The sequence below is a fragment of the Mya arenaria genome, chromosome 15, assembly GCF_026914265.1.
Source record: "Mya arenaria isolate MELC-2E11 chromosome 15, ASM2691426v1".
In the NCBI taxonomy this organism is placed as follows: domain Eukaryota; kingdom Metazoa; phylum Mollusca; class Bivalvia; order Myida; family Myidae; genus Mya; species Mya arenaria.
In genome coordinates, this window is record NC_069136.1 from 36,195,966 (window position 1) to 36,340,144 (window position 144,179).

Sequence of the window (144,179 nt, forward strand, 5' to 3'; positions counted from 1 at the left end):
ATTCCGTCCAAGTATAAAAAAGTATTTAACGATACTTTAAAAGCATGTCTGATCTGGAATGCAGTTTATCCGTGATGTACTCCACGTGATCAACTGATGGTTGACAATGCCGATGGAAATGCTTGTCTATATGCTTATATTGAAAGTCAAAATTACGAGGTCGGTCTTGCTCTTGCATTTCAATGTTTTTCACTTTTCATCTTTAAAGTTGTACCAAATCTCTCATAATCGGTTTGAACAAGTATTGTAATGTATGGCTGGTTTTCAATTTAACTTCTCAGTAATCTTTGTAAGGTTTATATTTGCCTAAAAAATTGACATTATCGACCCGTGTTAACACTACTTCACCGAGCAACAGATCACATATCATATTGTTATCACAAAATAAAGTGCTAAATGTAATAGCAAGAAAAAAACATTCATGGATATTTTATTTTGTGGATAAGGACTTGCATATCAAAATGGGGGATTGTTTGCTGAAATCATTTAATTGGGAATGGATGTATTTTGCCAATTCTGATAATTCTACATGCTTTTTAAACAATGTAACCACTGTGAATGGGTAGGAATAAGTGACCCTTTACATGCTCAAACGACTGGGTATGTGTAGCAAAGTAGGAAGTATAGATAATTGAGTATATCAAATCTAGTCTTTTCATATTGGTCCATGAGTGATGAGGAAATGCAAAAGTTCGACCACATTTAAGTCCTTGTAACACCAGAGACATATCGAAGTGAATCAAATAGCCGACAGGTTTTGACCATTAATGGAATATTTTAACTCGATAATTTGCGACCTCTATTATCACTCGATGATTAGCGACTTCTCTTATCCATTGATGATTTGCGACCTCTATTATCCATTGATGATGTGCGACCTCTACTATCCATCGATGATTTGCGACCTCTATCATCCATCGATGATGGGCGACCTCTATTCTCCATCGATGATTTGCGACCTCTATTGTCCATCAATGATTTGAGACCTCTATTCTCCATCGATGATGGGCGACCTCTATTCTCCATCGATGATTTGCGACCTCTATTGTCCATCAATGATTTGAGACCTCAATTCTCCATCGATGATGGGCGACCTCTATTCTCCATCGATGATTTGCGACCTCTATCATCCATCGATGATGGGCGACCTCTATTCTCCATCGATGATTTGCGACCTCTATTGTCCATCAACGATTTGAGACCTCTATTCTCCATCGATGATGTGCGACCTCTATTCTCCATCGATGATTTGCGACCTCTATTATCCATCGATGATGGGTAACTTTTATTATCCACCGATGATTTGAGATCTCTTTAATCCACCGATGATTTGCGACCTCTATTATGCATCGATGATTTGCGACCCCTATTATCCATCGATAATTTGCGACCTCTATTATCCATCGATGATGTGCGACCTCTATTATCCATCGATGATTTGCGATCTCTATTATCTATCGATGATTTGCGTCCTCTATTATCCATCGATGATTTGGGACCTCTATTATAAATCCATGATTTGAGACCTCAATTCTCCATCGATGATGGGCAACCTCCATTCTCCATCGATGATTAGTGACCTCTATTATCCATCGATGATGGAAGACCTCTATTATCCATCGATGATTTGCGACCTCTATTATCCATCGATGATTTGCGACTTTTATTCTCCACCGATATTTGCGACCTCTATTATCCATCGATGATGGGCGACCTCTATTATTCATGGATGATGGGCGACCTCTATTCTCCATCGATGATGGGAGACCTCTATTATCCATCGATGATGGGCGACCTCTAGTATCCACCGATGATTTTCGACCTCTATTCTCCATCGATGATGTGCGACCTCTATTATCAATCAGGGATTTGTGACCTCTATTATTCACCGATAATTTGCGACCTCTATTAACCATCGATAATTTTCGACCTCTATTATCCATCGATAATTTGCGACCACTATTTGCCATCGTTGCTGTGCGACCTCTTTCATCCATCGATGATGTGTGACTTCTATTATCCATCGATAATTTACGACCTCTATTATCCATCGATGATTTGCGACCTCTTTTCTCAATCGCTGATGTGCGACCTCTACTTTCCATCGATGATGTCCGACCTCTATTATCCACCGATGATTTGCGACCTCTAATTTCACTCGATGATTTGCGACCTCTATTATCCATTGATGATTTGCGACCTCTATTATCACTCGATGATTCGCGATTTCTCTTATCCATTGATGATTTGCGACCTCTATTATCCATCGATGTTTTGAGACCTCTATTCTCCATCGATGATTTGTGACTTCTAATATCCATTGATGATTTGCGATCCCTATTCTCCATCGATGATGGGCGACCTCTATTATCCATCGATGATGTGCGATCTCTAGTATCTACCGATGATTTGCGACCTCTAGTATCCACCGATGATTTGCGACCTCTAGTATGCATTGATGATGTGCGAACTCTATTCTCCATCGATGATTTGCGACCTCTATTATCCATTGATGATTTAAGACCTCTACTATCCATCGATGATTTGCGACCTCTATCATCCATCGATGATGTGCGACCTCTGTTATCCATCGATGATTTGCGACCTCTATTATCCATCGATGATTTGCGACCTCTTTTATCCATCGATGATGTGCGACCACCATTATCCATCGATGATTTGCGTCCTCTATTATCCATCGATGATGTCCGAATTCTATTCCCCATCGATGATGGGCGACCTCTATTCTTCATCGATGATTTGCGACCTCTATTATCCATCGACGATATGCGATCTCTTTTATCCATCGATGATGTGCGACCTCTATTCTTCATCGATGATTTGCGACCTCTATTATCCATCGACGATATGCGATCTCTTTTATTCATCGATGATGGGCGACCTCTATTATCCATCGATAATTTTCGACATCAATTGTCCATCGATGATGGGCGACCTCTTTCCTCCATCGATGATGTGCGACCTCTATTGATGATTTGCGACCTCTATTATCGATCGATGATGTCCGACCTCTATTGATGATTTGCGACCTCTATTATCCATCGATGATGTGCGACCTCTATTATCCATTGATGATTTGCGACTTCTATTATCCATCGATGTTTTGCGACCTCTATTATCCATCGATGATTTGCGATTTGTCGGATAATAGAGGTCGGACATCAACGATGGATAATAGAGGTCGCAAATCATCGATGGATGACCTCAACAATCACTCGCCTAGAAAGTTCCATCACTCCGCATGGTAATGACGCAAGCAAAGAAAATCGGTCATCTATATGTCTGTGGTGAATGACAAAAACTCACTAACAACAGAAATGAATTTCTCTCTTTTTGCCGATGCAGGTCTGAACATCTAACACTTTAGTCTTTAATATCACCATGATTTTATCCATTGAACATGTGGCGATAGTTTGTAAACTCTCTGATCTTCAGCCATGACGTGTGTAGACTGTGACTTGCGGAATAATTGTTACACGATAAGAATATTTATGAATGTATTTTTTTAAAACATTTTATGTTTTAATTTTATATTGATATTTTAAAATGCAATAACTGGTGAGCCGATGTCAACCGGGGAAAATCTGTTGTCCCCATCTTTAAAAGGTATTCGATAATTTAAGCTAATTTATCGTGTTTTTAAAAACAAAGTAACTGGATAATAGAACAGTAGGTTAGTGTTGTGGATGGGGAAAATGGGTGGTTTATAGAAACTTATCAGTGATAATTGATTTTTCACTGTTTTAAACAGTGATCGACAGTTTTTCGATGTTACACTGAAACAATTTCTGTCCCTGGCCAGTTCTGAATCAAAATAATTGACATAGTTTTGAACTATTTTGTGAAAATGGTAACCTCCTCTCCTTCATATCAGTGGAAAACGATTACTAGTATTGCTGTGTAAAATTATTAAACCTAAAAACACATATTTTACCATTCTACGCTTGACTGGAAACTAAATCATTTTAAACACATTTGAAATAGCGAAACTTCCAAATTGAATTGGGATTTAGAGACTTGGTAAGAAAACAATGGGATTTTCTTTTAGCATCTCTTCTTTAGAAAAAATTCCATCTGATTTATTAGACAACTGAACTCAATTACGAGTAGATAGTTCCAGAAGTTCCTTGTCTTCGCCTTGTGATTAAACCATATCACTTGTCTACCTCTTTGCTCTAGAAATGAGTTGTCGCAGGCTGATGTATTTCTATCATTTTCGAAAAGCTCTCTGCCCTTCAGGTTTTTTTTAGGATTACATCAGTAATGTCAGAGCTGTGACAGATCTGTTTTGAATGCTGAAGCTTGATATGTGTCATCGTGTGCGGCATTGATGGAGCATTGTAGACTTAGGACAAACTTAGTCCTTACATTGTCATTTTTGTCATTTCTTAAAGCATGGAGTCTGGGGCGTTATTGTCGTAAATTATTGATGCTAATTTCAAATTCTAAATACAAAATGCGTTTTTCATTTAGCCAGAAATTTAATGAAATTCTTAAAAGTACTTTCATGTACCACCAATGATCTTTTTGATGAAAGAAGGCATATGTAATTCGAGGGGTGAAAGCGAAAAGGTTCTATCTGCTTATTTATTTAATGTCACTTAGACCCTTTTCGCATTCAGCCCTCGAATTACAAAACTAGAAAGTCAGCACTGCCTCGACTTGATGCGTAAAATGATTTCCAGAAAGAATGTTGTTAATGCTTATCGAAAAGTAATCAGTTCAGATCGAGCAATAGGTTTGCATTTCCGTTCAAACAAACGACTGCGGTAATTGTTAACACATTACAAATACACTCAAAACTGCGCAGTGATCACTCTTGTCGATAGATAAGATCCCTGCAAACTTTAGATTTTCTTAAAAAATTCTTACGGCATTCATTTTCGTATTTATTCAATACGTAAAACAAATTCAATTATTCAAGTGAAGCAAATAGTGCAAAAATGGTGTGCATTAATCTATTATCAGCAGTTGTGCCTTTTGTATATCCATAAAAAATGGCAACATGCATATTTCTTGGATAAATGTAATTAGCTTTTAACAAGCCATTAAACAATATGTTTTACTCAATTGTTTTGGTATAATACAAACTCGTTATTAACTCGACAACTTTTCTATATATCATGAGACAAAACTTCATGAGTCATCATATGATTGTTGTCCATACAATTCTTTTTTGTCTTTCACTGTGGTCATTATTAATGCATGCGCAGGTTTTATGATTCTTATGGGAGGCAACATGTACTGATTTAATGGTGCCTCTGCAGTTAATGATGCGAAATGTTTTACCATAAAATCTAGAATAATACTGGTTTTGATGGTTGCTATGGTGCCCATGACGATAGAATCATACTCGGTTCAAAGCAGAGTAAATAAGTCTTATCATCAAGGTTCAAATCATTGAATTACTCTCCGCTTGTAAATTAACTAAAGTTTGATTGTAAACTGAATGTCAAGCAAGCAAAACAAATCAAATTAGTTTGTATCTTGTTGCTGTTTTTTAACTAGCGTGGCCTTCTGTTAAAAATAAAATATTGAACATACACAAAAATATAATTAGTTAACTACGCTTGACACTTTTTATATTTTTGTGAGATACATTTGTAGATACATTATGACCAATGCACAAATATGTATGCTACGAACGTTACTGTTTCTAAAGAATTAAATAAACTGCATAAACATATTTATTGATACTATATACACGTTTGATTGAAATATGCCAATGTTGTACATGGGAAAGTGAATAATAAAATTATATTTGTAGAAATTTCCACCAATAGTTGACATGCTAAGCATGGCGTAAAACTCGATAATACAATCACTGTTATATCATAACTAATAACATGCGGCTGTACATACTAGTGGTTAACAAAAGCCTCGTGTGACTAGATACTCTTTTCTCTTTTTTCGCAATTCAGGTTATAAAACAGCCAAGGAGGTAAACATGTACATTTCCTTGATTTTAATTGTGCATTTCAGCATATTTGCATACAAATAAACGTCATGTATAGTTCCCTTAATATAACTCCTTTCAAAATGTTATCCAATACAATCCGATCAACTCTGACAATACTCATGATGGTCATATTCTTTACTCTTTCCATTCCTCTCAACGGCTTTTCTCGTATATCATTGTTTGTGTTATAGTGCATATCTAGAAACTTCTTGTTTCCGCTTTAGCGCGTGAAACGACATTGCAGCACACCTTAACGTCATCACAATACCTGATGACGTCACGTAGAAGCACCAAGATAATGAGCAGTCCCCTGAAAGCACAAACATTTGCTTCTATAATTATAATCACAATGATTCGAAAGAAACGTTATTTCGTCAGAATTATAATTTGAATATCAACTGAAACGCGATACACGATGTACAAAATGTAATCGCCAATGAAAATACGTTTTTTGTTGTTTATGTTGTTTGCTGTATTTAAATGTATTAACGCTAAGTCCATCATTCCAGTATTACCATCTTGATCACTAAACCAAGTCTGAGGGTCATCTTACCAACATATGTTTTTATTTCTGAGTAATAACTGATAAAAATAAGATATACCTCACGTTCTTTAGTTTCTGAAAGGTTCTGTTAAGTGAGAAGTATCATTCTGTTCGAAAAATAGTAGCAATATAAAAGAATTAGAATATGCCGTGTTTTATATTTAATTTATATGAAATGATCTTGTTCATGTCGCAGAGTCACATTATTGACAAAGTTTTATGTGATTCAAAACGGTCGAAAACTGTGTTGGCCATAACTGTTTGCCCACTTTTTATCTAAAGGTCAGTCTTGTTAAACCAATGTTTAAAAAATCATACTCTAAATGGACATTTAAGAGCAGGGAATCCGTATAATAACGATAAGTTTAATACACAACATACCATTGTCTACAATTGCGAGGAAGTACAAAGAAAAAATACATTTCTTTCATGGCAGCATACATGTTTAGCTGGCCGAGTGAGTAAGCAATAAGGTGCCATAACCTTGAACCAGCAATCATTTCCCAAATACGGTTCATATCTTTTGTTAGGTTGGGAGTGGCTTGTATATTTTTAGGAGTTTATTTCGATTGTAAAATACTAAAGTAACTTGTTTTAGGCAGCGATGTTATTAGAAGGAACGAATTGCCTGAGGCAAATGGACATTTATTGCTTAATACACAACATACCATTGTCTACAATCGCGAGGAAGTACAAAGAGAAAAAAACATTACTTTCATGGCAGCATAAATGTTTAGCTGGCCGAGTGAGTAAGCAAAATATATTGTTTTAAGCAATGCAAATTTTGCCATTATTTACATCGAACTGTAATTCGATATAACACAAAATGACACCAGGGAACAAACTTATTTTAATCGAACTCAAATATAATTGGAAAAAGTCAGCATGTACTCAGTAGATACGCCGGATATGTTTTGAATGTTATTGTTACGACCTAGCCAAAATGACGCAATGAACGTTTTACGTTTTATTTTTGGAGCAAATAAATATTTGCATCAAGACATCAAACATCAGATATAATGTATAGTAGTAATCAGCGGCACCGTACACAGCAAAACGCGTTGGCTTTTATGAACGTTGGCACAGCACGTCGAAGTAAGACAGTAAAATAGTATTATCAGTATAAAGGTGTTTACAAACTCAATATAAAATCGATGCCTGTTAATTTATTACTTGTAAGTGGTTTATTTACTTATTTATTGTCTATTTAAATATTCAGGTTGATTTTAACCTTTTAAGAATAAAGTGCAGGCAGCTTGTTTAATGATCCAAATTCGACTGTCCTGAGACTGAAAATTCACGGCCTTATATACTCCTATGGTTAAATGACCCGAAAATCTCGGTCAAATGACCTGACTCAAATTGACCCGACCGAAAATGACCCAGAATCGGGTCAAATGACCCGATTGGCTGACAACCATTGTAAAATATTCAAGATGGCGGACGAACTGTCAAATGACCGTGAAGTTTCCGAAAAAGGATTTAAAACATCACACTGGATTACAACAATAAATTATCAGTGCATTTATGTGAATAATGGATTATTAACTAAGAGACATTATCACCTTGTGGACCGACATGATTCAAACGCTCAAGTAAGAATAACTTGTCAAATTTTGAAATCTCGAAAGGTCAAAAACTATCCCAGGATTACCCAAGATTCAAAGGTAAAATGGCGGTGTACACGCTGAATTACAAAGAAAATATGTGAACTTAGTGAAATTCCCGACAAGAGTTATTTCGTTTTGCTGTGTTAGTGCCATAAAACAACAGGTTTGAGATCAGTTCATGTTATGCAAATAATGTTAAACCTGTACATCAATAATTTACTGAATAACTTGGTACTTATTAAATATTTTGCATGAACAATGCTTGAAAAAAATGGACTTTATCCAGGATAATATTACTAACAACACTTAGTGACTATTAATGATCTTGGCATGATGGACACAGGGCTAGCCCGTCTGTAATATCAGGATGGCGCTAAGCACTGGCCTAAAATGCCAAGGTTTGAAAACTTCAAAATATCTTTCCATGAATAGACAAAGGTAAGTATGAATTACATATATTTTACATTGATACAGATAAATGCAGTATGGAGTGACGCATGCCAGGGTTTATCATTATTAACCAGCGCTGCCATTAATAGATAATATTGGTGTCTGCACCAGGGAATAAGTAATGACATCGAACTCAAATAGTACTGGAAACACACATCATGTTGTCAGTAGCAATGAGAGCTATGTGTGGAAATGTTGTTAACCAGCGCTTCCATTAATAAATGATATTGGTGTCTGCACGAGACGGAGGTTATATAAAGAAGAGTAAATCCGTACTCAATCCGTAGGCAGCAACGTATAATACATTTATAGTATATAGTTTCCTATACAGGCGCACTGTTACTAAACAATTGTGATGTAACAATGTCTGAAATGATGTGACATATTTTATATCAATTTTGGTATTTGTAGGTGTTTCATATACGCCGTAGAATTTATATTACAGGTATAGCATATATATCCATGATTGCTGGGGAATCAAATATGTCTGAAATCGCAGGCCATGACACTGACGATGGCGACAGTTGCATGTTGATGGCCATGGTTAAATATGACACCTGATATAATTACATCTCCGGAAAATGCCGAAGTGCACCGGGATTGTTTGAGGAGACTTATCCGAATGGTGAAGTGTCATTTGCCCAGTTGTCCAGTGGGGCATGAACTATCCGACACATGAAAAAATTGCACTTGAAATGGACAAAAATGCCTAAAACACTCCAATACCTGAAATTTAAAGCATTATCATAGTAGTTTCAAAAAACTTATCACCTGGCCCCAATTTCTCTACACATCTTAAGTCTGTTATAACAGGATCAAGCTCTGCACACAATTTAGTAATATTTCCTTTTAGAATAGTTTTGAGGCATTTAAGGGATATGATATTTGAGATAAGAAAAACTACTTTTGTTTCTAAAATCATATTTAAGTTTGTACTTTTGCTATTAAATGAAATCAGGTACTTAAGTGAGTTAAACTTAAGAATGTTCGAGAAAATGGGGCCAGATTAATAAACCCCATTCTGAAACTCCATCTATGACATAGAATTTGAATTAATTCTGGACATATGCTTCAACACATTTTAAAAGAACTCTCATTTTTCTCATACATCTTTTGAAAACGCTCTCTCAACGGTTCGAAACAATACCCTCTTTGATCGTATTTAATCTGCAAAGCAAGTGAACTTCATGTCTTGCACATTAATAGCCGCCTCTGAAGCAATATCTTTCCGATTCAGCTGTCAGAAACTCACAGCAAGTCACAGGCTGTTTAAAATCGATCAACGAAATGAACAAATGCCCGCCATAACAGATGAATTTTGCAATTGGTGAGCTGAAGAATAAGATATTTATTGTTAAACGGGTAAACGAAAACTTTCGAATAAATATGTAAGCTTAAAACGTACTTTTGAGTTAACGTGTTTCACCCATGAACATTTCAGGAAAATTAATACATCATGTTAATCTCGTAAATAGTTTTCCAACAATATTACACTTTTAGATGAAGTCAATGATAATAAAACTGGTCTGCGTTCTGACAATTTGATTCATTTAATTAACTAAACAAACGATGTTTTCTACAATATTAAGGTCAAATAGCACTGTTGATTGCTATTTAACACCTATTTATGCAAAAAAGCCATACCTTTTAAATCAAAAGTAGAGTATCTCATTGTAAGAATTTAATTCACATGCTTCGTTGTTATACTGTATTCACGTTTATAGTGAAAGGATATCTGTATGACCTTTATTATCCTTTAAAATACTTATCTATTCAGTAATTTCCTACGACAGCTATTTCATACAAATTGTAGTGTTTAATACATCTAGTAGTACTTAGTGGAATGATGTTTGGAAATAACAGCGTCGACTTGAATCACCTTGTTGTTAAAATAGCCAGACAATGATAATTATCATATGTCAATAACATCATTGAAAACTTGACTGAACTAACGTATCAAATAAAAATACTAATATACATTCTATGAACAGCTGCTGGGAGTTGCAGTTAAAACGAAGAAGAAACGACCGAAGATAAATTAGTTTCAACGTATATGAGACATCTCAAATCGCTGACTTACAATAACGTAACGACTCCTTGATGTGCAAGTTCGAAATATTATGAAATTGGAACAGTCACCGTTAATATATATTTTTTTGATATTGTTTTATTTACAATATGCTACAAAAACGTGCATTACATTTTTAATCCGTCTTACAAATTACCCTTTATGTAAACTCCGTCCTTTGGCAAAAGGCGTTTTAGTACTTTCTCATTCATGATGATATCGATAATCATCCGCATCAAACGAGCTTCATAGTCCAATCTGCAATCTGCAATAAGACGAGGACATATAAAACATTGATTGGCTCACTTTAGACATGGTGTAAAAATTAAATAAAAATTTAAACTCGTATATTAACAAATTAGTTTATAAAGTTAATCTATAGAAAACATCATTACACAAGAACTGTTAAGCATCATCAATATAATTTTAGTGTAATATAATAAAATGTAACATGTTTTCAATAAGGATAAAAAACCACTAGACTTAGTTATAATGTAAGCTTTCCGACCTATTCCTTAAGCACCCGTCATTTTAAAATGTAATAATATATTTGAACGGCCTACAGTAAATTCCAACTCTTTAACACATCACACAAATTATCAAGTTTGCTCTGTTTTTCTAGTTAGTCTGTAAATGTTTGTATTTATTTCGAGTTATTCTGTCAATTTAAACTGTTCACTCGTAGTTTGTCAGCCAATATCTTTCTAACAGGAATTTACAAGGCATTTTTTATAATGCAAGTACATAGTGTTGAATTAATACAATAGTTTAGGTTCTAGAGTATTAGTTGTTAACAAATGTATGCACTATTTGTAGAGCAGTTTTTGACAAAATTGTTCTTCTCTCCACTCTGTATATATAGAGTATATGTGCATTAACTCATTTGAACCGACACAATTAAAACACCTCGCATAGTGGGTATTAGTAGTTGGAAAACCGTCATTTTTAATCGGGAACTTTTTACAACTTATGAATGGCAATCAAAATATAACCACCTGGAATATGAGTTTGTAATATATTCACATTTTCGAATACATACAAAACAGAATACTGTAGCCGACAGATAACCACATCTATATTTGATCGAGTATCAGCAATTGATTCATGCTTCTTCGGTTATAAGCAGGATATATGAACACTTCCAACAAAATACAATAATAAAATCAAGCAGTAGACCGCCTATACCGTATCAACTGGGTGTTATAAATATTTTGGTAAAACGACGAACAACGATTTTCTGCGACTTCTTTTATCAACCGATGAAGCAAACATATAGTATAAATATAATATCCTTTAGTTCGTAACATATCAACAGTGTTGCTTGTTACAACGTTTTACTTAAAATCATATAAAACATTGAGTTATGAATGTTCCAAACGGTTCTTATTTTTCGAGATAAACGAAACGTGGGTGTCTGTGTACCATTTCGTGTTTGAGAACTGCTATTTCATCAAACAAACCCCATGCCTCAAGCAAGATTCCTTTCTTATCTTTAATTCACAAGCATAAGAAGTAATGTGACTTGATTTCTCAATAAACTTATTTAATCTGTTTTCAAGTTCTCTAAACACAATTAATATAACGCTTCGATTGGCAACCGGTTGAAAGTCAAGGTTGAATTTCGGGTTTAAAAAGATTTTTTTCTGAAAGTAGGGTAAAAATTGAATATATTATTTCTTTTCAATCGAAGTTTAAAACTTACTGTTTATGACTGCCTACATGGTAATTTGACCGTACCATAACATACCCCACCATTCCATACCATACCATACCATACCATACCATACCATACCATACCATACCATACCATACCATACCATACCATACCATACCATACCGTTCCATACCATACCATACCATACCATACCATACCATACCATACCATACCATACCATACCATACCATACCATACAATACCATACCATACCATACCATACCATACCATACCATACAATACCATACCATACCATTCATACCATACCATACCATACCATTCCATACCATACCATACCATACCATACCATACCATACCATACCATACCATACCATACCATACCATACCATACCATACCATACAATACCATACCAAACCATACCATTCCATACCATATCATACGTATGCCATCAGTCAGCCAATTAATTGTCATGAGTCTGAACGATATGGAAATCATAGATTCCACAGTAAATCAAAGCTAATCGTCCTGAACAGCCCTTCTAATCTGACCTCATTAACCACGATCAAATGAAAAAAAAATGAAAAATAGTTTTTTCCTATGCTTTCCACTCTCTGAAAAAACAATTAATAAAATCAGATTACTTATCGACCGTTCTTCTGTCTCGTAATATATGATGATTCGTGCCAGATTTAATATAAACTAAAAGAGTAAGAACAAATTCATGTATCATTCAAAATAAGGAAGCATATATTCGTAATAACACTAAATATTGATATTGCTTTGGTTGAGCTGACTCTTTTCTCAGCTATATTTGTCAAATAAATGTGACTTTACATCTTCTTCGTCTTTAATTTGATCGTTATGTTAACAATATATGATGGGGGGGGGGGGGTACCACGTGATATAGTCTCTGCGGTCAATGATGATAAATAATTCGTATCAACAAAATATTTTCTACGAACAGTAAACGGTGCTAAGGTGCCATGACAATAGGAGTAAGGTCACTTTCAGGAATATAACTAATATTGGGTCACAACACTACGATCCAATGCATTTAACTACCCTTCGTATGTAATTTGTCTGTTTGGCAAATGAATGCCAACAGTAGAGCGAGGCCAGATTTGTTTTAATATTCGTATATATATCATATTATACATTTTTGTCTACACGTAATTATATAGTCAACCATAGCAAATGAAATGATATACTTTTCACTGATGCGTATCTGTGATAGATGTATTTACTTAATATTAGTAAAACATTTTGATAACACTTCAATTCAGAAACAAAGCATGCGCGTTTCATCGTTGTCGTAAACAATGCACCATAACAGTTATAGTGACTCTTATTCAAAATCAATACATACACATGTATAACAAAGATACATTTTGACTGATAAACCTTTAACTACGTGCTAAATATTGCATTAATGGAAAATATTAATTACTAACAAATATAACAAGACTGTAGCCGTTTATTCAATAGCTGAAAACGATTGGTGAATGCTAAAATATTTACTGTGATCTACTATCGTCTTATAAGGTAGAAATACCGTGTTTTATGCAAATTTCTTTCAAATTAAATTTGGTATCCCTCATAAAAACCATTGAGAAAGTACAAATATTCGAATACGTTGTATTATATTCATGTAAAACAAATAGTGCGCAAGTCTTGTGCCTTTATCTATTTTCAACACTTGATATCAAAAACACTGATGTAGGCCATTACGATGTGCATTTTTTATACCCATACAGGACTGTGTTTAATGGCAACATGAATATTTCTTGGATGAATATAATTAGCTTGTAGCTAGCTATTAAACATTATGTTTTACACAATCGTTTAGGTATAATACAAACTCGTTATTAACTCGACAACTTTCCTAAATATCATGAGTCAAATCTTCATGAGTCAATATATGATTGCTGTCCATACAATTCTTTCCTGTCTTTCACTGTGGTCATTATTAATGCATGCGCAAGTTTTATGATTCTTTTGGGAGGCAACATAATATGATTTATTGGTGTCTCTGCAGCTGATGATGCGAAATATTTTACGATAAAATCAAGACGTATACGAGCTCGGCTATGGTGAAAATAGAATCATACTCGTTCTGAAGCAGAGTTAATTAGTCTAATCATCAAGGTTCGAATTATTGAATTACTCTCCGTTTGTAAATTAACTAAATTTTAATTTGAAAACTGAATGTCAAGCAAACAAAACAAAGCAATATGTCATAATTGTTGTTTTCCAACAAGCGTGGCTTTTATTAGAAAATAACAAAAAAACAACAACAGAATATTACAATCAGGTAATTACGTCTGACACTTTTTTACTTATGTAGCAAGATTTGTATTCTTTGAAACCATTCTGATCATGGCACAAATATGTGAACGAACGTTACGGTTTCTTAAGAATTAAAGAAAGTGCATAAACATATTTAAGTTTAATGTATACTACTTTGATTGAAACATGCGAATGTTGTAGATGGGTAGGTGAATAATTGGAACATTTAGGAAAAGGCCATCTTTTCGTCGTTTGATTATGATTCTCATCACAGTGTGCATATCCGGTATCATATTTGCATACGGAAAAGGGTAATGCATAGTATCCTGAATATAAATCTTTTTACAATGTCATTCTTTCCAGTCAACTATGACAATTATCACAATTATCATATTCTTCACACATAACATTTTTCTCAATGGTCTATTTTCGTATCCCATTTTTTTAGCTATAAGGCATATCGAGGTACTACTTAATAGCGTTTTGTTGCTTGAATTGACAATGCAGCACAACTCAGCGTCATTACAATACCAGATGACGTCACGTAGAAGTACCAATATATTGAGAGTTCCCTGAAAGCAAATAACATTTGCTTCAATAGCTATTATTAAAATGATTCGAAAAACATGTCAAGTAAATTTATATTGGAATAAATTTAATTTTCAATTGGAACGCGATGAACGATGAACAAAATGTAATCGCCAATGCAAATACAGTTGTTGTTGTTGTTGTTGTTGTTGTTATTTTTGCTGTTCTTGTTTGTTATCGTTTTCCATGCTGTATGTTAGTGACTGAATGACAAGTCCATTATTCCTGTTTTATCATCTTGATCAAGATTTGTTCAAAAACCAAGTTACCAAATTTTACCAAGATAGGTTCCTATGCCGGAGTTATAACTGATATAAATAAACTCTATGTGACGTTCTATAGTTCCTGGAATGTTCGCTTATGTGAGAAGCATCATTCTGATCGATAGTGGCAATAAAGATATGATTTATTGTGTAGTGTGTGATAATCTTATTTGATATCAAATGATCTTGTATATGACGCAAAGTCATATTTTTACAAAATTTTACGTGAACCAAAAGAGCAGAAATGGATGTTACCGATACATTGTATTGCCCGCACGCCTGCTTAGCTTCTAGACTGTCCCAGCCGTTTGGATAAATGTCGGCACCAGCGCTCATCAGGAACTCTGAAGTATGAGGCTGGTGATAATGCGACCCTCATCTGGACATAAGAAATATAAAATAATGTCATTTTTCTTACTGTTTAGGGTTAAGGCAGACTTTTAGTGCATTTGCTCAACTTCATACATTTGGCTACATTATGTAGGCAGCCTAAATCATAATTCTGTGCATATTTTACGCCCAATAAACTGCCAACAACGGCCAACCCTCGGCCGGACATATGGCCGACGGCCAAGAAACGGCCTACCCCGCTGTAGCAGAACCAGCGGCAGCCAAACTGGATTGATATGAAAAAACTAATATAAAATTCTATAATCTAAATAAGTATTTTGTCACGAACCGAATTGATTTGTCTCGACATGACAGATGCTATTTTGGAGAGTTCACTGGAAATTACGTAAAACCGGTAAAAAATGGCTAACAAATGTTTTGATTTAAACACGGTGAAAAATGTCTTTTAAATGCCGAAATCAGTGCAAATAGGCTCTCACAAAATTACAATTTCACACATCTATGGAGTACTTAACATACTGTGATATATATTAGTAAGTAGATCTGAATTAAGTAAATAAATAATTGTTTCTATAAACAATGTGATCTCTAGGCACCTTTATCAGACCAAAAAAATCTCATCATGAAAATACACAGGAAATTGCAAGTGTGTGTGAATTAAAGAAATGCACATGATTATGCATTTAGTTGCTTAGTTTACTGTAGCCAATGAATGAAATTGTGCACAGCATCTTGACCATGGACAAGGATACCACGTTGCGGATGCATGTATTGGTAAGTAAAAGTAAACAGTACATTTATAATTTATGTATAAAATATTGCCATATGGGGTCGTTTCATTAGACTTGAGGCTGCTCTTTCGGTATAGCACGAAACTCTTAATCTTGGGGTCGTGGTTTCGGGCCCTATGGTGGGAACCAACTTAATTGGTAATATGCAAATTCGCATAATGTTCTTCGTGTGGAGGTTCAGGTCATGTATATATAAGACCATTCGACCCCTTCCGTGTTGAGCATGCTTTTCTCTGAAGGGATCTATTGCGCCTTGCACGTTGCAATTAGTGGCAGAGGTGCGATGGGGACAACTGCCGGGTCGGATTTGCATTACCAACGAGATTCCCAGGCCAAGACTCGGGACGAGTCTTCTCGGAAGGGAAAGTAATGAAACGTTCCGTTGTAGGAGGAAGTGCGTTCATAGTACGTTTGATGTACTTGGTTGGTAATATGCAAAATGGCATAACCTGTTTTCCGTGTGGAGGTTCAAGTCAGTTATTTTCTTAAATTTATTGAAAACGCTCTTTCAGCGGTCTCTTTTACAGTTATAGCCGCCTCTTAAGCAATATATTCCCAGTTAAGCTGTCAGAAACCCTAAGCAAGTCAAGGGCTGTTGAAACTCTTTCAACTTGTTCATCATTATAATCTCGTAAAATAATATTTCTACAGCTTTCATCACTTTAGATAATGTTGACACACCGTGTTTGAGAACTGCTGTTTTCACCAAAAAAAGCCAACGCATTAAGCAAGATTCCTTTCTTATCTTTATGTCACAAGGAGCAGAACAAATGTGCCTTGATTTCCCAATAAACTTGTTAAATCGTGTTTAAGTTCTGTAAACACAATTAATATAAGGTTTTCAACAGTTTTCACAGTTGCTGTTATCATTTTTCGAGGAAATCATGAAGTGTCAGATTTAAGTTGGTAAAACTGGCATTTAAGTTTTTGATTGGCAACCGGTTGAAAGTCCACGTTATATTTTTATGGGTGTGAACAGATTTTGTTTGCACTAAATAGGGACAAAAAGGCGTCTATGACCACGTTATATCTAAGTTTTAAAACTTACTGCCTGCATGGCTTATTGGTATAAATAACTAGATAACTCTGGAAAGAAGTTTTCAATTTTAAGAGTTAAAAATTGAAGCTGATTGTCCTTTACTATAACTTGAACATGACGTAAATATGAACATATATTCGAACATCAATTATCATAGCGTCACAAGCATTTAGTTTGTTTTGACACGGGCTCTTGATCGCCAAAGACATAGGACATAAAAACAAAAAAGCTTCAAATTCAATATCAAAGCATTTAAATTGTTTGTATTTTAAATTTGGGACCGAGATCATTTTAATGTTTTAAAGGCTGTGCTCATTTCTGTAGTAATCATATCAGGATGAAACTTTCAAGCGTATGTTTCAGCTGTTATTTTTATTATGTATGCAATAGCATGTTCAATCTAGTGCTCGTAAATGCCAAACAGGTGCATACACATTTTTCACTCCATAATATTCTTTACACAGACTGGTCCTTTCTATTTGATCATTCTTTTTCTCAAATGCTTGCTAGTGTAAATACATACTTAAGCTTACTTATTTGTCGAAGGCAGATTAAGATGCTATTTATGAGAAAACCCCACTTCAAAAGTATTCTTTCATAAAATAGGTTTTATATCTTCATTTTATTGTAACCTTTCTAATCGTTTTAAATATAGATTTATAGCCCCATTGCTAATTTGCCTATTCCGTAATTCTTGAATCGTTTATAATATTTTAATCTGAGTATAACAACCCCTTTTAATACTACATAACCGGACGATAAATACCTGAACTTTTTACGTGTTCATAATATATTGAAATTACAAAATAAAGTGAAAACTCCCACAATTGCCAGACGTCATAAAAAGAAGACATCTATAGGTTTACTGTATCAATTATCGTTTTATTAGGCTTTATAAGTCCTTTTCCGGGTATTTGTGAAAAGAATTTGCATCTTAATTTGGGGAATCATTGATTTGGGAATGAAAATTCCAGAAGTAACTTGCCAACATTGATAAATCTCCAGAATGGCTTAGGTAATGACTGAGAATATATGAAATTAGTGGTGCCTTAATGAGCCTAGTATATGTTGAATAGAAGACAGTATACAAATATTTAACACGTTCAACTGTATATATTCAATGCAAGAGTAAATTATTGTGCAAGCGGTGGTAATTAAAGTTATCCCGCTGCGAAACCCCATCAGTCAAATGATTTGTACGTAAACAAATAACACTCAAATGCTAATTTTAGCAACTGATTTGCATTCAATATATCTACTTATCATAATAATATGTAAATAAAGTAATAGAGTTTTAGATTTAGATATTAAACATTGTGTTTTACACAATCGTTTAGGTATAATACAAACTCGTTTTTTACCTCAACCTTTTTTAAAGTATTATAAAATTAATGACTCAACATATGACTGATGTCCATGCAACTTCATTGTCACTGTGCATGCGCACGTTTTATGCTTTTGATTGGATGCAACACGAAATGCTTCAACGGTGTCTCTGTAGTTAATGATGCGATACATTTTATCATAAAATCAAGAATTTCTACGAGTTTTCATTGTTGCTATGGTGCCCATGACAATAGAATCATACTCGTTTCGGTGCATTGATAAGTCTGTGCCACATCACCATGGTTCAAATCATTGAATTACTCTTCGTTTGTAAATTCAACTAATTATGGCTGTAATCTGAATGTCAAGCAGGCAAAACAAAGCAAAAAAGTGTGTTTGTTTAGTTATTCAAGTAGCGTGACTTGTATTAGAAATAAGAAATATCACACAAAATTGTAATCAGTTAATTGCATTTGACACTATATTTACTTTGGTAATATGATTATACGGTAGTTTTTTTTACATATATTCTAATCATAACACAAATATGTATGCTTCAAAATTAACGGCTTTGTTAAATTAAAAAAGTTAAAATGAATGTATTAATATATATTTACACGTTTAGTATTGAACAGGGGTAAGTGAAATAAAATAAATCGGTATTTGACACACTCACAATGGCGTAGGATTCAAACATACAATCACTTTTACATCAAAATCGAACTAACGGCTTCCTATACTAGGGGTTAAAGTCGTGTGACGCACCTTTCTCTAATTTCGCCATCCAAGTTATAATAAAACCAAAGAGGGAAACATGTACATTTCCCTGATTTTAATTGAACATCGGCAGAAAATAAATTAACAAAAATTAATGCCATTTCTTCGGCATATCCGGCATTTCAGTCTGCATTTCCGGCATTTTTATTGCATACAAACAAGAGTCAAGTACAGTTCCCTTAACATAACTCTTTTCACTATGTAATCCGATACCATCCGGTCAGCTATTTGCTTCAATAGTTACGTTCACAATGATTTGAAATAAACGTCATCGCAATAGTATTTTTGATATATATTTGAATATAAACTGAAATGCAATAAAAGATCACTTTACCAAGTTTGATCTTACCAACATAGGTTCCTATTCCTGAGAAATAACTGCTATAAATAATTTTATCTGACGTCCTTTTGTTCCTGGAATATTCTTTTGTGTGAGAAGAACACTCTGATCGATAAATGGTTGCAATAAAAAATGATTAAGAATAAACTGTGTGATCAGCTGAATTGAAATCAAATGACCCTAGACAATTCTATTTTAACCAAACTGTAGAGAACTATGTTGCACCTTACTCTTTGCCCATAAACATCCTCAGCTACGCTCGCTTCTCGAATGCTACAGATAATACATTGCAAGTTGTGCCTTTAGCCTTTATATTAATAGTTTAAATTTTTTATTTGACCTACCAGGGTTTTAAGACTTTGAGGCGAACCCGTACGCCTGCGTTACTTCAGGGCTGTCCGTTTGGATAAATGTCGGCACCCGGGCTCATCAGGGAAGCTTAAATATGGGAGTGGTATTTTTATGTGATTGAATAAACATGCCTGAAGGTAAGTAAAATACGATGTTATTTAAAAAGAGACAAATATTGATGTTTTAGACATTTGATAATGAACAAAAGATATGGTTAAAAATTTATTCTGCACTTTTTATCTAGTCAGTCTTGTTATATCTATATTTAAAAATCATGCTCTAAATAGACATTTAAGAGCAGGGAATCCATATTATTCCATTAAGTACCATAACCTTGGACCAGCAACATTTCCCAAAACGGGTGATATCTTTTGATTGGTTGTGAGTGACTTATATATTTATTTATTTATTTTTTTATTTTATTTTTTGGGGGGGTGGGTGGTATTTCGTTGGTAAAATACTTATCTAACTTGTTTCAGGCAGCGATGGTATGAGAGGAAACGAATAGTCTCAGAAAATTGGACATTTATTGCTTAAAAGAAAACATACCATTGTCTACAATCCCGAGGAAGTACAAAGAGAAAAAGACATTTCTTTCATTGCAGCATAAATTTTTAGCTGGCCGAGTGAGTAAGCAAAATATATTGTTTAAAGCAATACAAATTTTGCCATTATTTACATCGAACTGAAATTCGATATTACAAAAAAATGACATCAGGGAACAGACTTATTATAATCGAACTCAAATATAATTGGAAAAAGTCAGCATGTTCTCAATAGATATGACGTATATGTTTTGAATGTTGTTAACCAGCGCTGCCATTAATGAATAATATTGGTGTCTGCACCAGAGAATAGGCTAATGACATCGAACTCAAATAGTACTGGAAATACTCAGCACGATGTCATTAGCTACGAGAGCTTTGTGTGCAAATGTTGTTAACCAGCGTTTCCAGTTATGAATAATATTGGTGTCGGCACGAGACGGAGGCTAAATAAAGAAGAGTAAATCCGTACTCAATACGTAGGCAGCAACGTATAATACATTTATAGTATGTAATTTCCAATACAGGCACTCTGTTACCAAACAATTGTGCTGTTATAATGTCTGTAATGATGTGACATATTGTATATCCATTTTGGTCTCTGTAGGTGTTTCATATACGCCGTAGATTTTATATTACAGGTATAGCATATATATCCATGAATGCTCGGGATATCAAATATGTCTGAAATCGCAGGCCATGACGCTGACGATGACGTCATGCATGTTGATGGCATTTTGCTGGTTAAATATGACACCTGATATAATTACATCTCCGGAAAATGCCGAAGTGCACCGGAATTGTTTCGGGAGACCTTTCCGAATGGTGAAGTGTCATTTACCCAGTTGTCCAGTGTGGCATGAACTATCCGACACATGAAAAATTGCACTTGAAATGGACAAACATGCCCAAAACACTCCAATGCCTGAAAGTGCAGACATCATCATCGTAGTTTCACAAAAGTAATCATCCCAATTTCTCGAAACATCTTAAGTCTGTTATAACAGGATCAAGCTTTGCAAACTATTTTTGATCTGGTTTAAATTTAATAACATTCCCCTTTTTAATAGTTTGGGGTGGGGCTTTAAAGAATATGATATTTGAGATAAATAAAAAAAACTACATTTTATTTTTTTAAAATAACATTTTAGTAAGTACTGTTGCTAAATGAAATTAGATACGTAAGTGAGTTAAGCTTAAGAATGTTCGAGCAAATGGGAACAGATTAATAAACCCCTTTCTGAAACTCCATCTACGACATTGAATTTGAATTTATCCTGGACATATGGTTCAACACATAATATAAGAACTCTCATTTTCCTCTTACATCTTTTGAAAACGCTTCCTCAACGGTTCGGAACAATACCCTCTTTGATCGTATTTAATCTGCGAAGCAAGTGAACTTCCTGTCTTGTACAGTAATAACCGACTCTGAAGCGATATATTTCCAGTTCAGCTGTCAGAAACTCTCAGCAAGTCACAGGATGTTCAAATCGATCAACGAAATGAACAAATGCCCACCATAACAGATTAACGCTGCAATTGGTGAGCTGAAGAATAAGATATTATTGTTGAACGGTTAAATGAAAACTTTCGAATTAATATATAAACTTAAAACGTACTTTTGAGGAACGTGTTTCAGCCATGAACATATTAGTGAAAATAATTCATCAATGTAACCTCGTAAATGGTATTTCAACAACATTCCACACTGTGGATAAAGTAAATGCTGATAAGATTGATCAGCGTACCGACGATTTGTTTCTTTTAATTTATTGAAAAATCTTTAATATTTTACAATATTAACGTAGAAATAGCACTGCTGATGGCTTTTTAACACCTTTTTTATGTAAAAAATCAAAAGTAAAGCATCCATCGCTGTTATACTGTATTTAGGTTCATAGTGCTAGGATATTAGTATGAACTATATCATTCTTTAAAATATTTATCCATTAAGTAGTTTCCTACAGAACGGCAGCTATTTTACATAAAATTATAGTGTTTAATATATCTAGAAGTACCGCATCCAACGAGATTCATAGTCAATCGCATCTGCAATTAGATGAGAACATATCAAAAATTGATCGGTTCATTTAAGACATGGTGAAAAATTAATTATTAAGTTTTAAACTCGTATATCTACAAAAGTGTAAAAAAGTAAATAAAGAAAACATCATTACACAAGAACTGTTAAGCATCATAAATATTTATTTTAGTGGCCTTAAATAAAATATAATATGTTTTCAATAATGATAGATAACTAGTATTAATGTAAGCTTACGACACATTCCTTAAGCACCTGGCCTTTTAAAATGTAATACTATATTTCAATGGCCTACAATAAATTCTAACTCTTTAACACACAACACAAAATATTTCTCATGTTTGCTTTGTTTGTTTTAGTTAGTCTGTATATGTTTGTATTTTTTTTTCGAGTTATTCTGTCAATTTAAACGGTTCACTCGTAGTTTTTCAGCCAATATCTTTCTAACTGGAAATTGCACGCAGATTTTATAATGCAAGTACATATTGTTGAATTTATTTAATAGTTAAGGTTATAACGTACTTGTATTCAACAATTTTAAAGTATGCACTATTGAAAGAGCGATTTTTGAAAGATATTGCTCTTCTATCTTATCGGTATACATAGAGCTATATGTGTATTTACTCATTTGAACCGAAACAATTTAAACACAACACATACTGGGTATCGGTTGTTGAAAGCTGTCATTTTAAATCGGGAACCATTTACAGCTCGTGAATGGACTCCTTAAAATAGCCTTCTGGAATATGAGTATGTTACATATTCACAACGTCTTAAACATATAAAACAAACTATTGAATCAGACAGATAGCCACATCAATATTTGGTCAAGTTTTAGCAACAGTATCAGGCGTCTTACGATATGAGAAAGATATATGAACACTTTTAAAAAATGCATAAAGAAATCAAGCAGTAGACCACTTATACCATATACAACTAGATGTCATAAACATTTTAGTAGAACGACGAACAACAATTATCTGCGACATCTTGTATCAACCAATGAAGCAAAAATATAGTATAAATATAATATTCTCAAGTTCATAAAAAACAAATCAACAGTTTTCTTGTTACATGTTTTTTTCTTAAAATCGTATGAAACTTTGAGTTATGAATGTTCAAAACGGTTCGTATCTTTCGAGATAAACGAAACGTGGATGTCTGCTTACCATTACGTGTTTGAGAACTGCTGTTTTCATCAAACAAAGCCCACAAGCAAGATTCCTTTCTTATCTTCAATTTACAAGCAGCAGAACTTGATGTGCCTAGATTTCCCAATAAACTTATTTAATCTGTTTTCAAGTTCTGTAAACACAATTAATAAAACGCTTCCAACAGTTTCCACAGTTGCGATTATCATCAGTCGATAAAGTCAACAATTGTAAGATTTTAGTTCGTAAAACTGGCGGTTAAGCTTTGGATTGGCAACCGATTGTGTTTTTACGGGTTGAAACATATTTCGTTTGCTCAAAGTAAGGTAGAAATTGTAGCTATTATTGCGCTTAAATCTAAATTTAAAACTTATTGTCTATGGTTGCCTACATGGTTTATTTTCCATGAGTGCCATGGCCTTTTAACCATACCATACCATACCATACCATACCATACCTTACCAAACCAGACCAGACCAGACCAGACCATACTATACCCTACCATACCATACCATACCATACCATACCATACGTATGTCATCAGTCAGCCAATTCATTACCATGGGTCTGAACGATATGGAGATCATATATTCAACAGTAATAGCTGAACTGCCATTTTAATCTGACCTCATTTACTCAGAGTAAATCAACAAGATGAAAAATAGTTTTGCCTTTGCTGTCAACTTATGCTGAGGAATCAATTAATACAATCAGATTACTAGTCGACCGTTCTTCAAAACAATAGAAACAATACTTGTAAGAAATGATGGCTCGAGCCAGATCTAATATCAGCCCAAAACGCTAAAACAAATTCTTTCAATATAGTGAAATATATATTCGTAATAACACTAAATATTGATATTGCTTTGGTTGAGCTGACTCTTTTCTCAGCTGTATTTGTCAAATAAATGTGACTGTACATCTTTTGGGTCTTTAAATTTGATCACTATGTTAACAATATATAATGCGGAGGGGGGAACACGTGATAAAGTCTCTGCAGGTAATGATGATCAATACTTTGTCATAACAAAGAGCATTCTATGAGCACCAAGGTGCCATGACAATAGGAGTAGGGTAGCTTTCAAGAATATAACTAATGTTAGGTGACAACACTACGACTCAAGGTATAAAACTACTCTTCGTATGTAATTAGAATGCCAATAATAAAGCTAGATCAGGTTTTCAATATTCGTATTAATATACATCGTACTGTACATTTTTGTTTGCACGTAATTCTATAGTAAACCACAGTAAATGAAATATATTCTCTTCAAAGGTGCATATCTGTGATGGATATATGTTCTTAATACTTGTAAAACATTCCTTTTAATACCACTAACCATCAGATACAAAGCATGCGCGAGTCATCGCAGTCATAGACATTGTACTATAACAGTAAAAGTGTGGTAAGTGGTCACCGAGCCGGACATGTGGGTTTTCTTCGGGTTCTTTGGCTCCCCCCACAACACAAGACCACACTCTCACGCAACATCGTGCCAACGACCGTGACTTAGCATAAGTTATCATGACTTTCTTCACACTCGTTTAAAACTTATAGTTAAAATGTCATTGAATGTAGATTTCAGGTAAGTATAAGGTTTTAAAAATGTCACAGTTGCGAATACATGCTAATTGTTCAGCCATCGTTTTTAAAACCAAATTGATTTGATAAAAGTATGTTTTAATACACTAGTTCAGTATCAATTTTTAACAATAAACATAACATTTGTGGAGATGATCATAACTTTAACTTATATGATCTAAATTATGCTATTTCTGTTATAAACTTTCTTTACGTAAATTCATTGAGTGTTCCTGCGTTTTTACATCAGTTTTAAAAAACCGACCTGTTGGAATGACTCTGATATTGCACTGGTTGCAAGATGGACTAAGATCGTTAACTTATTTGATGGTGGAGCTGTTATGAACTGTCTTGTTAGATGTTTGCTCGTTATTATCGCCACATCATTAAAAGTACAATAAATGATGATCAATAAGTATGATTTGATTTGAAAACTGATGGATTAGAATTAAACTAATAAAAATGAAAAAAGTTCATCTTGTACTACAAAAAATCATCACAGTTTCAAATAGTAGAAGTATATAGTCAATTATTTTGTCGTGAGATCATTCTTAAGACGACCTTATTTTAGCTTTAGACTCTGTTAAGAAAAAATGTATTTGCTACAAATTACTTCGAAAACTCAATTTCAACAACTAGATAAAAGAAGGACAGCTGCTGTGTTCGTCGTCTTGAGATTAGACATTAACACTTGTTCGCCTCTTTTTGCAAGAAATGAGTTTTCATCTGCTAATGTATTTCACAACAGTTCTGCCCAAGAGGAAAGGTTATTAGGATTTCATCAGATACGTCAGAGCTGTGGGCTGTGGTTATATGATAAGACGTGTGTTGAATGCTGAAGATAGATGTGTCATCGTGAATGGCATTGATAAAGTAATTCAGAACTACGACAAGTACGTAAGTTTCTTATATAATCCTTTCCTGGGTTTGTATTCATGAAGCATCATATGTTCCTTATTCTTTCCTGCAATTGATTTATGGTGGTTGAATTATTATGGGTAAGCTGGTCTTCACATCTAGGAAGTTATAAACGCATCCAGGTAGTTATCAGCCAGAAAGTATATAATGCGCTTCTTGCGAAGATGATTTTTCGTTCTTTTTATTTTGATTAATAAGGTGTCATATTCATTCTTTGAAGATAAGTATATGCAATAAAAGTGAAAATGTACACAAAAAAACAAAGTTTCCAGAAACAGAAGGGTTTGAGATTTTAAAGCTTTAATACTGATGCCATCAATCAACAAGTAATAATCAAGATCATGAGATCAGTTTGCATTTCGAACGCCTCTTCAGCGATGTTGAACACATTATTTAAAGCCTTTCTAGACAATGTTAATTTTTAGGTCGTTGGTAGATTCTGGTTCCACTTTGAAAATGTTATTTCAGATGGTACCAAAAGAAAGTCTAGTTTCAAGGCATCACACGGTGACATATTTGCAAGGCCGGATATGGAATTTGTTGTTAGACCGCGAACGACTTTGATAGGGGGTATTCGGCTTGTTTAAATGTTATTTTAATAGCGTTTGGGTTAATGTTAGTCCATATTCTGATGCACTCTATTCATATTTGTTTTCGTCTATTGACAGTAAAATATCAATTGGACTATTTTAGGAAGGAGGGTGACACTCATTTGCAACAATCACCAAAGTACTGATATACGTCCATGTTATTCACTTAATAGTCGATTGTTCACTGACCAATTAGTTATTCTGTTTGTTTCATCTATTGTAACGAACATTTGGTATTCTAATCGATCAGCAGCACATGTTACATCCTTTTATCGCGGTTAATCAAAAGTAAAATTAGCGAATAAAAATCAATACTACTTTAAATAAAAACAGTCAATTTTAAGTCACAGTAACAGTCAATAGAAAACTAACTTGATATTTTTCACTCTCGATTATGGCTGCGAACGTATAATATTAATTTTCGGATTTGACTATAATTTCCTACGATATGGACACTGGTGTCACTTTGATAACTTTGCTACATAGAGCCATGGTACCATCTTTTGACGTGATGTCAAGTTTTCATATTACTTAACTTGCAAATCCTGCTTCGTAACGCTTCAATAACGAGTTTCCCCAACATTTATTAATAAATAATTTATTGTTATGGATGAATGATATATTGATATTTTTATAAACGCCGCGTTTTGAGTGTCTCATTGGACATCGGCTGTTTTGTACCATTTAACAAGATCAAGGCAGACTCTTTTCCCTGGAGTCTCGATTCCATTATCAAAGCCTTAAATCAGCTTATACTATGGCTTTAGTACCAAGGTTATTCAAAGCATCTAAGGCATGAACTAACTTCCAAGCCGATCGTTCATTTCTTCGAGAAAGGTCTAAGCATTTTAAAGATCTTGAAATGAAGAAAATAAAAGTTGACTGCGAAGTGCGTACATTTGTCTATCTATTGAATCTGAAGTGTCTAGAACATTATTCTATCAGTTGAATCTTGAATTCATAGCCTCCACAATTGTTCCACCGCTGTATTGTTTGGCTTTAATCATTTTTTTTTTGGATTTTTGAGCTGTTGTTCCATTATTCTTGTTTGTGATTTTTGTTTTTGTTTTGTGTTCTATGTCTTTGGCTTTTACCAAGTGCAATCACACCGGGTTTATATTTAAACTTTTTGCTACTGAGCTTGTTTCTGTAGTTTTTCGCATATTAAGTATTTATGTTTTTCGTACATCTTTAAAAATACTTGCTTTTATAATCTGATCATAATTTTAAAAAGTATTATAAATAATAATTATAAATTGATGAGACAGAAATCTATGCCACATTATTTGTCCATTAATACAGTGATCTTTGTAAGATTCATTTTTTACTTTATGATAACGAGCCGTGTTATTACTAACTCAAAGCGACAAATATCTTAAGCTTTCACATATTCATATACTATTGTTATTACAAAATGAAGTGAAAACTTCTGTATTTGCTAAATGAACTAAAACGAAATAACATTCATGGGTTGATCTTATCAATATATCGTATTATAAAGGCCTTTTTTATTATTATTTTGGGATAAAGACGTGAACCTAATTTTTTGGGAAAATAATCGCTGTAATTTTTAAAAGAAAAACACATGAAACACATGAAAAATAACCCGAGGGATGTCTTAAAAGTCCTAGCATGTGTTAAAAGTAGAAAGTATAAATACTATTGTATTACAAAGTCAGTGCTCTCGGACTGAAACATAAATCATTAGTGATGAGAAAATACAAATGTTTAAATGTCCTTTAAACATAAAAAAAATAATATTTAAAGTGAAACAAATAGTGTACAAGTATTTTGTTTTCCATTAATTGAATATCAACAGTTATTATCAACAATATCATTGATGTAGGGGATCACTCTGTCCATTTCTTATACCCAGAGGACTGCGTTTAATGGAAGAATGTTGTCTATTTCTCTCGTAAACGTTCTTATTGATACAATAAGCATTTCCAACAGGATTTGTTTTTTGACGATGTAAACGGCTACACATTTGAATGGAATGGATTGCACTGTTTTTAGTGTTATTTTACATTGTATGTTTTTATGGTATGTGCAATGATGATATGTAAATAAAGATACAAACAAACAAACATTTGATGCAATATGATATCAAACAAAACTTTGGTGCTTGTGCAAGCAGGGTAATTGTTGTTTTGTTTCACCGAAACACCACCAATGAAAACACCCATTATTTATAGAAAGCCTATAATCATATTTACTCACTAGCTGATTTACATATATATATATATATATATATATATATATATATATATATATATATATATATATATATATATACGTATTATGATAAATTAAGTAGTTGTTAGCTACCTATTAAACACACCCGTATGTATATAAAAACAACTCGTTTTTATAACCTTGAAAATCTTTTCTTAACGTCATGAGTCATATATGATTGCTGTTCATATATCTTCTGAGGCTTCCCTTTGGTTATTCTAAATACATAAACATGTTTTATAGATATTTTATGGGAGACAATAGAAGAGGCGTTAACAATGTCTGGCTGTTAATTATGCGATTCATTTTACCATAAAAGTCTAGAATTTCATAAGGTCGCTATGGTGCCCATTGCAATAAAACACAATCGCTTTCAAGAAAAGTTAATTAATGTGTGCCAAGTCAAGATTCAAGTCATTGAATTACTCTTCGTTTGTAAATTAGCTAATTTGCTTCTTAACTGAATGTCAAGCAAGAAAAACAAGGCAAAACATTTTGTTGGTGTGGCTGTTATTTAAATTTACGAACACACTATATTATGTGTATAAGACTGCCTTTACAGTTTCTTAAAACAAAAAAATAAATTGCATGATAGTATACACGTTTATATACATATTCGATATAAGCATTCGAGTATTACACGCACAAATAAGTATTTCAAGTAAATGAATAGTGTGTTGGTACATCGAATAACAACCTATTTAATACATATTAATCAAGTTTAGATGTATTATAAAATCATATATGTAGACATGTTTATCGATATTTACATGCTACGCATGACTTAAGACTTAACAATTTACAACAATAAGTAAATTTCATTTTAATGTTATATCCATTTTAAAAACTGGCTGCTCTGCATTCTAAAAGTAAAACACATTAAAATAAAATTATGTTACTGAAACGCAACTCCATTTTCTTATTTTGTCATAACACGGATCTTATCAGTCTTGTAAGGTTCAGCCATATATTCAAAATCCGGAGAATGTTCGAAAGAGTCGATAACAACACTAACTAGCTGTACATATACACAGATATGCAAACATTTATACATACATGTTCTATTAAAAAGTAAAAACAGGGTAAAAATGTCACATATCCTCTATTTTTTCCATGCACAATGATGGAAGCAATTCAATTAAATGATATCTCGCCGACTTTCAATTATGTTTCATATCACATTATGCATATCCGACAACACAATTATATAGATGCAGACAAAGAAGCGCGGTATGTATGGTTCCCTAAATTGAGTTTATTGCAAATCGAAATAATTAAATTAAATACTTTCACATCAATTTATTTTAATTGTACAGTCGAGCACCTTGGCTAGAACACAGAGGGACCAGCGAAAGTACCCCGAGCCTCGAAAAATTCGAGCCAAGCAGAATATTTTAACTTTAGTATAAAGAAATCTGTCCTTTACATACAGTTCGTGCTAGCGAGGAATTCGAGTCAAGCGAGCTCGAGCCAACGGGGTTTGACTGTATATACATTGACTATAATGTCGTTAATTTCCTTTTCGCTCATAGGCTACTTTTTTATCCCAATTTCTGTGCTATAAGGCATATCCGGAAACTAATTGTTTTAGTTTATGTGTGTTAGATGACAACGCAGCACAAATCAACGTCATTACAAAACCTGATGACGTCACGTAGAAACAACAAGATAACATCAAGATATTGAGCAGTCTCCTAATAGTTATAAAGTTACAAAAGTTATCATAATAATTGTTCGAAATTAAAAATTTGAAATAAAACTTGAATTACAACTGAAACGCTATAAACGCTTAAAAAACAAAAACTTTCTGCTGGAGTATACATTTTATACGTTCTGTCGTTATGTGCAAATTGTAATCACTTATGTAATACAGGTTGTTGTTGTTGTTGTTGTTGTTTTTGTTGTTGTTGTTGTTGTTCTTGTAATAAGCTAGTATCAGCAAATATATTTTTATATTATTTTCAATTTTGTTTTTTACTATTGATGTTTATAAATGATGAGTTTATCTTGCTACTAACGATACATGTTATAAGAGACTTCATAGCAAACACGTTTTGCTAGCCGAGGGAGTCCGCAAAATATATCGGATGTAGCCAAAAAATATTGACATTAATCACACCTCATTGTATTTCGTTATAACAAAACACTGATAAATACACCAGGGAACTGATTAATTTAAATCTAACTAAAACAGTAATGAGAATAGACAGGATATTGGCAGAAACAACATATAGGTGTGGTGAATGTGGTTAAACAGCGCTTTCAACATAATGGTATTGTTGTATGAACGAAACTGAGGTTAAATAATAATAAATAACGAATGGTAAAAACGGTGTGGTCAATATAAAGGCGGCGACGTAGAATACTTGCTGAATTGACAGGGCAAAATTAAAGCAAACTAAGCTAGTATGCACCAGTCAATTGTAGCCCCTCCAGGTCCGAGAAATTGCGGGGACTTTGACTTTTAGTTCAGCCAAGCCCGGGTGAAATCCCCGCCCTGCGAAGACGAACTGATGATAAAATCCCCGTCAAATGCCCCCGCACCCCAGGGCACATTTCCCGCTATATTTGGCGCGAATACAATACCACCACTTTCTCCGGGCATTGCGGGGCCAACGGGAAGATAAAAACACGGCCCATTTTCCCGGCTATCCCCGGTATACCCCCGGACCTGAGGGCCGTGGTTACAACTGACTGGTGCATTAAGCTACTGCGATAGCGGTAACGTGTTGTTATTCGCTAGTTATGTTATACATGTGCATGCCCTTAAAATTTAAGAAGTGATATGATATCATCGTATTTCGGAATCCATTTTGGTGTCTACATGTGTTTCATATCCTGTTTATTTTATTTTTTGGTGATAAGAAATACGTAGAAACGTCTGTATTCAAAATGGTGAAATTGGCTGCTCTAGTTTCCTTACCTGAAAACATTCGTATAATCCCTGCTGTCCAAGGAACGATTGGAATAAAAACAAACATTGTCACTAGAAAACACAAAAATTACTCGATCCCGACAGTCAAGGTCGAATTTCGCCATGTGACGCTAGGAATGTCGAGGAATACAGTGTATCGAAGACATTCGCAAAGTATCGTCAACTTTCCGGCATCTCCAATGGCTACGTATCTATGCACTAGTCAATTGTTACCACGCCTCCACCCCCCCCCCCAAGGTCCAGGGGTTTACCTCCCCCCTCCCAAGGTCCAGGGGTTTACCGGGGATAGCCGGGGAAATGGGCCGTGTTTTCATCTTTCAGGTGGCCCCGCAGTGCCGGGTGAATGCGTAGGTTTATCTTCGCTTTAAATATAGCGGGGAATGGGCCTTACCTAGGGTCCATGGGGTGCGGGGAGCATTTGGCAGAAATTTTACCATCTGTTCGCCCCTGCAGTGCGGGGATTTAGCCGTGGTTGGCTGGACAGAAGGCCAAAGTCACCGCTATTCCCCGGACCTGGGGGCCGTAGTTACAATTGACTGGTGCATTACACCTACGGAAAACGCCGAAGTGTGCCGGGATTAGTTGAAGAGACTTATTCAAATGTTAAAGCGTCATTCGACAAGTTATCATGAAGGGCATAAAACATCGAATTCAGTGCACTTAAAAGGGACAAAAATGCCCCAAACACTCCAATACATGACAATCCAGACATTATGATAGAAAATCACGGAACTTATCGTCAGGTATTCAAATCACATTTTAAAACTCCCACTGTAAAATATAGGTCAAATAAATTCTGCATATAGGATTAATTATTGAAATATCATTGTATTTATAAAAAAACGCATGCATTTAAAATTGTTAAGAAAATGAAAAGTTCTCATTGTTTTAAGTCTTCAATCGAAGCAAAATATTGCCTTCCGACGATGCATTTATGACGTAATTTATCACGTGGTATACACACACTGTTTTAGATAGTTTCCTGCAATACGACAAGTGTTTCAGACAAAATGAAAGCGAAAACGGCTTCAGCGTATCTATATTCAATTCATTTCACACAGCAATAGTATATAACTAACAACCAGTAAACAACCCCTATTGTTGCGAGGTTAAAGGTTCGAATTGTTTACCATTGTTCATCAGTTACTGTTTAAAATAGTTTGAGGACTTTCTATCAAAACCTTGCATTGATATCTTCATCCTTCACAAACAATCTTTTTTTAAAGTCATTGTTTACGAAACTTTGTAGTCAATGTACGGTTTTAATCAAGACGACTTCGAAAATCACCTGCATAATTCGTTAGTCGTTTCAACGAGATTCCTTAGACGTTTTAACGAGATTCGTTAGTCGTTTTAACGAGATTCGTTAGTCGTTTCAAGTCGTTTCAACGAGATTCGTTAGTCGTTTCAAGTCGTTTTAACGAGATTCGTTAGTCGTTTCAAGTCGTTTCAACGAGATTCGTTAGACGTTTTAATGAGATTCGTTAGTCGTTTCAAGTCGTTTTAACGAGATTTGTTAGTCGTTTCAAGTCGTTTCAACGAGATTTGTTAGACGTTTTAACGAGATTCGTTAGTCGTTTCAAGTCGTTTCAACGAGATTCGTTAGACGTTTGAACGAGATTTGTTAGAGGTTTTAACGAGATTCGTTAGTCGTTTCAAGTCGTTTCAACGAGATTCGTTAGTCGTTTTAACGAGATTCGTTAGTCGTTTCAAGTCGTTTTAACGAGATTCGTTAGTCGTTTTAACGAGATTCGTTAGTCGTTTCAAGTCGTTTCAACGAGATTTGTTAGTCGTTTTAACGAGATTCGTTAGTCGATTTAATTATATACTTAGTCGTTTTAACGAGATGCGTAAGTCGTTTTTATCAGATTTTTTAGTCGTTTTAACGATTAACTAATTTGTTTATCCGAGGTTCGTTAGTCGTTTTAAGAAGCTACGTAAGTCGCTTAAACAAGAAACTAAGTCATGAATAAAATGCTTAGTCGTTTCAACGAGATGCGTTAGTCGTTTTAACGAAACATAACACGTATGTCACCTCTATGTCACTATTCACTTTTGAGCTCGTACATTTACAAAATGATAATTAGACCGTCGTATATCTTTTATCACCTACTTGTATGTATTGACAAACGATTGTGATCAAGATGTTTAAATAAGTACAGAACGTACAATAAACGAAAGATTAAACACTAAAGCCGCTATAAATTTAGTTTTTCTCAAATAAAACGGTATTCATTGTATTTCTTACAAATAACTAGCAATAATCTAAACGTATGATCCATTCATTAAGCATCTGGCATTTTAAAATGAATAAAAAAGAAATTTCTACCGCCTATAATTAAAAATAAATTGACACTCAATAACACATAATACATTTCTCATGTTCTTTAACTAAAATGAAACATATTATATATCACGTTTAAACGCAATTTCATTACATTCAAAAGTATTTTATTTCCTTTTATAAGTCGGTTTGCATATGTTATATTTGTTTTCAAGTTTTTGTGTCAATTTACATTTCTCACTTGTAGTTTGTCAGCCCATATCTCTCTAACACGTATTTGCAAGTCAATATTTATAATACAAATTCAAATTTGCACTGCTTGTGGAGTTTTGTGCTGTTCTTTAATGTTTCTAGTTTGTGATTGTATGTTCTATGTCTTTGGCGTTCACCCAGTGCCATTAAACCGAGTTTATGTTTAAACGTTTTCTACTGAGCTTGTTTCTGTAGTTTTCGCATAAATATTGTTGAAATGATATTCTATCTATTGACAAAGTTGTTGTAGATAGGGACCATATTTAACGCACGCCATTTTAGTGGGTCGTTTTAGGAAGAAATTGTTTATACATATAGAGAGCGATTTTTAATTAAGAGTTGAATATAGATCGATTTTATCATGCGAAGCCACTTAAAATGAAAAAAAGCACGAGCTTTGTGAGTCTTTTCAGTGGAGCAAGATAAACTTGGTCTGATTTCAGCAATACGCTAGTATTCATAGCATTTGATTTTTACTTAGAAATCATTTATATAACAGACACAAACAATCTGTTCAGGGTAACATTTAACTATTATGATATAACATTTGACAGATCATTCTAACAGAACCGTTATACAAAATATTGTATAATTTTAGACATGTAAATAAGGTATATCAATACTGCCGGTCCTTTGATTGTATGAGTGTATAACTACGTATTGTCGACAGGAAAATGTTTCTATATTTCCACATAGTTTATGTCAAGTTCTTCAATTAGGTGTGTGCGTCTTTTATTTAATATCTTATTGCCGGTTTCTTATCTTATCTTATTGCCGGTTTCTTATCTTATCTCATCTTATTGCCGGTTTCTTATCTTATCTTATTGACGGTTTCTTATCTTATTTTATCTTATTGCCGGTTTCTTATCTTATCTTATCTTATCTTATTGCCGGTTTCTTATCTTATCTTATTGCCGGTTTCTTATCTTATCTTATTGCCGGTTTCTTTTCTTATCTTATTGCCGGTTTCTAATATTATCTTATCTTATTGCCGGTTTCTTATCTTATCTCATCTTATTGCCGGTTTCTTATCTTATATTATTGTCGGCTTCTTATTTTATTTTCTCTTATTGCCGGTTTATTATCTTATCTTATCTTAGTGTCGGTTTCTTATCTTATCTTATTGCCTGTTTCTTATCTTATCTTATTGCCGGTTTCTTATCTTATCTTATTACAAGCTCAATATCAGCATACCAACAATCATATCAGTCTCGACGGACTTTTATTAGCTACGCAATTTCTTCAGGCGTCATGCATCGTGACATAATATAAACACATTAAAACAAAACGGCTACCGCGTTGATAGAAGTTCTAAAAGTGACACGTTTGTTGTCGAGTTTTATTAAAGTTGAGGTGAGTTTAATGTTAGCATCTTCCTTAATGGCGGCAGGTGAGAGTGGTTAAACCGCTTAAAGACAGTTTTTAGTCTTCGAGAAGATCAGATCTACGTATTCATGGATCTTTTTATCCTAGATATAATAACTTTAAAATAAAGCTTTTATGCAGATGTTTTCTGAGTTCATTTGTTTCGACTATATATAATATACTCGGTTAGTTTCGGCTGAATAATCCTCAGTCTATACAATGGGGCTGTTATTCAACGGATATATGTACCGTGGTTAAATGAAAACGTCAGCCAAAGGCGTCTCCAGGGGGACGCATTCTCCGGTCACAGAATACATACTATATCCTAATTGTGGTACACGGGCGGTGTGCATTCCTCCCTTACGAAAGTATTGGCTAGTTTTAGTCAGAAATTGCGCATTCACGTTTATTTAAGGTATATGTTTTCTCCCATATTGACATAGAATATTGCATGAATAATTTATAACGGGCGTTATCAATGTTCCGTACAATGTTGTAGCCATCGAAATAAATGAAACGTTGCTATATCTGTTCAACATTCCTTGTTCGACACCTGCTGTTTCTATCAAACATGATTTCTTTCTGATTTGTATAAATGCAGCACAACTTACTTCCTTAGATTTCCCGATCATCTAATTTAATCTTGTTTCAAGTTCTGTAAATACAATTAACTCTTTCACCAGTTTTCATATTGATTAGCATCAGTCTGGGAACATATTATTTAGAACATCTTTAATCTCAGTGATAAAACTTCGTTTAACATTCCCGCAGATATTCATTGGCCAACGATTTCATTTCGACGCTATGATTTTACGACTATTATAAGCCTTTGTCCCTTTTGTTTCCTACCTGTCGTTATAATGGTAAATATAACAATATGTGTTTTCGGAAGGAGATCTCAAAATCACAGCTTGCTGGTCCTCCTTAAAACTGCGAGCAGCACACGAAGAAGAATGACTTTGTGACCCTCAATATCGAACACCAATCATCATCACTTCTCTCAAGTCTTATATTGCCAATTGAAAGTTAATGAATCCTCTCCTTACATGCTATGGCATTAAATAGCACTGATTCCTTTCATCATCGGTTCAATATAATGTAAAGCTCGTAAAAGTCATAAAAGAGTTTTTACTACGTTAGCCACAACACAAAAAACGAAAATGACCTTTATTTTGCGTAACGGCCATTTCTATATGGCAACAACCATGAAAAGAGTATCGGATTACATTGCGAGGGATCCGAATGTTCTTTAGGATTACTACGATTTCAACCAAATATTTATGAAACCATGTATACTCAGTCAGGAGAGTTATAAATGGTAAAATTAATAAGTAATTGAACTAGTAAATAACAAGCAATAGTTGACATTCTTGTGAGTACATTTCTAAAAGGTTAACCAGTGCATACTAAAAAGCTATAAGCGTAGATTGTGAAGATATGTTATTTGAAAAATCAATTTTATATATCATAAGATGCCGCGAGACTTTCATTGTTCTATTATTTAAGATATATACTTTAGAAATAGGTAAAATGAAGTATTCCATACGTGTATACATAATCAAAATATATTGTTTCATTTAGAAACATTTGTTTTAAACTTGTCGTTTAATTGATGTAAAAAACCTGAAGTCCATGTTGTGATGTGTTGCATTTGGTTCTTTTGCATTGAAATATATTTTATTGAATTTAAATTTCATTTTCTAGTTCATTACATGTACTTACTTTCTGAATGCGATAGACGAACAATTTTGCAATTAAAAGTCAAAAGCGTCCATTTCAGTTTTATTCGATAGTCATTACCCGTAACTTAAAATCAGTTGAACAACGTCGTGATAACTGACACTTATTACCGTTGTGTTCTTATCATTCTTCATGGTCCTTGTTTATAACATTCTTATACATTTCCCAACATCGGCCGTTGTAAATATTACATCATCAATCGACTTATTCCTTGCGATGAAATGTTTTATATTTTCAAGCTAATTGATATTTTTGCTCATGTATTTATTGTAACCGAATTATGCAAAGGGATTTATGTCTCATGGCTTAACTATATAAGCTGCAAAACAGGGGAACATTAATAGTTTATGGTAATTTTGTGTATTATCGTTTAAATATTTATCCTATGTGAGGTGAATATCATGTCGGGTGACTTGCACATCATTGTAAGATACCTTTCGGAATTAACAGAGGGTCAAACTCGCCCCCAACTGTAAGCAGTATCGCCGTAAAACAATATTTTAGTATGGTATTAATCAGCTAATTTATATTCGCATGGACCTGCTTTATATGAAAACCATTTATTTTGCAGACTAAAAGCTTTTGTTCTTGGACAGACATTTTAATGTGACCTTTACCCAGAGCAAATCCACTGTATGATTAATATATTTGCATAAGATGTCTGTTTATGCTTGTTAAATAGATAAAAAATGCTCTGTTTTTCAAACTCCCTTTTAGGAATAATGAAAACATATTCATAACAAAACCAAATATTGGTATTGTTTTAAGTTGACTCTTTTCCCATCGCTATGAGTCAATCCATAAACCTTCTAGGTCTCTCACTGTGGTCATTATTAATGCATGCGCACATTACATTCTTCGTTAATGGGAGGCATCGCAAAAGGAGTTTTAATGTTTCTCTGCATTTAACGATGCGATACATTTTACCATGACTATCTTCCCGTCGTTCTGAGTTTCTCACTGTGGTCATTATTAATTTCAGGAGCACCATTGTTTACGCTGTTTTTGGAAGCAACACATAAGGCTTTAACAGTGTTTCCGAAGTTTATGATGCGTGTCGTTTTAACACAAACTGTAAGATTTTCTACGGAATCTTAACGTGTTCATGCTACCTTTAACAGTAGAAGAGAAGCGAAGCTTCCAATGAAAATCGTAGTCGCATTGCCACAACGCAAGGATACAAGTCATTAAATTAATCTTCGATTGTAAATAATCTTATCAAAAAAACTCATATGTTAGCTAAACTTTAATACCGTATCTGAGTTTCTAAATGAGGTAACCTTTTAATTAAATCATGTATAGTTTGCTTTTGAGAGTATTTATTCCTGCGTTGAATAACGTGCAAAAATATATGGCAACATATGGCAATGCCATAAGTTTGTATAAAAATATGTATCTAGTAATTTATGATAAATCGAAAGTTCTATATAAAACATATACAAGTTTGATATAGCTATTTGAACCTTGCGCACACATTCAATAAGTAACACTTTAAAACAGTATGGCCAACAGCCCATCACAAACTTTTATAAATATATAAGGACTGTAAGTGAACGTTTATGAGTACCCACTAACAACGTTTATTTTTAGTTTGTTTTACATGCCTAGCATGTTTCTCGAATGTCACAACCACACTTAAAATCATTATCCGTATTACACACTGACACTGACTAGTTAATGTTTCACACAATGCAAATTTGACGGCACTATTTGCAAAATTACTTCTTGTGAATAGATGCATCGGAAAAACTATTGTCATTTGTTGCAGGTTTCAATGTGTTCTCCGTGCTCGAAAAAGTATCCAAACGTCCTATAACGTCCTATATATGAGAACCAAGGTGTATGTATGCAACATATTGTGACACGACATACTAGCGAACAATACTTGAAAGGGGTGTGTATTTTTTAAGTCCTTGAACAAATTTTATTGCACACCGAAAAAAACCCACTTATAATCTAATAAAAATTCGTGTATTTTTTTTTTCATTTTCCACCTTATTTAGTGGCTTCTTTTCCTTGTCACTTTGTTTTGCTATAAGGCAAATCCAGTAAGTATTTGTTTCCGCTTTGGCGCGTGAAATGACAAAGCAGAACACATTAACGTCATCACAATACCTACTGAAGTCACGTAGAAACACCATGATAATGAGCAGTCTCCTGTAAAATGAAATAGCATTTTGTTACTACTGATTCAAAAAAACAAAAGGAATTATTATAAATATGTGGGAATATAATTTGTAAATATATTTAAAGCAAGGTCTACAATGTGTATAAGTATATTAGATAGATCGAGCAGTAGTGCAAATCACTTAATCTAATGAGAATATCAAAATTCTATATTTTGTTGCACAAATATGTGCCTTTGTATTTCATATAAATTCAATGTTGTTGTTTTTGGAAGTTCCAAGACAATCAGAATGACGAAAACAGATTTTCATGTTACTTATTCTCAAGTTTCCTACCGTTGTTTATGCAACGGCATCGATGACGTTATTTGCACTTCGTTCTGTTTTATTTTGATACAAACTGCTTCATATGTAAGAATATTTCGGGTTTCTCTGAATTATACCAATATTCCTTATCTAACATGGTATTATTTCAGCTTTCCTTCCGCCTGGTTTACAAATCTTTGCTCGAGAAAAACGCAGTAGGCAGATAAATTTGTGCAATTAAATGGTGCCTTCAGCCCGCAACACCGTGTAATTTCTATAAAGATCTCTTGATAAGCACAGCAGAAGTACTACAGGAATTCGAAATTCATCATCGCGTTTTATTCAACTTTTAAAATATATTTGAATTACACAATGTTTTCATAGTTATCTCATACACATATTTCTAATCTTTTTTTATATTACGATTAATAACCGATTTTTCTGAAATATGTTTTTCGAACAAAACGAAATCTAGGTAAACTTTCAATTTGAACATGGTTTCATTTGTGATGATACTACCCATCCAAAATCAACTTAAATTAAGAATACATTAGCATACCAAGGATGTAAGACTTTGAGGTGTGTCCACACGCCTGGTTCACTTCCGGGCTGTCCCAGCCGTTTGGATAGATACCCACACCCGTGCCCATCAGAAAACCTGAAATGGCTCAAGACCACAGTTATCTGCCCCCCGTTGACCAAGATCCGGATGTGAATACAGAAAAAAGAGTGCTTGTGTTCAAGTATCAATATTTTATTAGAATTGAATGAAAAAGAAGCAAAAAATGTTCTTTTTGCAGAGAACTTGACTGAATTTGACACTCTATTGCAGAAATTGATAGTTTTCAATGTAAATATTGGTAAAATCATAGCTTGTGGAAGTCTGAAAATTAGTTGTTTGTAGCCGATTGACTTCCTGGCGGAAGGGTTATGTATTTGAACTCAATTTTGACAGTCGGGTCAATGGTCAACATGGTGTTTTCTTGTGATTATATTTTGTGTCTTGAATTGTTCTAGAGATGCCATGTCCTTGTTTTTCAATTGGGGTGTGTATCAAGTCAAAAGCCAGGTTGGTGTCTATATGAAACATATAGTTAAAATAACTGTGGTCTCACGCCAAATATAGGGTGTTACGTTCATAAGAAAACGGGCATTTGAAAAGTGATATAGCGAAAATCATGATATATTTTAACAGCAGAAGATAGTAAATACACTTGGATAATACCGCCATCTGTATCAGTTAGGTTTGCCTTAACAGTGTGCCTTTGAACAGAGTACATGTCGGGGGGTGAAAGCGAAAAGGTTCTTCTTCTTTATTTAATGTCACTTAGAACCTTTTCGCATTCGCCCCACGATGTATTTGTTATATCATGGTCTTCGGGGCTTTTGACCCTTTAGTTTGTATTGTATATTTTACACTGTAAACCAATGATGATTACGGAAAATTGATGATTAGGGAGAAGAGGAGCCGGTGGTAAAAAGTATGAGTAAGAAAAGGGAGAGTAGGATAAGGAGGACTACATTTTGTTATTAAATGGACTGTTAATGACCGGTAGGAAAGTGATGGTTCACAAATTTTATTAGATTGCACCATGAACGCCCGGCCCCAATTTCTCGAAACTTCTTAAGCTTAACAGGCTTAAGTCGCTTATTCCATGTAGCCATAATACATACTGAAAATGGATTTTGATAAACGAAAAATGGTTTATTCTGATAATCATACAGATTATTCCTACATAATTTCTAAAAAAGAAGAAGTAAATATGACACATTTTATAGAACAACAAAAATAGTGAGATTAGCTTGATCCTGTTATAAGGGACTTAAGAAATTTCGAGAAATTGGGGCCCGAATAAAAAAAAGGAATGTATATAAGAATACTGAGCTCAAAAGTCCATATCAGGTTACATTTTGATAAACTTATATAAGCTCTTGATATATTTAAACCAACTTGAACACAAATATAAGTGTATTCAATACTATAAGTTATATTTATTTACGCATATCAAACATATAAGTGACATGTTAACTAAAACTATTAATGCGACGAAAGTAAGCTTCATAAAGCAAAATAAAAACAATAATTAAAAGACATGCAAATATGGAAGAGGACAACATTCAAAAGCTATGTTGACACTAGACATAAACCTTACGGGTCATCAGGCAGGGAAAATACTTGTTTCCTTATTTATAGTTATCTTTACACAATCGTTAACGAGTCAGATGCTTAATGAACATTTATGAACAAGAAATTCGTATTATGGAGACAAGAGACCCATTACCAAAGATCAACATTTATAAAACATTTAGGCATTTTTGATAGCTATTCAGAAATATCAAATTTGGAACGGTCAACCTACAAAACTTAATAATAGGAACATAGCATTCCACCTTTCTGCTTTGCATGTGAAGAAGAAATTATAAGGACATCGAGTCTGGTGAAGGTCAATTAATTGTTTGATGCAAAACAGCTTTTGTCCCAAATGGCGTTCAGGTAAAAGTGAATTTAGCTGTATTTTTACAGGGTATATTATGTTTATGCTATCGTAAATTCTGAGCAAAGGACAGCCTTTTCATAAAACTAAGTATAATATACTTGTTTTTAGTTTAAACAAATTGAATAGGTAACATACTAACTTGTTTACTAGATAAGATTACATTTTATATATAAGTGGATTTCAGACTTGTAGCAGTAACCTGTTATCAAGTTTTGACTTGCGGATTCTACTTTGAAAATAACATGACAATTGATAAACCACATAATATTCCTGTTGTCACTTATCTATTAATAGATTTAGAATATTATCTTGTTAACCAGTAGCTGTACATAGAACTCATAATAAAAGGTAGGCGATGTTCTTTGATGACATATTGCGGCTGCCGTAAAAGGTTTATGGTTGAACGTATTCCTGTGCTTGTCTCTGTGGTAAATTAGAATATGAAACATCGAATTTAAACATAAGTTAAAACAGGGTGACACTATCTTTAATATTTATATACCTGAACACATTTGTATAATCCCTGCTGTTCTAGCAACCGTTGGTATGACCACACCCTTCACACAAACACCAAACATTGCTGTCAACGCGACAAGGAAACACAAGCAACAACCAACCCCGACAGTCAAGGTCGCTAGTTGCCACGAAACACTGGGAATGTCAGAGAATGCAGTGTATCGTCCGCATTCGTAAATTATCGTCAATTTTCCGTCATCGCCAATAGCCGGGTAATTACACCTACGGAAAATGCCGAAATATACCGGTATTGTTTGAGGGGTCTTTTCCGGATGATGAAGTGTCATCCGTCCTGTTATCCAGTGTGGCATGAAGTATCCAACACACGAAATGATTGCACTTAATATGGAACAAAATGCCCAAAATACTCCAACACCTGATAATCCAGACATATTCGTAGTATACAGGAATATATCACATTTTAAAAATCCATTTTAAAATTGAGACTGGATATATCCTTTTGCGCACATTCTATAGAACACCAGGGTAGGAAATCCATTCCGATGGCGTTTAATATCCGATACACCGAAGTGAGTGAACATCATGCCTTTAACGCAACAGCCGCCTCTGAAATGATATTTTCTCTGTAAAGTTGTCAGAAGCTCTCAGCGAGTCACAGGCGGTTCAAAATCGATAAATGAATAACAAATTCCCTGTTAATATAGAAAAACACAACTATTGGTTAGCTGAAAACTTCGTCGTTGGTGTTAAGATAATTTATAATGAAGTTGTTAAAAATGTTAAGAAAAGCGTCGTTCGAAGTAATAATCGGTTAACCACATTAAACGTTTAAAACGGTAAAAACGTTAAACCATCCGCAATCTCTTTTAATTCCAACTACATAAATACGTATAAATATTTACTTTTGCATGGATCCGTTCAAAAAGAAGAACGCTTACCTTTACAAAGCAATAAAAAAATTAATAATTGGCTAAAATAAGTTCACTACAAACCCACCCCTTTCAAATAGTTTAGTGTCAAAGTGATCGATTTTGTCATAGTGTTATTCAGTACGTCTACGTTCGGTTCAAATTGTGTTTTCGCTAGTAGTTAAAATACAAATAAAGCAGACACATCGTACTCCCTTTTTACTCATTCACATACAAAAGCGTGATAGTTTGTAATGATACTCGATAAAAGGTTTAACTATGAGGTTTAAAGTTTAAAAACATATCAAAGGCAACCGTTTGAAACTTTTAATATTTATTTTTGTGGTTTGTATTAAATACTTTGTAAGTACATGGAAAATATGAAAATACAATTATATAGCTCATCACTTGTAAACATTTACAATTAAAAGATAACATAAGAATGTAATATAGTACAATTTAATTAAGTAAACCAATTTTGTTCTGTTCTGGTATTCTTTGGTTCATATATCAACAAGACATTGTAAAATATAAAACAACTTACTTTAAAGTCAAAGTAAACAAACTTGACAAAATTTATACCTTGAACAAGATATTAAAGAATTGAACAAGTTTAAAGACATAAAAACAGAATAGTTAAGGACAAATGTATCAACATTATGCATATGCACGTTTTACATTCATACCACCAAACGGTGACAGAAAATCAGTAATACATTTAAATCCAACAACCTTAAAATGAAACTCATATTCAGTAACTAGAGCACCTGGAGAAAATAAGAAAAAAAATGCTGACGGCGTATTCTAACAATAACTTAAACTTTAAGACCTAATAATATCTAATGACTGATTACAAATAAAATGATATTATCAGACTGAATATATAATCCAATACACTTCGCGATAAGCGGAGTTGAACTAAAGATGTATATTGAATACTACATTTAAAAGCATTTTAATTATATGCAAACATCTTTTATCCCTTTTTTTTCAAAAACATATTTACGTTCGTTTTAAAATGCTATTGTTTAAGAATTACATTATTCTTATTTCGATTTTTCGTTGGTGGAAACATTTTGGATATTTGCTCAGGATGTGCTTCATATAACGGAATTAAAAAAGAAGATTATTCGCAGACAAAGTGTGTGTTTCAACTCGAATTGTCAGATAAAGTTAAATGAAGTTCATAATAAAAACAATACTTACAAAGCGTTTCTGCGTAAAATCCTTCCTTTTGATATGTTGTTATTTAGTTCGCTTAAAATGGCGTACATCGTTAAAAGTAATCAGGCGTCGACTACGGCTCATTAAATTCATCCATTAAGTCACCCGGTGAAATATGAGTATACCAACTTAACATATAATCGAAAGCCAACATGTTATCACATCAATATTTATTCAACTGGCAGTATTTGTATTTGACTTCTTTAAGTTGTGAACAAGATCTATCAAAACCGTCACAAAGTACAACAAACATTGGTTCATAAGAAATTACCGTGATCAATTTTGATGGCTATGTAAGATACACGATGCAGCTTAAACAGATTATTTGCAACATCTATTATTTATCGATGAAGAATTAGACTTTGGTTTGTTAGTACTATTGATATATAACTTGCAGCTCAAGTGATGAAGAACAATTCAAATATAACAAAATAATAACATCCAAATTGCATTTTAATTTTCCAAATTTTAATAAAACTCTTACCTTAAATTTCCATAACAATTTCAATACAATTTCGAAGTTTTAATATAAAGTTGAGCAAAAACAGTAATGGATACCTTTGCATCCTAACATTTCCGTATTTTTCAAATTTGCTATATTAATTCAAGTGATTTATACAATATCATTACTAAAATATATCATTCATTCAATGTAAATTAATAAGAGCAGTCAAATAATCCATCCTGAAAAAGTATCGCCGAAAAAAATAGCAGTGTTTTCGCGGTTAATGCCATTAGACGGCCCATTGATAACCTCATGGGTATGCGTTGAAAGGGAATCATATATTCTACAGAGTAAAGATTTATGTTCTTGAAAAGCCATTTTGATATAAAGTCCACAAGTTGATGAATCAGTTTACATATTCTTACGCTGTTGAATTTGCTTAAACAATCTGGGGGTGGGGGGTTTCAAACGATATTTCAACATAATAAAGACATACTCGTTAAAACACCAAATATTGATATAGTTTTACTCAGGCTGACTTTCTCCTCATCCTTTCCATACGAGTCAATTCGGTAGCAATGTCAATGCATCTTCGGGGTCTTTCACTGTTGTCAATATTAATGCATTCGCACGTTTGATTCTTCTTTTATGAGAGGCAAATACGAAAGGATTTAACAATGTTCTTTGGATTTAATGGTGCGTGTCATTTGACCATAAACTACTAGACTTTCTACGGATTCTGAAAGTTGATAAAATACCTAAAACAATATTTGTAGAGTGGCTTCCATGAATAATCATTTTCTCCAAGCCGCAACACAAGGATGGAAGTTATTAAATTATTCTGCGATTGTAAATTACCTCATTGCTTCTAAACTGTTATACAGCTATGCAAGTTTAACTATTCACATAGGGTTATGAAATATTAATATAAAAAAACCTACAAAAACAAGGCTAGAAGTCGAAAACAATAAACATAAACCACGTTCAACAGCCCAGGGTCAACACTAACGACAAAGAACATATAAAAACAGACATTCACAAACCAGAAACACAGAACGACGACAATAAACTCCACACACATAACACTACAGAATTAAATACTAAAACGGAGGGGTAATTATCAAGGATTATTAGGAACCGCCTTGGAACGGTATGGAAAATGTATTTTTTTCAGGGGTTTAAACTAGTTTGTGTGCACAACCTAGATTTGCATACGTTTGTATTTTTTTCGAGTTATTGTTTAAAATTAAACAGTTTACTCGTAGTTTGTCAGTCCATATCTTTCTAAAACGAATTTGCAAGTCAAATTTTATAATTCAAATTCAAATTTGCTTTCTTAATTTAAATTTCATGTCTTATATTTCAACATAGGTGTTGTAGGTAATATCTTGACTTCATTTAACGTAGGCCCTATTAGCGGACTGATTGGTGTTGATTATAGCTTCTTAGAAAAGAACAAAACACGAGCTTTGGTGAGTGCTGTTTTATTTTCCTGCTGAGCAAAATGAACTTGATCTACTAACAACAATAATCTAGTATTCTATTTATCAAAGTATTTGATGTTTACTTAGATTTCCAACAAATCATCTACGAATGCTCCATTTAACGATTATAATATTACTTTTGTCAATACACTCAAAAAAACACTATAACTAAAAATGTATAAGTTTGTACATGTAAATAAAATATTTTAATATTGCCGGCCCTTTGGTTGTATGAATGTATTACTACGTATTGTCGGCAGGAAACAGTTTCCTATTTTTCCACATATATCTTCCACATATATCGTATGAAGATCTCAACAGGTAATATCATAATATGTAAATATTGTACTGCCGATTTTTAATCTAATTACAAACTCAATATCAGCATACAAAATTCGTACAAGTCTCAATGGAATAATCTCCGTGATTGAAGTTGAGATGAGTTTTATTATGTCGGTAACATTTTTTATTAGTACTTTAAATTATTGAATAAGTGCTCCGTGGGAATAATGACTGAAGGTACAAAATGTTAACCTTCACGTAAATGGCGGGTGAATAGCGCTGAAATCGTTTCAAGACAGTTTTGATGTTCTGTTACTTGATCAGAGCTTCGTATTGATGACTTTAGTTATCCTAGAAATGATTACTTTAAAACAATGCCTTTGTTTCTTGCATTAATTTGATTAGACGACATATAATATACTCGGCTAGTTTCGGCTCAGAGAAAATAGTTTATTACTATAATAAGCCTCCGATATATCAACAATGCTGAATAAGTAGTCTTTACAATGGGTTGTTATTGAAGGATATATGTACCATGATGGAATAAAAAAAAATCAGCCAGAGGCGGGTCCACAATTAAACGTTACAGGGTCGTACTTCGGACGTGCACCAACTTTCCCGGAACGGAAAACATAGACTCTTAACATGGTACGAGTGAGGGTGCATTTCTCCACTACGAACCTTTAAGCTAACTTTAGGCCATAGTTGCGGTTTTACGTGTATTTGAGGAATTTTTTTTTACCATATTGACATGGAAATACCACATGGCTAATTGTGCGGGGTTAACAGAGTTCCGTTCAATGCTGTAGCCTTCAATATAAATAAAAAGTTGATGTATCTGTTCACTATTCTTTGTTCGACACCAGCTGTTTCTATCAAACACGATTTCTTTCTGATTCATATAAATACAGCACAACTAATTTCCTTAGATTTCCCGATCATCTTATTTAATCTTATTTCAACTTCTGTAAATACAATTAACTCTTTCAACAGTTTCCATACTGATGAGCATCAGTCAGGAAAACATTATTGAGAACGTCTTTAATCTCAGTGATAAAACACGCATTTAACATTTTCGCCGATATTTATTGACAGCCGATTTTATTTAGTCGCTATGATTTTACAACTACATATAAACCGTTGTATCTTTTTCTGACTTCATGTCGTAATGGTAAAACTAACAAGATGTGTTTTCGGAATGAATCTCAAAATCACAGTTCGCTGTTCCTCTTTAAACTGTGGGTAACACATAAAGAAATTGACTTTGTAACCCACAGCATCGAACACCAATCATCATCTCTTATCTCTTCCCTCTTTCTCATCGTCTTACATTTTTAATTTCCTTACATGCTATGGCATTAAATAGCGCTAATTCCTTTTAACATCGGTTCAATATTAAGTTCGTAGCAGTCATAAAAGAGTTTTCCACAACAACAACCTTAATGACCTTTATTTGGTGTAGCGGCGACTTTTTATAGCGCAACAGCCATCAGTATCAGATTTTATTGAGAAGGATCCAAAGTGGTTTAGGAATACTGCGATACTGTATGATTTCAACAGAATATTTATTAACACAAGTAAAGTCAGTGATCCTTACAAGGAGATTTTATTAATTGTAGAATTAATGACGAATTGAACTATAAAGCAATAATTGACTTTCTCATGAGTAGATTTCATTCATGTTAACCAGTGCATATAGATATGCTTGCCGAGAAGACTGAGCTAATATGTTTTGTTTTCATTTTCATTTTCATCTTCATTTATCATGAAATTCCACGAGCCTTTCAATTCTGTCTGAATTAAGATAAATACGTGAGAATTAAGCAAAATTAAGTATTCCCTTTCTGTATATTTTAATTACACATATACTTTAATTTAGAAACATTTGTTATAAAGATCAAAACATGTCGTTGAATACATGTAAGAAACCTAAAGTCTATGTTTTATTTTAGTATGTGTTATATTTAGTTGTTTAGCATTTCAATAAATTGTATTGATTTTAAATTTCGTTTTTATGTAAATTGCAGCCACGTAATTGTATTGTATTGCACTGCACTGGATTGTATTATTTTTAGACTATGGCATTGTATATTTTAATGTACTCCAATGATTTGTGAAAACTTCCTTAATACGCTAGACGAACGATCTTGCAATTCAATATCAATAGCGTCATTTTCAGTTTTAGTTCATAGTTACTTCGCACTTAAAATATTTTGAACGACGTAATAACTGACATGTATAACCCTTGTGTTCTTATCATTCTTAATGGTCATTGTTTATAACAGTTATTTAAGCATTTTAACACATCGGGCCTCAATTTCTCGAAAATTCTGAAATTTCTGAAGTCTCATACAACAGGATTAAGCTAAACCCTCTATTTTTGTCTTTCAATATTTTGCGCTGTATATACTTTTTTAAAGGTTTTAATACTATAGATACAAGTTATCGTTACGATTATCGCAATAAACCATTTTGCATTAAAAAACACTATAACTATGTATTTTGGCTTATTGAAATAAGCTTAAGAAGTTTCGAGAAATTGGGGCCTGACGTTGTAAATACTTCATAATCAAACGACTTATTCCTTGCGATGAAATGTTCAATATTTTCAAAGCTAATCTATATTTTTGCTAATTTATTTATTGTAACCGAATTATGCAAAAGGGAAGTATATCACAAGGCTTAATTCTGTATGTTGCAAAACATGGGAACACATATAGTTTATGGTGAGTTTGTGTCTTATCGTTTAAATGTGTATCATATGTGAGGTGAATGTCATATAAGGTGACTTGCATATCATTATGAGATACCTAACGGAATCCTATCCTACAGAGGAGTGAACCTCTTCATCAACTGTAAGCAGTATTGCCGTACCTCAATGGTATTAATCAACTCATTTAAATTCGCATGGGCCTCCGTGATATGAAAACAATTTATTTCGCATATTAAAAGCTATTGTTCTGGAACCAACATTTAAATATGACCTTTACCCAGAGAAATTCCACAATATGATAAACAAATTTGCACAAGATGTCAGTTTATGCCAGTAAATAAGCAAATAAATGCTCTGTTTTTCAACGCTCTTTCAAATAATGAAAACAATACTCGTAACAAAAACAAATATTGGTATTGTTTTAAGTTGACTCGTTTCCCATCGCTATGAGTCAATTCATAAATCTTCTGGGTCTGTCGGCGTGGTTATTATTAATGCATGCCTACGTTATATTACTCGTTTATGGGAGACATCACGAAAGGATTTTTAATGTCTCTCTGCATTTAACGATGCGATACATTTTACCATTACTCTCTTCCCGTCGTTTTTGGTATTTCACTGTAGTCATTTTTAATGCAGACGCACGTTAGATTATTCTGTTTTGGGAAGCAACACTTAATGTTTTAACAGTTTGTCTGCAGTTTATGATGCGTATCATTTTAACATACACTATTAGATTTTCTACGGAACCTTTACGTTTGTTTGTTGACTACAACAATAGCAGTAGCGTGGCTTCCAATAATAATCGTATTCGCAATGCCAAAACACAAGCATCAAATTCATTGAATTATTCTGCGATTGTGAATTCTTTAATTTTAATACCATTTCTGAGTTTCTTAATGAGCTACTCTTTTAATTTTATCTATTATAGTGTGCGTTAACAAATGTATTTTTGCATGAAATAACGTACACAACATATGGCAATGTATGTAAATGATATAAGTTTGTCTAAAAATATGTATCTAGTTATCTATGATAAATAGAAAGTTCTATATAAAAAATATACAAGTTTGATATAGCTATTTGAACCTTGCGCACACATTCAATAAGTAACAATTTTAAATAGCATGGCCAACAGCCTACCACAAACTTATTCAAATGTTTGTAGCATGAAGCTGTTCATTTATGGGTACCCACTAACAACGTTTAGTTTCGTATGTTTTACATTCCTAGCATGTTTTCGAATGTCACAAACACACTTAAAACCACTATGCATAATGAACACTGACACTAACTAGTTAATATTTAACACAGTGCAAATTTGACGGCACTATTTGCAAATTACTTCTTGTGACTAGATGAATCAAAACAAATGTCATTCTTTTGCAGGTCTTGATGTGGTTTCCGTGCTCGATAAAGTATCCAAACGTCCAAACATCACTCTCTAAATACAAAGGTGCATGTATGCACTATCTTGTGGCACGACACACCAGCGAACAACACATGAAAGGAGTATGTATTTTTTAAATCCTTGAATCAATTTTATTTCACCTAGTAGTACACTTATTCTAATAAAACCACCTGTATCTATTTCATTCTCAACCTTATTAAGCGGCTTCTCTTTTCTTGTAACACTTTTATGCTATAAGGCATATCCAGTAAGTATTTGTTTCCGTTTTGGCGCGTGAAATGACAAAGCAGAACACATGAACGTCATCACAATACCTACTGAGGTCACGTAGAAACACCATGATAATGAGCAGTCTCCTGTAAAATGTAAAAACAAGTTGGTTATTATCGTAAACGTAATTAAGTAATTATACACTATAAAGTTAATACTAATTCAAGTATCAATACAAAATAACTACATCTGATATTCAAAAAAACAAAAGAAATTCTCATAAATATGTTGGAACTGAATTGATAAATAAATTAAAAGCAAGGTCTACAATGTTTATGAATTTCTAATGACCACAAACTAGTGCAAATGACTTAATTGAATAAGATAATCAATTATATTTCATTGTTGAACATATATGTGCCATGGAATTGCATATTAAACATAGTTCTTTTTTTATAATCCACGACCATCAAAATTATGTTACTCATTCTTAAGTTTCCTATGGTTGTTTATGCAATGGCTTCAGTGACATTTTTTGCACTTTCTTTCTTTTTGTTTTGATCCACACTGTCTTCAATGTAAAAATATTCCGGATTTTCTGAATTATACCATTATGCATTATCTAACATGGTATTATTTCAGGTTTCCTTCCGTCTGGTTAACAAATGATTGCTAGAGGAAAACGCTCTTGTCATATAAATGTTGTGCAATTAAATGGTGCCTACAACCCGCTACACCATAATATTCTATAAAGATCTCTTGATAAGCACAGCAGAAGTACTAGAGGAATTCGAAATTCATCATCGCTTGTTATTCGACATTTCAAATATAATTAGACAAAGTTTTTATAGTTATCTCATGAACATATTTCTTATCTTCTTTTGATGATACGATTTATAACCGATTTGTTTTAAATTATGTTTTAAAAAGAAATATCCGATATTTGTTCGCAAGAAAAGAATACCTAGGTTTTACCTAGCAGAGGTCATAATAGACAAGCGTTCATCCTGAACATGTTTTATTTGTAATAAAACTACCAATCTAAAATCAACCAAATCCAATATCCCAATAGCCTACCCAGGTTATAAGACTTTGATGTGTTACCACACGCCTGCTTCACTTCCGTGCTGTCCCAGCCGTTTGGATATATACCTGTACCGGTACCCATCAGAAAACCTGAAGTTAAGGGTGACACTTTCATAAAAATTGCTGCTTTTTATAAAGTAGTATAGCGAAAATCATGATACAGCTTTACAGCTGAAAAAAATACACTTCATAATAGCGCCATCTGTATTAATATAAACGTTTGTTTCCTTAGCAGTGTGCCTTCAAACAGATAACATGCATTTATTATATTGTTGTTTTCGGGGCTTTTGACTCTGTAGTTTGTATTGTATATTTTTCACTGTATACAAAGAATAATAAAGGGAGATCGGTGATTAGGAAGAAGAGGAGCTGGTGGTGAGAAGAATGAGCAAGAAAATGAAGAGTAGAAAGAGGAGGAATACAAATGGTTATACAATGAAATGTTAATGACCGGTAGGAAACTGATGGTTCACAAATAAAATTAGAATACACTATGGGCGTCCACATAAGAAAAGAAATGAATATGAGAATACTGGACTCGAAAGAACATATCAGTTTACATTTTGATTAACAAATTTAACCTCTGGATAAACTTAAACCAATTTCAACAAAAATATGGGTTTATTGAGTAATATGAACTAAATTTAATTACGAATATCAAACATATAAGTGACATTTTAGCTAAAACTATTATTGCGACGAAAGTAAGTTTCATAAAGCAAACTTGAAACAATTTTCAATATGTGACATGCAAGTATAGATGAGGACAACCTTTTAAAGCTATGCTGACGCTACACATAAAACTTCCATCATTAGGCAGTGTAAATACTTGTTTCCTTATTTATACTTATCGTAATGCAATATTTAACAAGTCAGATGCTAAAATGAAATTTATAAACATGAAATTCGTATTATGGAGACAAGAGACCTCATTACCAAAGATTACCATTGATGAAATTGAGGCATTTGAAAGCTGTTTAGAAATATGAATATGGAAAGGTCAACCTACAAAAACTTAATAATTGGGACATAACAATTCCCCTTTCTGCTTTGCAGGAAAAAGAAGAAATTATAAGGACCGCGGTAAGTCAGGTAAAGGTAAATTAATTGTTTGATGCAAAACAAATTGAATAAGTAGCATAATAACTTGTTAACTAGATAAGCTTTGTGTTTCATTTTATATCAATGAGTTTCTGACTTGAAGCAGTAACCTGTTATCATGCTTTGACTTGCGAGTTCACTTTGAAAATAACATAATAACTGGTTAACCACATAACATTCATGTTGCCTGTTATATATAGATATATTAAGAATATTATCTTGTTAACCAGTCACTGTACGTAAGACTCATCATACAAGGTAAGCGATGTACTTTGATGACATATAACTGCTCTCGTAAAGATGTTTGGTTGGTCGTGTTCCTGTGCTTGTTTCTGTGTTAAATAAGAATATGAAAAATCGAATTTAAAAATTAATTAAAACTGGCTGACACTATCTATAATATTAATTTACCTGAACACATTTGTATAATTCCTGCTGTTCTAGCGACCGTTGGTATGACCACACCCTTCACACAAACACCAAACATTGCTGTCAACGCCACTAGAAAACACAAGCAACACCCAACCCCGACAGTCAAGGTCGCTAGTTGCCACGAAACACTGGGAATGTCAGAGAATTCAGTGTATCGTCCGCATTCGTAAATTATCGTCAATTTTCCGTCATCGCCTATGGCCGGGTAATTACACCTACGGAAAATGCCGAAATGTACGGGAATTGTTTGAGAGGTCTTTCCCGGATGTTGAAATGTCATCCGTCCAGTTATCCAGTGTGGCATGAAGTATCCAATACACGAAATAATAGCACTTAGAATGGAAGAAAATGCCCAAAATACTCCAATACCTGATAATCCAGACATATTCGTAGTAGTTTCACAGAAATATATCACATTTTAAAAATCCATTTTAGAATTACGACTGGATATATGCTTTAGCACACGTTCTATAGAACACCAGGGTATGAAATCTCATTTTCCGAATGCGTTTATTTTCCGATACACCGAAGCGAGTGAACATCCTTCCTTAAACGCAACAGCCGCCTCTGAAGATATATCTTCCAATACAGTTGTCAGAAGCTCTCAGCGAGTCACAAGCGGTTCAAAATCGATTAATGAAACTAACAGATGCCCTGTTAAAACAGTAAAGCATTACGATTGGTTAGGTGAAAACATCGTCGTTAAAGTATAGATAATTGATATGTAGTTGTTGAAAATGCTTAGAAATAGGACACTCAAGTAAATATTTGTCTAACCGCATTAAACGTTAAAAACGCTTAAAATGTTAAACCGTTCGCACTCTCTATTAATTACAACTGTAAATATCTACCTCTAAATAGAAAAGTACGCGTACCTTCATAAAACAAGTAGGTATTCAAAGTGCTTTATGAAACCATCGCTCGTTCACTATTCTGATCCAAATATACTTTGTGATAATGATTATTTTACAACATGGTTGTCCCTTTAGAATTCGTTGTATTATTAATAAAAACACACTTTATGTTTTCGCCCTATATTATCCCTACAAAAACTCCACACATTATGTAGTTTACTACAAAACGACAGCTTTATAAGAGACATAAATTGTGTTTAATATTCCTGTTTAGTTTTGTAGTATATGGGTGCGTCAAGGTCGACATAGCTTTGGTTAAAATGATTAAACAATGATAAAACATCTCAAAAATATCACTGAAAACTTCTCTTTCAAATAGCCTATTGTCAAGGTGGTTGATTCTGTCACAGTGTTTTTCAATACTTCTACGTTTGGTTCAAATTGTGTCTACCTTAATAGTTTAAGTATAAATGAAGCAGATACACCATAATCCTGTATTTCTCATTGGCAAAACAAAAATGTGATCGAAATATTTCATTGATTCTGAACTGTGATCAATCAGGTATTCTCCGGTTCATATTTTAACAAGACATTGTAAAATGATAAACAACTTACTTGAAAGTCAATATAAACAAACTTATCGATGCGGTGAACAAGATATTAAATAATTGAGCAAGTATAACAGGTATAACAAACATAAGAGTTAAAAATTAATGTATCAACATGATGCGTATGCACGATAAACAGTCATACCCAAAATGGTGACAGAAAATCAGCGATACAATCAAATTTAACAAACTCAAATACAGTAATATGAGAACCTGGAAAAAATAGGAACACAATAAAGCTTACGGCGTATATTTACAGTAACTGAAATTTAAAGATCTAATGTTGATTTTAACAACGTTTGATTAAAATGAAATCATAATATCAGACTGAATATTCAATCAAATAAACCTCGACATTAGTGTTGTGTAAATAATGAAATATATTGAATACTACATTTAAAAGCATTTAAATTGTACACCAAAATCATTAATCCCTTTTCTTTAAATAATATTTTCTTTTCGTTTTGAAATAATATTTTTTAAGAATTTTATTCTTCTTAGTTTGGTTATTCGTAGGTTTAAACATTTTGTATTTGTTTTCAAGTTCAAGTTTAATAATGTTATAGTTGTTTTAGCAAATATGTTTGCAGGTTAGATTTTGTAAAAAGAATCAAAAATTATTAATCGAAATCAAGTATTGTATTTTTTCTAACCACCGAGGTCTGCGAAATGAACAATTTCTTAAAACGAAACTTTATTGATGCTTGCTCAGGATGTGTTGGATCTATCGAAAATAAAAAAGATTCATCGCAGAGAAAGTACATATACTAATTCGAACTGTCAAATAAAGGTTAATTAATTTCATAATAAAAACAATACTTGCGAAGCGTTTTTGTTCGAATAAGTTCTTTTGATGTGGCGTTGCTGAGTTCACTTAAAATGGCGTACATCGTAAAAAGTAATCAGGCGTCGTCTACGGCTCATTAAAGCCACCCATTAAGTCACCCGGTGAAATATTAGTATACCTACTTAACAAACCATCGAAAGCCAACATGTTATCGCATCAATATTTATTCAAGTGGCAGTATTTGTACTGGGCTTCTTTAAGTTGTGAACAAGATCTATCAAAACATTCACAAAGTACAACAAACCGTCAAAATACCGTGATCAATGTTTATGTCTAGATAAGATACACATTTCAGCTAAAACAGATTATTTGCAACATCTATAACTTATCGATGAAGAATAAATCTTTCGTCAGTGCTATTCAAACAAAATGTACAGTACAAGTACAAATGAAATGTATCAAAAAACATCAACATTGCAGTTTAATTTTTTATACTTTTTATATGGAACACTTACTATAAACTTCGTTGTCAATTTCAACACAATTTAGAAGTTTTCAAAATAAATTAAACGTTGATGTTATTGTCCGCGTTTTGTCGTCGACAACTGCTGATTGTATCAATCCAAGTCCACACATCAAGCAGTATTCCTTTCTTATCTTATTCACAAGCAGCAGAACGTATTTGCATAGTTTTTGGACAAACTAATTCTTATTTAAAGTTATGTTAGTATTATAAACTCGTCAAACAGATTCCATAGAGAAGATTATAATCAGCCGAGCACATAAACAGTAATAACATTTGAAGTTGATGCAACTGGTATTTAAGTTTTCGAACATTTTGATAATGACAACCGATTTAAGGCCCACATTATGTTATAACGGCTTCTATATAGCGTTTAATGATTCTAAAAATGGTAAAAAAATGGCGTTTATAATTTAACTGATATCTCAGTTATAAGATTTTAAGTAAGTTGATGCAACTGGTATTGTATTTAAACATGAAGTTTAGGTCGTCTTTGTAAGCTGAATTGTATGTCACATGCAATATTATGTTGGTTTGACTTGTTTTAAATCGTATTGCATTGTATTACATTACATCTTATTCTGTTGTATTTGCTTTATTTATTGTATTGTATTGTGCCGTATTGTTCTGTACTGTACTGTACGGTACTGTACTGTACTGTACTGTTCTATTCTGTTTTGTATCATATTACATTGTATTTTTTGTATAGCATAGTATTGTATTGTATTGTATTGTATTGTATTGTATTGTAGGATCATATTTTCATCAGCAAATACGTGACAATATTTGTTATAATCAAAGCGTTAAAAGGGAAATGTTACTAGGTAAAATATATATTGGTATGTTTAGAAATAGATTTTTTTTATCAATTTTGAGATAAAGAATTTAGGTAACGAAAACATATCCTACAGCCATGTTAAAACGCTAGAGAAGAGAAATAATTCATCTTGAAGAAAGTCTCGTCGATAGAAATAGCAGTGTTGGTGAATGCTATTAGCCGGCCCATTGATATTCTCATGGGTCTGTGTTAAATGGGAACCATAATTCGCACAGAGTAAAGGTTTATGTTCTCAAAAAGCCATTTGGATAAAATATTGATATGTTCAACTCAAACTGACTCTCTTCTTTTCCCACCAATACGAGACAATTTGATTGTCATGTCAATGCATCTTCTGGATTGTTCACTGTTATCAATTTTAATGCATTCGCACGTTTGATTAATCTGTAATGGGAGAAAAACACGACAGGATTAAACTATGTATCTGCATTTAATGATGCATGCCATTTTACCATAAAGTACTAGATTTTCTACAGATTCCGAACGTTTATATGGTGCATTCAACAATAGCAGTAGCGTTGCTTCAAGAGAATATATATTTTCTAAGTATCAATACTAGAATTGAAGTCGTTAAACTATTCAGCGATTGTGAATTACCTCATTTGTTTTAAAATTGAATTCAGATATATAAGTTAAGCTTTTTTAATACCATGATTTATATGAAAACCTACAAGACCAGTGATCGGTGGTTTAAACATAAACACCTGTCAATGGCACAGAAAAATTCAATATGAAAATATAATTCCCAAACCAGAAACAACAACAAAAACATCCACAAACATCACACTCCATGTAATAGGTACCGCCTTGGAATGGTCAGTAAAATGTATTTTTCCATGGGTTTAAACTAGTTGTGTGCAACCTCACACATAGCCCAAAAAACACAAGAAAGTAAATACGTTAATGGTAATTCATATCAAAGAAAGCATGAATTTGAGGAAACCTACGAATAAAATAAATATCAATAAATAGAGGGGAGAATAGGGCTCAGGAGGAGCTGGGTGTGAAGAATGAGGAGAAAATCAAATTAAACGACAGGAAACGAATAGTTAACAGAAACCATTAAAATTCATAATGGACAACGGCATTAGACAAGAAATGTGCAAATGATTACCATTAAACACTAAACTTTTAGGCAAAGTAGTGTTTGTATATAATTTAAGGTTTTGCCTTTTCAACTATTTTTTCATAATGAGGATGTCCATTTCAGTTAGATCTAGATTTTTTTAAATCAATTGAACAAAAATATGTGTATATATAAATTATATAAAATACATAAAATTCCACATATCGAACATTTAAGGGACAATTTAAGTACAAATATCATTGCGACGAAGGTTAGTATGTTCTGATTAATATGTTTTCTACAGAAAGATTGAAGAGGCAAGCTAACTAGTTAAAGCCCCAGAGCAGACTCGAGTTCCAGTGAACTCTTGTTTCACTGACCGTTCTAAGGAAGTTAACCATCAATTTTCGGTAAAGCATTTTTGATAGGGGTATGGCTTGTTTGTGGTGTTTGTAATTGTTTATGTGGTGTAAGTTTGTTTGTGGTGTTTGTAATTGTTTATGTGGTGTAAGCTTGTTTGTGGTGTTTGTAATTGTTTATGTGGTGTAAGTTTGTTTGTGGTGTTTGTAATTGTTTATGTGGTGTAAGCTTGTTTGTGGTGTTTGTAATTGTTATGTGGTGTAAGTTTGTTTGTGGTGTTTGTAATTGTTTATGTGGTGTAAGTTTGTTTGTGGTGTTTGTAATTGTTTATGTGGTGTAAGTTTGTTTTTGGTGTTTGTATTTGTTAATGTGTTTGTATCTATAGCGACTACTGGGCTTGTCCATGTATGTTTCCTTGTATTATTTAAAAGTCATGCATATACAAGAAGACAGCCGTTCGTATTTAAAGCTCTATTGACACTAAACAAAAAGATACGGTCACCAAGCAGGGTAAATACTTGTTTCCATATTAATACTTATATTCTTAATGCGATGTCTAAAGAATCAGGCACTAAATGGGCATTTAAGAACATGATATCCGTATTATGGCGATAAGACACTTCACTACCGATGATCAGCAAACATTTCTTAAATTTATTACATTCTTTGATACTCAGTTTAGAAATATGAATTTGGAGCTTTAACATTACCAATTTATCTTTATAATTGGTATATAGCAATGCCTTTTCTGCTTTGCATGTGAAGAAGTTATTATAAGAGCCTCGAGTCAAGTAGAGGTCAATTAATTGTTTGGTGCAAAATAGCTTTTTGTCCCAAATCGCGTTCATGTAAAAGGCAATTAATTTATGTTTTTAAGGCGATTATTTGTGTTTGCTAGTGTAATTTATGAGCAAAAGACATCGTTTTTATTGAAACAAGTTTAGCCACACACAGGAGCCGAAATATTGAATAGATTAATTGAAATAAGACGAAAGTAGTAATAACAATAGTCAGCACCAAAACAACTTTATTTGAAAATTGTCTACCAGCGCTTTTTTAATTAATAAATGATAGAGACATGGCGTTGTATGAGGTACAAACGTCTTAACTCTGATTATCCGCTTAACAAGTTTTAAAGAAACAAAATCCTTTTTTTATGTCGAATGGTTGTTATTTTAATGAAATATTGCAATCTTGAGAAGGAGCTTTCATGGAATGTGGAGAGGTATAATATATACATACCTTACTAGATTAAACAAATTAAAATAAAAAAACGAAATAAGAAACTTACATTATATAAAAGAATAAAAAATGTTTTAGTATCGTTCGTGTGCATAGTCGATGTACTATGATGATATATAATTGATGTCGTACAGGTCGTTGATTGTGTACATGCGGTTTTCTTTTGCGATACTTAATTAGAGTACAGTGGCTGTATTTATGCATTAGCACTCATACCTTAGATTACCTTGTAAAGATATAATTTATCATATTCCGAGTGCGTTGATATAGCACACGCCCTTTTGATTTCTCTGTATGATTTTAATCTGAGAAACGAGTGAATATCCTGTCTTGCAAGGTAACAGCCGCCTCTGGATCGTAACTTTTCTCAACACAGTTATCAGCACCGTGTCATAGACAGTTGAGAATCTATCAACGAAATGAACAACTGCCCTGTTAAAACAGAGGAACGCCGCGGTAGGTTAGCTTGATGAATATCATTCAAGAAATTTAAATAATAAATACTGTAGTTGTTGAAAACATTTAGGGAGGCGATGCACTAGTAAACATAGATATTGACTAGACTGACTTGGGTAAATAAGCCGTTAACCGAATTACCAACAAAAATATTAAACCATTTAAACGTTGACTTAATGACTTTAAATTACAACGATTCATAAAAATAAGTATGATACATGCCTCATTGTAAACATCTTTTTCTGCTGTACTGTTACAAGGAAATCGTTGCCGACAAGTGCTGCAGATTAATTAAGTATCCATCTTACTTAATAAAAAGACCTCAACTTGTCCACTTCATTCAAATATGTTATAGAAAGATATACTAGATGTAGCCAACCTATATGATCCCTATAAATTCCCAACATTAAGTATTTTACTTTAAACCAAACGATCTCTGAGACAAAACGATCAGTGTTTATATTTCTACATTGTTTTGATTTAATTTCTCATGATGATGATAATATTGCAAAATTATGATATAATGTAAATGTCAGAGTGACGACAAATTCATTCATTATATTAGAAAAACTACAAATCTACTTGGAACAACTTATAAAAATTGTGGTTAAAACGGAGCAGGAAAATGCAATTGTTATTGTCGAACAATACTACCCCCCACAAAAAATTACCTCACATTAAGTTCTTTACTACAAACCAGTTATTTGAGACACAATGATTGCGTTTGTGCTTAGTGGGTTCGTCGGTGCCGCCATATCGTGACATATTGATAAAATAGCCAAACAATGTTATCACATGTACATAAAATCACTGAAACTTCACATTTAAATAAATTAGTGTCAGAGTGACCAATTCAGTCATAGAGTTATTCAACACTTAAATACAACTACAAAAGCCTTAACATGTCATTTCTAATAGTTGAAATATAAATGAAGCAGACAGTAACTATTTGTAATGATTGAAGACTCTAAATAGTTGTTTGATGCGCTGCATTCTTTAAGTGTTTTAATGGTCTACATCATACTGTGTTGCCTTCAAACTTACTGGGCCAGTCACTGTTTATATATAACGCTTCACCTGATAAAACACGGCTGACTGCTGATTTACTGAAATAAATGAATTGGAAAACTTGAGAACTGCTTCATTCTCAGAGGACAACTATAATGTTGACCACTTAGTCAACTTATTTCTTTTTACTCATTGACAAGACGACATCCCAAACAAAAACATAACAACTTGGTATAATCATAGGGTCTACTTCTTGGTCTTAGATATAATGTTTCGGAACATCTTAAAAGTAATTGTATTCGTCTGTAAGGTCGACTTATACTCGTTAATACAATATGCATTAATCTTTGATCAAGTTGAATGCATGGTATGCAGTCGTAGCAAGTACATGTGTCTGGAAATCGGTGAGATACTCAAAGTATAGAAACTACGATTCTCGTTTCATTCCCTTTCCACTCATTTTATTGAATTTGCTGTTGAATTGCTAAAATTCAATGCTCAATTATTTGTGGGATTGCGTTTTGTATTTCTCCAAATTATTGCGCTAATTCAAACAGTGTTCTCTTTGAGTTAACATATGAAAGAAAACCCCGCACGGACTTGCGGTTTACATTTATTAAAACGAAAACAAAAAATCTAAAATTAACATTTTATTAACTTGTTAGTTGTTACCATACATGTCTACGTAAAAAATATATTAAAGAACATCAAATTTGCAAAACCAGCCCTTCGAAAAGCATCGTTTTATTTTCAACATGAGTCATGCAGAGCCCAGGAAAATATTTATTCCACAGATGAATAGATTTATTTCTTAAATTTACAGAAAAAGTCAATTGAGTTAATAATAAATACAAAACGCACAACGCAATTTTGCTGGAACGTCAGTCCTTGGCATAAGTCGTATTTCATTGTTTACAACAGCATATATTGTAGTTCGCTCGTTAAACGCCATACATTAAGTTACCCGGTGAAATGGTAATAAACATACTCGACAAACAATCAAAGGCCAACAAGTTATCCCATAAATATTTGAAAAACTGGCAGTATTTAAATGGGGCTTTAAGGTGTGAACAATATAGATTGATTTTACTACGCACAAAAACAGTGGTTCTTTACCATGGAACGTGGCCAATTTTCATGGCTAAGTATGATAAACATTTCAATAACAAACGGCTTATTGCAATATCTATTATTTATCAATGAAGTCAGACTGTGTGATGTCTATATTATAAATTCGAACTTCTCAAGTATATTAACAAATTTCAAATAAACTGTAGTTCTGTTCCATGATTAACTGAAAAGGTTTTTCATTTTTAACATTATTTCGTGATAAATTTACCGTTTATGTGTCTGTGTTTGACAACTGCTGATTCTATCAAACCAAGCACAAGCGGATTCTATCAAACCAAGCACAAGCGGATTCTATCAAACCAAGCACAAGCGGATTCTATCAAACCAAGCACAAGCGTCAAGCATGATTCCATTTTTATTTTCTTCGCAGGCAGCAGAACTAATTTGCTTTGATTTCCCGTGAAACTTACTTTATCTTTATTCAAGTTCTGTATACAGAATTAACTCCTTCAACAGATTACAGGAAGAAGATTATCATCAGTCAAGCAAATTAACAGCTAATACATTTTAGTTTCAAATTCTAAGTCTACGATTGATAACCGATTTAAAACTCATGTTATGTAATTACGGGTTCTATTGAAAATTTTGTAGTTTTTAGTAGGTAGTTGAAAGATTTCTTTTTTAATTTTACTTAAACCTAGTCTTAAGCAATTTTATTTTCTAAGTTACTCTCATTGCCTACCTGCGTTTGCTTGTGTTAGATCTTTAGGATGGGTAGGGTTAGATGTTTTTGTGTTTGTACACAAACAGTTATTCGAGATACGAAAGGTTTTTCCGTTAAATAGGTAGAACAAATACAGATATATAATGTTGTATAAACTATTAGATGTAAGCATTGCTAAAATATCTAAATTGTAGTCAAGTTATGTTAATATGTCATATTTGATTGACTTGTTTTATATTGCATTGTATTGTATAGTATTGTAAACTCATGCTTTAAATGGTAACGCATTATTTTATATCAGACAACATGAGTCTAAGAACTTTTTAGGTTTTAAACAATACATTTTGGGATGGTTAGCGTAAACATATCCTACAGCAAGCGTCCATAATTAAAAGGAGTCAAATGCTCCATATCCTGTAAAAGTATCACAGGGGTTTTAGTGTGATATGCCATTAGTCAGCCCACTGTTGTTCCCATGGGTCAGCGCTTAATGGAAACCATATATTTTCGCCTTTTCGTAAAAGCTAATGTTCTGTGAGCTTTCAGAACCGAGCGGATTTATATAATTAGTATTCACTATCAACTACATAGAAAAAAATCTAAACTGATTAGCGGATTTGCAGATGGTATACGTATGCTGAGAAATGAGCTTATATTATAAGTTAACGTTCAAACGACCTTTCACAATAATAAAAATATATATTCATAACTACACCCATAATTTTATATTGCTCAAATCAAGTTGGCTCTACTCCCATGGCTATTTTTCAATTTAAATATTAATTTACAGACATCTTCTGTGTCTTTCAATGAGTTCATTATTATTCCATGCTCACGTTCTATTCATTTTATTAGAGGCAACATTGCAGTATCTCTGCATCTAATTACGCGATTCATTTTACAATATTTACAAGAGTTCAAACCGTTGCTCTGCTTCCTAGAGCAATAGCAGTAGCGTCCCCTCTTAGTACAATTATATTCGCTATACAACAATAGTAGTATCAAAGCTATCAAATTATTCAGCGATTGATTTTATTCAGAGGTTGAATAATATAAATTTAATATTTAAAGAATTAAATAAGAATTTCATAAGAAGTCCTATTTTAATCAAATAAAATCAAGTATACATTAGATTCGACATGTCATAAATGCAAATGGCAATACTATAATGTTATTAATTAGGTTATTTCATATTGGCCTAGTTATTTGTCCGAGGTTAGCTGTATTTGCCTGAGCCCGAAAGGGCGAAGGCAAAATACAGCTGACCGAGAACAAATAACTGGGCCAATATGAAATCACCTAATTAATAAGTATTTTATTAATTAACTTTTACCATTTTGGTTAAAAACATTCTTATAACTTACAGTGAAATTCACAGTGAAGCCGTATGTATCCCTTATTCATTCATGGTGTCTGCTTTTCTAGACTTGACTTTGCTGATTTTGACATGCATCCGTAGAGTGACATTGCACATACTTATGAATAAAGCACTGTACATTGTAAGAAAGAATGTCTTTTCGTCTTAAATTCGTAAATCATTTGCCAAAACGTCAAATGTTTCACCTTCGTCGTCCATTTTGCCGCTGTACAAAATCGTAATAGTCGTAAAATCCACAAACGGGTTAAATACAACTGTAATATCAAACCGTACAAGGTGGTTCAATCATTCAAAAGGTTCAAGTATTCCCAATAGGTTTATACGAAGCACAACTTTTTCAAAACAGTCGGAAAACGAATAAAAAAATGGCTACCTTTAAAAATAATTTCCGGCATATTTCTTGTATTATGCGAGTTTCGACAGCCAATGAAAATGGTCCATTTCTCAAATCCTATATTAGGCGAGTTTTTTAGCCAATCAAAACGGAGGAAACTCATATTAGACGAGTTTTGTTGATATTGGCCGAGTTTGGTCGATATTGAGCGAATTCTGGCATATATTGTCTTCAATTGTCTGGTATTGGTACCGCAATTGTCTCTGTATCTCGCCAAATACGTAATAGTTGATTAATAAATGGTTATAACATGGCTTAGTATAAATGAATAATCTCGATACTTTGGTTTAATTTGTCTAAAAGAATTGTTGTACGGGTGATTAACAAGTTTGATATAAATGTTTGAGTATTGCACTCGCTAACAATAAGAAAGGTTTTGAAATATCATGGCCAACAGCCTATCACAAGTGTATTCATATGTATGTAGCATGTAGGTGTATGTCCAGCTGTACCAAAATGACAACATTTCTGTACAACATGCCACGCATGTCCTTGGATTTAATAACAACATTTAAAATAAATATCCATATAAGACAATGACATTGCCTAGTATCTGTATTTCTGAACGAATGCAAAGTTTATGGTAACCTGCCAAATTACTTATTGTGACTAGATGCATCTAAAAGATGTTACTTATTTTGTCATTTTGCAGAGTTGTAGGATGCTGATGATGCTCCATGCTAGAAAAGATCCGATTGTCAAATAATAACCCTTCTAATACAGAGGCGCAAGTATGCAACTTCTTGTGACATACCAGCATACAATTCGTGAGAGTAAAATACACATTATATTCCCTGAATACATTTAATTGCACTACGGAGCACTCCGTTTTAAATAAAACTACTTGATATCCATGTTTTAACCATTTTCACTGACTTCTTTTCGAGTGACTTTGTTTGGCTATAAGGCATATCCGGTAGGTGTTTGTTTCCGTTTTGGCGCGTGAAATGACAACGCAGCACACATCAACGTCATCACGATACCTGCTGACGTCATGTAGAAACACCATGATAATGAGCAGTCTCCTGTAAAATGTAAAACAATGTGACAAATAATGTATAACGATTGTACACATTATTATTTACATATTTTTTTTTATTAAAATATCAATTTAAACTAATAATATTGACCTTATATAAAACACCAGGAAGGATAATAAATGCATATGATTATAATTTATATTTGTATTAAATTGTAATTAGTGATATGAAAGGAAGGTTGATATTTAGATATTAGAATGGAATACTTTTAATTATCTCAAGAATATCAACGGTTGAATATATTTTTAAAAAAGTTATGCTATTGTCATTGCTATTTAGTTTTTCAAGATTTTGAAGGAAAACTTCCGAAGGAATGCTCGTAATATATCGGATATTTGGTGTCTGTATTATTTTAAAGTAATAAACTTTCCCTTGTTAAAATATTAAAAGCAATTGGTTAAATCGGTTTGGTTCCATACTATGTATGCAAACCAGTTCCAGGTTCAAAATCAAATGAGAGAGAAATTAAATTTTGGTTTTGATTCACACTGCTTTCTATGTAATGTGACGCACTGTGTATCGATAGCTAGACAGTATAAGTGCCGCTTTGTTATAGTAAATATGTTCCATACTTCATGAATTATATCAATGAGCAATATCTATGATAGTATTATTACAGGCATCCATTGGTCTGGTTGTAAATGTTTGCTTGGGAATAACGTTCATGATTGATAATTTGGTGCAACTTTATAGCGTCTACATCTTGTTATTCCCAAGGCAGATCGTGATAAGCGCGTTTGCTATCGCAGAAGTACTTCAAAAATTTGGAATTCTTAATCTCGATTTGTTTCAACATCTTTTTAAAAGAAAATCGTGCTCGAATTTTGTAGACCGAGGTCAATTTGCAGTGACCTTGAGGCTGAGTGAGTTAATTACGTTCGGATCCAAATGGTACGTACTGCACAAATTGATTTGTGCATATGTAGCGGATTGAACCCACTACCACAAGCCAAGCAAACGGACACTCTACCGCGTCGGTATCACATGAAGAAACCTCTATAACGTGAAAAATAATGTGCCGCAGTATTCATATTGGAACCTCGGTTACAGTAAAAACGTTCCATAATTCCTGAATTATATCAATGAGCTATATCTAACATGGTATTATTATAGGCATCTTTTGGTCTGTTTTATCAATGTTTCCTCGGAAATAACGCTCTAAGCTGATAATTTGGTGCAATTTTATTGCGAATTCACCTTGTCGTTTGATTCGCTTCTCAATCGTGATAAGCGCGTTTGATATCGAAGAGGTACTTCAAGGAACCGGAACTCCTAATCTCGTTTTATTTAATATTTTCAGGATAAATAAAATTTGATTTAAACAATGTTTAACTAAAGGCTCACAAAGTTATCTCATACATTTCCCGGCTTCTTTTTCGAAATCAAAATTCTCTACCGATTTTCTACCGATGTGTTTTAATACGTTTAATTTTTGTTCATAAAAGTTTTTTACTAGCTGTTATCTTTTTAAAATCAAAACTATTAAGCGTTTAAGCTGGTCGATTTTCGTGTGAAATAAAATATCATGAAACACTTTCGAATAAAAACACATTGACCTACCAAGATTATAAGACTTTGAGGAGTGCCCACAAGCCTGCTTCACCTCAGTGCTTCCCCAGCCGTTTGGATAAATACCCACACCCGCGCCCATCAGAAAACCTGAAATATACCGGTTGATAAGTCTATAAGCTTTAGTTTGCTATATGGTTATCATAAAACGATATAAGAAGTAAGCGATTAAATGACGAAGTGATAAATATATCATGAATCAGTGTTGTATGACCAGTATCAAGAAAAGTGCATATATGTCATTCTAAACCAAAGAACGACGACCCCTCATGTTGAGAGCTGTATCGACATTTTTACAGATCAAAAACATGCACGCTGTAAAAGGGACTGAAAAACTTTTTTACTTCTTTCACGCCATTCTAAAGGTCTGTCATGTTAATCCAAGGCCTAAAGAACCATTTATCAAATGGACATTCAAAAACAAGGAATCTGTCAAATGACGACTAGGGAATTCAATTTCATGGGATCATCAAACAATTTGAAACGATTTATACTCTTTGAAGGAACAGGACTCCAATTGACAAGCTTGCAGTGGATTAAACGAATACTGTTGTATTAAAGTGACACTCTTATTTAAAATCATTACATACACATGAATAACAAACATCAATTCGACTGATAAACCTTTACCTTCTTACTAAAAAATGCATTTATGGAAAATATTAATTACTGATAACAAGATTGTAAACATGTATTTAATAGCTGAAAACGCAAAAATATTAATGATTGGTGAATGATAAAAGATTTACTGGGATCTACTATCGTCACATAACATAAATATACCGTGTTTTCTTCACCTTTGTTTCAAATTAAACTCGGTATCCTTCATAAGAACCATTGTTTTCGACATTTATTCATCTTTTTTTTTGGTAAATAAAAACAAATGTTGTAATAATGGTAAATAATCTTATTTGGGAGTAAGAGTGCATCTTTAACATCAATAATTAAAGCCTAAATACTTTGTGTATGCTTTTCGTGAAAGACAGATATAACAACGAGCGGCAACCTCGAGTCACTTTATGATTAGTTACATCTTTCTGTAAAATAGCCCTTTTTCTCATATCGCGTTTATGTAAACAAATAAATCCAACAAGGTCACAATATAGGTTTGTAAGAGCATAAGAAATCGTTAACATCGAAACAAATGCCGCCACACACCTCACACCACAAAACAAACGTTTTTATTTTTCACACGATGCAATCTCATATTGCAAATAACTGACAGGACAGATGCGGGGAACAAATTAATTGAAATCGAAGTAAAATAGTATTGGAAATAGTCAGCATGATGTCGGTAAGAAGGATATATTGGTACCTCTGTTGACGGGAGCTTTCATTAATTAAATAATGTATATGGTGTTTGATTGAGAGGGAATCCAAAAACCAGCAACACATAATGGTCGCAGAAGTATATGTATCATGCTTCTGAACTCGCCAGAGTATTATTTCACAGTCGATAATTGTAAAAACAAGATAGTCAGTGGTACAATGTCAAAGGTCAACTGGTTAATATTGAAATGTTTTTCCTTATTTGTTTCTATTTTAGAAGTTGTCCTTGTGCGTTAATTTTAAATTACGAAGATAAGAATAAAGAAGAATACTGGTAAATGAAAATTGTTGATGCTTGTGTATCTGGACATGGTTTATTACCTGAACACAATTGAATTATCCCTGCTGTCCTAGCAACGGTCGGTATGACAACTCCTTTGACACAAACACCAAACATTGCGGTCAAGGCCACAAGAAAACACAAACAGCATCCAACCCCGACAAGCAAAGTAGTTATTTGCCAAGAGACACTAGGAATGTCGGAAAATGCAGTGTAGCGTCCACATTCATGAATTATCGTCAATTTTCCGTCTTTGCCAATGATCGGATAATGACACCTACGAAAAAGGCCGAAGTGTACCGGGGTTACTTGAGGGGACTTTCCGGTTTGGTAAAGTGCCATCCGTCCGGTGATCCAGTGTGGCATAAAATATCCAACACACGAAATATCAGCACTTAATATGGATGTGAATGCCCAAAATACTCCAATACCTGATAATCCAGTCATTGCCGTAATAGTGTCAGAGAACTTAATCCACAGATGGATAAATCACATCCTAAAATTCAAAATTTTGGAAAAGCATATTCGCCGCACTCCTTATAAGATATTTCATGTTCCCAACTTCCTAGCAAATATATTTTTAAGTTCCGAAACTACAGCTCCTTTGATTGATTTCACGTTAAAAAGCAATGAACATCTTTCTCTGCAAGGTAACAGCGCATCTGAAGCGATATGTTCCAAATAAAGTGTGAGAAGCTCTCAGCGAGTAAGATGTGGTTCAGAAACGATTAACGAAGTGACCAAATTCCCTGTCAAAACAAATTAGCATTGTGGTGGATGAGCTGAAAAATAAGACACCATCGTTGAAGTATTAAAATAGACATTGCGGTATATAACGACATTGTTCAAAGCAATTCGCAATACATTAAAACAGCAGTTAATCTCCATTTAAAGGTTAAATACCATCAACAAAGACAAAAAATGCTCTTGTCTTTAAAAAATGAGCATCTTTACAAAACCAACTGTCGACATATATATATATAATATATCAAATGTACTCATTATTGTACGATAACAATTTGAACATTATATTCCATACAACAAAAACTTTTCTAAAAGGAAAAGTAAAGTATCCCAAAAAGAAGGCAAAACAAATGTATATTACTTCACGCATAACTTCGCTGAATATATACTTTATGGATTGTTTACGGTCCAACGAAGCCTTGAAAAAGTACTAATTTATTACCTATATTTTTCTTTGAAATAATTCAATATTTTAACAAAACGACAGTTACGTGTGACAAAATGATAAGTGTTTAATACTCATACTTAGTTTTGTGATAAATGAGAATGTCAGCGGCGATATGACTTGTCAAGTTGATAAAATAGCTAAACAATGATATCATATGTCAATAACATCACTGAAAACTTCAATATTAAAGCCGAGTATCGTGTTAGAGTGACCTATTTAGCTTTATATATTTACAAATAATATTAGGAACGGTCATTTAGTTTTGTCGGATTTAATTTTAGCATGACAAGCTTAGGAGTAAGTATTTTAACTCAAACGACATAGCACTCAACCCTCAATTGAAAATAAAGTAACGACCCAAAAAGCTTAACGGTCGAAGACAGTGTTGTTTACGGTTTACGTTTTAATCGCGTTAAGCCAAAATATACATTGTAAATCAGCTTACAAATATCCACACTATTTTTAACAAACAGTTTTTACACATGAATGTTTTAATGTAGTTCGTTAGTTTAAAAAGGAAGGAAACGCTACGCATCAAACGATCATTATAGTTTATAACAATCATTGCTTTTTAATTAAGCTTGCAAAATATCGAACATTACTCGGTTTTTGTAAGTAACGCCGAAAAAATATTAAATATTAAAACACTCTTCTGTATTCATATATTTTCAAAACAACATTTTTAACTTAATTAAAGTAGCTTATACCACAACTTGACACATCTTTTAAACGTAATTTTATTGATTTTGTGAACAAGATAAATAAATAAGTGTATCATGCAACAAACATTAAAGTAAACTTATTAACAGTAATACAGCTTATGTATGGTAATCATGCATGTCTTGCAAACGGGTACGAAAAGGATTCTGCTTCAAATGTGTTAATTTATGTTATTGTCATTAACGTAAAAAGTAAACTTGGCAATTTTGTGCTTCCTCCACCGTGGTTATTTAATGTCACTTAAATGCAACATATTTAATATAAGATGAACTAATTCGAACAGAAATACGAATATTTATTAGATTTTTTGAAAGGCCACCAGCCCAAAATATTGTAATAGCATCAATAGATAATACAGTAAATACCCAATGTATAGCAACAACACACAGGCTTATACACACATGCATGCACATGTAGGAAGCGGTATGTCATACCGTTATGACAAATATTATCTTTGGATTACAATCATATATACATGGTCATTACACAAACATAATGAATTTTCATTTATAAAATAGATACAGTGAAATACCATCAAAATACATTAGCCTCGTTGTTAAATCCAATCGCATGTATATCTACCACCATGGGTAATTCGTGTCATATATAAGCAATATATATTTTAGTCATGGCAATAATTCTTTTAGAATTTAAACAAAGTACAATATAATCTTCGTGCATCATGTTCGTTAACTCCTATGGGATGTTTATCTGTCAACGTGTGTATTTTACGTCAAAAATAAACGAATACTGCATAATGCTCTTACCTCGAGATGTTAATAAGAGTATAAACATAGTGAAATACCATCACTATCCTTGCAGCTCATTAAATCCTTTTTGATTGTACCCACGAATGTATCAGTGAGAAAGCAAAACGAAATAGAATAGTTTAAAATTGAATAGTATATTCTTTTAGCTGGAGAAAAGACACACAATAAACTAAAGCTTACGGCGTAGTATTCAAGTACATGCCACTTAAAGATGTAATTATACATTTCAACGACATTTAATTGAAAATAAATTGAAACCTCAATGAAAGCTAATACAATACAATACACTTCAATATTAGTGTCAGTTGTAGTAACGAGATATATCGGTTATCGCGTGATAAAAACAGTTATTGTATGCTCAAAATCCTTTAAAACGATTTTTACTTTAATTAATCGTGTGTTTTCATTATTTTGTGATGAGAAGTTCTGAAAGGTTGTTTGGTATCGTGACAATTCTAATATAATACATTATTGTTCTCCTTGTTTTAGTCAATTTTCTGTCCGTGCATATTTGCTATCGAAATGCTATCAGACAAAAATCAGACACAGGTCATCTTATTTCTTATGTATCATACTGGTCAAAAAGAGTGGAAGTAAATTTTGCCTTTTTTCTCACGTCCAACATATTTCCATGTTGTTGTTTTTTAAAGTTTCATCAAATAGTTGTATTGCTACTCACTTTGAGACTGCGAGGTAGAGTCTAACTAAACAAGACAATACTTGTAAACATTTACTCATTCGTCTACGTTATTGAGCTTGATATCTTTGATTTCTAAAGTCAAAAAAGTGTGTTGACCAAATGTTAGATAAAACTATGTAAGTCTTGCACCACCCAACACCTACAGTCAAGGTTGCTATTTGCCACGAGGCACTAAGAATGTCGGAGGATGCATGCAATGTATCGTCCACATTCGTAATTATCCGTCATTATTATTATTGGCAATTTTCCGTCATCGTCAATGGAAGGGTAATTTCACCAATGGAAAATGCCGAATTGTACCGGAGTCGTTTCAGAAAAAGGTTTCACATACCAAAACTCCACTTGCGAAGTATAGCCGCTAAATATATGCTTTAGTATTAGTATTTAGTAAAACATCATGTTAAGAAATATCGTATTCCGAGTGTGTTTTACATTAAATACGCCTTTTTGATTTCTTTAAAACAGTATTCCGTTTGGTAAGGGAGTGAAAGGAGAAGGGAGTGAACAGCCTGCCGTGCAATGTAACAGCCGCCTTTTCTCACTGCAGATGTCAGAAGCTCTCAGCGAGTCACAGATGGTCCAGAATCGATCAACGAAATGAATGCCCTGTCTTATCCCAATAGCGCTGTCGTGGGAAAGCTATAGCATATAACAGCAAACTTTGAATAAGTAGTAATAAAGTTGTTGAAAATGTGTGGAATGGGAATGCTCAAGTACGTTAGCCGTGAACCGTATTTCAAATTAAACTGTTAAACCGTTTATTCGTTGACTTACAACTATGAACCCACAAGCTGCCAACATCCATCAAGTAATAAAGTATCAAATTCATTTGTTAAAAAGAAAACTTTCTTTTTCCACCTTGACTATCTTAATTTGCTTTAAAAAAGATGCGAATGAGCAACCTCTATATCCTCATAAATATTCCCAACCTTCAAGTGTTTTACTACCAAATAACCGATCCTTGAGGACACCTGATAAGAGTTTTATATTTCTTCATTGTGTGTGATGTACGTGCCATGATTATAAAATATCCAAACAATGATTTTATATGTTCATTACATCACTTAAAACCTTGCATGTCACAGTGACTTCAAACCTTAAACTTTTTAACGATTATTGTTGAAGTTTAAAAGAATCAATGAAATTCATTTGGTTTTTGCGCCCTTAACTTTCACTAAAGTTTTTCTTACATCAATAGCTTTACTACAAAACAGCTATTTGTCATACATATCTGGTTATTTTTGTGATAAATGAGTATGCCTGTGTCGCCATAACGTAACATTTTGATAACATAACCAAACATTGATATCATATTTCGATAACATTTCTGAAATGTTTTAGTGTCAGGGTTTATTAATTCAGTCAGCGTGTTACTCAATACTAAAATACTTCATCGAAAGAATGAAATGGTCCTTGTTTATACGAGTAGTTATAAGTAATATTATAAGGCATAATGTTATCATATGCCAACTTATAGTAATCTCTTTTTTCTCATTTATAAAATAAAAATCCCTTACAAATTATCATCGCCCTAAAATGTGTCACGAAATCGGTTAGGCAATTAAACTCAACAACTTCAAAATGAAATTCATTTCAATTGGAAAAATGATGAAAACTAAGCCTATGGCGAATTCTTGAAGTACCTGACACTATAAAATGTAATGATATATCTCAAAAACGTTTAATTAAAAACAAATTGAAATATCCATATCAGACGGATGGTACAATACACTTTACCCATAGTTTAAGTTCAATATCACGTTTACGAGCATTAAGATACGGAAACGTTTTAATTCTCGTTTTATTCATTTACCTGTTAAAAATAATTTGTAACTCGTTGTTAAAGAAATTGGTAAACTGTTAGTGTGCCTATTTCAATCATTTGTGGTTTTAAACTTGTTTATTTTGTGCGTTATTACGAAAATTCAGAAATTATCAGAAAGCGGTTTTTTTAGTTTTAACAGTGTAACCCAAGCACGAATTGGCAGTTAATATCTAATAAAACGACAACAAAACCTTATTGTCTATAATGAACACTATATTACCTTTCTACCCTCCAGGTTTACGAAGAGAATAACTAATTTGAACCAAGTTCTTGCAATGGCTGTTTTTAATTCCTACCATATAGCGAAACTTTTTCAAGATTTTTCATTTTGAGTGATATAGAACTAAATGAAAATATATTTATACCACAGACAAATACATTAATTCATTAAACTCGACTCAATAGTTCAATTGTGTTCATAATAAATATTAAAAAACAACAACAATCCTTTGCATCTGTCGTTTTGTATTGTTTAGATGACCAACAACAGAATATATTTATAACGCTCGTAAAACAAAATACTTTAGAACAGAACATTTTTCAGTAACAAACGGTTATTGCAACATCGATGAAGTAAACCTTTTTGACGTCTATAATTTTAATAAAAACTCCTCAAATACAGTTAAAATACAGCAAAGAAATTGCAATACTTGCAGATCACCATTTCGTGTTCGACAACTGCTGTTTCTATCAAAACGAACCCACGCCTCAAGCAAGATAACTTTCTTATATTATTCACAAGTAGCAGAACTAATTAGCTTAGATTTCCCGAGAAACTTACTTAATCTTATTGCAAGCTCTGTAAATAGAATTTTCTTTGCTAATACACTATAGTGGGAAGATTATCATCAGTTAGAATTAACATAAAATTAACAGTTGTAACATTTTAGACGTTTCAATTGTTATTTAAGTTTTCGTAGACTTCGACTGACAGCCGATTGGAAGTCCACGTCATGTAATTACGGGTTTCATATATAACTTAGTAGTTCTACGTAGGGAAGAGTAATGGATTTTATAATCTCACTGAAGTCTTAGTCTTAAGCAGTTTAAACTATCTGTCTTTGGCTGCTTGTGTGGCTTATAGGTAAATGTTTTATACGTGCAGGTCTAAATGATATTGATGATGAAACAAATTTTATACATCACGAAACGACGCACCCAAAACGACAAATAACTTTCGATAAAATGTTTAATATTTTTTATTGTATATTGATATCACATGTAAAAGATGTGCTCTACGAGTAGTATAAAAAAGGAAATGTATCACATGGCTAAAATAGAATTTTAGTTTGCAGATATTTACGCAAAAAATTGATTTTTTAAGACAAAAATAAAAAAGGTAAATCTGTGAGAGTGCAGCTTTAATGATTAATCTCGATGTCAAGTAAAGAACGAAGCATGTTTGGTAAACATGCATTATATAAATATTTGAGTATTGCACTCACATACGCTTTAAAATATCATGGCCAACAACCTATCACAAGTGGAATCACAAGCTATATATATATAGTGTATATCCAGCTGTACCCCCTTGCACCGTTTCTGTACCTGTCAATGCATGTCTTTTGATATAATAACTCTGTATTAGACAATGGCACTGCCTAATCACGGTTTCCAGAACGCAAAGTTTAAGGAAACAATTAGCTAAAGTATTGTGACTGGATGTATCTGCTTGGTCATTTGGTAATATTGCAGGATCTCTGTTGAGGTTTTCCAAAGATTCAAGCCACATATAATATCCCTTTCAATACGTGAAAGTAGTATGCGTATTGTACTTCCCTGAATATATTTAATTGCACTACGAAGCACTCTCAGTCTCATAAAAGCTACTTTGAATTCAGTCTTTAACCTTATTCAGTAGGTTTCTCTTTGTTGTCTCTCTGTTTCGCTATAAGGCATACCCGATAGGTATTTGTTTTCGTTTAGGCGCGTGAAATGACAACGCAGCACACATAAACGTCATCACAATACCTGCTGACGTCACGTAGAAACACCAGGATAATGAGCAGTCTCCTGTAAAACAGTGTAAACATATGTGGTTTTTAATTATAATCAGTAAAGAAATTATATGATTTACATATTAAATTGAAAAAGCTTTATGCTACACATATATGTGATAGTTTCTATGATTTCTGTGTAGGACACTTCCGTATTTCCTGATTTATATCAACGGGTCATATTTAACATGATATTGTTACAGACGTCCTTCTGTCTGATTTATAATAGAATATAAATGCTTGCTCGGGAATTATGTTGTTTGCTGGTAATATGATGCGATTTTATGGCATTTGCAGCGTGTGATTTCCTAAGCAAAGCGTGATAAGCACGTTTAATATCAAAGTAGCACTTCAGGAAATCGGAATTCCTAACCTTAATGTGTTTCAACAGGATAAATAAAGTTTGCATTGAGCAAAGTTTTGCTTGTAGCTAACAAAGTTATCTCATACAAACTTTCAGGTTGCTATTGGGAAGGATAATTACCGAATGCTTTAAAAATATGTTTAACTTCCAAAACAGATTTTGCACGAAACGTTTGACTTAATCAAAAACTACAAAACATAAGTTAATTGTTTGTCTTAATTTAGTTACCTCTATATTACAAATACACTTCCAACATTCATAGTTTATACCCAGATAACCTACCCAAATTATAAGACTTTGAGGTGTGACCACACGCCTGCTTCACTTCCGGGCTGTCCCAGCCGTTCGGATAAATACCCACACCCGCGCTCATCAGAAAACCTAAAATGTGTTGGTTTATTAGTAAATTCAAGTCACATTCAGACGCATTGTTATTGTATGTAAACCGCGTTCATATACAGAAATGCATCGCACAAGGTATAATAAGAATCATTATTGTAGTTGTTGTAGCTTGGGAGCAAATGTATCGTTATCAGAGAATCAAATGCTCTCATTCACACCTCTTCTCACCTAGTGCTGCTATTTTTCATACAATGCAATCTGATATTGCAAAATAACTGGCAGAGAAAATGCGAGGTGCCGCTCAATTGAAATTCAACTGGTTAAATATTGCAAGGTGTTTGCTTGTTTTCTGTTTTAGTTGTTTTGTATTTGTCTTTCGCTCTTAAATAACGTATAATATTAATAATAATGTTCATTGATGATAAGAGTCTTAATGGTGATAGTTACTACGTCATATAAACAATTTATTTTATTATAATTTATTACATGATTAAGATATTTTGACATTGTTTATTACCTGAACACATTTGAATTATCCCTGCTGTCCTAGCAACAGTCGGTATGACAACACCCTTGACACAAACACCAAACATTGCGGTCAATGCCACAAGAAAACACAAGCAACATCCAGCCCCGACAAGCAAAGTAGTTATTTGCCAAGAGACACTAGGTATGTCGGAGAATGCAGTGTATCTTCCACATTCGTGAATTATCGTCAATTTTCCGTCATCGCCAATGTACGGGTAGTTACACCTACGGAAAATGCCGAAGTGTACTGGAACTATTTCAGGGGACTTTCCTGGTTGGTGAAGCGTAATCCGTCCAATGAACCAGTGTGGCATAAAATATCCAACACACGAAATAGTAGCACTTAATATGGACGTGAATGCCCAAAATACTCCGATACCTGATAATCCAGACATAGTTTCAGAGAACTAATCCAAAAGTAGATAAATCACATTTTAAACTCCATATTTGAAAAAGAAGTGCTCTTCGTTTCGTTTAATAAATCCGTTTGCAACACTCGATTTTTTATTCATTTTTTTGATGTTCCGAACCTACATTTCTTTTGATTGATTTCAAGCTGAGACGCAAAGAACATCCTTCTCTGAAAGGTAACAGCCGCCTCTGAAGTGAGTTGTTTCCGATATAGCGTCAGAAGCTCTCAGCGTGTCACATGTGGTTTAGAATCGATTAACGAAATGAGCTAATGCCCTGTCAAAACAGATTAGCACTGCGGTGGGTGAGTTTAAAAATAAGATATGATCGGTTAAGTATCAAACAGCCGTTGTGGCTTTTCCCTCTCGTTGTTCTAACAATGTGAGTTTCAATTATGAACTTCAATTTTATTTTAACAATATTTTAAAAGTTTAATTTCCACCAAAAACAGCATCCTTGTCATTGGAATAACTGTTTCCTTTTTACTTGAGTTTGTTTTACTTTTTTCAAAACCACATGTTTTTATTTTTCTCTTAAACTGAATAATAATTGTACAATTCATTTATAGCGCAATATTGCACTACTTTTTCCACATAATTGCTATCCTTCTTTTTGTTAAGATGAAGCATCCAAATTAGAAACCAAGAACAAAATGTACTACTTCACGCATAACTTCGCTTAATCACTACCACATTTATCGTTTATGGTCCAACGATGACTTAAAAAAGTACAAGTTAATGACCTATATCATCCTTTGAAATACTCCTAAATTCAGTTATTTAACAAAAAGACAGCTACGTGAGACAAAATGAAAGTGTTTAATATTCCTACTTAGTTTTGTGATATATGAGAATGTCAGCGTCGACACAACTTATCATGTTGATAAAATAGCTAAACAATGTTATCATATATCAATAACAACGCCTTATTCAATGTCATCACCGAGTACTAAGTTACAGTGACCGATTATTAAGTGTTATAAAACGGCTAATAATATTCAGAATGGCCATTGGATTTTGACGGATTTTAATGGCGCAGGCAGAGCTTAAGAGTACTTAATTTACCTCATATTACTCAACTTAAATCTCTCAATTGAAAATAACGTTACGACTCGGAGTTCTTTAAGGGCAGCTGGAAAATGGTATACATTAAACTCTTTGATCGCGTTAAGTCAAAGACAAATCTTGCTTTAAAATATACTTGATATTTTAACAAACAATTAAAACGCAAAAAATGTTTATAGTGTAGTTCGGTAGTGTTGAAAGGAAAGAAATAGCAGCCGCATCAAATAATCAATATATATATATCTTATAACGAGCATTGCCTCGGAAGGTTTCCTTCAAAATCTTGAAGATTAATCGACCATTTAGTTCGTTTTATAAAACATGCACAGCAAACGTATTAAACACATTTTTTAAGTCATAAATTAAAACAAAAATCTTAACTTCAATAAAGTAGCTATTATTTGAAAAATAATCAATAAATGCATTTATTGATATTGTGAACTAGATATATAAATAAGTTCATTGAGTGCAACAAGCTCTCAGTTTAAGGTAAACTTTTCAACAATAGCGTAGATTATGTATGGTAAACAGTCATGTCCCTTTGACGATTACAAAATGACTTCTACCACTTATGTATCCGTCATTTATCAGAGCAGGACGATTCAACAATACTTCTTTTAAAGGTGCACAATATGGATTGATTAGAAAAAAAGATTTAAATTCATGTTTATGTTTGACTCAAATGATGTAAACGAAATAAAAAAAAATGATTAAGGTACAGATAAAAATTATAAACGCTTATAGAAAAATAATTTAATTAATAGCTACGTAGCCACAAATTCCAAAGTTTGAAAAGCGCCAAAATATCACTTATAGTGGTTTTTTTTTTTCAAAATCGTATGCCATTTTATAAGTCAATTAATCTAAACATAATAATGCATTATTTTTTTTAAAAAAATGCATCAATCTATATTGTGCTCCTTCAACTCATTTGACACAATACAAATCCCTGAATTGAAAATAACGTACGGACTCAGAGTGTCTTTAGGCCAATTAAGATAATGACGTATACGGTATTCTTTTTGATCGCGTTAAGTCAAAATAAAACATTATAAAAACGAAATCCTGCTAACAGATATCCTCTATAATTTTACCAAACAATGTTTACACATGAATGTTTTTAATGCAGTTCGTTAGTAGAGATTAAATGGGAAGGACAAAGCATCAGCCATTCGGAGCTCAATTATTTGTATTTGGACGGTTTACATACTTAAACAGCGGTACGTTTAAGTCCGCTGCAATTAAATCGCGTAGTAATTTTATTTTGCAGTTAAACTTTATGACTTTACTTTTGGGAATCTTAATTATGTTTGCAATAATACACTTCACTGGCAATCAATATTAACTAAGATCAATAAATACAACTCTAAAAAACTACACTAAATTAATGATATAATTCAAAAATTTACTAACTAGTTCAACTGATGTAGCGGCATACGTCCGAGATTGTTTTCGATATAAATGGCCGAGGCGCTCCGAATGAGCATCAACGATGTCAAACGATATTGATAGTTTAAAACGAGCATTAATTTTGAAACCGGCAAAATCTTGAAGATGTTCAATTCTTTTGTGTTCATATATTCAAAAACGTATTGGACTGCATTTTAGTAACTAATATCTTAACTTCACATGTTTTCAATACAGGCATAGTTATTGTAAACAAGATCTTAAAAAAGTTCAATAATTGCAACAATCATTAGAGTTAAGAGTAAACAGTTATGTCTCTCTAACGTTAACAAAATGGCTACTACTAGAAATGCATTTTTTATTAATTAATTCATGATGTTCGAAAGAAATTGTTTTGTTTTGTTTTATCACGAGATTTGCATTAGAGGACACCAGAACCCGCGATGGGGTAAATTTGTAACTGTATGTATTTCATGAAATATAAACGATACATATGTAAAACCCATATAAATGATTCGTTTGTAATTCAAATACAGAGAAATAACATATCTGAAGTTTAAATAGCTTGACAACGGGGGTATTTCATGTCATTAAAACAAAATATAGATTACTCATACAAATATTACGTTTATAATCATAATACGTTGCATTACCATCCTCATCATCCAGTAAGCTCGGATATTTCACTAAGAAAAAAATTCTATAACGCCATCAATGATAAATTATTCGTCTTGCCTTACTCGACCGACTCACATAATTTTTACCAAGCTTCTCATCCAATCGGAACACCTCGGCCATCTTCGCCATACTTCGACCGTCGCGTGTATTCGATACACATCGTCCATAATGAATTGTTGTGTTTTCACGTGTGTTTTTTTAAACCAAGGTCAAATTGATTTCCAGTGAAGTATTGTATTGCATAAAACTTTAAGATTCCTAAGAGTAAAGTCCTTATGCTTATTTGCCAGATTGATATTACTACGTGGTCAACCGAGGTTGTTTTCGATGGAATATGCCCAAGGTGCTCCTATGACGCTTATACCATCAGCAGGTGGGTCAGGTCAGACTAAACGACGCTTTTTTAATTCTGGCCTATCCTCAAATTTAAGTTTATAACTTTCAACTGGAGTACATATAAACTTAGCTTACGGCGTGATTTGAAGTACCGGACATATCAAGCTGTAATAATATATTTCAACAACATTTAATCGAAAATAAGTTGACACCTCAATGACTGCTTATACAATACAATACAATACACTTAACCATTAGTGTCAGTTGAAGTTACAAGATGTAATGGATATCATGTGTACACAAGCATTTTATTGCACGCCCAGATAGTTTATCATTATTCTCGTTTCCTAATTTCTTTTTTCCCTTTAAAACGCTGTTTTACTTTATTGACCTGTGTTTTATTTTAATTATTTGTGAGTTCGAATTATTGGTATTTGTGTTCTCCTTATCGGACGATTTAAACACTTTTCCTGTAGCTATTAACCAAAACGTTTACCTCACGCGAATTGGCGATTGAATTATTTTAAGTGATATTGACGAACGAGCATTTTATTTCCTCATCGTTCCATCATCGTACAGATCTCTATATAAAGCATAAAGTGGCACACTTATTCAAAATCAATACATACACATGCATGGCAAACTTAAATTTTGAGTGATAAACCTTTAATTACGTACTAAATAATGCATTTATGGAAAATATTAATTACTGATAACAAGATCGATACCGTGCATTTAATAGCTGAAAACGCAAAAAACATGAAATGATTGGTGAGTGCTAAAAGTTTAGTACGATCAACTATTGTCTAATAAGGTAGAAATACTGTGGTTTCTGCACCTTTCTTTCAACTTGAACACAGGATCCTTCATAAGAACCACTGTTTTTGACATTTAGTCATCATTTTTGGTATATGGAAACAATTGTATACGCAACAACTTGGGTTTCAATTTGTGTCTCAATAACAAGCATATTTGAACTGTAGGTCGCTGTTATTATGAGATCTCTAACATATCCGTAAAACAATAACAGTCATTTAGAAGTGCATCTTCTCATGAGTCCATGCTACATGCAAACCATAGACTGATCATTGCATTGTAAACGCTAATACTTTGGAACAGATATTTTAATCTTACAGTTGTGCATGCATTTGGAGTCTTCCAATGCTAGTAAATCATGTTATAAATTTCGACATAAAGAAGAATGATAAAGAACACTTACCAGCATAGAAAGGATATAAATATTGATAGTATTTAAGTGGAATTTACTCTTTTCCGATCGAGTCAATTCCATACTAAAGTCCATATATATTTTTGCTGTTCGCCACTATGTTCATTATTAATGCATGTGCACGCTTTATGATTCTTTTATGGAAGGCAAGACGAATGGCTTTATGATTATTTTACGGAAGGCAAGACGAATGGCCATGTCTCTGCATTTAATGATGGGATACATTTTACCATTTAATACAAGATTCTTTACGGATTCTAATTCTAACTATGGCAGTAGCGTCGCTTCTTAAAATAATTACATTCTCTATTCAACAGCACTGTGAATTACCTCATTTGCTGGTTAATTGAAATACAAATATAATTTGAACGTTGCTATATACCATGCCTTATGTATGTACATAAAGCTTTTGAATTAAGAAATACGTTTGTTTATATTTAACATATGTAATAAGTTTATATCTATATAACAGCCACTGTCTCCTCACTGTGATAATATTATAGTATTATATATATTATAGTTTCAATTATATAATAATATAGTGTTAGTTATTGTAAAAAAAAATTGTATCTATGAAATAATATTTGACCACTGATCTATGAATTGTTATGATATGTGTATATATGCATAATTCTGGTATGCTCATGGGCCAATTGCCTTTATGCATTTGAAATAAACTATGAAACTATGAAACTATGAAAGCGCTTATCGTTAATGCGAATTTGTAAATTAAGTATTGTCGACTTGTTTTATATCCACTTGACGACTTGTTGCCTCAGTTATGTCAACTTTTATACTTATTTTTGACGACAAAACAGTTTATATTTCAACTTGAGTTCTGTTATGAAGTCGACATACCGTGTTAAATCTGATTTGCCGACAAAATGTATATAAACGTATTATATACTAACTCAAGTCGACATAAAACATACCGAAGAAGATTGTATGAATACATTATCAGTATATATATAGGATACAATTCCATAGTGCATAATACACAATACTTATAAGGATATGTCCTTTTAATTACATATTATGCAGTACCATTTGTTTTCAACATAACACGCACGAAACAAGGCAATCTATAGCACGGACATACATTCCTCTAAATGATTTATCTTGATATCCGTGATTTATAAAGTCAAAAAGGTGTGATTCATGGTCTATATACAAGTCTGAAATAACTATTTTGGTAAGGCAAATATGTACAATAAGTAAAGTTTGAAAATTACATGGCCAACAGCCTATCACAAATGTAAATGCACCGTTTATTTACATGCCAAGAACTGACGCCAGTGTATATCAACCACAATTGAAATCATTATCCATTTTTGACACTAACACTGCATATTAGATGTGTCCCAGAACGTCAAGATTATCAAAACTATTGACAAAATTAATTATTGTGACTAGGCGCATCTCAAAAATGAAACTTATTTAAGCATGCTGTAGCAGGATCTCTGATGAGTTATTCATGCTCGAAAAAGTAAAGTTCCAAACGACAAAATCATCTTTATTAAAATAAAGACTCGTGTATGCAACGTCTTGTGAAGTTTTGACAGACTAGCATACAATACAGAAAATAAGTATGTATATAATAACTCCCTGAATATATTTAATTGCACATCGAATTTCATTTTATTTCAAGCCATTTGCAGTATCCGTCTTTTTGTCACTTGTTTTGCAACAAGGCATATCCAGCAGGTATCTGTTTCCACTTTGGCGCGTGAAATGACAAAGCAGAACACATTAACGTCATCACAATACCTGCTGACGTCACGTAGAAACACCATGACAGTGAGCAGTCTCCTGTAAAATAATGTTTTAATTTATGGTTAATAAATCATAATCAATATACAAATGATATTATTATCGTATTCAATTGGCAATTTAAACCATCCACTATTGAATCCTCTCTCTCTCTCTCTCTCTCTCTCCCGCCCTCCCTCCCTCCCTCTCTCTGTCTCTCTCTCTCTCTCTCTCTCTCTCTCTCTCTCTCTCTCTCTCTCCTGCAACTACCTTATTCGAATAAGACTTTCAAACTTGTATACCCATCTTGCACATGTTTGTGCCATTTTGATAGATTAATTAACTGTTTTTGTTTTTAGTAAGTCCAATACAATCCAAGATGAGGAGAACGGACGTGCTTGTAATACATTCTTAACTTTTCAAGCATTGTTTGTAGGATAAATTATTACGTCCTCAGTTTGGTTTTGTTCCACATTGCTTCCTATATAGGACTGTTCCGTATTGCCGGATTTATATCCGGCCGCATCTAACATGGTCTTAAAAACAGGCATCCTTCGGTCGGTCTGTTTGCTCGGGAATGATGTTGTTTGCTGGTAATATGGTGCGATTTTATGACATTTGCAGCGTGTGATTTCCTAAGCAAATCGTGATAAATACGTTTAATATCAAAGTAGCACTTCAGGAAATCGGAATTCCTAATGTCAATTATTTTAACGGGATAAATAAAGATTAAATTGAACAATTGCGTGGTGCTTACAAAGTTTTTGTTGTTTTTTTCTCATTTATTTTCAACATATATCATATATATCAAGACTATGCATACACTTTTTAACATTTCTATGTTGGTTAGAACATTTTTCTAAAACACACACACATACACACACAAACACACAAATACACGCATACACACACACATGCACAGACACACGCACACATACACACACACATACACAAAGTGATGTCCCTTTTGTGTTCAAAAATATTACTTTATTTATTTCTGGATTAAAAACCATGATGTAATATGCGTTGTTTAGGCTAGATGTGTCTTCCTATGTATATAAGTTTTTTAAACTATTGAGTACTTCCCATTTCTTCTGTTCTTCTTTTTGTTTCATACTTATCATTGTTAAATGTTATTTGCTCTTCTATTTTTATTATTAATCTCAGATAATGCAAAAATGCATCGAAGGACAGTTGTCTGTCATTACATTTTGTTGAGTTGATATCAAATTTCATTAAGATTGTTAAATGTTATTTGCTCTTCTATTTTTATTCTTAATCTCAGATAATGCAAAAATGCATCGAAGGACAGTTGTCTGTCATTACATTTTGTTGAGTTGATATAAAATTTCATTAAGATAATTAGAAAATTACAGATATTACTGTACTTGCTTTTCCTGACAATGCCTAATAGGGCTTCTTGTTTGTAAATTGTTATATTCATTGACGTCGATGCAATAAAGTTGTTTAATTTATTCCATAGTTCTTGTGTTTTTTGACACTCCCAATACAAATGTTCAATTGATTCTACATTTGAATTGCAAAATGTGCATAGACTACAGTCGACTAATTTGAGTTTAAACAGAAATTGGTTCGTCGGTACTATTCTCATAAGGAATTTGTAATTGAAGCTACACAATGTTGTATCTATCGTTGATTTGTAAATGTTACCATAAATGGTTTTCCATTCCAAATTTTCACTTGTATCAAGATTTACTTTCCATTTTGTTTCAGAAGTCGGTTGAAAACTTTTTTGCAACAACAGTGAATACATAAGTTTATTTGTTTGTTTTGATGTTTCAACTTTTCCTTTAAATTGTTGTCTACTAGTATGAACGATCCCATCCGAGTCGTAACATGCATTGGAATTGATCGAACAAGTGTTTGGTACTTGATAAAATCTGTGTTTCTTATGTTGTATAAGTATTCTATTTGATTAAATTCATAAAAATTGTTTGTTCTGTAGTCAAAAAATATGTTCTAGATACTTAATACCTTTTTCATACCATTGTTCAAAAGACAGAGTGTTTCCTATATTGCAAATTGTATGGTTATTCCATATCACTGTTTTAGCTGTTTTCACTGAGTTTAAGTCATAAATTTGTTTAATTTTACTCCAGAATTTAAGGACATCATTAATGAATGAACCTTCTTTTGAAAGTTTGTTTATAAGGACATTGTTTAATTCACATTTAAAAACCAATTCATTTCCATAATTGATAAGCTTCTGTTTAAGAAATATTTTCCATTGGCTTTTGTTTTTGTCGTCTAAATATCTTTTTACCCATACAGCTTTAATGGAGTAAAGAAAGAGTTCGACATTTGTAAGTTTCAGTCCACCGTTTTCGTAGTTTTTGGTACATAATATCTCGTTTTATTTTGTCGGGCTTTTTGTCCCAAATGAATTTGAAAATAGACTGTTTAATGTGTTCAATAATATATTTGCTTGGATTAGCGAGAACAGTAAATGGGAAGATGATTTTTGGTAAGGCGTATGTGTTGCTTACAAAGTTATCTCATACAAATTTCCGGGTTCTTGTTTGGAAGAATAATCATCTACCGATGCTTTTAAAGTGTATTTAACTTCCAAAGGAAACGCTTGACTAGATTTAACCTCGAAACAAAAGTTAAATGTTGTTCTTTAAAGGTTTCATTTATAACACAAATGCACTTCCAACTTTCAAATATCCGAATTGCCTACCCAAATTATAAGACTTTGAGATGTGCCCACAAGCCTGCTTCACTTCAGGGCTGTCCCAACCGTTTGGGTAGATACCCACACCCGCGCCCATCAGAAAACCTATAAGGTGTAGCTTGCTATATGTTATGCGATAAAACGTGAAATAATATGGCGATAAAATACAATAGCGATAAAATAGAGAAGTGATACATATGTCATGAACCGATAAAGTTTAAATCAAAAAAGTTTCTCATATTTCATTGAAATGTAACCTTTTTTAACAATAAAGCATATGATGTGTGTACAAATAAAAAGTATATACGCGTTATTTATATTTTGACGCTTTTTAGGTGGGGTATTCGTGGCCACGTGGCTATTAATTAAAGAAAGCTAATTTAATATTTTCTGTACACAGTTTCATCATTAAAGTCAATTAATTTCAATATGGTTACGCCTTCAAATTAAAAAAGCATGAACCAATTATACAGATCTTTAACATAAACATGCACACAGTAATCGGGCCTGGTAAACACTATTCTTTAATGTGACATTCTTATTAAAAATCAATACATACACATGTATAACAAACATCAATTTTGACTGATAAACCTTCAACTTCTTACTAAATAATGCATTTACGGAAAATAGGAGTTACTGCTAACAAGTTTGTAGACCTGTATTTAAAAACAGAACACGCAAAAACATTAAATGATTGGTGAATGCTAAAAGATTTACTGTTATCTACTATAGTCTCAAAAGGTGGAAATACCGTGTTTTATGCACATTTCTTTCAAATTAAACTCGGTATCCTTCATAAGAACTATTGTTTTCGACATTTATTTATCCTTTTTGGAATATTAAAACAATAGTATTAATTGTGGTAAATCTTATTTGAGAGTAAGAGTGTATCTTTAACTCCTATCCAAAGGTTCGTCTTGTTAATCCTAAGATTCATTTAACAAATGGGCAATAAAGAATAAGGAATCAGTCTTATGGCGACTACATAATGTCCATTACATAGGATCAACAAACAATTCCAAAAGATTTATATTTTATTAACACTTTGAAAGAATAGGACTGAAATCGACATGTTTGTAGTGGGTTATTACTGTGTTGGTAACAACGAATTTAGTAATTTTAAGGCATATGTACTGTGTTTCTGCGTTGCATGTAAATAAAATATTCCTACGATCAAAGAACCTCGAGTCACGTTATATAAAGACACATTTTTATTTTAAGTAAAATAGCTAACTTTCTCCAATCGCGTTTGTGTAAACAAATACATCTCACAAGGTCTGATAAGAAACAATAGAAGTTGTAGTTTGTGACAAAACATATCGTTTTCAGAGTAACAGATGTTTCCATTTACATCACAAAACAAATACTACCATTTTTCACACAATGTAATACGAAATTGCAAAAAGAACTGACAGAACAGTTGCGGGGAATAGATTTATTGAGTTTCAACTAAAGTTATACTGGAAAGAGTCAGCATAATGTTAGCAGAAAAGATAACAAGATGGGTTGTTGGCCGACAGTAGCTTTCATTAGTTAATGAAACACAAAAGGTTTATTACCTGAACACATTTGAATAATCCCTGCTGTCCTAGCAACCGTTGGTATGACAACACCCTTGACACAAACACCGAACATAGCGGTCAAGGACACTAGTAAACACAAGCAGCATCCAACTCCGACAGTCAAGGTCGCAATTTGCCAAGAGACACTAGGAATGTCGGAAAATGCAGTGTATCGTCCACATTCATGACTTATCGTCAATGTTCCGTCATCGCCAATGTACGGGTAATTACACCTACGGAAAATGCCGAAGTGTACTGGGGTTATTTGAGGGGACTTTCCTGGATGTTGAAGCGTAATCCGTCCAGTTATCCAGTGTGGCATAAAATATCCAACACACGAAATAATTGCACTTAATATGGACGTAAATGCCCAAAATACTCCAACACCTGATAATCCGGACATTGCCGTAATAGTTTCAAAGAACTTATTCACAGGTAGATAAATCACATTTTAAAACTCCATATTTGAAAAATAAGTGCTGTTACTTGCCGTCTAAGAAATCAGTTTAAAACATCTAATTTTTATTCAAAACACTATTGATGTTCCGAAACTACGGTTCTTTTGAGTGATTTAAAGGTGAGAAGCAATGAACATCCTTTCCTGAAAGGTAACAGCCGCCTCTGAAGCGAGTTGTTTCCATTACAGTGTCAAAAGCTCCCAGCGTTACACTGGCGGTTTAAAATCGATCATAGGAATGAAAAAATGCCCTGTCAAAACAGATTAGCACTGTGATGTGTGAGTTGAAAAAAAGACATCATCGGTTAATTATAAAAACAGCCCTTGCTGCTTTTAAGTGTTATTGTTCTAACAACATGAGTTTCAAATATGTATTACAGTTTTATTTAAACAGTATTTTAAGTCCATAAAAAGGTTAATTCCAACGTAGCAACATCCTTGTCATAGAAATAATTGTGTCCTTCTGAGTTTGTTTTATTGTTTCAAAACCGACTGTCTTTATCTGTATTCAAAATGCGCAATATATTACTGTTACAACAAAACGGCAAACCTTCCTTGAGCAACTGTTTAGTGTCCAATTAAAATACCAAGAACAAAATGTATTACTTCACGCATCACTTCACTGAATTAACACTACATTAATCATGTATGGCCCAACAGTGCCTTGAAAAAGTACAAATCAATGATCTATATCATCCTTTGAAATACTCCTAAATTCAGATATTTTACAAAACGACAGCTACGTGAGACAAAATAATAGTGTTTAATATTCCCACTTAGTTTTGTGATATATGAGAATGCGATATGACATGTCAAGTTGATAAAATAGCTAAATAATGATATCATACGTCTATAACATCGCTTAAAACTGCAATGTTAACGCCTTATACTGAGTTAAAATGACCGATATTTTGTTATTAAATTGCAAATAATATTACAAGCGGCCTTTGGTTTTGACGGATTTTAATGGACCTCGCAGACTTATTTTACCCATATTACTAAACATAAATCTCTGAATTGAAAATAACGTAACGACTGCGGGTGCTTTAAGGTCAAAGGAAATGAGGTATAAGTTAATCTCTTTGATCGCGTTACGTCAGAGACAAATCCTTCTTGCAGATATACTTTATATTTTAACAAACTAATTTTAGACATAATAATGTTAATAATGTAGTATGTTAGTTTTAAAAAGAACGAAAAAGTAGCCGCATCAAATCATTTGATCTTATTACGAGTATTGCTTTGGATATTTTCCGTCAAAATCTTGAAGATTAATTGATTATTTAGTTCGTTTTATATAACAAACGCGCATACGTATTAATTATTCTTTTGTATTCAATAACAAATAAATGATTAAGTATCTATTATAACAACTTAACAATTTTAAAATACATTACAAACCCTTCATAAATCCATATACAATACGTATCGCAAACAACAGTGGTCAGTATTCCACTCTAGTGCAGTTCGGCATTATTTCACTGTGCTGACGTCACGTCATAATAAGTATCATTGCGCGATGTTAAATTTACGTCATAAAACAAAATAGTTCATCATTAAAATGATATTTCTTATAAAATTGTGTATATTTTATGTGATTTTAACCAGTATTTCACGGACCTTAATCTCTGGTCCGTGGTAATTTATATAATAATAGGGTGAAGCACGGCAGGTTGATCTGGAATGTCATGTTCGACGGATTTTTGCTAGCGCCCCGTGAAATCCAAATCTGAAAAATCCACTCAAGTCGAATACGACATTTAAAGTGCAGTACTAATAACCTTATTTTATTGATATTATGAACAAGAACAGGTGAGCAATATCAGTATAATTATTATGAACAGGATATATCAATGGGTTCATTAAGTGCATCAAACAATAAAGTTTAAATTTATCATCAGTGTCACAGCTTATATATATGGTAAACATTCACGATAACAATACGACTACTATTACAAATGGGTTCGTTATGTATCGGAATAGGACGAGCTTAACAGTATTTCTTTTAACTCATTTGACAAAACAAAAATCCTTGAATTGAAAATAATATAACGCCTCAGAGTGGCTTTAGGTCAAAGACAATATTCTTTACGGTTTTCTCTCAGATCGCGTTAAGTCAAATTTAACATTATACAAAAATCCTGCTCACAAATATCCTCGATATTTATAACAAGAAATCTTTACACATGAATGTTTTTAATTCAGTTTGTTAGTTAAGTTTGAAAAGTAGAGATGGAGCATCCACATCAAAAGATAATTTATGACCGGCGTTGCTTCTGAAAGATACTGGCAAAATCTAAAATAAAAGATTTATCGGTCAAAATATTAAACTCTTTTTATATTCATATGTTTAAAACAACACATTGAACTTCATTATAGTAACTTAGATATCTCTTTAAAATTTTCAATACCTCCATTTATATTATTGATATTGTAAACAAGATAATTGAGAAGTTCATTAAATGCAACTAACAATAAAGTTAAAAGTAACCTAAACAACAAAAATATCGCTGTGTATTTATGGTAAACAAGTATCTCTCTCTATATAACGATTACGAAAAGGTTACAACAATAAATTCGTCAATTATGTTATTTTATTCATGGATTTCCAAAATTGCTGTGTTTTCAAACGAAATTTGCCTTCAGGGGCAATTTCACACCAGAACCTTCGATAGGGCAAATTTGTGACTGCATGTATTTCATGTAATATAATCGTAACATATGTAAAACTAACACAAAGGTCTTATTTATTACAGAGAAATACCATATCTGGAGTTTAGACAGGTTGGACACGGTGCAATTTCATGTACTATGAACTAAAAATATATTACTCATAGAAATACAATATTTACAATATAATACACTGAATTACTATCATCACCAAGTAAGGTCGTCATTATCGGATGTACCCGTGCAGTGAAAAAAATCAATAGCGCCAAAATTATTAAATGTTTCGTTTCGCGCTACCCGACCGACTCACATAACATCTATAGACCTTCTCATCAAACTAGAACAACTCGGATATTTACGCCATACTACGAGTCTCGGATGAATGCCGGTGCATTAGTAAACGTAGCTCGTAAAAGCAAGAATAATAATATTATATAAGTGTAGTGTTTTCAGATGTACTTTTAATGTTTGAATTGTTTCCCCGTGAAGTATTTCGTTTCATAAACATTAATATTCGTATTAGTGAAGTCCTTATGCTTATTGATTGATTGATTGATTGATTGATTGATTGATTGATTGATTGATTGATGTATTTATTTATATGTTTATTAATGAATTATTTATTTATTTTATTTATTTATATATCTTTTTTTTTTTGGGGGGGGGGGTGCATATTGAAATTGCAGGCCTGAAAGCCCTTGGTAATAGGTTGCAACACAGTTGGACACATGCTCTAGAACAGGCCAATGTTGCAACATCTTGAAATGCAGATTCTCTTTTCTTAAGGCCTGATATGTTGGCAAAACCTTCCATGCACATGAGGTAACAGCATGTGCCATGTACTGTCTTGTGTTACGGGCATTTATTGCTAGATATGAACCAGAGATTCGTAACAGCGTTTTTGAAAACATTACAGAAGTATTTGTAGAAAAAAAATACTTAAAACAAGTACCGCTCATTCAGGGGAGGGGATATAACCTAATTGAGAATAAAACTATTTGTTAAGAGTTAAGTTTCTCTGTTTGATTGTGGAATTAAATGCGGACGGGATAAGGGAGAGAAATTTCGTCCAATCGTCACCAAACTTGGACAATATGTGTATTGGCAGAATATCTCGGCCAACCCCAATAACCATTCATTTTGCCAAAATCGTTTCAGAGCAATTGCTGTTGATTTGCTTTACACACGCAAACTATATTTTGTCCGCGGTGTACTGGTGGAAATGTCTTAAGATCATCAAACTTGGAAAACGTTTATATGGGCAGATTATCGCGGCCAAATTTTATTACCAGCCTTTTTGCACCAGTCACTTCAAAGGTATGGCCATTGAATTGATTTTATTACACAAACTTTATGCAGCCCCTGTATTTCCTAGGAGCTTTTTTTCTTTCTCGATCATCATCAAATTTGGAAAATATTAGTATGGACAATACACCTCTCGGCCCATTTCGATAATCAGCCATGTCGAACAATCACTTCAGAGTTATGGGCGTTGAATTGCATAAATAACATATCTTTATGTTGTCCTCGCTCTAACCCCAGAAGAATTTGTCCATTCATCACAATGTTTGAAAAAATATGTGATTGAACAGAATAACTCGGCCAGGTTGGATAACAAGCTATATCGCACAAGTCACGTCAGAGTTTTCGACTCTTAACTGCTTAAACTACACAAAACTTTTGTAATAAAAAAACATTATTTCCACTTGTATTTAACTTGTATCAGTGTGAAATTCTTGATGTTTGAGTCTAATCGTCTTCGAGTTAATATGTAAATGTAATTAAAAGAACTTCTGGTCCCACTAGGACAAGAACAGGAGCCAATAACTTGCTGTGTCTTTTGTAATGAAGTAAACACCAAAGGCCGATTTTAAACAGACTTTTATAACGTGACGCACAAGAAAAAAAATATAGTTCATAAACACATAAGTATGTTTTTTATCAATATATGATGGAACCCACAAAACAAAGGTATGCATGATATCTTTAACATTTTGCACAAGTCACGTCAGTATTTTCGCCTCCAAGCTGCTAAAACTACGCAAACTTTTGTTTAAACAAAATCATTATTTCCACTTGTATTTAAGTTGTGTCAGTGTGAAGTTTTTGTTGTTTGAATCTTTTCGTCTTCTTGTTATTAATATGTCAATGTATCAAATTTTAACAACTTCCGGTCTCACTAAAACAAGCACAGGAGCCAATTACTTGTTGTGTCTTTTGTAATGAAATAAACACCAATGGCCAGTTCAAACCAGACGATTATAAAGAGGCGCAATGGAAAAAACATAGTTCTTGTACATATAAGCATGTCTTTTATCAATGAATTATGGAACTAACAAAACAAAACTATGCATCACATCTTTGACATTTATTTGAGATTTACTTAAATATACAGAAAAGTGCAAATTTATCAAGAAAGTATAACACTTCTATAAAACTAATAAATAGTTTACATTCTCAATAGCATACGTACATATATATGTGCTTGATTATTAAATGAAACACTAACTATTAAAGAAATTGTTTTTAATTCCTGCAGGTTCAATCTTTAGCAATAATACCTGTCTGTATTCGTTCATGCGTGTTAGTAGGTTTTAAGAGCTAAGCAAATTTTACAATAGAAGATTTTAACAACATTTATTTAAAAAAACACTACATTCAAACGCAGAAGTGTTACAGGGCAGTTCAAGGTCCCCATACCTTTCCAAACAACGATGTATTGTTACTTTGTCATTAGTGCTTACAGTGTGTGTATATCACGTGATAAATGACGTCATAAATGCTACGTCGGAAGGCAATATTTTGCTTCGAATGAAGACTTTAAACAAAGACAACTTTACATTTTCTTCACCATATTTAATGAAACATGACGAAGTCTACGCCGCTTATTAAGCCATGCCTTCGGTATTTTACTTGAGTTTGATTGAGTGTTTCTTAAAACACTTTTTCACAAAACCGCCGCCTGATGTAGCACTGTCAAAACATTATTTTGGAAAGAGGTTTGTCGAAGAGTCGAAGTGTTTGAGAACACTAATCACCTAATCAAACTTCGGTAAAAAACGAAGGCGGGGGATCTTTAAGGGGCATAGACTGCCCTTTGTTTCATTTAAAATGGTGAAGAAAAGAAAAAAAATCTTTGTTATAAGTCATCATTCGAATCAACATGTTGCCTTCCGACGTAGCATTTGTGACGTAATTTATCACGTGATATACACACACTGGCTTAGAACTATTTCAAGAATTATGTGTTTTTGTGTAGCGAGGAATTGAAATTAGATCACTAGGTTTCCAATATTTGTTCTTCTTTGAAAAATCCACAGGTCAATTGGATAGTCTGGAAAAAATTAACACAACAGTATAATGCACCTTCTAAAAAGAGCATGGCTTGTATTCCTCTTAAAATGACACTCTTATTCAAAATCATTACATACTCATGTATAAAAACATCAATTTTGAGTGATAAACCTTTAATAACTTACTAAATAATGCATTTATGGAAAATAAAAATTACTGATAACAAAATTGTAACCGTGTATGTAAAAGCTGAAAACGCAAAATATTAATGATTGGTGAGTGTTAAAATATTTATTGTGATCTATTATAGTCTCATAAATTAGAAATACCATGTTTCTTCACCTTTCTTACAAATTAAACTCGGTATCCTTCATAAGAACTATTGTATTCGACATTTATTCATCCTTTTTGGTATATTTAAATAACTGTAACTAATTGTTGTAAATCTTTTTGGGGAGCAGGAGTGCATCTTTAATCTAACTTTGAAAACTTTAAGAAATCAACACAAGTTAGGAAATGACCCTAGATGTTTTATGAAAGAATGTTTTACTACTGGGCGTGTTTGTTTTCATTGCATCATTGTTAATCCCCAGGCCCCAATCTCTCAGAACTTCTTCAATCTCTTATACCAGGATTACGCTAGTCACACTTCATTGTATTTTGCATCCCTATAATGCGTAATATTCTCTTTCTTTCTTTCTTTTTTAAGAGATTTTAGACTTTTAGTCTTCATAAGAAAAAATGTTTTTGACGTGCATCATTCATTTTTGATACATCTAAAAAATTGAATTTATTTTTTTAAATCTTATTTGGGAGTAAGAATTAATTTTGAATCAATATATGCTGAGATAAGGTGACTATAAATTAATTGCAAGATGTTTATCCCCGCCCGCCCCCTCTATACGCCGCCCCTTTTATTGTATAGACTAAAAAAATGTTGACCTAGGGTCTGTATTTGCGTATGGGTCCGGCACTGTCCGGGAACGGGGTTAATTCGTACCTACGCTGTTGCTGCGTTACGATCGTCTTAACACATGTATAATTTTTATAGTCCCTCGTGCAATAAGAATGAGCATAAACACATATTCAGCTGTGGAACGTCATCTAAGAACAAAAAATAAATAAAAAAATAAAATGTCACCCCACCACCTTTTAAAACAAATTTGATGAAAATCTAGCAATGGGATTATATTGGCCTAATTAACATTGTACATTGTAACTTTATCTTAACAATAACTATATTCTAATAATCATGACCGCATAAAGTTGATTTGAATTATGTGCCGATTTGCCTTAGCTTTATGGTGCCGAGTCGACAAAGTGCCCAATATGTTGGTGCCAAATTAACTAGGTCGAATTATCTTGGTGTCCAAGTTACCGTAAATATAACACCAGCCTAGGAGCATGCTTACATACATGTTGCTATATTATGTAATATATTAACATAAAGCTCATTTTCATGTAGGTATGTACAGCTTATTATCAAATTCAAGTATTTACAAACACATATGTAAATAGCATATAATTCTGAAACATAAGTTATACTACACAAAAATATTAAACAACTGCTTTTTCGTCGTGTTAAGCAAATAGCAAAGTTTAACAAATGGTAAAAAATATAGCTTTTCATTTTAAAATCAATTATATACATAGACAAGCTAACTAAATGTATATACTATTTAAAAGCCGAAGCAAAATAAGTCTCTTGGTCATGAGAAACACAACTAGTTATCATCTTTATCGATTAAGTTCGTATCATATTCATATATGAAATTGAATCCCTTTATTCCGAATAAGGTGTAGCCTTTCTCAATAAGAAGATCTGTTATAGCAACCTGACTTTCGTGAGTCCTGTGCACGAATTCTAGTATAATGTATATTGGGCGGAATCCATGTTCTACCCACTGACGTATGATCTGGAACGGGAAGAGTAGTGATAGAAATTATTGGTCAACTTTATATTTTTTCAAATGAGAAGATAATACTCAAGTTTTTCAATACATGTCTTTCAGTATTTCAGTAGTCAGACGTTATTGAATTTAATCAGGTGAAGCGGTAGATTTTAACAGTGACCAGCTTAATATGTGGTTGGTTTACAAAACATTATGTCGACCGTTTCAAGCATAGAAATTGTAGGTATATGTTTACATAAAAATGATTATGCAATCTAACAATCTTTCACCATCGCTTAAAGTACAAAGCTAAGCAGAATGACCAAAGATTAAACGATACCCGTTTATAGGCAGTTAAATGGCACAATGTTAATGCCGCGTAGACACTAACCGATGGACAGAAGACGTTTTTTCCATCCTCAGATTGGTAAATACAAATATATGGCCGTGCTATCTTGCCCACGAGCAAAGACAAATAAAAAGTACTCGTATGGAACTCCTTTTTTTCACTAAGTACAAAAGAGTTCGAGCGAAAAAAAAATACAATTTACTATACTTTGTTTATCTGAGGTGGGAGGAAAAGCATGTACCATGGCCGCTCATGTAAGATAGGTTCCTCTCCCACCTCAGATAAGTAGATCCATTAATTTAGCTAACCTAGAAATTCTTATCTTGCCCACGGGCGAAGATAAAATGCCCGTATGGAACTTTTTAATGGTCTCCACATTGTAATTACCTTAAAGACTGTCGTCTGTAGCATTATGGAAATATTTTCTTGTGGTAATATTTAGAACGGTAATAATTATTTTTCGCTTCAAATGTCACCATAAAACGGTTATCACGCACCTTTCAAGAAATAATGCTTCACTCTCCTTAGAACTATTTAAAGACCGATTTGACTAATAACATTATCTGAATCGCTGCGCGCATATCCATGACAACCACGAATTATCGCATATCCATGCGCAATTATTTTTACTAAGCACAAAAGAGTTCCAGCAAAAAATACATTTTTACTTAATTTTGTTTAACTGAGGTGGGTGAAAAAGCATCTACCATAGCTGCTCGTGTAAGATAGGTTCATCCCGACACTCGCGCATGGTGTTTTGTGGTAACTCGGTAAACCTCGTTTCCGCAAAACACCATACGCTCAGGTCGGGATGAACCTATCTTACACTCTCGCCCATGGAAGATACTAATAATCCCAACAGTTGCGCATGGTGAGGAATCATGTGACTTAAAGGGGTTCTCACATGGGTCACTACAGGTCACAACCGATGTAGACGTAAATTTCTAAATAACCATTTTTGACAGAAAATATATGAAAGTATTTCGAAGCTTATAAAAGACTATGCTTTGTTCGGCTTATAAACGTATGAATTGTGACCAATGTGAGAACCCCTTTAAGTCACGTGAATTCTCACCCGGATATGACATGATGAAAATAGAGGCAGACATATCAATATATTAATACATACTCTGATTCGCAATATTTCAGATGGCAGTATCAATTAGAAATGGTAATTCCTGGTCGTAATGAGATACATTTTGTGCTGGGGTATAAACTTACTCAATAAGAATATAATATTGTAAACATTGCTTTTAGTCAGGTTTCTTATTGTATTTACAAGACCTACTATATGTCTAAAAGAAGAAAGAAATCGATTTATGTTATGCACCATTTATATAATGATTTAATAACTCTTCAAACTCATTTTATCAACAAAGGCATTTCTTGCGCTTTCTAAATGAATTTGTCAAATATATTGCTATATATTGATCACCTAAAATATTGTACCATTTACCACATTGCTTGTTGATGTAATTTGTACACTCATTATGTTTTATGACAAAAATAACGGATTGTTATAGATTGAAAATTCCAAAAATAAAAAAAAAAAAAAAAAAGATTACTTGAATTTACTCAGAGAATTTTCGTTGTTCGCTGGTTGATATGATGGTCCGAGAATGTGCATTTGATAAGTCAATCCGATAACATACAAAACACAGCATTGGAAACACTATTCATTAGCAATTTCAGAGCAGTCAGTAGACTCTTGAGCAAGGGGATTGACTCACATATGCTTTGTCACTTAAATACCTACCTGAGGGCAGAATGTCAAGAAGTACATTAAAAATTGAAGGATATATTTAGGAAGTTAGCATTGACCTGAAACGTTTGGGATTTAACTTGATTGGTAATGAAAGCCTCGAGTATAATTCTATGCAAAGCCCTTCACGTATATCAACGTACCGAATTCCACTGTAGAAAATAAGCATGGAAAAATGTGGGAAAAAGGGCAACTTATGGTCGGACGCTTTTGTGGTGATCAGTATCACGTCGCGTTTGGTGTGTAAACACGTATCCGTCGAGAATTGTCATGGTTGTCATGAACTGTTTTACAAAAACTTTACCGTTAGTCATTCAACACGTAAATTCATACCCTCATGTGAACTTCAATAAATATACAAAAAATGTATATTAATATTCAATGAAACCCAATGCATCACTAATGGTATTGTATCTCCAAGAGATAGTGTCTCCTTATAAGTATAGTAAGTCCTAATTAGTAGATAATTAGTCATTATGACTGGATACAAGGTAATTATTACGACATTGTATCTCCTGCATACGAGATAGTATCTCATCATACAAAGACATTTATCTCGTATCTAGGATATTTCATATCGTACTAAGGACCTATTATATGCATATTTCTTCGTAAAGAGGGCTGAGTATGTCATAATTAGGACTTTTTTGTCATAATAAGGACCTTGCATATCTTAATAACGAGATAAGCAACTTAATATGTGTGGCTTTAGGAAGATTCCATATTAAATATATACTAATTAACCTTGTCTTCCATTCCTTCCACGTCGATAGACAACACTCCAAAATGTTTTGGAACTTTGTACTTTGAAACAAACGTCTTCAATGAATAACTCGGAACCTGTGCATAGGTTGAGTCTTGTTCTTCTTCGGATACTATTCAGCTTTGCATAGAAAACAAATCTGCTGACACATGAAGTTTTTCTTGGCCATCATGATCACTTATCACAGCATGAACATAGTGCACACTCTGGTCTTGGTGCTGGTTGGTCAGTCTGAAACATGAATATAAGGCTTAAAAATATGGTTGAAAATTTTTTTTATCATTTGTTTGATTTCAATCTATTAAAGCCGTAACTCAAAAGCGGTTCTTTATATATTTACATGGAACTTATTACACATTTATAAAAATAGATTCGTCACAAACTCTAATACTGGTCCGTAAGTACGCGTCGAGTTATAATATTTCATCAATACAATAACATCGGCGTGCGCATGCACTTTTCTTACTGGCACTACACTGATATTGGGGCCTATTGCGGACCATTCTGTCCATGGTATGAGCTGTTATTATGTAACTGGAAGTCATGGTCATATTGTATGCATGGTTTATTCTTTGAACTGTTCTTTATCCATGTGATTACAAACAAGTCTCATTTAACAGTATGATTGACGTTTATCACTCGACCATATTAATCGGCTTTGACATAGACTATCAACAGTTTGCCGGAGATGGCACAGATGTTACGATTCAACATGGCTTGATCCGTCTTGCAACCGCGAGATTCCTTGCATTTTTGTTTTTAAGTTGACAGTGGCGTTTTTTATATCATGTACTTCAAAAGAAGGACGAACTATTATATTTTATTTCCAATTTCAATGTTCAATATTTAAGCATTTTTTTTAATGACCTACGTGTTATAACAATATTTGACTTACTTCTCAAGCTTACTTCTGTTTTTTTTTCAAGCATGAAACAAACAGATAAAGTGCACTTCTCACGATAAACCTTGTATGTGTTTTTCTACCTTGCAAAATGAATTTATCGCTAATTGTGACTTTGATCTTATGTGTATACTAAACTATTTATGGAGTTGCTTAAAGAAAAGTTATTTATAAATTGTTCTCCCTACATTTCAGATTAAAGCTGTGTACCAATCGAGCTAAATGAATAAATGTAAACTGTACATGTACATACCCGTCATGGTTTTTCTTCGCTAAATCCAGCTGGTCTCTCTGAGGTTCTACTAGAATGGCACTCCAACCCATTTGTATGAAGTTATACGAATTGCTGGACAGCAGGCCATCATTTGCTCCGATTTCGACAACTAGCTTTTTCCATGGCTCGGCTTTCTGACGTTGCATCTGTTCTAATATGAAGAGAAATTCACCTGCGCTAGATACATCAAACCCCAGTCTGCTGATTGTTTTTCCACAGTTTTCTGATTCATGCTCCATATAAATCCTCGCAATAGTGTTGTCAATGAGATATTTAAATCCTTCGTCCTTTCCTTGGGCGACAATGTGTCTGAAAGAGTTGTATCTGGCAAGAGTTGCAATAATTGATAGATGTGATGATGAAAAATCATTGATCAGATGTTTTACTTGCATTAACGAAAATAAAATCAGAGTGTTTATGAAAAGCAACTCAATAATGACACAAACGATTGTAATTATAATACATCCTCGGATAATATATTTGCATGAACGTATATATTTTGAGTGGCGCCACATTTTGAATGTTGCCATAATGAATTAAAGGTCTCTTATGAAAAAAGGAAGTATTGTAGTAAAGCTGGTTTTTATGACGGAATGGTCGTTGCTACATTCTACTCCCCAATTGATGCTACGTTTAAGTTGATGATACGTTAACGTTGATTTCGTTACTGCTATGTTACGTCCGCATTTAGATATCAAGTGTCAGGGTAGCTGATTCAGCACCGGTACACGTTACTACCCTAAAAAATAATAAACACAATCAGGAAATCTTCACACAGATTAAAGTAGTTATTTTAACAAGTCCAGCACAGTTTAAGGTAAAATCCTAAAGTATAATCGTGACAATAAGTTTAGTAATGTGTTTAATAATGCTCAATTTCTTGGTGCGCCAGTTTTAATCATTTAAATTTTACCTGAAAAAAAATACTTAAGATATCAACTGAAGCGTTTACACATGTTGACAACTCGACCACGTGATATCACTTAAAGCTGCTCTCTCACAGATTGAACATTTTGACACCTTTTTTATTTTTTGTCTTGGAACGAGCCAATTTATATGAAAATACATGGAACTAGTGATATAAGACTACTGGCAAAAGTCGGATCGCAGATGCTCATAGTTTAGTTCAAAAGTTGATGTTTTATGCATTTTTCATAAACCGTTAGAAACGCTTTTAGCCATAAAACAATAATTGTCGACGGAAATATGAAAATCTGCGATCTGATCTATTCTAGTTTTATATCACTTCTTTGCAGATATTTACGCAAGAAATGGCTCATTCCAAGACAACAACAAAAAGTTGCCAAAACAGTAATCCTGTGAGAGTGCAGCTTAAATATATGTAAGAAAAGATTTGCAAAGTCAAGTGAACATTAATGTCTCGTTCTTAATGCAATCGACTGCAAGCTGCTGAAACATAAAAAATAAACTTCAAAGTTTCGTAAATTGAAGTTTTATCTATTTAATTATAATAATGACTCAAGGTATTCACTACCGTCAAAAATATTCATAATATAACAAATAATTATTGACAAAAGATGTATGCCTGATAGTAGTACAGAGTGCATGAATTTCAATCCTCTTAATTTGTTGAAACATGAGGAAAGTAAAGGTTCTGATATTCGCCACCATGAACGTTTACTAGAGCGCTCTATTAAACTCGAAGCGAGAATTCCCTAAAAGAAATAACGTTCAGATAAAACCTATGTTGGCAATAAAAAACAAGAGGCACATCAATGCCTGTGCTCCACTGGCCAAAAGGTTCAAGCAAAGACCACCTAACGAACATTTTCGTCAAGTTTCATAGAAATACAATCATCAATTTTTGAGGAGAAGTTATTTAAAAAAAAAATTACTTTAATAGCTCTGGCTGCCATGTTGTGCAGTGGACCGAAATGATTTGGGCAATTTGAGTAAAGGAGCACCAAACAAACATTTCTGTCAAGTTTTATCGAAAAAAGGTCATCGGTTTCGACGACAAGTCGTATAAAGTTTTTTTTATTTTTTAGCTCTGGCAGCCATGGTGTGCAGTGGACTGGAACCATTTAACAAATTTTGGTTAATGACCACCCAAGGAACATTTCTGTCAAGTTTCATCAAAATCTGATCATCGGTTTCTGAGGAGAAGTGGTGTAAAGGTTTTTCCTATTTTTAGCTTTGGCTGCCATGTTGTGCAGCAGACCAGAACTGTTTGGGCTATTTTGGTTAAGGACTACCCAAGTAACATTTCTGTCAAGTTTCATTGCAATACGATCATCGGTTTCTGAGGAGAAGTCGTTTAAAGGTTTTTCTATTTTTACCTCTGGGGGCCATCTTGTGCAGTGGACCGAAACCATTGAAGCAAATTTGATAAAGGACCATCCAAGGAACATTTCTGTTAAGTTTCATCAAAATCTGATCATCGGTTTCTGAGAAGATGTTCTTTAAAGGTTTTTCTATTTTTTTGCCCTGGCAGCCATGTTATGCAGCGGACCGGAACCATTTGAGCAATTTTGGTTAAGGACCACCCAAGAACAATTCTGACAAGTTTCATTAAAATCTGCCTGTCCGTTTCAGAGGAGATGTCGTTTAAAGATTTTGCTATTTTTAGCTGTGGCGGCCATATTGTGCAATGGACCAGAACCATTTGAGCAATTTTAATAAAGGACCACCCAAGGAACATTACTGTCAAGTTTCATCAAAATCTGCCGAACCGTTTCAGAGGAGATGTTGTTTAAAGATTTTGCTATTTTTAGCTCTGGCGGCCATAATGTGCAATGGACCGGAACCATTTGAGCAATTTTGGTAAAGGACCACCAAAGGAACATTCCTGTGAAGTTTTGTCAAAATCCGCTTATCAGTTTCAGAGGAGATGTCGTTTAAAGTAAAAGTTTACGCACGCACGCACGCACGCACGCACGCACGCACGACAATCTGTGACGACATAAGCTCCATGGCCTTCGGCCAGTGGAGCTAACAAAAGTGTCGAAACCAGAAACAAACATTTGTGCTATGCACCAGTCTATTGTTAACACGCCCCCCCAGGTCCGGGGAATAGCGGGGACTTTTACTTTCGGTCCAGCCAACCCCGTGTAAAATCCCCGCCATGCGAGGACGAACTGATGGTAAAATCCCTTCCAAATGCCCCCGCACCCCAGGGGCCCTATGTAAGGCCAATTCCTCGCTATATTTTGCGCGAATACAAAACCACTGCAGTCACCCGGCACTGCGGGGCCACCTGGAAGGTAAAAACACGGCCCATTTCCCCGGCAATCCCCGGTATACCCCCGGACATCAAACAAGCATGTACCGATGAATTAATTCAAACAAATATTTATACATATAGTCCGTAAAGTAAGCCTTTGGAAATAACATAACATACGCATTTGTCCTTTTAAGATCACTGACCCTATATGGAAAAATATGGGGTCACCACGTGACCAGTCCCGGACCAATGGCGTTGTGTCATTCATGTTGGTGACGTGATATATATAATTGTATTCTACTATTACCCATGCATTTGTTGGAAATGATTTGGTTTATACATGTTTCGGGTCATTTAATGTTGTAATATCCTAGTCACTAAGCAAAAGAGTAAACACTTCTGAGTCACGAAAGTGATCAAAAGGAGTGATGACTGATAATTTAATAGTTATATTTTTAATTATTTAATACTTTCTTTTTCAGGCAATAGCCATTCGTCCTGTCAATTTAAATGTCAAACTATGAAGGGAAGGGAAATAATATAATAAAAGTCGTCAGTATTAAAGAAGCCATTTTAGCCTTAACGTTTTGCCATATATAACATTACTTTCTACACTCTTTTAAAGATATGCACACATTCAAGAACAGATGGCAGTTCATGAAAATACTTTCACATTCAGACTCAGAAATGCCATACTTCTTTGTATGGAAGTTTTAACAAGAACATAAATTAGATTATCTTGCGGGTGTATTAAAATTAGTACTATATATGAATAGCAGTGGTTTAAATGTCACATGATTTTGCAACCAGAAATGTCAAAGACAGTCTGAAACTCTATAAAACACGATATTGTTAAGTCATGGTATGACCATTTGAGTCTACAGTGTTTAATGTGTATATTCGAGTATTATTATATTTTAATTTAAACCGGTGTGAACTGCCATTTAAAACGAAAAACCAGTATTGCAATCTTTCAATTGCAGCTGAGGAAATTGCCTAATCCGGAAACAAGGAAAATCTCCTTCCGATATTTCCCGATCTGAAAAGTCCATTCAGAGTATCCCGATCAAAGAATCTCCTTCGAAGTTTTCACAATCAGAGGAGCACCTTCAGAGTATCCCGATCAAAGAATCTCCTTCGAAGTTTTCACAATCAGAGGAGCACCTTCAGAGTTTCCCGATCAAAGAATCACCTTCAAAGTTTCCAGATCAGAGAATCTCCTTCAGAGTTTCCCGATCAGAGAATCTCCTTCAGAGTTTCCAAACCAAAGAATCCTCTTCAAAGTTTCCAGATCAGAGAATCACCTTCAGAGTTTCCCGATCACAGAACCACCTTCAGAGTTTCCCGATAAGAGATTAGCCTTCAAAGTTTCCAGATCAGAGAATCACCTTCAGAGTTTCCCGATCACAGAACCACCTTCAGAGTTTCCCGATAAGAGATTAGCCTTCAAGGTTTCCAGATCAAAGAATCACCTTCAGAGTTTTCCGATCAGAGAATCTTCTTCAGAGTTTTCCTATCAGCGAATCTCCTTGAGAGTTTCCCAATCAGAGAATTTCACTCAGAGTTTCCGATCGGTCGGGAAAAATTTGTAGATTTGTTTGCCTGATTTGGAAACAAAACTTCCATTTTTCATAAACCTTTGTAAAATTGTCCTGTGCAAAAGGACCTACAGCCTACTACAGGCGCTCTAAAGCTATGATTGTAGCAAGTTGTATCTAAAGTCTTACTGTTCAGATTCGTTTTTTATCGTCCTTCCATCCTGAAGCGTTAGTGTATACTTCCATTAATATAATAATTCTATGGTTGCAGAAAATATTGCTTAAAACAAGTACCGCCGAATCAGAGGGAGGGGATAAAGCCTTTTATTGACCATCGAACTATCCGTTCAAAGTTTGGATTCACCGCTTGTTTGTGGAATAAAAACAAAATAAAGTTACAATAAGCTTTAACTTATCTTAGTCTTATCGTTATTAAGCTCGTGTGTGTGGGCGAGATAAGGGAGGGACGGTTTTTACACCCATTTTATCCGATCATCACCAAACTTGGACAATATATGTATTGGCAGAATATCTCGGGAAAGCTCAATTACCAGTTATTTTGGCAAAATCGCTTGAGAGTGATTGATTTGCTTTCAAACAAAAACTATATTTTGTCCGCGCTGTACTGGTGTTGCTTTAGTCTTATCATCATCAAACTTGGAAAATGTTTTTATGGGCAGATTATCGCGGCCAAGTTTTATTTACTTTATGTTGCCTGCGCTTTAACTCCAGACGCTGTTGACCGATCATCACCAAATTTGGACAATATGTGTATTGGCAGATCATCTCGGCCAAGTTAAATAACCAGTTATGTTGTCCAGTGTTGCTTCAGAGTTATGGTATTTGGTGGAGCTTCTGATCGATCATCACCAAATCTAGATTATAGTATAGTATGGGCAAAACATGTAGGTCTTGTTTTATAACCAGCCATGTCATCCCAGTCACTTTAAAGTTATTGCACTTGCTTATATGACACAAACTTTATATTGTCTCTGAACCCTGAGTTAAATGTTTGACTACTGGGCTTGGCCCTGCAGTTTTTATTGGATTATTGTTAATCCCCTTGCCCCAATTTCTCAAAACTTCTAAAATCCCTTATACAAAGATTCGCTTTTCTGTCATGCTTTTCGATGAAATATGGGGTTTTATGAGTGAAATAACAACAGGGAAAATATCAATTTGATATTTTTACTGCAAAATAAGGAGTGAAAATATCAATTTTCAGAACTACTTTTAAAATCCTTTGACGTAACTTCCCCTTGATCACAAATCACTTCACGTTGAACCAGAAAATGTTGGCAAAAAATGTTTAAAATTTAAAGAAATGTTTAGTAAATTGAAATAAAATTATATTTGGAAATTAACAACTTACCGTTTATTACCGGTTATCCCGTTTTTCAAACGTTTTCTTGATCTTGAAGCTGATCGAATGTTCGAACATTTGCTTTGCTTTCATACCTAACAAATAACAGGCGAAAACAACTGTTCGAACATAAATATAATTTTATATATTCGTTCAAATGTATTTTGAACTGTTTGTCGTTGTAATACGTTAAACGAGCTTCCCGAAAAATTCACACAACAATTTACAAATAATCTGATATTTTTTTACCCCACCCACGCCTCAAAATTGGTCAACAAACTAGCGTTGCATCCACACTTTACCTGGAAAACAAACCTGTCTGACAGTAAGATGACTGAATATGCATGTATCATGAAAAACAGTCTAAAACTACGAAAAATGTTTAAACTTCAATGAATATCCGCATTTGATTTGCTAACACATTTGACCTTCCAATTTTTCATTCATAAAATGGCAGCGTAGTAATTTGGTTATGTATTCATGCCCCGCTTAAAATAAAAGTGTTTTCGTTATTTTTTAGAAAATATGATCACTTATAAAACTTCATTGATTACTGTTCACAAAAGCGTTGCACTAAAAAACGAGTGAATAATAAACTATAAGAATAAATACAGAGAACTTTTCAACAAACCGGAAATAGAAAAGTTGACAGCCATAACTTGCGTGAGGGGCTTCCCACGGGTAGCGGCGTAAATAACACCCTTTTCAAAAAAGGCGGTAATTAAGAAAATAATAATAATAAAACTCCGAAAATAAGCATAAAAGAAACAGATAGTTTGTGTAGAAAAACTATATTTTCACGAGTGGCGAAGCATATAAAACATATGTTTTTCAATGAAACTCGCGAAATAAAATACGATCTTACACTGAAATAAACAATCTCATTTTTTGTTTCCCTATATTGTGTAATATTTTAGTTCTTTTCTTAGAGATTTAAGACTTTAACTAAGAATTATTTTATGATAATCACAATAAACGATTTTTCATTGACCGAAATAAAATTTAAGTATGCACTTAGCCGTGAAATAAGCTATTTAAGCCTGTTATCTAAAGAAGTTTCGCGAAATTGGGACCAGTAATAAATCTTTTGTTGATTGCCCTGGTGTCAATGCTAACAGATACCAGAGGGAAATAAAAGTTGTAACTTATGATCAACCTTGTGATGAATCCGGATTGGGGCGAGGCAGAGGTGCTTCAAGAGCGTTTCAACAAATAAATATAGGAAGTAAATGATTAATGCTTTCTCCTTGCAAAAGAGTGCACCTATAACCAAATGTAAAATAACGTTTTTTAAATAAAAAAAAAATAAAAAAAGGTTTTGACCTTCACCTATAACTTTAATCCCTTTTCTTTAACCAAAATAGGCTGAGATAAGACGACTAAAATTTAATTGCTAGATTTTTACCCCGCCTCTTTACGCCGTCCCTTTTATTCTATAGACTCAAATAAAATGTAGGGTCTGTTGCGTATTGGTCCGGTCTTGTCCGGGAACGGAATTTATTCGTACCTACGGTATCGATATGGTACGGTCGTCTTAACATATGTATATAGTGCCTTGTGCAATAAGAAAGAGCACCAACACCTATTCTGTGGAACAGTCATCAAAGAAAAAAATGTCACCCACTTAACCATTGAAAACAAATTTGATGAAAATCTACCTATAATTCATTTTGGCATAATTAACATGGTACATTTTAACTCATTTAAGTAATTACTATATTCTAGTGACCGCATGAAGAAAATTTGAATTATGTGCCGTTTTGCCTTAGCATTATAGTGCCGAGTCGACTAAGTGCCCAATATGTCAGTGCCTTATCAATTAGGCCGAATGATCTCGGTGTCCAAGTTTAATACCGTTAATATATCACTAGTCTAGGAGCATGCCTACATACATGTTGTTATATTATTTAGCATAACAAAAAGTTCATTCCCATGTAGGTATGTACAGCTTATTAACAAATTCAAATATTTACAAATTCACATGTAAATGGCATATAATTCTGAAAGTACAAAAAATTATACAGTGCATTTAAAAGAATAAAGATTTACACGACAGTTTATATCTATTAAATGACAGTGTATATCTAACAATTATATAATATAAAACAGGAATGTAAAAAGCATAGTTTCTTGTTTTATTTGCCATAAAATTAAAATCGCTAATATTCAACAATGGCTTTTTACAGTAAGAATGTGTTAAACGAATAGCAAATATCAACACATTTTAAAAAATATAGTATTTCATTATAGAATCACTGTAATACATGGAAAAGGGAACCATACATGTACACTATTTAATAGGCGAAACAAAATATGTCTCTTGGTCATGAGAAACACAACTATTTACCATCTTTATCGATTAAGTTCGTATCATATTCATATATGAAATTGAATCCCTTTATTCCGAATAAGGTGTAGCCTTTCTCAATAAGAAGATTTGTGATAGCAACCTGACTTTCGCGAGTTCTGTGCAAGAATTCTAGTATAATATACATTGGTCGGAATCCATGTTCTACCCACTGACGTATGATCTGGAACGAAAAGAGTAGGAATAGAAATTAGTGGTCAATATTATATTTTGTTCAATGCAAAGATAATATTTCTCAGGTTTTCCACTACACTTATTACAGTAAATCAGCGGTCAGACGTTATTGATCTTAATCAGGTGAAGCGGTAGATATAAACAGTGACTCGCATAGAAAGTGGTTAGTTTACAAAATGTTATGTCGACCGTTTAAAATCTAGAAATTGCAAGTATGTTTTTACAGAAAAAATATATGATAATGCGACTGCAATCTAACAATCTTTAACCATCACTTTACAAACAATGCCGAATGACCAAAGATTAAACGATACGAGTTTAAAGGCACAAGATTAATGCCGACTTTAACCGATGGACAGAAGACGTTTCTCAATCCTCAGATTGGTAGATACAAATATATGGCCGTGCTAACAATTCTTATCTTGCACATCAGCAAAGATAAATAAAAAGTACGAAACTACTTGTATATGTTTCCGACACAAAAAAGAGTTCGAGTGAAAAAAATACATTTTACCATATCTATTTTTTATCTAAGGTGGGAGAAAAGGAATCTACCATTGCCGCACATATAAGATTATAAGTATCTTCCATGGCCGAGAGTGAAAGAAAGGTTCATTCCGACCCGAGCGTAGGGTGTTTTGCGGAAACGAAGTTTACCGAGTTTCCGCGAAACACCCTGCGCGAGTGTCGGGATGAACCTATTTTACACGAGCGGCTATGGTAGATGCTTTTTCTCCCACCTTACAAAATTAAGTAAAAATGTATTTTTTGCTGGAACTATTTTGTGCTTAGTGGAAATAATTGCGTATGGATATGCGATAATTCGTGGTTGTCATGGATATGCGCGCAGTGATTCAGATTATGTTAATAGTCAAATCGGTCTTTAAATAGTTCTAAGGAGAGTGAAGCATTATTTCTTGAAAGGTGTGTGAAAACTATTTTATGGTGACATTTGAAGCGAGAAATAATTAATTAGGATTCTAAATATTGTCACAAGACAAGATTTCCTGATGCTACAGACGACAGTCTTCAACAAGGGAGGTAATTACAATGTGGTGACCATTAAAAAGGAGTTCCATACGGGCATTTTATCTTCGCCCGTGGGCAAGATAAGAATTTCTAGCATGGTTAAATTGTTGGATCTGCTTATCTGAGGTGGGAGAAAGGTTCATCCCAACAGTCGCACAGGGCGTTCTGTGAAAAGTCGGTAAACCTCGTTTCGAGAAAAATGAAAGCACTGATAGTGATGAACGGCTTGAGCGACGATTCCTTCTATTGGATATTCGCTCGCCCGCAAAACTCACTCCGCCACAATTAAGCTAATTGTACTGCTAGAGCAGTACAGAAGGGAGAAATCGCGTTGAATTTGAGTTCCATCTCCTGTAGTACCTTATTTTTAGAATTGTTTTGCAAGAACTGTCAGGAGTTTTCCAGTTTATAGAAGTTCTCCGTTTCATATTCGTGTTTTATAAGCGTGGTAACTGTTAATTTACGCAAAATATTATACGCTCTTTTAAACAAACATGAAATTATTATGTAAAGCAGACATTATTCCAGGTATGTTTCATGAATTGATTTCCATTGAAATCTGGTACATTTTAATATGAATTTCAACTCCACATGGACTCAGTTGTATTTTGTGGTCTATTGCTAATGTCTTGAGCTAGTGTTCAAGCCTAAAAACTACGCTCGGACTGGGATGAACCTAGCTTAATATCTTGACCATGGAAGATACTTATTATATCAGGGTGAGGAATCACGTGACGTGAAGAGGTTCGCACATGGGTCACCACAGGTCACAACCATGTACACAAAGACGAAAGTGACGTACATTTCTTAATGACTTTTTTTTGACAAAAAAGATATGAAAACATTTCTTAGCTGATAAACGACTATGCTATATTCTGCTTATAAATGTGTGAATGGTGACCAATGTGAGAACGTCTTTAAGTCACGTGATTTCTCACCCGGATATAACATGATGAAAATAGAGTCAGACTACACATGCATCAATTTATTTATAACTACTGTGATCCACAATATTTAAGATGGCAGTATAAATCAAAAATGGTAATTCCTGGTCGCATTGAGATTTATTTTGAAGAAAACAGTGAGAAAATGTGTATTTGAATTTACTCAGCAATCCAGAGAATTTTCTAAAATTAAGATATTTCGTTGTTCGGTTGTTGATATGATGGTCCGAGAATGTGCATTTGATAAGTCAATCAGATAACTAACAAAACACAGCTTTGGAAATACTATGCAAAAATCGACTAATTTGAATTTAACTGATTGAAGATGAAAGTTCAAAGCTTAATTCACAAGATTTAAAACATACAGACACACCATTGAATGTTATCGTTGATAACGTAAGGTATCAGTTTAGATAGTTCGTGTTCGTGGTAATGCATGCCGGATTAACTAAGATTGAGGTGCATGTGGCTGTGAAACAAAAATGTCCGCAGCAATAAAGTATCGCTATATTGTCATTCCATCAGAGTTCGGATATTTCCGTGTTTATTCGGAATGTTTACAAAATATGGTTGCAACACCTTTACCGTTTGAACATTAAAACATATATATTTGGAATGTTTAGGAAATTTGGTTGCTATGATTTTTTTTACAATAGCTTTACCGTTAGTCATTCAATGCGTGAATGTATACTTTCATGTGAACTTCAATAAATATATATTAATATTCAATGAAACCTATTGCATCACTATATGTATTGTATTTCTTAGAGATATTATCTCCTTATAAGAATAGTAAGTCCTAATTAGTAGATAATTAGTCATTATGATGGGATACCAGGTACTTTTTACGAAATAGTATCTCCTGCATACGAGATAGTACCTCATCATAAGAAGACATTTATCTCGTATTTAGGAGATTTCATATCGTACTAAGGACCTTTTATTTAAATGTTTTTCCGTAAATAGGGCTGAATATGTCATAAATAGGACTTTGTATATCATACTTAGGACTTTACATATCCTAACACCCTAACAGCAACTTTAGAATACTATGTGTGGCTTTAGGACGAATCCATATTAAATATATACTAATTAACCTTGTCTTCCATTCCTTCCACGTCGATAGACAACACTCCAAAATGTTTTGGAACTTTGTACTTCGAAACAAACGTCTTCACTGAATAACTCGGAACCTCTACATAGTTTGAGTCTTGTTCTTCTTCGGATACTATTCTGCTTTCCATAGCAACCAAATCTGCTGACACGTGGAGTTTTTCTTGACCATCATGATCACTTATCACAGCATGAACATACTGGACACTCTGGTCTTGTTGCCGGTTGGTCAGTCTGAATGAAACATGAATATAAGGCTTTTAAATATGTGTTTCCCGACCTACCCTATGGTCATTTGAAGCTCATCGGCCATTTTTATCGAAAACAACCACGGATGCATTTAGACGGTTTACCAACTCAGAAATTGGTATGTTAAGTCCGCTGCAAGTTGATCGCGTAGTGATTAAAGCTTAATATTTGTTTATTGTTTTCGATAAAAATGGCCGAATGCCCAGTTGTTTTGCCCCAACCCTAGACGTCTTATTGCCTTGAGAAATTTATTTTTCAATTGCTTGATTTCAATCTTTTAAAGCCGTTACTCAAAAGCGTTTCTACATATATTTACATGAAACTAATTACACATTGATGTGTAACAAATCCTAATACTGGTCCGTAAGTACGCGTCAATTTATGGCCTTTCATCAATACAATAACATTCGCGTGCGCTTGTTCTTTTCTTACTGGCACCACACTGAAGTGTGTGTGTGGGGGGGGGGGATTTTGGAAGGTAATTCGTACACGGTCCATGGTATGAGCTCTTATTTTGTAACTGCTATTCATGATTAACTGTGTGCACATGGTTTATTTTTTCAACTGTCCTTCCACAAAATGATGACAAACAAGTCTCATTTAACAGTGTGAATGTTTAACATTCGGCCATATTAATCGGCTTGACGGAGATGGCTCAGATGTTACGATTCACTATAGCTGTGATCCGTCTTGCAACCGATTCTATGAATATGCTTTTAAGATAACAATGGCGTACTTTATATAATAAACTTCATAGTTAAAATTCGTCTGCTAATTAATAGCGATGTATTGATTTATACAGCGGAGTACATGTCTATAGTAGCCGTATTATTAACCCGCCACGTAAACTCTGCCATTCATGAATAAAACTATCGTCTGCAATAACGTCGGTATTCGTCTGCGCCGGTTCGATCCGGTTACGCAAGAGCGGTCTCAAAACACGACTCATTTTTCCCTCAATCCAAAATGGCCGCTTTATATAGATAAAGAAGGAAAAATGTAGGTCAAAGTCATCTCAAGAGGCATCACTGACTACTTATAGCTGTGTACCAATCGAGCTAAAATAAATAAATGTAAACTGTACATACCCGTTATGGTTTTTCTTCGCTAAATCCAGCTGGTCTCTCTGAGGTTCTACTAGAATGGCACTCCAACCCACTTGTATGAAGTTAAACGAATTGCTGGACATCAGCCCATCATTTGCTCCAATGTCCACAACTAGCTTTTTCCATGGCTCGGATTTCTGACGTTGCATCTGTTGGAATATGAAGAGAAACTCACCTGCACTAGACACATCAAACCCCAGTCTGCTGATTGTTTTTCCACAGTTTTCTGATTCATGCTCCATATAAATCCTCCCAATAGTGTTGTCAATGAGATATTTAAATCCCTCGTTCTTTCCTTGGGCGACAATGTGTCGGAATGCGTTATATCCGGCAAGAGTGTCCATAATTGACAGACGTGATGACGAAAAATCACTGATCAGATGCTTTACTTGCATTAACGAAAATAAAATAAAAGTGTTGAAAACAAGCAACCCAATAACGACACAAACGATTGTAATTATAATACATCCTCTGAAAATATATTTGCATGGACGTAATTTTTTTGAGAGGCGCCACATTTTGAAAGTTGCAAAATTGAGTTAACGGCCTCCTATCAAAACATGACGTATCGAAGTAAAGCTGGATTTTCTGACGGAAAGATCGTTGCTACATTCTACTCCCTAATTGTTGATACATTTACGTTGATGATACGCTAATGTTGATGATACGCTAATGTTGATGTCGATACTGTTAAGTCCGCATTTAGATACCAAGTGTCAGGGTAGCTAATTCAGCACTAGTACACGTTACTACCTTAAAAATAGCAAACACAATCATGAAGAAGTCTTGACACAGATTGAAGTATATGTATTTATTTCAACACAGCATAGTCCAGCACAGTTTAAGGCAAACTCCTAAGGTCTCATTGTGACAATAAGTTTAGTTACTACCCTAAAAATAATAAACACATCAGGATGAAATCTTCACATAGATTAAAGTATATGTTTCAACAAGTCCAGCACAGTTTAAAGTAAAATCCTCAAGTATCATCGTGACACTAGGTATAGTAATGTGTTGACTATAGTTGATACTAGTTGACAACTAATGCATAATGAGTTCATTGAATATGAATGAATCGTTCTCAATGAAGTGGATTTAACGCTACTTAAATTTAAATAATAAAAATCAATTTGTTGTAAATTGAAGTTTTGAATTATGTCAATGACTCAAGGGGTGGTATTCACTACCGTCAAAAATGTCCATAAAATAACTGATATTGACAAAAGTCGTATGCCTGATAGTAGTACAGAGTATTTGTAACAGATACCGATCCTTTGACCATATTTGCTACTGTAATAGCATTTTACCACCAAATTAAAGTTTTGCTTTTCTAAGTCTGAGCCCAATCTCACACTCAACATATAAGTGAATACTGGCCCAGGGGTCGTATTCAATAAGCATCTCAGTGAATATTTTCATCTTAGTGAGAATTTTGTAATTTTTGACAACATTTATTTTAAATACCGCTACTTTTCATCAGATTTATTCACATGCATAAATAGTTAAGACCATTTTCTTGCTTATTTTCATATTTTCGGTGTACAAAGATTGTTCTTTTTCTAAAAATTCAAATTAGAAAAAAGGCAATTTTTCACTAAGTTGAAAATTGTTACTAAGATGTTTATTGAATACGACCCTAAAGCATCTTAAGTTATTTCCTTACTTAAGTCTTTTCCCTACTTAAGTCATTTCCTTATTTTCTTACTTAAGTCGTTTCATTACCTAAGTCATTTTCTTATTCAAGTCATTTCCTTATTTCCTTACTTAAGTCGTTTCCTTACTTAAGTCATTTTCTTTCTTAAGTCATTTCCTTATTTCCTTACTTAAGTCGTTTCCTTACTTAAGTCATTTCCTTACTTAAGTCATTTCCTTATTTCCTTACTTAAGTCGTTTCCTTACTTAAGTCATTTTCTTACTTAAGTCATTTCCTTATTTTCTTACTTAAGTCATTTTCTTACTTAAGTCATTTCCTTATTTCCTTACTTAAGTCATTTTCTTACTTAAGTAATTTCCTTATTTCCTTACTTAAGTCGTTTCCTTACTTAAGTCATTTCCTTTCTTAAGTCATTTTCTTAAAGATGCACTCTTACTCCCAAATAAGATTTACCAAAAATAATACTATTGTTTTAATATTTCATAAAGGACTAATAAATGTCGAGAACAATGGATGTACACCGAGTTTAATTTGAAAGAAAGGTGCATAAAACACGGTATTCCTTATTATTCCTTATTGGACTATAGTAGATCACAGTAAATCTTTTAGCATTCACCAATCATTTAATATTTTTGCGTTTTCTGTTATTAAATACAGGGTTACAAACTTGTTATCAGATGAGTAATAAATATTTTCCACGAATGCATTATTTGGTAAGCAGTGAAAGGTTTATCAGTCAAAATTGATGTTTGTTATACATGTGTTTGTATTGATTTTGAATAATAATAAAAATTAATTTTAATATCTCTCTAATCATATGAGATAGTGGCTTAATAATTTCTAAAATTATTTTATTGTCATTGCCTTTTTCGAAAAAAAAACATATGTTAAAACACTTATATTTTTCTTTTCATGTTATTTAAAAACGAGAAGAAAAAAGACTTAGAATGTGTTATGAATACAGGCCCTAGAACATCACTTCCAGTAATTTATGTCTTTGCTAAATGTACTTATTTGCAATAAATATTGTTTAAATCAAAATCTTCCAATACTTGAAGAATGTTGATGAAAGACCTTTGAATCAATAGCTTTTTTTATAGTTCTTGTTTTTGTCGCTCTACGAAACCTTTTATTCGGCATTTATTCGGTGTTTGTTTGTATAGTAAAGATAGTACGATGATGAAAACTTGATAGTACGATGATGAAATCACGATAGCATGATGATGAAAACGCGACAGTAATATGATGAAAACGTGACAGTACGATGGTAAAAACGCGAAATCACGATAAAACGATGGTGAAAACGCGAAAGTACGATGGTGAAAACACGATAGTTTATCGCATTATCAATATCGTACTGTCGTATTATAGCGTTTTCGTTATCGTATTGTAGCGTTTTCATCATCGTACTGTCGTATTATCGCGTTTTCGTTATCATATTGTAGCGTTTTCATCATCGTACTGTCGTGTTTTCACCATCATAGTTTCGTGAGTTCGCGTTTTCATCATCGTACTATCGAGTATGGCGTTTCAGATCAACACATTCATAGGCGATGGCCCTAACAGCATTCCTTATAAAATTGTGTATATATATATATATATATATATATACGATGCATATATATTGTACTGCTGATACTTTTCTTTCAAAGTTTTAAGGTCATTTAATGGCTGTAAATACTGTATTGAGATTGGTTTGGTGGTGTAGTTAAGTGCATTCATACTCACGATTGAGCCGGGCTCATTCAGCGGGTGTTTTTTCCAGACCATTTCCTTTTGAAGATATAGGTATTCAATGTATTTCTTGATATGAATTTAATATAGTGTATTCTCCCATATATATGTAGTTGCGTTTGTCATCGATGTAAGTTTTCTTCCATGTCAAAGTCAAACCGTAGTAGTAGGGAAATGGGGGCCCTCAACCAGGGGCCGTAAACCAGGGGCCATTAACCAGGGGCTGTGAATCAAGGGCCGAAAACCAGGATTTTTTAAAGCAAATTTCCATCATGATACAAGTATGACGTAGTCGAGCTAACCCTTACTCGAGTCCTTAACCTCGACCTTAACCCTAGAGGTGGGGGTGCACATTGTCATATGTGACGGGCGCTATACCAGGAGAGGCAACTGTATACTCCGTTTTCGCTTTACGCGCGATAGAGTCCCTTATCTTAGATCATATAGCTTATGAGCTCTGCTGGTCATTGACTCGGTATATAACTTGGATATAAGTCAGCAATATCATCATTATACCGTTGAACATGGCTGACACAGAAAGAGATGATATTTTACGACGGTATTATTTTAACAGTAGAAACCCTGCCGCATTTGCTGGACCTCAAAAGCTGTTTGACGCGGTTGAGCAAAAGCATCCTGGAATTTTTACGAAGAAGTACGTTAAACAATGGTTAAATGATCAGGACGCCTATTCTCTCCAGAGGCCGAGACGTCATAAATTTAAGACAGCAAATGTACTGTGTCAGCCATCGGTGAGCAGTTAGATATAGATCTTTTGTCGGTGTTTAACCTAGCCGAGCAGAATAATGGCGTTCGATATCTACTTTGTGCAATTGACAAACTATCGAGAAGGCTTTGGGTGCAACCGCTAAAAAGGAAGACTGCAAAAGAGGTTTTAAGCGCTATGAAGAAACTATTTTAAGTGGCAACGAGGGCGATGATGCGATACTTTTTTCATACGAAGTCATACAATAGCAAAGGGTTTAAGAATATGAGATAGTATTTTGAGTATTAGTCATACTTTGTAAAATGTGTATTGCGACCCAGTTGTCATGTTATCTATTCATACTCCTTTTTACGGTTACGTTTACATTGGTTTTAAACACTAAACAGTGTTAAGTTTCTTTGCTCATTGATAAAACCAGATTCGGTTGAAAGGTATTGAACGAGTTATTATAAATTAATGTTTATGGTAAAATATAAGCGATTGTTTCCCGTTTAACGAAGGTAAAATGCAATGTATAATAGTGGAATCTAAACAGCCGTTTTAAACTAACCTAACGGTATTATTTCCGGGTTTATGTATAATAAAGGAACATAATTATACAGCTGTTTAAAACGTATCTTAGGCTAAAGTTAATACTAATAATACAATAACCAAATCAGACGTCTAATTTCGAATCGAGTATTTGGTATTTCAGAATGATATTTGCGTGATAAGCTTTCATGACTCAACGATACTTATGATTTCGTTTTCGCGCGTATACTCATTTGTATTCAATTATACTTATTTATTAATTTTGTAATGATATTCTCGGTTTCCTTTTTTGAATGTTATAACACGATGGAATGTCGCAACTTACGTTGATTTCGCGATATTAATCGTGTCACAAAGGGCATACAAAGATGAATTAGTTTTAAAACAGTAACGATATCTGATGTTATGTTGACAGCGACAGTTTTAATTGTGTGCATGTATGAGGAGGGTGCATTTTCAGTCCCGTTAACGAAGACGTTTCTCAGTTATGTTATATAAAACGTTTTTAGTCTTTATGAGGAAGCATAAGGTTAGTTAAGGAGTGAGAGGTCAGGAAGCGAGGCATGGCTCTCTATTGCCTGTTTCCTCATTGCCTCCTCGTACCTCCTCATTGCCTCCGCACTGTTTCATCACTACCTCATCATACCTCCTCATTGCCTCCTCATTGCATTCTCATCCCTCCATATTGCCTCCTCATTGCCTCCTTATTGCCTCCTCATTGCCTCCTCATACCTACTCATTGCCTCCTCATCCCTCCTCATTGCATTATCATCCCTCCATATTGCCTCCTCATTGCCTCTTCATACCTCCTCATTGCCTCCTCATCGCCTCTCATCCCTTCTCATTGCCTCCTCATACCTTCTCATCCCTCCTCATACCTCCTCATTGCCTCCTCATCCCTCCTCATAGCCTCCTCATTGTTTCATCATAACAATGAGATGGACTTTTGAGGCATAGAAAACGTCCGCAAAAATGGAACGAAATGCGCAAGAAAATACTAGTAGCATATTTCAATGTCCCAAATGCGCCTACGTGTTCTTCTTTTGGAAAAATATTTTGCATCATTTAAGAATATAGCATACTAGCGCGTATTATTTTAATACTGTAGACTGGAAAACTAAAATCTCGTGACACAATACTGGCGGATGTCGAGAGGTAAAGACTTGTATTTAAAAATGGATTTGTTCGATAAAAATAACAAGACGGCGAACAGGAAGGTTAAAAAGGGTGTTCGCAAAACAAATCAGGTGCCTTATTCCAAAATGGTAATAAGAATGGTTTTACCAGCTGAGCAGATGACGGCTATCGCCAAAAGTATGCTAGAACGTCAGTCAAAGCCTACCCGGACATTGATAGATCTGGAGTTACAGCGAATGGCAGAAGCCAGTAAAAGACGAAATCGCAAAAGTCCCGAGGCCAAATCGGAAAGCCTGCGTAAGAAGAACAACAAGCGATCTAGAAAAGAGGCGTCCTCTAAGGAGGGAAAGCCCAGGCAGAACTCCAACAAGCTCGAGTCCATCACGACCATTGGAGAAATATTAAGCTGAATGCTGTCCTGACTCCTCCTCAGTATCGTTCGAGACGTTGAGGACAATGCACCAGTGCGATATTTGTTTAAAGTATTTTGGAAGGCAAGATAATATGTTACGACACAAAAAGTCTGCTCATTCCGACGTGGACTCGGAAGAAGACGTGATGTCGGATACTAGTGTTCAAGAGGATATTTTTGGACCTGTCCCCGAAACCGTTTCTGATAGCAGCGACGACGAAGACGATGACGTATCTGTTACCTCTGAGGACTCTGTCGATATTGATCCCTGGCAAGACATTGTTGAGGAAGCGTTTGATAAGTGTCAGTCACAATACGAGGCTGATGTAAATGGACTTATGGAGGAGGATGCAAATATGAATGAGCGTGAAGCTAAGGAACATGTCTTTGTAGACATGAAAAACACTTTTCGAAAAGCTATGATGAACGTTTTTGGTAGCAAACTAGGTTGGTTCACCGTTATGAAAAAAAATTCCGGTGTATAAAGCTGTGCGAAATACAGCAAATAAGCTCATAGCGGAAGAAAACTATGAACCGGAGGAAGCTTTAAAGTACGCCATTCTGAAGCGGAGATTCCTCTTTGATAAAGTCTTGGATACTTACGATATTCCTCAGTTAGAGAACGACGAAGACATGGAACAAGAATAAAAGTCCAGAGTGACTTTGATACGACTCATGTTATGCTGCCCTTTGAACATTTGCGAGTACTTTCTCTCGCAAAAGCGCCAAGAGGACTATAGTTATATATTTATACTCGATTAAAGTTGTGACTTAAATCTGAGACGACTGTGTGTTCTTTTACAAAATGTGGATGCTGCGTAAACGTTTTGATCATGTTGCATATATTTGGTTTACGTTGCATATATCGCATTATAACAAATACACATGAAATAGCATGTACATTTTGCTGCCAATGATATAACATGTAATGTTAGCAGCTATTATTATAATACTTATACTTGCGCGGTATCATTCGACTTATAATATCGAGAATAAAGCTATATCTCACCTGTGCAGAGTTGCTTTCATGCTAACAAACTGACGTTTATAGTCAAATGAATTTGATATAAACGGTTAAAAGAAAAGAATAAATAGTGAACAAAATATGGTGTTTGCCTTTGGGTTTTTTGTTTGTTTGTTTTTTATTTATTTAGCATATACAATAAAGATGGATTGCCAAAAAACAACGCTAGCAAACGCATAACCGAACAAAGTATGAATCGAATTGAACCGAAATAATTTTTAAAAAGTCAACTGAGGAATTGTTTAAAAATTCGTCAAAGATTATGGATTCAAACCAAGTACTAACGAGTTGAATGAATCCCTTATCAAATACAGTCTATACCTGAAAGCGCGACCCTGTAGTATCTCACGTATAAAACATAATTGATTTTTAAAAATGACCGCGCTTCATGAAAACCGTATGATATCGGGTGTTTATCTAAACAAAGCGCGTTATCGCATTTAAACAAATTTATTTTGCTATAAAATAGACAACCATTTCGGGTACGATTTTAAATTCACTTTAATGACGCCGGCAAGTTGTGTCATTCCATCATGTTAATACTCTCAGAAAAGCAAACAAAGAATACCAAAACGAAAACTGTTCAGTAAATGTAATAGAATACTAATGAATGTGCGCTCGAAAATGAAAACATAATTATAGTCGAGTCAAGAAACCTTTTCACATGAATGACATTCTGAAATACGACACTCGATTCGAAATGAGATGTCTGATTTGGTAAATACGTTATTAGTATAAGCTTTATAGTTACTTACAAGGCCTAAATGAACGCACACAGATTCAATTATATTTTCATCTAGACCAGGGCAGTGGAAACCACCACTCGGAGATTATCTCGGAGATATGACAGACGAGGTTTCGGGAAACAAAATTTCGAACTTTGTGACTGGTGGGCCAAAAAACTATGCATACAAAACAGAACGGTGTGATAAAAATGGTTATACATCAGTCTGCAAAGTGAAAGGAATCACGCTTAACTTTAAAAACTCCCTCAAGATAAATTACGCTATGGTGGTAGACATGATTAGGGGGTCATCCATTGGTAATTCTGTTCAAGTTGCAGATATGAAAATATGCAGGGACATTACTAACACCAAACTTGTCACGAGACAAGAAACCAAAGACTATAGGATAGTATTTGACAAAAGGGTAATCGATAAGGATTACCTCACCTATCCGTATAGATACTAATGTACCCTTTTCTGTATAAAAACGAGTGTTTAACATTATATTTTGTATATATATTTAACTGGCTTATAAAATGGAATTGATATGCTACACATTGTGTTATATGTACATGTATTTAAAAAGACTTGTAAAATAAAACGATTCAATTTTGTATTGATGTGTTTATTCATTATAACTGTGACTAGTATTTATCAATGTTCCGAAATGAATTATTTGGGGCTCATATTACGGCATCAATTGGGATCCCACATATAACACGTTGTAAACACGGGTATATACAGGTGTAAAGATACAATATAGTTCAGCTGTTGAAAGGTTGCAGACCTAAAACCCCAAACTAGTTAATACGATACTGACCATTATATAATAAGGCTACATTGTAAGTGCGTTGACGTTAACGCGAATCACAAACTTGTTCATATTAGACTGTACATTATTGAAGAAACTTTACTGAAAACAAACAACGGGTTACATACATATCAGTTGCCTTTAGGTACATAAAACAATTCATATGAATTATAAACAATGGCCCCACATCCATAACCCTAACGCTTACCCTAACGCTTACCCTAACCCTAACCATATCAAGCGTCATAAGCTATGATAACACGTCGCGCTTGACTGCGCCTAAAAATTGACTTCGAACAGGATTGCATCATTTATATAGAATAAGAACGGGTCAATGGGTGCATTTTGTCCTGGATAGGCATTACTGACTACTGCACCCTACTTCTTGAAGATATTGAGGAGAACAAGTTGCAAGTCTTGTCTGAACATTTTAAGTTCCGCACCTAAGGTTCACTACAGGACCACTAACTCAAAGACTGCTACACCCAAACCTTAATGTTAGTTTCCTCCTCTTATATCAATTTCATTAAGGACATGCTGAACACAAATGCTATCAATGTTTTCGTTACTTATGTGTATGATTGTATATATGTAGCAAATGTAGCAATAAATATGTTGATAGGTTTGTTCACTAAAAAAGGTTTATAGTAATCCTGTTAGTATTATTACCCTCTTTGCCATAATGACGTTATTTTCCTCTTTCACAGGGCCCCCCAACCATTCCCTTGAAAGTGAAAAAACGCTGAAAGTGTAGTTAACAAAACGCTTCTCGTTGTTTTCATATATAAAAAAGGCATAACTAGAGTCCATCCCTGGCTGCGGCATACCAAAAGACGTTAAAAATTGGTACAAGTAGCTCCCTTGTCTGGCGCTCGGCATTTAAAGGGTAGTGCTTGGAAAAGTGGTGTACTCAGTACTGGTTTAACCCAGGAAAATTGTACCCCGTGTATCGGAGCTTTACACCAAGCACGTAAAAGAACCAAGGGGTCTCTTCGAAAAAGAGCTAGGGTATCGCACACGGACTTCCTTGTATCCCACCACTGTCTCTTCAGCGTGCTGTCCCTTCAGCAAAAACAAAGGACCCCGTTGGAAATAAGTGCTTGCACTTTCACGGGTTATCCTTGACCGCTATTTCTAAAGAAATACATACATACATACAATATATTTGACAATATTTTCAGTAATGGTAAAGTTTAAATGTTTGCCCAATGATCACAGAGCCGATATAGACACCAAAGCTATCCAACTATATCTTCTTCGGAAGAAACAAATGAGCTAATAGAACATTAGGGGCAAGTCTGGTAGCAAACCTAATTTCAAAAATAACATGAAGTTTTTATAAAAGCACACATCAAATACAAAAGGTACAAACTGAGCAAAAAATAAAGAAATTACAAAATGGTAAAGTGATGGTGGTAGGTCAGCCATTGCAATCAGACTTTTGGATGAACAAGCATAAATATTTATACTAGTGCATGGCATCCAATTTTGTCAACAAGCCTTAATAAGTAATAGAGAACTCAAGCAAGCCCAGAAAGCATTTTCCAGTTCGGGGCTTGCGGGCTTGTGCCAATTTTGACCACTGTTAAGTTGAATGTTCATACTATCACGTTAGCACAAAGAAATGGTTGAAAGTAAAAGGTTTGTACCCGCTCTTGTACAGTCGAAACTCGTTGGCTCGATTTCCTCGTTGGATGGAACTTTGTGTAATGAACAAATTGTTTTTACTCTATGTAAGCATTCCTGCTTGACTCGATATTTGCGAGGCTCAAAGTATTTTGGCTGGTCCCTGGGATATCGAGCCAACAAGTTTCGACTGTATTTAATAAAATCACTTAAAACCTTTTATCATAATGAACAAACATAAGAGGTAGAAAACAAGTCGGTTATAATACTGAGGTAGCTTGAATAATTTGACAAATAACCTGTTATAGTTCAAGTTTTTATCAGGTTTCATCACCTTGCATAAGATCTATGTTGTATTGAAATATGAAATTGTATCCTTTCTTCATGAGATATGAATACCCTTCTTCCATCAGTAAACTTGTCGTCATGTCCTGCTCCTTCTGGTGCAGATACTCCACTACAATGTACATCGGCCTGTATCCAAGTTGTATCCACTGGTGTAGAATCTAAAACATACGTAAAAAGACACTTCTAGTAGGGTTTAAGCCTAAATTTATACACATCTTAAAAATCAATACATATAACGTGTAATGTGTAATGTCTTGTGTGACAGTGCTATACAATGGTGCAGGTTAAAGAACCAGGTTAGCTCTAACCAGCGTAACATTCTTTTGTGCACTATGCTCCACAGCCTCAAATGACTAACAATCTTACCAGAGCACTTGCGGAATGGGCCTTGTCTGAATATGAGTATAAATAAGCTATCACACCCACCTACCTAATGTATAGGTGGTAATTTAAGTATCCCAGCCTGTCACCCGGAGACCGGGGTTCGATTCCCCATCGGGAAGAAAGTCCTTTGTCCGCCCGGTTAGCTCAATCAGTAGAGCGTTGGACTGTTAGTCGGACAATCCTGTTTCGATTCCCGGGCGGAGCAGGTCACTTATGCTGTGATTGGTTATGAAATCCTTTCTACGACCATTCGCAATGTACCACTGCCACTGGCATGTACAGAAGTTGTCAGTTCCTTGCAGAGGTGAATGCACCTAGTACTGGTTAACCTCCCAGGATAGGTGTGTGGTGGTTTGAACTGTCACTCTGGGACCCTTCAATGTGCTAATGCCGGGACCAGGAGTATAAACTACTAACACCTCCACCTACCCTATGTTATGCACCAGTCAATTCAGTTTTTGGAAAAAACACCATATATCTCTTTTATTTGCCTGTAATTCTTATATATCATTGCAACATAATATTGCTAGATGAATAAGGTTGTATTAAGTTCATACATTGATATCTTATGTGAATAATATAAGCTTCATCATCATTCAACAGAAACTTTAAATGGGATTTATTAAAAAAAATCTATGTTATCAATTACCATATAAACGCGTCCAAAAAATACACCACATCCAAAATTTGCCCATGCAGCATTATAATGTAACATATCTTAATGTATAGATGACATGACTGTCACATCAGAAATATACTTCATACTGAATTACACTACCAACCATGAATATTTTTTAGATTTTGCTTATCGGCGAGATTATTTCCGACGTTATCTTTTTAATCTAATTTTCGCTATAAACCCTGCCTAACAAGCATAATACACACTGCCTACATTTCTAAATTTAGCCTGTTTTGAGTCAACCGTCAACACTATATATACTTGGCATCGAGAAATTTAAATTAAAGGTATTGAAGGTAATAAAGGTAGCTGTTTTCAATTTTCAGCTTTTTTTATTCCTTTCCTATAAATATAATTCTAGTCAACTTTATAACACTTGTACTAAGGCCTAATAAAATTGTTTGGTTAGGGTTACATCCTTTTCAAAAATAGGTAGGGTAAGTAGGCTTTTTATTTATTTATTTTTTTGATTAGGCTTTATATAATAATGTCATTTTCATCATTGGAGAATGGTGTTAAAGTTAACTCCTGTATAAACATTTAAGGTTTTAAACTCCATATTTAAAAACCAAAAAAAATAATATTTTTTTTTGAAGTTTTTCAAAAACAATTCAAACTGACTATAAAAACGGTAGGGTCGGCGCCTATTCCGTAGGTAGGGTCGGGTAACCCGAACCAAATATATATTTTTTCAGGCCTAACTCGTCCCGTAATCTACAAGTCACTTGGTTCATACTCAAAACCAGTTTGATCCCTGAAAATTATGCTTTGCACCAGTGCAAGTTTTCAGACACTTGTGTCAGCCTATTCTCACATATCTAAATTTTGAATGCCCCTGCTAAGCTTGTGTGAACGTGAATAAATAATAAATTTAATACAAATATAGTGTATTATAATATGATTTTTTTGTTATTGGTGGTTAAAAATAGCTAGCATTGCTAAGCGGAAATTTCAACACAACACACAAAAACGAGGCAAGAATGCCTTCAACCATGTGCTGTGAATTTTCACTGCAGGTTTCACACCACTTTCTAAAGTGATTTATTTTGAAAAATCAAATAACTAGTCAAAACTGTTGGCTGGATATTCGAAGGAACCAGCCAAAATACTTCTGAGCCTCGAGAATATCAAGCCAAGCCCGATTGATTATTGAATGTGTATTAATGTTTTTTGATACGTTGAAATAAGTTTTGTTTAAAGCGTTTGTTATTTGCTACGTTATCTCCGTAAGAAAGGAGTATTTATTGGACATAGCTACCGTACTAATCCTACAGTTCACAACGTGATGTATTAAATACTATGAAAATAGCATTTGATTGTTTTCATTAATTGATGCAATAAAAATAAACATATAAACAAATCTATGCGAAAACAATAAACAAGCAATCTTTACACAGTGAGTAACACATTTACAACCATAGGTTAGGTTGTACCGGGTCATTCTCTAGATTGCTCAGCATTTGACCTTTGTATGAATTCTTTCATTTGGAGAAACATTCATATATATGTGAATGACGCCTTTTCAAAATGCATTAAGATTATACATGTACTGACATAATTTTTATGTCTGTACCTGTGCCAATTAAAGACAGAAATTAAAGTGATGGCATGTTTGCTCAAACTGTTAAACCATTTAAAATTGATAATAATTTATATACCAATCAAGCAAATCTAATCAATTGGCGCCCAGACATTGCGATAACTGTCAGTCCGACAGCCTTGACCGGTAAATTTTGACACAGTTCAAATGAATTTGTAATGGGGTCAGTCTGTCACTTTTTACGTCAATATGTGAAAAAATGAAGATTTAATCTTTAACAATTATCAAACACCGCTTGAAAGTAAGAACAATTTATTTTGTTTAATAGAAATCTCATTTCGTCAGTGATATTGTCAAATAAACATTTGTTTACGAATCTGATGATGTATTCAGTAGTGTACATTTTGGAATGCCTGACCAACATTTTTTCTGAACTTCCGCTATGTCTGAGCGCCTTATGCTAAATGAAGCCAAGCAAACAAATCAAGGTGTGAAAATCTTACCTGAGCGTGTGAAAATGACATCGAGCTAAGCAAACAAAACAGAGTGTGTTTTTTTTACTCAAGGTGTATATTTTTCTCCTTACCAGGTAAAATCCCCCTTTTTTAAAAGAGCATTGACCTTTTTTACATTTAGTAATTGTAGGGATATATTGTCATTTATGGAAAATTACAACATATTTGTTGAAGGAGAAGGTTTGAAAACAAGTTCAATATTATACAAATCAAGATATATTATTTTCCTTTTTTGCCAAAACGAGGCTATTTTTCCCTTATCAAACTGACAAAGGGCCCGGCCACCACGCGGAAAACATCACTGATGCCAACGACAACAACAAGGCTATCACAATCAAAGATGACAAGATCAGACTTGATTAAGGTGACAAAATACTACCATGATTAATTTATTTCAATGAGTTGTTTCAGGTTTATATTTACCTTTGCATCCATTCCTTCAGTATCAATGGATAAGATTCCAAAATACTTCGGAACTTTATATTTCAAGGCAAACGTCTTCACTGACAAGCTTGTCACTGTGATGATGGAATGATCATTTAGGAGTTCATCCGATACAACCCTGCTTTCCATGGCAACTATATCCGGGGATAAATAGAGTCTTTCTTGACCATCATGGTCACTTATCACAGCCTGAACGTACTGGACACGCTGGTCTTGGTGCTGGTTAGTCAATCTGGAATAATAACAAACATGATTGGAATATTTTATTTTGAAATTCTGACTTGTTTCACATGTCTCATCACTTTCTATTTATTTATTTATTTATATGATAAAGCAGTGGTGGGTTTTTGTTGGGGGGGGGGGGGCCCTTAGCAAGCCTAGAGAATAGGCCTTGCTGTACCTGTGCATATTGCTAGGTACTTTGCAAAATTTAAAAAATGTCTTTAACAGTTTTGAATTTAAGGTCAAAGTTAAACTTAAAGCACAACAACACCAAACTCATGAGAATACCTTCGCTGATCTTCGAATCTCCACTTTTTCTTCAAAAACAGACAGTGACTGAACTAAAAATTGAGCTGGGAATTCTGAGGTTCTACAATTATTGCACTCCAGCCCATTTGTATAAAATTGAAAGAGTTACTGGACATAAGGCCATCATTGGCCCCGATGTCAACAACAAGCCTGGCCCAAGGTTTGGATTTCTGACTCTGCATCTGGCACAAAATAGCCATAAATTCACCTGAACTGGACACATCAAATCCAATTCTACTGATTGTCACTGGTAATGCTCAATTCTTTTTTCTTTGTACAGTTCATCTGACATACAGATGAAATTGTAAATTTTTGGCAATGTCTGTCTCTAAATATATAAAGCTATTGTTTTTTGTTGAGCAGGTGTTATACGCCTATTGTTTGTTTAATTTTCGGCAATTTTAATTCGAACCTGCGCTAGACGGACCCACTTCAATTGCAAATCAGCGCCTAGGATACAAACCTGTTGTCTACTAGCCGGCGTTAATAAATCTCCATTGACATGCAGAATAGATCCCTGCCTGGAATTCAGTTGCATATACTTTTAATGAGTTTTAAATAACCATGATTGTTTCGAATAAACCTGACAATGCCTAGCTGAACATAAGCCAAAGGAGCGTTAAGCGAAGAATGTTCAACACTACACTTTTCGCTAATGTTCCCTCAGTCGAATGTTCGGGTTCTATTTTCGCCTACTCAGGACAAAAGCTCCAACTATCGAAATAGCACACATTGTAGGGCTCGTGGCCTAGTTCATCCCTGCACTTTTCGTTATGGTCCCCTTACTCGAATTTTCGGGTCAGTGCGTCCCCAAAATGGCTTTTACAGCAACAAATTTCGATTTTCGAGCTCTATATTCGCCTACTCAGGACAAAAGCTCCAACTATCGAAATAGCACATATTGTAGGGCTCGTGGCCTTGTTCATCCCTGCACTTTTCGTTATGGTCCCCTTATTCGAATTTTCGGGTCAGTGCGTCCCCAAAATGACTTTTACAGCAGCAAATTTCAATTTTAGAGCTCTATTTTCGCCTACTCAGGACAAAAGCTCCAACTATCGAAATAGCACACATTGTAGGGCTCGTGGCCTAGTTCATCCCTGCACTTTTCGTTATGGTCCCCTTACTCGAATTTTCGGGTCAGTGCGTCTCCAAAATGGCTTTTACAGCAGCAAATTTCGATTTTCGAGCTCTATTTTCGCCTACTCAGGACAAAAGCTCCAACTATCGAAATAGCACACATTGTAGGGCTCGTGGCCTAGTTCATCCCTGTACTTTTCGTTATGGTGCCCTTACTCGAATTTTCGGGTCAGTGCGTCCCCAATATGGCTTTTACAGCAGCAATTTTCGATTTTCGAGCTCTATTTTCGCCTACTCAGGACAAAAGCTCCAACTATCGAAATAGCACACATTGTAGGGCTCGTGGCCTAGTTCATCCCTGCACTTTTCGTTATGGTCCCCTTACTCGAATTTTCGGGTCAGTGCGTCCCCAAAATGGCTTTTACAGCAGCAAATTTCGATTTTCGAGCTCTATTTTCGCCTACTCAGGACAAAAGCTCCAACTATCGAAATAGCACACATTGTAGGGTTCATGACCTAGTTCATCTCTGCACTTTTCGTTATGGTTCCCTTACTCGAATTTTCGGGTCAGTGCGTCCCCAAAATGGCTTTTACAGCAGCAAATTTCGATTTTCGAGCTCTATTTTCGCCTACTCAGGACAAAAGCTCCAACTATCGAAATAGCACACATTGTAGGGCTCGTGGCCTAGTTCATTCCTGCACTTTTCGTTATGGTCCCCTTACTCGAATTTTCGGGTCAGTGGTGGTGGTGTTAGTAGTTTATACTCCGGGTCCCGGCGTTAGCACATTGAAGGGTCCCAGAGTGACAGTTCAACCACCGTACACCTATCCTGGGTAGAACCAGTACTAGGTGCCTTCACCTCTGCAATGAACCGACAACTTCCGTACATGCCAGGGGCAGTGGTACAGTGCGAATGGTCGTAGAAAGGATTTTATAACCAATCACAACAGAGGTGACCTGGTCCGCCCGGGAATCGAACCCGGGTTGTCCGATTTAGAGTCCAACGCTCTACCGATTGAGCTAACCGGGCGGATGCGTCAGTGCGTCCCCAAAATGGCTTTTACAGCAGCAATTGTCGATTTTCGAGCTCTATTTTCGCCTACTCAGGACAAAAGCTCCAACTATCGAAATAGCACACATTGTAGGGCTTGTGGTCTAATTCATCTCTGCACTTTTTGTTATGGTCCCTTACTCGAATTTTTGGGTCAGTGCGTCCCCAAAACGTCTTTTACAGCAGCAATTTTCGATTTTCGAGCTCTATTTTCGCCTACTCAGGACAAAAGCTCCAACTATCGAAATAGCACACATTGTAGGGCTCGTGGCCTAGTTCATCCCTGCACTTTTCGTTATGGTCCCCTTACTCGAATTTTCGGGTCAGTGCGTCCCCAAAATGGCTTTTACAGCAGCAAATTTCGATTTTCGAGCTCTATTTTCGCCTACTCAGGACAAAAGCTCCAACTATCGAAATAGCACACATTGTAGGGCTCGTGGCCTAGTTCATCCCTGCACTTTTCGTTATGGTCCCCTTACTCGAATTTTCGGGTCAGTGCGTCCCCAAAATGGCTTTTACAGCAGCAAATTTCGATTTTCGAGCTCTATTTTCGCCTACTCAGGACAAAAGCTTTAACTAACGAAATAGCTCATACTGTAGGGCTATGTTTCGTTATGGTCCCCTTAGTCGTTTTTAACTTTATCATACACATTAATAATGGTAATCCGTCAGACAATGCAAAAACTGAGGCATTGTCGTTTTCATACTATGAATAAAGATTACCTTAAGTTGGTATGGTCCCGTTGCCCCTTCCTGTATTTTAAGATGAGAAATTGGTATTTCAGAAAAGTTATTTTGGTGGTCTACTTATTTAATTAACCCGTCGCAATCAACATTTTACCAAATGACCTAAAACAGTAAAATCTCATTTTTTCTTACCCCTATTTATATTCCTATAAACAGCTGGAAAGCATACAATGGTTTACTAAGGTAGTTTATAGTAAACCTAAATCATTATATGTATAGTGAAAACATGTAGCAGCTAGCTGCCAGCAGCGTAGCAGCTAGCTGTCAGCATCATATCAACTTGCTGCAAGCAGCTTGCTGCTATGCTTCACACACATCAAATTTAACATTATACAAAAATCCTGCTCACAAATATCCTCTATTTATAACAAGAAATCTTTACATATGAATGTTTTTAATTCAGTTTGTTAGTTAAGTTTGAAAAGTAGAAATGGAGCATCCACATCAAAAGATAATTTATGACCGGCGTTGCTTCTGAAAGGTACTGGCAAAATCTAAAATAAAAGATTTATCGGTCAAAATATTAAACTCTTTTTTATATTTCATATGTTTAAAACAACACATTGAACTTCATTATAGTAACTTAGATATCTCTTTAAAATTTTCAATACCTCCATTTATATTATTGATATTGTAAACAAGATAATTGAGAAGTTCATAAAATGCAACTAACAATACAGTTAAAAGTAACCTAAACAACAACAATATCGCTGTGTATTTAAGGTAAACAAGTATCTCTCTCTATATAACGATTACGAAAAGGTTACAACAATAAATTCGTCAATTATGTTATTTTATTCATGGATTTCCAAAATTGCTGTGTTTTCAAACGAAATTTGCCTTCAGGGGCAATTTCACACCAGAACCTTCGATAGGGCAAATTTGTGACTGCATGTATTTCATGTAATATAATCGTAACATACGTAAAACTAACACAAAGGTCTTATTTATTACAGAGAAATACCATATCTGGAGTTTAGATAGGTTGGACACGGTACAATTTCATGTACTATGAACTAAAAATATATTACTCATAGAAATACAATATTTACAATATAACACACTGAATTACTATCATCACCAAGTAAGGTCGTCATTATCGGATGTACCCGTGCAGTGAAAGAAAATCTATAGCGCCAAAATTATTAAATGTTTCGTTTCGCGCTACCCGACCGACTCACATAGCTTCTATAGACCTTCCCATCAAACTAGAACAACTCGGATATTTATGCCATACTACGAGTCTCGGATGAATGCCGGTGCATTAGTTAACGTAGCTCGTAAAATCAAGAATAATAATATTATATAAGTGTAGTGTTTTCAGATGTACTTTTAAAAACTAAGTTTAAATTGTTTCCCAGTGAAGTATTTCGTTGCATAAACATTAATATTCCTATTAGTGAAGTCCTTATGCTTATTGATTGATTGATTGATTGATTGATTGATTGATTGATTGATGTATTTATTTATTTATTTATATGTTTATTAATAAATTATTTATTTATTTTATTTATTTATTTATCTTTTTTTTTTTGGGGGGGGGAGGGGTGCATATCGAAATTGCAGGCCTGAAAGCCCTTGGTAATAGGTTGCAACACAGTTGGACACATGCTCTAGAACAGGCCAATGTTGCAACATCTTGAAATGCAGATTCTTTTCTTAAGGCCTGATATGTTGGCAAAACCTTCCATGCACATGAGGTAACAGCATGTGCCATGTACTGTCTTGTGTTACGGGCATTTATTGCTAGATATGAACCAGAGATTCGTAACAGCGTTTTTGAAAACATTACAGAAGTATTTGTAGAAAAAAATACTTAAAACAAGTACCGCTCATTCAGGGGAGGGGATATAACCTAATTGAGAATAAAACTATTTGTTAAGAGTTAAGTTTCTCTGTTTGATTGTGGAATTAATGCGGACGGGATAAGGGAGGGAAATTTCGTCCAATCGTCACCAAACTTGGACAATATGTGTATTGGCAGAATATCTCGGCCAACCCCAATAACCATTTATTTTGCCAAAATCGTTTCAGAGCAATTGCTGTTGATTTGCTTTACACACGCAAACTATATTTTGTCCGCGGTGTACTGGTGGAAAGTCTTAAGATCATCAAACTTGGAAAACGTTTATATGGGCAGATTATCGCGGCCAAATTTTATTACCAGCCTTTTTGCACCAGTCACTTCAAAGGTATAGCCATTGAATTGATTTTATTACACAAACTTTATGCTGCCCCTGTATTTCCTAGGAGCTTTTTTTCTTTCTCGATCATCATCAAATTTGGAAAATATTAGTATGGACAATACACCTCTCGGCCCATTTCGATAATCAGCCATGTCGAACAATCACTTCAGAGTTATGGGCGTTGAATTGCATAAATAACATATCTTTATGTTGTCCTCGCTCTAACCCCAGAAGAATTTGTCCATTCATCACAATGTTTGAAAAAATATGTGATTGAACAGAATAACTCGGCCAGGTTGGATAACAAGCTATATCGCACAAGTCACGTCAGAGTTTTCGACTCTTAACTGCTTAAACTACACAAAACTTTTGTAATAAAAAAACATTATTTCCACTTGTATTTAACTTGTATCAGTGTGAAATTCTTGATGTTTGAGTCTAATCGTCTTCGAGTTAATATGTAAATGTAATTAAAAGAACTTCTGGTCCCACTAGGACAAGAACAGGAGCCAATAACTTGCTGTGTCTTTTGTAATGAAGTAAACACCAAAGGCCGATTTTAAACAGACTTTTATAACGTGACGCACAAGAAAAAAAATATAGTTCATAAACACATAAGTATGTTTTTTATCAATATATGATGGAACCCACAAAACAAAGGTATGCATGATATCTTTAACATTTTGCACAAGTCACGTCAGTATTTTCGCCTCCAAGCTGCTAAAACTACGCAAACTTTTGTTTAAACAAAATCATTATTTCCACTTGTATTTAAGTTGTGTCAGTGTGAAGTTTTTGTTGTTTGAATCTTTTCGTATTCTTGTTATTAATATGTCAATGTATCAAATTTTAACAACTTCCGGTCTCACTAAAACAAGCACAGGAGCCAATTACTTGTTGTGTCTTTTGTAATGAAATAAACACCAATGGCCAGTTCAAACCAGACGATTATAAAGAGGCGCAATGGAAAAAACATAGTTCTTGTACATATAAGCATGTCTTTTATCAATGAATTATGGAACTAACAAAACAAAACTATGCATCACATCTTTGACATTTATTTGAGATTTACTTAAATATACAGAAAAGTGCAAATTTATCAAGAAAGTATAACATTTCTATAAAACTAATAAATAGTTTACATTCTCAATAGCATACGTACATATATATGTGCTTGATTATTAAATGAAACACAAACTATTAAAGAAATTGTTTTTAATTCCTGCAGGTTCAATCTTTAGCAATAATACCTGTCTGTATTCGTTCATGCGTGTTAGTAGGTTTTAAGAGCTAAGCAAATTTTACAATAGAAGATTTTAACAACATTTATTTAAAAAAACACTGCATTCAAACGCAGAAGTGTTACAGGGCAGTTCAAGGTCCCCAATACCTTTCCAAACAACGATGTATTGTTACTTTGTCATTAGTGCTTACAGTGTGTGTATATCACGTGATAAATGACGTCATAAATGCTACGTCGGAAGGCAATATTTTGCTTCGAATGAAAACTTTAAACAAAGACAACTTTACTATTTCTTCACCATATTTAATGAAACATGACGAAGTCTTCGCCGCTTATTAAGCCATGCCTTCGGTCTTTTACTTGAATTTGATTGAGTGTTTCTTAAAACACTTTTTCACAAAACCGCCGCCTGATGTAGCACTGTCAAAACATTATTTTGGAAAGAGGTTTGTCGAAGAGTCGAAGTGTTTGAGAACACTAATCACCTAATCAAACTTCGGTAAAAAACGAAGGCGGGGGGTCTTTAAGGGGCATAGACTGCCCTTTGTTTCATTTAAAATGGTGAAGAAAAGAAAAAAATCTTTGTTATAAGTCATCATTCGAATCAACATGTTGCCTTCCGACGTAGCATTTGTGACATAATTTATCACGTGATATACACACACTGGCTTAGAACTATTTCAAGAATTATGTGTTTTTGTGTAGCGAGGAATTGAAATTAGATCACTAGGTTTCCAATATTTGTTCTTCTTTGAAAAATCCACAGGTCAATTGGATAGTCTGGAAAAAATTAACACAACAGTATAATGCACCTTCTAAAAAGAGCATGGCTTGTATTCCTCTTAAAATGACACTCTTATTCAAAATCATTACATACTCATGTATAAAAACATCAATTTTGAGTGATAAACCTTTAATAACTTACTAAATAATGCATTTATGGAAAATAAAAATTACTGATAACAAAATTGTAACCGTGTATTTAAAAGCTGAAAACGCAAAATATTAATGATTGGTGAGTGTTAAAATATTTATTGTGATCTATTATAGTCTCATAAATTAGAAATACCATGTTTCTTCACCTTTCTTACAAATTAAACTCGGTATCCTTCATAAGAACTATTGTATTCGACATTTATTCATCCTTTTTGGTATATTTAAATAACTGTAACTAATTGTTGTAAATCTTTTTGGGGAGCAGGAGTGCATCTTTAATCTAACTTTGAAAACTTTAAGAAATCAACACAAGTTAGGAAATGACCCTAGATGTTTTATGAAAGAATGTTTTACTACTGGGCGTGTTTGTTTTCATTGCATCATTGTTAATCCCCAGGCCCCAATCTCTCAGAACTTCTTCAATCTCTTATACCAGGATTACGCTAGTCACACTTCATTGTATTTTGCATCCCTATAATGCGTAATATTCTCTTTCTTTCTTTCTTTTTTAAGAGATTTTAGACTTTTAGTCTTCATAAGAAAAAATGTTTTTGACGTGCATCATTCATTTTTGATACATCTAAAAAATTGAATTTATTTTTTTAAATCTTATTTGGGAGTAAGAATTAATTTTGAATCAATATATGCTGAGATAAGGTGACTATAAATTAATTGCAAGATGTTTATCCCCGCCCGCCCCCTCTATACGCCGCCTCTTTTATTGTATAGACTAAAAAAATGTTGACCTAGGGTCTGTATTTGCGTATGGGTCCGACACTGTCCGGGAACGGGGTTAATTCGTACCTACGCTGTTGCTGCGTTACGATCGTCTTAACACATGTATAATTTTTATAGTCCCTCGTGCAATAAGAATGAGCATAAACACATATTCAGCTGTGGAACAGTCATCTAAGAACAAAAAATAAATAAAAAAATAAAATGTCACCCCGCCACCTTTTAAAACAAATTTGATGAAAAATGGGATTATATTGGCCTAATTAACATTGTGCATTGTAACTTATCTTAAGGCCACTCCTTTTTTATTTTTTGGTTTACAAGAATTTTTGGGTGGTCGAAAAAAAAAAAAAAAAAAAAAGGAAAAACATCCCAAAACATAATCTTAAAGGGAGAAAATCAGAGAACAACATAAAAACATTGAACATTTATATCATTTACTTGAAATTTTAAATTTTTAAACTGCTATTAATGAATGTTTTAATACACTCAATGTTTCAAAGTTCTAATTAAACAGACAGTTACATACTGTGCATATAAAACATCAATGAAATTGCCTATAAAACATGTTTACATGTATAACCTACACTTTTTATCAAAGACACATTGAATAACACTCAGCAAGACATTTGTTTAGCTTTACGGGTATGCTTAAGCAAAAGTGAATGCAGAACACTTAAAAACTGACCAATATTAAATAGACAAAAAAGAGAAGGCGAATTTTACGCATTAAAATACACACAAAATATTGCACTGTATTAAAACAATACATTACATTTTTTAAATATTGTTTCAGTTATTTAAATACTGGAAAATGTCAATAAAGTGAAATAATTACCAATTTTATAAATAAGGAAGTAACATTTTATGAAGACATTTGAGCTTTAATATTGTGAAAACAATTCCTGAAAAACTAAAAACCAAACTAGACCTAGATTTGAGTTTTAATAACTCTTACCATGCGGGGTCCTAGTTGTGTGTAACCCGATCCATGCTAAGTCTGGATATTTTCGGACCGGGATACTTACCATGGGCTGTTCACCAAATCCATTTCAAATTCAAATATTGCAGCAAATTACCACATCAGTACATAAAAATCACATAGCAAAATAATAAATCTAGCATGTGGCTTAACTTTATGTACCAATGATAGCACACTGACAGAGAAATCCATAATTATGTATCGGATATTTTCATCTTCTCCCAACTCCGCCATTTTGTGTATATATGCGTTCACAGAGCATCTATATTTAATGCTTGTTTAATGTTTTTCATTTTAAAGAGTTTTCCTTGGTGACAACAACAAATCCCATTTATAGTGAAATATCAAGTTCATTACAAATTGAAATGGACTTATTCAAAATAGTTGTCCGTGTTGTTTTATCTAAAAGTTTTGCACACAACTCCCGGCATAAGTTAATGTCATTGACATATGTGTTCAACTCTTTGTTTGTTTTTTAACCCAAACATGAATAAACATGTAATCTAGAATAAACACAAGCTTTACATTGACCCAATGACAAGTATTTCAAAACCAGTATGTGATTTAAAATCCATAAACACCACCGACCGAACTTGTGAAACTAGGTCACCGGTGTCAACTTAGAAATTTTACTTTCGATTTCACCACTCACACTTTGTGCACTGTTATTTGATATATAACCATAAAATATTATAAAATGTTTTTCTCACACATAATTTACAGATATTTGTGTCTACTTATTCGATGGCAGCCGCTGACACTTTTATTGTTTATCTATAAACAACAATATATTCATGACCTAAATTAGCGGGAAAAAACAAGAATCATGTGACAGTTATTGTTTGTGTCGGCTGTTAAATTTGCCAATGTTTATTGCTATTGTTATTTTAATTGATTATTTCATACAAAGAATGACTGCTATCGTCAATTCCGCTATTGCCAACGGCGCTGCCATAACAGTTGACTTGCTCATATGCTATCACTATAAATTGGCGAATACGGCTACGGAACAACAAACCAGTCGAGATCTACTGCATTCGTACTCTTCTCATCTATTCGTTTTTCTTTCGTGTCGGGAAAATAACTTTGAAAATAAAAGTGAAATTCATTTTATTTTTTGTACTTTTCGGAAAATTAGACCCGCCGGTTTTGTAAACCAATTTATATAAAAGTAGTGGCCTAATAATAACTATATTCTAATAATCATGACCGCATAAAGTTGATTTGAATTATGTGCCGATTTGCCTTAGCTTTATGGTGCCGAGTCGACACAGTGCCCAATATGTTGGTGCCAAATTAACTAGGCCGAATTATCTTGGTGTCCAAGTTACCGTAAATATAACACCAGCCTAGGAGCATGCTTACACACATGTTGCTTTATTATGTAATATACTAACATAAAGCTCATTTTTATGTAGACCTGTATGTACAGCTTATTATCAAATTCAAGTATTTACAAACACACATGTAAATAGCATATAATTCTGAAACATAAATTATACTACACAAAAATATTAAACAACTGCTTTTCCTCGTGTTAAGCAAATAGCAAAGTTTACAAATTGTAAAAATTATAGCTTTTCATTATAAAATCAATGTATACAAAGACAAGCGAGCTTTAATTATGTGTATATTATTTCAAAGCCGAAGCAAAATAAGCCTCTTGGTTATGAAAAACACAACTAGTTATCACCTGTATCGATTAAGTTCGTATCATATTCATATATGAAATTGAATCCCTTTATTCCGAATAAGGTGTAGCCTTTCTCAATAAGAAGATCTGTGGTAGCAACCTGACTTTCGTGAGTCCTGTGCACGAATTCTAGTATAATGTACATTGGGCGGAATCCATGTTCTACCCACTGACGTATGATCTGGAACGGAAAGAGTAGTGACAGAAATAAGTGGTCAACTTTGTATTTTGTCAAATGAGAAGATAATACTCAAGTTTTTCAATACATGTCTTTCAGTATTTCAGTAGTCAGACGTTACTGAATTTAATCAGCTGAAGCGGTAGATTTTAACAGTGACCCGCTTAGTATGTGGTTAGTTTACAAAACATTATGTCGACCGTTTAAAGCATAGAAATTGTAAGTATATGTTTACATAAAAAATGATTATGCAGTTTAACAATCTTTCACCATCGCTTAAAGTACAAAGCTAAGCCGAATGACCAAAGATTAAACGATACCCGTTTATAGGCAGTTTAATGGCACAATGTTAATGCCGTGTAGATACTAACCGATGGACAGAAGACGTTTTTCCATCCTCAGATTGGTAAATACAAATATATGGCCGTGCTATCTTGCCCACGAGCAAAGACAAATAAGAAGTACTCGTATGGAACTCCTTTTTTCACTAAGTACAAAAGAGTTCGAGCGAAAAAAAATACATTTTACTGTAATTTGTTAATCTGGGTTGGGAGGAAAAGCATGTACCATGGCCGCTCATGTAAGATATGTTCTTCTCCCACCTCAGATAAGTAGATCCATTAATTAAGCTATGCTAGAAATTCTTATCTTGCCCACGGGCGAAGATAAAATGCCCGTATGGAACTTCTTAATGGTATCCACATTGTAATTACCTCCCTTGTTAAAGACTATCGTCTGTAGCATTATGGAATTTTTTTCTTGTGGTAATATTTAGAACGCTAATTAATTATTTCTCGCTTCAAATGTCACCATCAAACAGTTATCACGCACCTTTCAAGAAATAATGCTTCACTTTCCTTAGAACTATTTAAAGACCGATTTGACTAATAACATCATCTGAATCGCTTCGCGCATATCCATGACAACCACGAATTATCGCATATCCATGCGCAATTATGTTTACTAAGCACAAAAGAGTTCCAGCAAAAAATACATTTTTACTAAATTTTGTTTAACTGAGGTGGGAGAAAAAGCATCTACCAAAGCTGCTCGTGTAAGATAGGTTCATCCCGACACTCGCGCAGGGTGTTTTGCGGAAACTCGCTAAACCTCGTTTCCGCAAAACACCCTACGCTCAGGTCGGGATGAACCTATCTTACACTCTCGCCCATGGAAGATACTTATAATCCCAACAGTTGCGCATGGTGAGGAATAATGTGACTTAAAGGGGTTCTCACATGGGTCACTACATGTCACAACCGATGTAGACAAAGTCGTAAGTGACGTAAATTTCTAAATAACCTTTTTTGACAGAAAATATATGAAAGTATTTCGAAGCTTATAAAAGACTATGCTTTGTTCGGCTTATAAACGTATGAATTGTGACCAATGTGAGAACCCCTTTAAGTCACGTGATTTCTCACCCGGATATAACATGATGAAAATAGAGACAGAAATATCAATATATTAATACATACTCTGATTCGCAATATTTCAGATGGCATTATCAATCAGAAATGGTAATTCCTGGTCGTAATGAGATACATTTTGTGCTGGGGTATAAACTTACTCAAAAAGAATATAATATTGTAAACATTGTTTAAAGTCAGGTTTCTTATTGTATTTACAAGACCTACTATATGTCTAAAAGAAGAAAGAAATCGATTTATGTTATGCACCATTTATATAATGATTTAATAACTCTTCAAACTCATTTTATCAACAAAGGCATTTCTTGCGCTTTCTAAATGAATTTGTCAAATATATTGCTATATATTGATCACCTAAAATATTGTACCATTTACCACATTGCTTGTTGATGTAATTTGTACACTCATTATGTTTTATGACAAAAATAACGGATTGTTATAGATTGAAAATTCCAAAAAGAAAAAAAAGAAAAAAAAAAGATTACTTGAATTTACTCAGAGAATTTTCGTTGTTCGCTGGTTGATATGATGGTCCGAGAATGTGCATTTGATAAGTCAATCCGATAACATACAAAACACAGCATTGGAAACACTATTCACTAGCAATTTCAGAGCAGTCAGTAGACTCTTGAGCAAGGGGATTGACTCACATATGCTTTGTCACTTAAATATCTACCTGAGGGCAGAATGTCAAGAAGTACATTAAAAATTGAAGGATATATTTAAGAAGTTAGCATTGACCTGAAACGTTTGGGATTTAACTTGATTGGTAATGAAAGCCTCGAGTATAATTCTATGCAAAGCCCTACACGTATATCAACGTACCGAATTCCACTGTAGAAAATAAGCATGGAAAAATGTGGGAAAAAGGGCAACTTATGGTCGGACGCTTTTGTGGTGATCAGTATCACGTCGCGTTTGGTGTGTAAACACGTATCCGTCGAGAATTGTCATGGTTGTCATGAACTGTTTTACAAAAACTTTACCGTTAGTCATTCAACACGTAAATTCATACCCTCATGTGAACTTCAATAAATATACAAAAAAATGTATATTAATATTCAATGAAACCCAATGCATCACTAATGGTATTGTATCTCCAAGAGATAGTGTCTCCTTATAAGTATAGTAAGTCCTAATTAGTAGATAATTAGTCATTATGACTGGATACAAGGTAATTATTACGACATTGTATCTCCTGCATACGAGATAGTATCTCATCATACAAAGACATTTATCTCGTATCTAGGATATTTCATATCGTACTAAGGACCTATTATATGCATATTTCTTCGTAAAGAGGGCTGAGTATGTCATAATTAGGACTTTTTTGTCATAATAAGGACCTTGCATATCTTAATAACGAGATAAGCAACTTAATATGTGTGGCTTTAGGAAGATTCCATATTAAATATATACTAATTAACCTTGTCTTCCATTCCTTCCACGTCGATAGACAACACTCCAAAATGTTTTGGAACTTTGTACTTTGAAACAAACGTCTTCACTGAATAACTCGGAACCTCTACATAGTTTGAGTCTTGTTCTTCTTCGGATACTATTCTGCTTTGCATAGAAAACAAATCTGCTGACACATGAAGTTTTTCTTGTCCATCATGATCACTTATCACAGCATGAACATAGTGCACACTCTGGTCTTGGTGCTGGTTGGTCAGTCTGAAACATGAATATAAGGCTTAAAAATATGGTTGAGAATTTTTTTTATCATTTGTTTGATTTCAATCTATTAAAGCCGTAACTCAAAAGCGGTTCTTTATATATTTAC

General features: G+C 33.9%; 8 protein-coding genes across 10 annotated transcripts; all 8 read right to left on the minus strand.

Annotated features, from left to right (window-relative positions):
- Positions 1–1,454: 1,454 nt before the first annotated feature.
- LOC128219330 (micronuclear linker histone polyprotein-like) lies at positions 1,455–2,915 on the minus strand. Its single transcript, XM_052927137.1, has one exon. It carries the CDS (start codon positions 2,913–2,915, stop codon positions 1,455–1,457), a length of 1,461 nt encoding a protein of 486 aa, XP_052783097.1.
- A 36,328-nt stretch (positions 2,916–39,243) lies between these two features.
- On the minus strand, positions 39,244–44,075 carry LOC128220667 (LHFPL tetraspan subfamily member 6 protein-like). Its single transcript, XM_052929156.1, has 3 exons — positions 43,514–44,075; positions 41,073–41,171; positions 39,244–40,238 (listed from the first exon to the last, which is right to left on the minus strand). The coding sequence occupies exons 1-3, from the start codon at positions 43,917–43,919 to the stop codon at positions 40,114–40,116; spliced, it is 630 nt and encodes a 209-aa protein (XP_052785116.1). The 5' UTR covers positions 43,920–44,075; the 3' UTR covers positions 39,244–40,113.
- A 727-nt stretch (positions 44,076–44,802) lies between these two features.
- On the minus strand, positions 44,803–55,438 carry LOC128220666 (LHFPL tetraspan subfamily member 6 protein-like). The gene is made up of 3 exons (XM_052929154.1): positions 54,764–55,438; positions 53,243–53,341; positions 44,803–52,311 (listed from the first exon to the last, which is right to left on the minus strand). The coding sequence occupies exons 1-3, from the start codon at positions 55,167–55,169 to the stop codon at positions 52,187–52,189; spliced, it is 630 nt and encodes a 209-aa protein (XP_052785114.1). The 5' UTR covers positions 55,170–55,438; the 3' UTR covers positions 44,803–52,186.
- Positions 55,439–66,533: 11,095 nt separating this feature from the next.
- Positions 66,534–70,947, minus strand: LOC128218944 (LHFPL tetraspan subfamily member 6 protein-like). Its single transcript, XM_052926720.1, has 3 exons — positions 70,353–70,947; positions 68,694–68,792; positions 66,534–67,118 (listed from the first exon to the last, which is right to left on the minus strand). The coding sequence occupies exons 1-3, from the start codon at positions 70,756–70,758 to the stop codon at positions 66,994–66,996; spliced, it is 630 nt and encodes a 209-aa protein (XP_052782680.1). The 5' UTR covers positions 70,759–70,947; the 3' UTR covers positions 66,534–66,993.
- A 4,798-nt stretch (positions 70,948–75,745) lies between these two features.
- On the minus strand, positions 75,746–79,894 carry LOC128218943 (LHFPL tetraspan subfamily member 6 protein-like). Its single transcript, XM_052926719.1, has 3 exons — positions 78,739–79,894; positions 78,162–78,260; positions 75,746–77,531 (listed from the first exon to the last, which is right to left on the minus strand). The coding sequence occupies exons 1-3, from the start codon at positions 79,142–79,144 to the stop codon at positions 77,407–77,409; spliced, it is 630 nt and encodes a 209-aa protein (XP_052782679.1). The 5' UTR covers positions 79,145–79,894; the 3' UTR covers positions 75,746–77,406.
- A 5,162-nt stretch (positions 79,895–85,056) lies between these two features.
- Positions 85,057–90,601, minus strand: LOC128218942 (LHFPL tetraspan subfamily member 6 protein-like). 2 transcript variants are annotated; one of them, XM_052926717.1, is made up of 3 exons: positions 89,880–90,601; positions 88,324–88,422; positions 85,057–85,682 (listed from the first exon to the last, which is right to left on the minus strand). In XM_052926717.1, the coding sequence occupies exons 1-3, from the start codon at positions 90,283–90,285 to the stop codon at positions 85,546–85,548; spliced, it is 642 nt and encodes a 213-aa protein (XP_052782677.1). In that variant the 5' UTR covers positions 90,286–90,601; the 3' UTR covers positions 85,057–85,545. The 2 variants fall into 2 exon arrangements, with proteins under 2 accessions (XP_052782677.1, XP_052782678.1); XM_052926718.1 differs by lacking the exon at positions 88,324–88,422.
- A 10,584-nt stretch (positions 90,602–101,185) lies between these two features.
- Positions 101,186–103,227, minus strand: LOC128219331 (uncharacterized). Its single transcript, XM_052927138.1, has 2 exons — positions 102,224–103,227; positions 101,186–101,300 (listed from the first exon to the last, which is right to left on the minus strand). Exons 1-2 carry the CDS (start codon positions 102,772–102,774, stop codon positions 101,186–101,188), a joined length of 666 nt encoding a protein of 221 aa, XP_052783098.1. The 5' UTR covers positions 102,775–103,227.
- A 7,265-nt stretch (positions 103,228–110,492) lies between these two features.
- Positions 110,493–116,329, minus strand: LOC128218754 (uncharacterized). 2 transcript variants are annotated; one of them, XM_052926444.1, is made up of 4 exons: positions 116,066–116,329; positions 115,295–115,700; positions 113,942–114,191; positions 110,493–110,860 (listed from the first exon to the last, which is right to left on the minus strand). In XM_052926444.1, exons 2-4 carry the CDS (start codon positions 115,654–115,656, stop codon positions 110,669–110,671), a joined length of 804 nt encoding a protein of 267 aa, XP_052782404.1. In that variant the 5' UTR covers positions 115,657–115,700; positions 116,066–116,329; the 3' UTR covers positions 110,493–110,668. The 2 variants fall into 2 exon arrangements, with proteins under 2 accessions (XP_052782404.1, XP_052782403.1); XM_052926443.1 differs by having other exon boundaries at positions 115,295–116,329.
- Between the last annotated feature and the right edge of the window lie 27,850 nt (positions 116,330–144,179).

Bases quoted from the DNA above. Each gene is read 5' to 3' on its own strand.
- LOC128219330 (XM_052927137.1), bottom strand. From the start codon at position 2,915: ATGGATAATAGAGGTCGCCCATCATCGATGAATAAAAGAGATCGCATA.
- LOC128220667 (XM_052929156.1), bottom strand. From the start codon at position 43,919: ATGTCTGGATTATCAGGTGTTGGAGTATTTTGGGCATTTTGTTCCATA. The intron at 41,172-43,513 runs GTATATAAATAT...GAGCCATTTCAG, and splicing joins GATTATACAAATGTGTTCAG to GTTTTCTGATGGGCACGGGT. The intron at 40,239-41,072 runs GTATGCTAATGT...TTCATTTTACAG, and splicing joins CTCAAAGTCTTACATCCTTG to GAGACTGCTCATTATCATGG.
- LOC128220666 (XM_052929154.1), bottom strand. From the start codon at position 55,169: ATGTCTGGATTATCAGGTATTGGAGTATTTTGGGCATTTTCTTCCATT. The intron at 53,342-54,763 runs GTAAATTAATAT...CCTTAACTTCAG, and splicing joins AATTATACAAATGTGTTCAG to GTTTTCTGATGGGTACCGGT. The intron at 52,312-53,242 runs GTAGGCTATTGG...TACATTTTACAG, and splicing joins ATCAAAGTCTTATAACCTGG to GAGACTGCTCATTATCATGG.
- LOC128218944 (XM_052926720.1), bottom strand. From the start codon at position 70,758: ATGACTGGATTATCAGGTATTGGAGTATTTTGGGCATTCACATCCATA. The intron at 68,793-70,352 runs GTAATAAACCAT...GGTATATTTCAG, and splicing joins GATAATTCAATTGTGTTCAG to GTTTTCTGATGGGCGCGGGT. The intron at 67,119-68,693 runs GTAGGTCAATGT...TACATTTTACAG, and splicing joins CTCAAAGTCTTATAATCTTG to GAGACTGCTCATTATCATGG.
- LOC128218943 (XM_052926719.1), bottom strand. From the start codon at position 79,144: ATGTCTGGATTATCAGGTATCGGAGTATTTTGGGCATTCACGTCCATA. The intron at 78,261-78,738 runs GTAATAAACAAT...AACACATTTTAG, and splicing joins GATAATTCAAATGTGTTCAG to GTTTTCTGATGAGCGCGGGT. The intron at 77,532-78,161 runs GTAGGTTATCTG...ACTGTTTTACAG, and splicing joins CTCAAAGTCTTATAATTTGG to GAGACTGCTCATTATCCTGG.
- LOC128218942 (XM_052926717.1), bottom strand. From the start codon at position 90,285: ATGTCCGGATTATCAGGTGTTGGAGTATTTTGGGCATTTACGTCCATA. The intron at 88,423-89,879 runs GTAATAAACCTT...TACACCTTATAG, and splicing joins GATTATTCAAATGTGTTCAG to GTTTTCTGATGGGCGCGGGT. The intron at 85,683-88,323 runs GTAGGCAATTCG...ATTATTTTACAG, and splicing joins CTCAAAGTCTTATAATTTGG to GAGACTGCTCACTGTCATGG.
- LOC128219331 (XM_052927138.1), bottom strand. From the start codon at position 102,774: ATGGCAACATTCAAAATGTGGCGCCACTCAAAATATATACGTTCATGC. The intron at 101,301-102,223 runs GTATGTACATGT...TTCATGTTTCAG, and splicing joins GCGAAGAAAAACCATGACGG to ACTGACCAACCAGCACCAAG.
- LOC128218754 (XM_052926443.1), bottom strand. From the start codon at position 115,830: ATGTGGCGCCTCTCAAAAAAATTACGTCCATGCAAATATATTTTCAGA. The intron at 114,192-115,294 runs GTATGTACAGTT...TGTTTCATTCAG, and splicing joins GCGAAGAAAAACCATAACGG to ACTGACCAACCGGCAACAAG. The intron at 110,861-113,941 runs GTTAATTAGTAT...TTTTCGTTCCAG, and splicing joins TGGAAGGAATGGAAGACAAG to ATCATACGTCAGTGGGTAGA.